The sequence below is a fragment of the Crinia signifera genome, chromosome 11 (genome assembly GCF_055691185.1).
Source record: "Crinia signifera chromosome 11, ASM5569118v1, whole genome shotgun sequence".
Taxonomy (NCBI): Eukaryota; Metazoa; Chordata; class Amphibia; order Anura; family Myobatrachidae; genus Crinia; species Crinia signifera.
This window is the reverse complement of record NC_139227.1, coordinates 87979411-88123589: the sequence shown is the minus strand read 5'-3', so window position 1 is coordinate 88123589 and position 144179 is coordinate 87979411. Positions and strand designations below refer to the sequence as shown.

Genomic DNA, 144179 nt, shown 5'->3' with positions numbered 1-144179 from the left:
ATTACTGCAGTGGTTGCTTCTTCCCAAGATATATAAATATATTTTACCTAGTTTAGACACAACCAATTCTGTTCTTTTTACCTAGTTTAGACACAACCAACTTTGATCTTTGGCCCATTTATTCTTGATTATTTAGCTTCAGAATTTTATCCTATATTTATTGATTTTATTAAATACCTATACACGGTGCTGACTACATCTATATTGTTAATTAGATACTGTGAAAGTCCCGCTATTTCTTGCTGAACCTACCATGTCCACTCTGACCACTCTTATCCAATATTGGCATCGACCCCTAATTACGCATATATGATACTAACTATAGAGGAATCATGATTGACTCAAAGGAAATAATACTAACTGCTTTTGCGGATGACAAATCTGTCACCACATAGGAAATTTATAATTGGTCTTTCCACAACCCACTCCTGTTTCAAATGTGGCCAACTTATTCCCCTGTCTATGGTCATGTCTATTTATCCATAATTTCTGGTTGCGAGTGCTTAAGAAAGTCAAAGAAACTAAAACAGATTATTTTTTTTTTTTAAATGTGTGATAGTTTTATTGGGGGAAATCCGCTTACAGAAATGTAGGGGCTAAGACAAAATACAAACAGATAGGAGAGAATCTGTGAGTGAAATTACTCCAAAGTTTGAGTTTAATGGAACAGAGAATCATGAAGAAGATATAGGTCAGGGGTGATTTTACAAAGACATGATCTGGAGAGAACCAAAAGAGAAAAACTATGGTGCTAGAGGTTCCCAGAAATGTCCACTAAAAACTGATTGGACTTCACTAAGAGTCTGATAGTAAGAAATCAGGACAAGAAGATTGTGTATTGGAAAGTCCTGATGATTGTACATATTTAAATAAGGGGTAGCCTATGATCAGAGTGCCACAACTAGTCCCTAGAATATTACATCCAAGTACTTACCTGGCCTTATTTTGAAAGTTATGAAGCAAGATATTAAAGCATTTGAGTTCAGTTTAGGACAGTGGTTCCCAACCTGGAGTACACTGCAGACCAGTTGGGGGTATAATGATGGCAGAAGAGGAAGAAGTCTACCAATGACGGAAGAAGTCTCCCGTTGCCGTGAAGATGAACCTAGTCATGTTATTTCCGGTTCTGTCTGCAGCATCATCAGCTGGGAGCTACCCGGGCTGCCCTCAGACATCAGCGTACATTGGCATATAATCCATCATCTCTTTTACAGGCATCACAATTAATTCCCAACTAATGGAATGTTGTATAGAAGCTAAGATCTTCTGTCTGTTATACCCCTTTCACATCGCCGACACGTTTTAAAAACCGGTATTTTAAAACGGTAATTAAAACGGGTCAGAGCCTTAACATTGCCGCAGATTACCGTTTTAAATACCGGTTAAGTCTCATTCACATAGCAGTCAAACCGTTTCATCCCGAACACGTTTCAAGCCAGAGTGTCAACATTGCCTGTCATTTTAAAATGGCCCTTTTCTTCAGTCCACACTGGCCCACACCTATGACGTTTTGCCAGCATAAAAAGGAGGGGGTGGGGGCTGCTCTGATCAGTGCAGCAATGATGGCGGACAGAGCACATGTCTCTGCTGTATTTGTGGTAACATCTGCTGTACTGCTGCTTGATTCAGCCTGTGAGAGGCTGTTGCAGCTCCTGACATTGTGCTGCTTGCTTAACCGCAGATTGAGGAGGAGGAGGAGACTGCATTACTTTACAGAGAGTCGGAGGAACTTGCAGAATTTTTTGCACGATACAAACCTATCGCAGCGAGAACACCACCGCTGGAGGCGGTCTTATTTAGCTGCGATGATGCAGACCATCATACGGGTCAGTGTGTCGACTGAGAGAAGTTTATGGACGCATCAACGTCCAAGCAGTGAAGTTTTTATGCGAAGTGTCATGAACTTTGAAGATGTCCAGTGGAAGGCACACTTCAGAATGTCTCGTGACACATTCATATATCTTCTGGACCTGCTGACACCATCCCTAAGTCGATCTGCAACCAATTTTCGGCGACCGATAGAGCCAAGCAGGAGGCTTGCAATAGCATTGTGGTGGTACGCCACTCCTGGCGAATATCGGTCAATATCGTGTTTATTTGGAGTAGGCCTCTCTACAGTGTGCAGTATTGTCCATGAAGTGACCCGTGCTTTGCTTGACATCCTGTATGCTAGGTTTATTCACCTACCTCAAGGTGAACGCTTGGATGAGACCATTAATGGCTTTGTCTCTCGTGGATATCCCCAATGTGCTGGAGCTATAGATGGGACCCACATACCGATAATTGCGCCTCATGATAGTGCGGCGGATTACCATAATCGCAAGGGCTGGCATTCCATAATATTACAAGCAGTGGTTGAAGGGGTGAAATGTTTTTTGCCTCTGCTGACTTGCTGACTTGCCTATGGAGCCTCTCCTTCCGGATGAATTAGCTCTGTTGGTGGACTTCCCTGGTAATGCTTGATTGCCCTCACCTGTGTGGAGCTAGGTATTTCATAATGTTTCAACACAGGTGATGCCAATTATACATTACCAGGGAAGTGCAGAAACTGAGAATATTCATCTGGAAGGAGAGTGTAGTTTGCCAAGCATTCCAAACATGTTTAAATTTACAATAAATCGTTGTTTCTTTATAGCTTCAACGATGTATTCATTGGGTGGCCCGGACGATCACATGATGCACGTGTTCTATCCAACTCGGACCTATATCGTGTTGCAGAGGAGAAGCAAGGTGGATGGCTTTTTCCTAGAGAGGTAAGTAAACTTGTACAATTCAAAGAAGAAAGGCAAAGGCTGGCCCAGTATATATATATATATATATATATATATATATATAGTTTCAGCTTAACACTGCACCGCAGTATTTTATTGTCCTCACCTGTGTGTTTGTTCTTCTTTGTTAGAAGTTTTACACACAGCTAATGACAATAATGTAGTGCATGAAGGGGCAGGGCTCATTAAGTCAACAGCTACTTGGTTGCCAGTAATTAGGTCGACATACATTTATGCCGACCTGTGAATTGAATAGAAATGTGTTTCAAGACAGGTGATGGCAATCATTAATGTTTCTTATCACATCAGCCATCTTTGTAAAAACGTGTCCAAGCACTTCCCTATTTTAAGGCTCGCTGTCTGCTGTATTGGATCTAGCACAGTGTTGTCTGTATATGTGCAATGAAATGCAACAGTGACCTGTGCTAGAAACTCAACAGCACACACCAAGTCTCCCGCCAGGCAACAGGAACTGCAGGTGTTTTTCGAAGATGTTGCTATGAACAATATTGCACACTTGTGAAGTGTGTTATTGCAGTACTAGTCACCATCAGAAGGGTTACTTCATAGGGTTTACATATGTTGACCTTTGGCAACTGTTGAAATGTAGGCTTTTCATGTACACTCAATCATCTCATAACTTGCCTTGGAAAGTTACAGTTAGGACGTGTGTGTGAGTGTGTAATATGTACTCTTCCGTAACGGACAGTGTATATACATACCATGCCACTGTCCCTTACGGAAGAGTGTGATGCTGTGCATTTTCCAAATCATCTATGTTAATGTCCATTTTTTTGTATCCTTTAGAAGTCAAAATTTGTGGATGGGATCGAAATTCCAGTGCATATAATTGGAGATGCAGCCTACCCCTTAAGACGATGGCTCATGAAGGGCTACACCCAACATGGTACATTGACCCAGACCCAAATTGAGTATTCTCACACCCTGAGCTCAGCGTGGAGGGTAGTTGAGAATGCGTTTGGACGGCTGAAAGGACGATGGCGCTGTCTCATGAAGCGTAATGATGTGACCCTTGAAAATATCCCAAAAATCGTCGCGGCCTGCTGTATCCTACACAATTTGTGTGAGTTCAAGAGGGAGGAATTCCTTCCTGAGTGGGCCAATGTGGACACGTCGTCGTATCCCGTACCTGAATGTGATTCTTACAACGGTGAACGTTCTGCCACAGCAGAGCAGATGAGGGCAGCCATAGTTGCAAATATGCCCGCTTTGCTGCATTGATATTTGTTTTCCATTCATGTTTTCTCTATTTTGTATTTCAATAGAATAAGTTTTCAAATGTTTACGTGCATTCACTTTTCGCAATGATGTGGAGACACACATTTTTTAGTAGTGAATTACATTTTTTATATAGTAAAACTGTAGAAATGTCATTTTTAGTTAAATAACATCCGAATAAAAACTGGGTTCATATTTAAAATTTAACATTAGCTTGTGAAACTGTAGAAATATGTCATTTTTAGTTAAATAACATCCGAATAAAAACTGGGTTCATATTTAAAATTTAACATTAGCTTGTGAAACTGTAGAAATATGCACACAAAAAAACATCAATAAACTAACCTAAACGGGTCAAAATCGAATCCTGCGGTGGCGTTGTGTCATCATCCCGTGGAGGATGCATAGTTTCAGGGGGGGTGGGGTGGGGTGGGTTTGGGTAGGGTGGGAATGTGTATGCTGTACAGATTCAGGTTGGGGTTGGTGATGTGGAGGGTAGGGTGATGGAGCATGACTATATGGCGGAAAATGACTTTGGAAGGTAGGGGGCTGACTATGTTCATGCAATGACGGTTGGCCATAATGGGAGTATTGTGGAGGGGCCATTGTGTGTGTGCGTTCTGGTAGAGGCATAAAACGCTCAAAAAGTGTCACTATAAATGTTTGCAATTCTCTCCGTTCGGAGACTGCGAATGCCTGCATTTCTCGCTGTTGGTTGACTGAGAATTCCTGCATCTCTCTTAACAAATGTAGGTGGAATTGTTGAGTTTGCCTTTCGGTGTTCTCTGTATCTTGATGTAATTGGGCCAGGAAGGCTTGGTTTAACTCCTGCTGAGCCGCCATATATCTATCAAGGCGCGCATCCTCACGTGCTGCCATGGCAGCATCCATTGCGTCAAGTCGTTCTGCTAGGACTGTGGTCATAACCCTGGCCACTTGTTCTGTACGATTTGGCCGCATTCTTCGTGGGGGCACATTGTATACTGCGGGCAGAAAATGATGACACAGTTCACATAGCAAATTTGTACTGCAATCAGATCTGAATAAAAGGTACAATATTAATGCTAGGGCAGCCCTGTCCAAACTGTGGCCCTACAACTGCTATATTATGCATCCCTACATCTACATCTGCATCTACACAATACACAAACCCACCCTACACAATGCCTATTTGCTCTTAAACAAAATAAAAGCATGTACAACAAAACCCAGCCTGAATTTTTTTTTGTTTGTTTTGGGTTGGATATGTGCCGACATGGTACGTGTCGACCTATACACCTGTTGACCTTCTGGTATGGCAGTTATGACGGTCTAACAAACAAACAATACCCATCCCCAAGGGCCTTGGTCGACACATGTACAATGGAGGATTTTAATATGTAAAAATACATGATGACTCATTCACTTTGGACATAACCCATGTCCACCGACTTAATGCATGTGTCGACTTCTACCCGTGTGAGCATCAACACTTGGTGAACTACATCCCTGTCAAACTTCCACTATGTCGACCCGATGATGTCGACCGAATGACTGACAATCATCTTTGTTGAACCAAGCAGTAATGAACAGTTGTACTTACAATTACCGCATAGCGGAGTAGGCTCCACGGGCACAACCACAGGCTGCGATTCTTCCACAATTTCGGAAGTCTCAGGAACAATCGATGGTGGAGGCGGGACATGGTCATCATACAGTGAGGTTGATGCCGGCGGTGACTGTATTGGCAGGACAGGTGCGGGTATGGGTGTTTGAGATGTACACGGCTGAGATAATTCTGACGCTGTCAGTGTAGAATCAGACTGTGTGCATTGTGCGGCTGCTGCTTGGCTGTGTTCTACCGCTGCCATACTTGAACACAATGACACCGGGGTGGCAAGTGCGGAATGTCCAAAGGCTGCCATGCATTGCTCCATGTAACGCCAAGACATGCGACCTGCACCACTGTGGTTACGTTTGTGGTCCATAACCTTGTGGAATTTGCGTTTAAGGGCCTTGACCTTATTAATTATTTGGGATGTTGTTCTGACATATCCTGCAGCAGCCAACATGTCTGCAATGTTCTTATAAATTTGAGTGTCCTTCACTGTTCCCGTAATTTGACGTGCAATCTCCTCCTCACCTCTGATTCTCAGCAGCTCCCTCACCTCAGCATCGCTCCAATTGGACATGGTTTCAAAAAACACAAGTGTAATCACTTCTGTGATGAGAGCACTAGAAAAAGCAGGTCTGCACGCTTCCAAATAATCTCCCCACAGTTTACTTCCTGGTTCTGGGGAGTGACACAACGCAGGGGACAGCCTATCACTGCTCTGTAGCTTGTGTTGTTTGCCTGAAATACCGTTTCAGACACATTGTACACATTCACATTGCTTAAAAAACGGCAAGGAACCGTGTAGGACTCTGCTTTTTACACGGTTCGAAATACCAGTTAACTTTAAACGGTAAATCGGCTGTGGTGCATTCACAGTGCAGGCTTATACGTTTTAAAATGAAAAAAAAAAAACGGCAATTTACCGTTTTAAAAGTGCGATGTGAAAGGGGTATTATTAGTCTATTATTTTGGGAATTTGTGTTTGATTTTCAAATATACATATACACACACAGTATATATAACACTGCGGTGCATTCCTTCCAGTGACAAATAGTCGAGAGACCTTACGGCTTATGGCAGGGCCTACAGAAATGAGGCGACACTCCACGGATTTTTGTGTAAATCAACGTCTTTTTATATTCAAGAGAAAAAACATTGTCGTCAATGTTTCAAGGTCCCACTGTCCTTTTCATCAGGATGTGCAATAAAGTACATAAGGAGGACTAAAAAGCCTTGTTCATTATCATATTATTGATTCAAGTGAATCCTTCTAGTGACCATATAAGGTCTATAAGAAGACCACGTCCCACGTGGCCTGAAGACCACGTCCCACGTGGCCTGAAGATCGATCATAGGAGTAGGAGGAGTGTTACTTGAGTAGTATCAACAACCTCTTTTTGTTAAGGATAAGGAAGAATAATTCAAACAAGGAGAATTTTTACGCTTCAGGCATTCCAATTATCTAAGGATCCAGTAACCAACTTATTGCAAATACACTCTTCTTATGAAAGATTATCAGAAATAAATCTCTGTATCTGCAAACCCCTGATGAAGTCCCAGAAGGGTTGAAACGCGTTGGGTTTTCTTGTTTATTCAAGTGTCTGAAATACCAGAAAGAATTCCACTGTCATCTGGAATGTTGCCACTAATGTTTTAATAATAAATATTTGAAATATATGGACTTCTTTTACATGTTTTCAAGAAGATCAATATTGTAAGTTTTTTTCTGATCTAATAATAAGACCAATACTAAAGGCGCCATCTTACAACTGTACTCCATATTTTCTCATATCCCCCGTCCAACAGGGGATCTTGTAAGCTAGGCAGCCTACGTAATCACTCACACTAATTGTGGGTGCAAAACAAGGGTCTGTTCTCATTATATATATATATATATATATATATATATATATATATATATATATATATATATATATATATATATATATATATATATATATATAGATAGATAGATAGAACGGACAGGTGCTGGCACTCGCTTCCAAATGGATAATTGCGCCCGGTGCCTTCACCGTCAGACCTACCGCGGCAGGACTAGAAATAGATACGTGGATGCGTGCGGCTCTCGGGACTGATATGAACAGACGACAACTACACAGCCAGTGTGATTGTGACGATTCAGCCTTTACTTCGGCTTGTCTCAAACAGCTTACATAAAATCACAGTGTACACTCACCTCCATAAATAGAGCAGCATCATGAGCTTGTGCGGGAGCAGCAGCCATAGTTCACCGCCCCTTTCGGCGGGTAAGTATGACGTCACTGATCGGAACACTGTTGCTATGGTTACTAGACAACAGTGTGTGTTACTAAGTGAATAAATAAAGTTTGTTTATAACATTGAGTAAAAAAGGGAACCGTTTAGATCCTACAGTGAAAATAACGTAACATGTATCGATCACAGTGAAATAACTAAAATAAGTGATACAAGTAATTAATGTGAACACACTCATTACTTGAGTGTTTTATATTGGAAATAGGTCTTGCCGCTGCTTGTGCAACAAACTCATAACACGCTTCACACAAAATTTAAATAGTGAACTAACAATAAAACAATGACAGCGGAATGCCTATTTAAAGTGACTGTGCATATATATTATAGAGGTCATAGGAATGACATCCCAGGTGCACGCCCTTTAGGGGTACGCACGCAAGCCCAAATTTCAGGCACAAAACCTCCCACATGCGAAGGGTCCGGCAAAACCTCCAGGAGATCAAGGCAAGCCAGAAGACCTCCAAGACAATAGAGGATATTGTCTTTAACCTCTCAGACAGAGTGTTAACTGCCGACGAGACCAGAGTCCTTCAAAAAGGCTTAGCCTTTATACCAACCGCCATTGCAGACCCTTTACAAAATAAAGTGGAATTATTCCAACTCAACCGTAAATTAAGACTCAAAGAACACTTTAAAGATATGCAAACTAATCAATGTTCTAAAGAAGTCCCTGAACACATTTCCCGTTTTAAGCCACGTTCCACTTTCGACCCCCCGAGTGTCAACCCGTCATTAAGAACTTTTTCCCGCATGTTAAGCAAGGAGTTGGATCATCCAATTCAAGATAAAAAACCTGTCAACTGGAACATGTCCAAAACAGAACGAAAGGCCATGAAGGATCTGGCCTCTTATGAGGACATTGTCATACGACAATCCGATAAAGGGGGTTCTATCTTCGTGCAAAACCTGACAGATTACCGAGAGGAGATTCATCGGCAGTTGGCGGACACTCAGACCTATACTAAACTTGCCAGAGACCCCACACAGGTGTTTAAAAAACACCTTGATAAAACATTGAAGGCGAGTGTTACTGAAGGGTTTATTACGGAAGCATGTAAAGATCATCTTACTGTGGAATTTCCCATTAAACCTATTCTTTATTTAATTCCCAAAATTCATAAACATCCTACCAAACCGCCTGGTTACTTACAACCAGTTATACAATCCTTCCCTACATTCCTGAAAGATACCACTTCATTGTTGGTGGCCCTGGAGGCCTTGGGTACTTTGCCAGAATCCTGTTTATTCATTACAGTAGATGTATGCAATTTATACACCTGCATCCCCCATCAGGCGGGGTTGCAGGCAGTAAGAAGGGTTTTGACCAATAACAATAAATATTCAGGACCAGACCTAGTAGTAGTAGTAGTAGTAGTACGTTTATTTATAAGGCGCCACAAAGTGTCCGCAGCGCCGTACATAGCAAAAAAAAAAAAAAAAAAAATTACAAGGTAACGTACAGGGTGTGTAGAAAGATACAGTATAAATAGGGGTATAGCTGGTAGAACTAAAATCAGCATCAGTTCAGAAGTAGGTGTCAAAATAGTCGAGGAGACCGAAGATGAAGTAGAGGAAGGGAAGAACAGGACAGGAGCACAGGTGAGGTAATGAGGTAGGGTGAGTACGTGAGGAAGGAGGGCCCTGCTCATAAGAGTTAACATACTAAAAATAGGTGGGTGGACGAACGAAATACAATAGGATAAGTAGGAACGGAGGGGAACGGAGGCAGGATAGGAGGATCAAAAGAGGTTAGGAGGAGGGATAGGCTAGTCGAAAAAAGTGAGTTTTGAGGGAGCGCTTGAAGGAGGTAAGGGAATCAGATAGCCTGATGGGTGGCGGGAGGTTGTTCCAGTGCAGGGGGGCAGCGCGAGAGAAATCTTGGACACGGGAGTGGGAGGAGGTGATTAGGTGAGAGGTCAGTCGGCGGTCAGCGATGGAGCGAAGAGGACGGGAGGGAGTGTGGATAGAGATCAGTGAAGAGAGGTAGGGAGCTGTGGAGGAGGAGAGAGCCTTGTAGGTGGTGGTGAGGAGTTTAAAGAGAACTCGGAAAGGAATGGGGAGCCAGTGAAGAGATAAACAGAGGGGGGAGGCGGAGGTAGAGCGGCGGGAGAGGAAGATGAGCCTAGCAGCAGCGTTAAGAATGGATTGGAGAGGTGCGAGGCGGGTGAGAGGTAGCCCAGAGAGAAGGATGTTGCAGTAGTCAAGGCGGGAGATGACAAGAGAGTGAATGAGAATTTTGGTCGCGTCAGTGGAGAGGAATGGTCTGATGCGTGAGATGTTGCGTAGGTGAAAGCGGCAAGACTGTGAGAGAGCACGAATGTGGGGGGTGAAAGAGAGGGAGGAGTCAATGATGACACCGAGGCAGTGCGTTTGGTCGGTGGACGTGATCTCGGTTTCACCAATGCTGATGGAGATAGTGGGAGAAGAGGGGATGTTCGGGGGATGGAAGATTAGAAGTTCAGTTTTAGCCATGTTTAGTTTCAGGAAGCATTGGGTCATCCAGGCTGAGATGGCCGTGAGGCATTCGGAGACCTTGGACAGAAGTGATGGGGATAAGTCGGGGGAGGAGAGATATATTAGGGTATCATCAGCATAAAGGTGGTAATGAAAACCATAGGAGCTGATGAGGGAAAGAACTGGTAGGCCCCAGTGAGATTTGAACTCACGACCCCTGGTTTACAAGACCAGTGCTCTAACCCCTGGGCTATGAAGCCTTACTTTTTTCTTGAGTTGCTAGAGCAGGTGCTCAGCAAAAACTACTTTTACTGTGATGGGTCCTACTACCTACAGACAGAGGGCGTGGCGATGGGGTCCAGTGTGGCCCCTTTGCTAGCCAACACCTTCATGTTTGAGGTAGAGAGGGATCTGTTTTTTAGTGAGAGTCTCATCGAGCAGAAGATACTGAGCTACCATAGGTATATTGATGATATCCTGGTTCTATGGACCGGCACAGCAAGTGAGTTCAGCGTGCTCATTGACTCACAATCTTTCTTCTAGCCCCGTAAAATTCACGTATGCCATTAACACAGAGGCAACCAATTTCCTGGATGTTACGATCTCCAGATGTCCCACAGGGGTCCAAACCAGACTCTATCGCAAACCGACCGATAGGAACAACTTGGTGTTGGCCAGTAGCGCCCACCCGATACACAGTAAAATGTCCCTCCCGTACAGTGAATTCCTCAGAGTGCTACGCATTGTCAGCAATCCCACTGAGGCCAAGAAGGAATTAGACAATATGATGGGCAAATTTCAGGCTAGGGCGTATGATGTTAATATCTTAAAAATCCAATACGACAAAGCTCTGAAAAAATCCAAAGCTGAATTGTTAAGACCCAAGAGTCCAGTGGCCAAACAGAAGAACAAACTCATTTGGGTTAACATTTACACCAATGAGACCCCAAACAGAATTAAGAAAGCCAAAAGTCTATGGCCAATCGTGAAGTCCGACCCAGAGCTTAATATGACATCAGCTTTGATGCCGGCATACAAGAGAAGTCGGAACTTAAAAGATCTTCTAGTCAGGACTGACATCACCAACCTAGGTACAAAGTCTCAATCTACATTCCTGGGTAGAGCCAAAAAAGGCTGTGTCAGATGCCCTAACTGCACTACTTGCAGCTTCATGCAGACGGGAACCACATTCCCTCATCTACACTCCGGCGCTAGGATTCCCATAAGATTCAATCTAACCTGTACATCCAGCTTCGTCGTCTATATAATTTTCTGCCCATGTTCTTTAGTGTATATGGGAAAGACAGAACGGCCCTTTAAAGAATGGATGGCGAACCATCGCTCGGCTATCCGAGCAGCCATTAAAAAGGGAACCAGTGACCAGCCATTAGTCCGGCACTTTGCATTACAACATCATGCCCTGACAACAGTCAGATACACAATCATCACAATCATCAGATTCCCCCCTTGCCTAGGGGAGGCGATAGAGGCAAAAAATTGTTGCAGTTGGAGGCCAGGTGGATCTTCAAGCTCGACACCTTGGCCCCCAAGGGGCTAATTGAGCAACTCAGCCTCCACAGCTTTTTGTAAATAAAATACATTTATCACTCAGCTCAAATTTCATTAGCGAGTAATGCCTTGCTATACTAAGGGACGTAGTCTTAAGGATTTACTTGTTAAGACCAATATTAATTATAACCCTGACCCAACGGCACATACTTGGTTAGGAGGAGTACATCATGGCTGTTTCAGAAGTGCATGTACCACCTGCCAATTTATGTTAACAGGGGATATGTTCTGCCATCCTCGTACTGGCAAGAACTACAAAATCAGACACCACTTCACCTGCAATTCTTCGCTTGTAGTCTATCCGCTGATTTGTCCTTGCAGTCTTAGCTACATTGGCAAGACTGAAAGGAAATTTAAAGAACGCATGACGATGCACCGGAGCACTATTCGCCAAGCTATTGCTACTGGCAGTAGTGATCATCTGGTTGCACGTCATTTTATTGAACATAAACATTCTTTAAGTAGTCTACATTACAGAATTATTGACTGTGTACTGGCCAATCTCAGAGGGGGCAATCGTGGCGCACAGCTATTGCGCTGTGAGGCAAGTTGGATACACCGGCTGGAAACTGTTGCTCCGAAGGGCCTCAATGAACAGATTTCATTCTCTGTATTAAGACAATATGTTCATCTTCAATTGGGCTTATGTATTATGTGGTTCCGCTTTGTGATTGTCTGGTTAAATGTTTTATGTGCTTCACTATTTTACAGGTATGATTGTTTGATATTAATGTCTTTAACTCTGTAATGACGAACTCTCTTATTCATGGACCAATTTTGCTATTTGCTCTGATGGGTCATTATTATATTTAAATGAATGTCCTGAGTAAGTGAAGCTGTTAAACCTGAGTGTGTGGCAGCCGTTTTTTGTTTGCATGGTATATTTAGTTCATTTCTTTTATTTCTTTGGTACTCCCCTATAGTTGACCTCGTTACTATGGTTACCAGACTCACTTCTTTCTGCTGTATGGTATCCCGCTTGATGAAGCGCGTGTGTGGACGTGCTTCCTACTCAGAGCGTCTCAGCTTCACTTTTCCGGTGTATTGGCCCTATAAAGGTATGTGTGTTTATTCCTCTTTTGTAACCTGATGAAAATGTAAACGTTGTTGAACCTTGGTATCATCGTGACTGATTGAAAAAATTGCTAAGAGTGCCGCACCACCGCGTCCCTGCATCTACATTTGTGAAGGCACCGGCTCCGTTATTTTGTTGTTACAGGGAGTGCCGAAACCACGCTATATATATATATATATATATATATATATATATATATATATATATATATATATATATATATATAAGGTGAGGGGGCTGATGTGGAATATTAATTATAACTCTCGTAATCATATGGAAAAACCATATCATATGGAAAAAAAGTATTTAGAAGTTGGGAGGATTCCACGTGGCTTACATCTCAAAAAGATACCTACTGTTGGCACACAGAATGAAGAGTTCTTCAATACCTGGAACAAATTTTTTGACGATAGTGCTGCCAAATTACTAAAATTTGGCTTATACTATTCTGATCCCTAAACCAAATCAAAATCCACAATTCTTACTATAAATGGATATTAAATTACTGGCAAAAACACTTTCAGATAGAATACAAAAAAAGATACCAAAAATTCTCAATTAAGTGTCGTAAGAAATAAACATTCAGTTAGGGGAGTAAGAACAGCAATTGCGGCTAGCATAGCTTTGTCACAATCATCACATTCACAAAACATATTAAGTCTGGATACTACAAAGGCCTTTGATACAGTGTTGTGGCCTCACCTATATTCTGTTTTACAACTTAGAAATTTTCATCCTAAATTTATAAAAACTATATGTATAAAACATATATGTATCCCACCACTAAAATATTAATTAAAGGATTTAGTAGTAACTCTATTACCATGTACAGAGGTACACGCCAAGGTTGCCCCTTATCTCCTGTTTTATTTAACTTGGCAATTGAGCCCTTGATCCATCTTTTGCAGGGTGACACTCAATTTAAGGACATTGTCATCGGTAGAAGAGAAATCAAGTTAACAGCCTTTGCCGATGACATTTTGTTTTACTGTACATAACCAATGCTCAGGAATCATTATCCCATATTTTTCACATTTTCCAAGCATATACGGAAATATTTCTGGATATTGTATAAATTGGTCTTCAAAGGCTTACAACTCACTTGGTCTTCTGAATCCATAACATACTTACGGATTAAAATCCCAGAATTTCGAGTCAATTATATAGTTTGAATCTAAACTATATTATTAAAAAAATTGCCACTGAATTGGACAGTTGGAGGTCCTTGCAACTATCATATCTGGGAAGAGCAAATTTAATAAAAATGGTGTCTTTCCCCCGTCTTATGTATAGAATTCAAGTACTTCCCAATATGATTTCAGCGAAAAATGTCCAACACTTGAATTTTCTATTTAGAAAATGTATTTGGCTATTACATTCCACACATTTGTGGGCAGGAAGACCAGGGGAAGCAGTGTGAAAGGGGCACACACGGGATATTCCCAGGTCTGAGGTGCAGTATGAAGGGGGTCTGTGAGCTGAGATGCTCTGTGCCCCACCAAAAATCCGGCAAAAAAAAACAGGGTTTTTGCAGGGGCGGCAATGAGAACGTGGTATTAGTTAATTATTTACCCTTAACTCCTGAATGGGCTCTTTTTGGAATTTTTCCTACTGACCAAGCTTAGACAAGGTGTAGTTAAAAAGTATTACTAGCTGTATGTGCTGCTCTTCCTGATCCTCCCAGTTTAGCACTCTTCAAATCAAATCAAATACTACATCGTAGTAATAAAAGTATCAAATCTACAACATGTATTGGCCGTCGATTGGGCACCTGAAGGCGCCATCCGAGATCCTCAATCCACCACCAAAAGCATTGCAGTACCCAGTAAGAATGAAATGTCAGGTTAGAGAGAACGAATACAGGTTGAGTATCCCGTATCCAAAATGCTCGGGACCAGGAGAATTTTGGATAACGGATTATTCCGTATTTTGGAATATTTTAATATTTCAAATATGTATTTTGAAGTATCTTGCATTTATGCTGTATAAACACATAAAATACATACATATATATTTTATTACCACATAAAATACACACAAATATATTTTATTTGTTCAAAAAACAAGGTTTCAAAACAGGAAACAAAATTTGTGTACTATCTCATATATTGAATTTGAATGCCAAGCAATCATTTTCTTGCACATATATATTGCCAGTTACATATCATGTTACCAGTAGTGATGTTACAAATGTCCCCAGTGAGTTTTTAGCAAAAAAAAAAAAAAAAAAAATGTCACTTTCTGGAATGTATGGTTTTCGGAATAATTCGGATAACGGATACTCGGATACGGGATACTCAACCTGTATTGCAAATTCAAGTTTCTGATCACATGGGTAAATAAGAGATATAAATTAAAATAAAACAAACTACCCAAAACTAACCTCCCCAAAAACTCCCACCCTGTATGACCTAACCTAATCCTAGGCATACCTGTATCCCTTAAACTGTACCCAAACCATTCTACAACTAAACTAAACTATACTAACCTAACCCCCACCCCCCACCCATAGGGCAAATCTAACTATCCCACCGTGTTGATATAAAGGTCAAGTAGCACACCAGCCAAGTAATAACAGCCTGGGGTATCATAATAAACTAGGATATTTATATAATATAAACAACCCAGTTTCAGGAGTTTTAGAAGAGACCAAGGACTATAGGATCATCAGGATAGAAAATGTATAACTAGCCCCATCTCTCCCTCAACAAGTACAGCAGGTTGTCACCTATCGTACATATATTTGTGGTGTATATTAAATATAACAGAGAAATGCACAATAATATGAAAAATAAAGAGAAATATACAGAAAAAGCATCCAAGATTCCCGTGCAATCCAGCCAGTTCTTGAAATTGTGAAGGGACCTGGGAGCAGGGAATAGGATAGTTCCAGTGGATCATAAAGGAGCTGACAGAAAGTCAGGATATTTGAGTAACATGAACCAGAATTTTAAAGGGACCACGATATAGAGAAAAACGGGGAGTATGGAAACTGTCTAGGAAACAGTTAAAAAAGAAAGTAAAAGGTAAGGGTGTATTTAACCTTTCCAAAATAACTTTGACAGATGAGGAAATTAGCTTACTAGAAAAGGGGCTAACTTTCGCCCCGGCAAACAAACCAAATTTATTCTAGCTCTTTATTGATTTAAATAGATTTGTTAGAAACCTGAGTCAAAAAAGGTACTTTTCCTTAAAAAAACATCAGAAAACCATAGGTGAAAAAAGAAATGAAACAGTAGCCATAGGCTCTGAAGATAATGTAATTTTAGAGATATTGGAATCACTAGCAACAGAAAGTACATCGGAAATCCCCATATATGAGAATAAAGAGGATATAACAAAGAAAAAAAATCTTTAAAACAAAATCAAAATTTTACCCCCTGCAGTTCAGAGGCCCATATATAGAGAGATTCTACAAGGGTACTATGGAACAATTTAGAGATTTATGTACCAAGAGCGAAAAAGCCCCCCTTAGAGATAATTTGACAAAAAAAAGAGAGAACAGCATTACAATTATTATCTAATGATACAAATTTAACTATTAAACAAGCAGACAAAGGGGGGGGGTGTTCATGGACACCACGGATTATGTTAAAGAGGCCTACAGACAGTTAATAGATCAAAATTACTGAGTAAAACGTTTAGGGGACCCCACCCAGAAATTCCTTAGGGAATTCAGCCATATGCTTGATGAAGGACTGTCTGTGGGGGCAGTATCCAGGGAAACGCACGGTTTTCTTTTTGTTCCTTATCCGGTCACACCCACCTTTTATTTTTTTACCCAAAATTCATAAAACACTCACAAATCCACCAGGTCGCCTGATTATCTCTGGAATAGGGTCATTGACCAATAACTTATCTTTTTTTGTTGAGTTATAAACTAAGTTTATGAGTTACAATCTTATATTAAAGATACCACTCATTTTCTACAAAAAGTTAGGGAGGTGGATTGGAAGGATAGTTATTATTTTATTACGAGCGATGTGGAAGCCCTTTACTCAAATATTGATCATGAGTTAGGCATCGCAGCAGTTGAGGGATATTTGTCTAAAGATCCAGAGATATCGGGCAACCTGGCCACTTTCATTTCACAGTCCATTAGATTCATTTTGACTCATAACTATTTTATTTTTGATTCCCTATTTTATGTACAGTCACAAGGCACCGCCATGGGCACCAGGTTTGCCCCGAGTTTCGCCAACCACTTTATGGGCACCTTCGAGGAGGAGCACATTTGGGGAGGCGGTCTCGGGACGAGCCTGGTGCTCTATGGTAGATACATAGAAGATATTTTTTTGTTTGTGATGGGATCACAATTCTGTTATCAAATTCACCAACAGCTTAAATGAGAATGCTCACAGTTTAAAATTCACCAGTAATTTTCACAAAGGGGTGATTAATTTCCTGGATATTGCCCTCCCAGTGCAGGAAGGAAGGGTCCAGACCGAAACATACGTCAAGGAGGTAGACCAGAATCGATATTTAAATTGCCAAAGCAACCATTACAATAAATGGAAGAATATTGTCCCAAAGAGCCAATTTATGAGGATAAAAAGGAACTGCTCAACGAATGCGGCATATAAGAGGCAGAGTGACCTAATTTATCAAGCATTTCAGGAACAGGGGTACCCAACGAGGATTCTTGATGAATCTCTGAGGGAAGTAAATGAAATGGATAGAGAGAAACTGATAGGGGTTAAAAGTAAAGAAACTCTTGATAGAGAAAGGGGGAGAATAAAGGAGAGAGTGAATAAAGCAGTGTTTGTAACACAATTTAGCACCAAAACTTTAGAAATAAAGAAAATAGTAAAAAAGAACATACACCTCCTACAATCTGATGATATTCTGAACAAAGAATTTGATTTAAGAAATACAGTGGTTTTTCGCAAATCAAGGAGCCTAAAGGAAAAGTTAGCACCAAGTTTCTATAAAGATAAAGGAAAGTGTACAATAACCCCTACATGGCTACCAGAAAAACCGGAAGGCTTTCATATATGTGGTGGGGGAGGGAGACAATGTGCATCCTGCATAATGTCCGATAAGAAAACAGTCCAATTTATATCATATGTATCAGGGGAAATTTTCCCCATTAAAGAATTCATTAATTGCAAAACAAGGTACATCATTTATCTCCTTACATGTGGGTGCGGCCTACAATATGTAGGATGCACCATAAGGAATTTACACATCAGGTATATGGAGCACAGACGCAACATAATGCAAATGAACAGAAATAACAGCCTATTTAGGCATATGGCTGGTTATAAACGGGGAGACATGAAAGGAGTTAAAATGATAGGAATAGAGCACATAAAAAACACACCCAGGGGGGGGGGGCGACAGGTATGTTCGCTTGTGCAGAAGGGAGGCCTATTGGATTTTTTGCCTTAGGACAGTGAATCCACTAGGCCTCAATGCCAGTATCGAAAGGAATAACATCTGATCTGGTTTGCTGTTTCTGATGCCTAAAGATGGTCTGTTGGGGATCTGGGGGGGGGTGGGGGTTCATCTGTTGGGGATGATGGGGGGGTGGTTCGGTCCCTTGGTTAGTGTCGACATAAATCAGAAGTATCCACCCTGAATCGACATAGATCTGTATCCTTAGAAGAAAAGTATGAGGTCCCTTGTGTATATCTATGTAAGATACAATACTATGCGCAGATTATCTTCCATCTCTAGTTATGAATATCCAAACTCGATATGGATACCATCCAAAACCCATTATTTCCTTATATGTAGGAAATATCAGAGTGTACAGCAACCACACACTGATGATTACTGTTCTATAGTATCCATATATTTATTTTTTATATTACTACTTAACTTCCTAAATTTACTGTGATATATGTATGATATATTTTTTGGTAAATTGTATTATGTGATACTGTATTATCATTATGTTATATGTTGCATGTTATATGTTATATGTGTGGTGTATGTGTTAAATGCTTGGTATATAATAATTTGGCTATATTCATAAGACATATTTCTTTAACAGCAGGCAATAGAAAGATGGCTACCGAATAATAACGGAATGGCTCCCCATACACTTACAATAAAAGTATGGGATCTAACCAAAAATATGGCCACAGCATTCACATTTGTGACATAAAGGAGGATGGACTTGTGAAGTAAAGATGGCTGCGAGAATCATAGGGAAGCGACAAATATTGTAATGATACTGACCCGCGAAAGAAAGATGGCCGTGGGTAGGTGTCCAGAATAGAAATGAAGCCTGTCTCGCAAAACAAAGATAAGAGAACTACAAACATATGCCACGTGACACAACTAATGCGAAAACGAGGCTTGAACCGCACAAAGAAAGATGGCCGCGGGAGGTGATAAATGTGTGACACGAAAGCGAGGCTTGAGACGCATACCCGGAAGTGCGGCGGTGAAAAGCCCCACGAACGGGACAGCTATTTAAAGCTGAGAAACATCACTTTACAGCACAAACTGAGGAAGCCGCTGACCCACCTGGAGGCGGAGAAATGCGTTTTTGTAGCTGTATGGAACTGGTCACCGATCTCTACAAGTGTACCCACCGCTGCTTACATCTCTAAGCTGGGATTACAATTGCTGTGTGGTCGCTGTCTTTACCCCTCCCCAGTGATTACAACAGCTTGCTGGTTGAGGAGGGTGGATTCCTGGTATGAACACCTATTGAAAGGCTGACTGAAAGACCACAAAACAGCTCTGAAGTTTATATGGAGCGGGACTGGTAACTATAAAACTTGCCATGCTGAATATGTCTAAGTCCATCAATTAAGCCATTATAGCAATTTTACCATTATATATATGCCAAGCATTTTTATGTGTTATATTTTGTCTGTGATTGTCATGTCCATGTTCTTGTAATTCATGTAAATCTTATGAAGTGCACTTCTCTATGAAATAATTATATATATATATATATATATATATATATATATATATATATATATTTTATATGTGTCTTTTTTTAATAAATCTATATATTAAGGAAATTGTATCCTTTAATTTGTATACAGAACACAGCTGCGCTCTATCTACAAAAATTGCCTTTCTGAACACCCTATATATCCTCTTTATAATGACAGACTTCCTTAACCCTTTGACACACAGCGCTAAGGTCATGGGCCCTAACTGTGCAGAGTTTGTATTTTCTCCCAGTGTTTGCGTGGGTTTCCTCCGGGTACTCTGATTTCCTTCCACAATCCAAAAATATACTGGTAGGTCAATTGGCTTCCAACAAATACTAACCCTAGAATGTCTGTGTGTGTCTATATGTGGTAGGGAATATAGATTGTAAGATCCACTGGGGACTGATGTGAATGTTCAACTATACTCTGTAAAGCGCTGCGGAATATGTGTGCGCTATATAAGACACTGTTAATAAATAAATACAGTAAATAAAATTGCCATGCAAACCTTTTATTTAACCCTTTGAGTGCCAATGTTGCTGTTAGAGATCCTAAAAATATCTGTTAAAAATGGCAGCGCCGCTCAGAGCGACTAGCGACTATTCTTTTTTTTTTTTTTTTTTTTGGGGGGGGGGGGGGGTGCAATATTTAACTAAACTTCTGTATCTGTATTTATTTATACTAAAATAATAGTCGCTGTGAGCCCATCTGGCATTTTTAGTGGATATTTTGAGGATCGCTCGCAGCAGCATTGGCACTCAAAGGTTTAATGTCAGTTTAGTATCTTAACAAAGGCACAGAGAAATGTATACTCATTCTGTAATACATTGGGCTTATTGTAATATAAACCTTGTTATGCTTCAATGTTCTAAGTAAATATAAATGGTGTAATGTAAAGTGCATTATTTTCCAAATTAAACAGATTAAATAAACTGCTAAAATTGAAGCACCGCACCCTAAATAAATAAAGGCATACATACAACAAAAACATGCCGTCCCCCAAAAACAAACAAACACACCAGTTCCTGCTACCCCTCTCTTTATCACGAGTGTGAGTAAATCCGCATCACATGGGGTGGCGCCGGTCTCTGTGCTGAGAGACATGCTAAGCACAGATCGCTTAGCGCATCTCACAGCACTAGCAATGCCGCAATCTAGCATCGCCATCGCTGCAGGGCATATCCACAGAGCGGTCAGTGCTCCAAATCACCCCTCACGCGGCTAATTCAATTAAACCTGATTTGTGTTGCCACACACCGCAACATGTTTATTACAATATATAGACAATATACATATGGATAAATTCAGATCCAGACCAATGCAATGTCTGTGTGGAGTGTGTAGTTTCCCCGTTAAGTAAATTAATAAAATGTATATTCTAATATTACTATAATTACAATGTAGTTATATAGTACCAGCGCACTCTGCACAGTGCTTGTGAGCCAATGACTTCATAGTATTGTTTAATATATTTATTTTTTAATGTTATTCTTATCAATTCACTAAATATTTTTTATTTCTTCTCACACACTGAGCTAATGTTCACGTCTAATGCTCAGTATGTAATTAATGGCATCACTGTATGCAGGACGTCTGGCTTTCACTGACTTGGCTGGAACATTACAGCTGGCTATACAGTAGTACATGTATATTTATCTATTAATGCAATGCCTGAGGATTATAGAGCAGAACACCTAATGCAGTATAATAGTGTTTGTGAGAGACACCACAAGACGCGTGCACTCAGCACCTCGTGCAACCAGGAAAATGGAAATGAGGAAATGAGGAAATCAATACACACACAGCACAGAGATATTCATACGCTACCACCCACATATTCATTCGCTAGCACAAAACATATTATCCCGGTGTGTACATCCGCTAGGTAAACCAAATAGTCCCTGAATTTACTTTCTGACGTGATGATTTAAGCACGGAAATCAGTCTTTAAATGACTTCAATTTAACATTTGATTGTAATCTAAACACTTACAGTGACAGGCATTGTTTTTGGACTAGATTTTACTTCCACTAGGAGCACAAATGTGACAAGGACCTCTGTTACTGTACAAAGTGAAAGTACTTAAGTGTATTTTAAACATCTCTCGTACAGAGACATGGGGAAAACACAGATGGCATATTATATCTCATTAACAAACCATCAGTGTACAGGAGGATGCAGAGCTGCAGAAATACAGCAAGCAAGAGACGTCCAGAGGCAGCTGCTGTCGTTATGTAGAGTGTCCAGCAGGGGGCAGCACATCACTGCATTAGCGAGTGGGTTGCACTCACAGAGACTGGTGTTGACTAAATAAAAGTCCCCTGGGAGCAAACAGCGAGATGTTTGAGGACACTGTGGGGCAGAGGTGTGTGAATGAGCAGTAATAAAATAACAGGGAATGTCATAGACTGTGTACAGCAGTATCTTATTTCAGTGGCTGGGTGAATGCAGAGACAGGTGGGTTAAATAAGAAGAGGGCTTCCCCACACCTGCTAGGTGAATCAGAGGTACTAAGTTGGGTCACAACTGCTTTGTGTGTGTGTATGTGTATATATATATATAATATATATATTTAGAAGTAGAATGCTAATGGTTAATGAGATGATGATGATGCTGCAGCAGCAGATATAGGGTTAAGATGTCTTAAGATGACCAGCGGAAGGCGGGCCTGAGTATTTGTGTCTCCCCCCATGTGATTGGCTGGTGGGGGTTTGCATGCCCTTACTAAGCTAAGCAGCAACTGCCCAGGACTCCCCCCAGTACATTAATAACCCCCTCATTACCCATTACTGGCAGCTCAATCCCTTCTTCATTCAGAGGGCTCCATCCACAAGGGTCAGGTAAGAGGAAGCCTGACCAGGGCAATAAGGCACCAGGGACCTGCGTAACTGCAAAATATCCCACAGAGACTAATAGGCTAACCCCATGTGTATATTATTAGTATGTCAGGGGAATACAGGCAGGGTGCAAGGCCCAAAACAGCTGACAATGACAGAACTTTTAATAGACAAAGTATGTACAGTGCGTAGACTGTAGACCAGGAGAGGCAAATGCCCAATATAGACCATGCAATCCATACGTGCATTATTAGACATATACCCGGGTTACAAGATTACCTTTTCCCGATGAAAGACGAGCCCTATATAATTCTCATTTGAAATGGACAGGTTTTACATAAATAAGATGCACGGACAAGTAATTTAGTCACTTTAGCTAAATTAATATTTTATTTTATTCACATTATATATGGCACTATTGTACTATTATGATAATGATGATTTTACAGACCCTGCCTTCGAATACTGTGGATACCCATGGACACTTGTTAACTATAACTGCCTCGAAAGGTTCATTAAGTAGTAAACTGTTAACTACAGTGTATGTATATATATATATATATATATATATATGTATATACATATACGTGTGTGTATATGTGTGTGTATATATATATATATATATACAGAGACTTCATAGTGGAAAAAGGTTTTTTATCCAATAAAATGGTGCGTACAGACCAACGTTTCGGGGTTAACAATACCCCTCTTTTCAAGATTCAGAAGGTTCACACTTAATCCCGAAACGTTGGTCTGTACGCACCATTTTATTGGATAAAAAACTTTTCTACACTATGAAGACTCTGAGAGCCGCTATCTATACGGACACCTACAACACTTATTAGAAGGCACTGGATCAGCTGTGCATATTGGATGTCGATCCTCCCCCCACAGACTATCTCTCTATCTATATATATCTATCTATCTATATCTATCTATATCTATATCTATATATATATATATATATATATATATACTGTACTGTGTCGCTACCATATGGATCTAATATAAATAGCATGCATAACTACACATGTTCTCTATTTAGTGTGAAAGGAAGAAGATGCTGCATTACATGTTTAGGTACTTATGTATTATCTGGACTCCCATGTTAAATGCACCCCATTTTTTCAGACCCATACTATCCAACTACATATGGAGTTGATTTTATATAGTGTGGCGAGCGCTGCGAGCCACCGTGCCCAAAGCGTGGTGAGCGCAGCGAGCCCCGCGAGGGGACGCGGTCTCATAAGAAAAACGGGAGTCCAGATATTACATAAGTACCCATGTTTATTATTACTATGGAAGGTATTTATCAAAGCTTGGAGAGGGAGATACAATTGTGAGAGATAAAATACCAATCAGATTCTGTTAGTTCTTCAACACAGCCTATACACTGTAAGGTAGAAGCTGATTGGTTAGTACTATCTCTCTGAGCGTTGGTAAATATGGCCTTATATGTGTATATTAGTCTTATTTAATTTATAGCACCCTTAAGGTGCCCATACACTAGTAAGATTTATCTTCAGATCTGGCTGGTTGCAACAAAAACCTGGTTATGGATGAGTGACAGTTTTTGGCAGTTTTCCAGCATTTCCAAGCAAATGGTCAACTGTCATTTGCTCTCATCCATAACCATGGTTTTGTTCCAACCAGCCAGATCTGAAGATAAATCTGCGTGTGTATGGCCACCTTTAGTGTGGTTGCACCTCAAACACTGAAGGCCAATCATGTCCATGCGTGCTGCGCAGCGTCATTCTCTTCTTTCCCAAAAAATTCTAACTTAAATACACAATTTGTTTTTCACTATTCAAGTTATATATTATACCTAGGAAATTGTTCATTCACATCATCATGTCTATAGATTGTAAACTTGCAGCAGGGCTCTCCTACAGTACATCCAAGTCTGTCTGTTGTTACCGTTTGTTTTATCACTGTCTACTATTGTAAAGCGCAACGGAATCTGCTGCGCTATATAAGAAGCTGTAACGGAATCTGCTGCGCTATATAAGAAGCTGTAAATAAATAAATAATAAATCATGTCGGAAATATATTGTGGTCTCCTATAATTGGTTTAAGTTTATATCTCTTTGAAATTCATACATTCACAAGCGTTTGACTTCTACACATCTAAATTGAGTATGTTTCGCTATTATATTTAAATGTGAATGGTTACTTGTAGCCTTCTTCGGAGGTTTTTAATGGTTTATTTGTCAGGTATCTAAGTTTTGGTTACCCCCCTTTATAATTTATTTGTTATTGATTTTTGGGAAATTATTTTTCCTGTTATTTGGTGCCTTCTGTGACCCTGATAGCATTTATTAGCATTTCCTGACCTTTCTTGGGCTTATTGTGTACTCTATATTGACAGCTTGGAATCCAAAGGATGCCTGCGTTGGGTGTATTGCATACTTCTGATGAAAAGTAGATGCAAGCCCAGTGTCATTACATTAAGGGGTGTATTCAATGCGGCCAGCGAGGGGGTTAAACGGAGGGGATTGCCAAAAACAAGTGATCCTCGCCGTTTAACCCCCGCGCCAGCCGCTCACGGTATTCAACGTTCCGGGGGATTCCCCCAATCAGCGAGGCTTGCGGCTATTGCAGGGAGCCCGCTGCATTTAGCCACAAGTCTCGCTGTTTTAGCGGCCGCATACGCCGCTCCAAAAACCTAGGGTGGGGGAAACAGCGTGTGTAGGGGGTCAGTTGAATACTGACACTGCGAGCTGTGACAGTGAGCAGGCAACACTGCGAGCTGTCACAGTGTGCAGAAAGTATTGAATACATTCCTAAGTGGTACTTGCACAACAGTCTCTGTTTTGCTTTTAACTTCATACCACTAGCAGTAGATGATAATAGTAACACACCATATCATTTAAGAAGACTTTTTTTTGTATCATTGTTACTGAAATAATAAATGCCTTATGTTATGATTGGCCAACCTGTGGCTCTTAGAGCTGAAGTGGAACTACATGTTCCAGAATGCATGCCTAGAGAAAGATCACCCGGCCCATTGTGTTTTTGGTGTCTCTGGGTGAATAATGAATATTACCACAGTACAGTCTGTTCTTTATTTGTGGGATAAAATAAGACCATCTTAAATATGTCTAGTCCTGACATGTACTCAGTGGGAATTTATAATCCTCAGTATTTTCACCTGTGCCCTCTTTATTGGCTGGGGGTTGGCAGGGAAGATTTGCAGAGCAGCAGTGTGTTGGAGCCAGAGAGACAGCTGACGTGCCTCAATGCTTCCTCGAGATATTTTGGGAAAGTCTTACAAAGTTTCCAATACTGTCCATGAGATCGGGTGACTTAAAAGAAGGGGCAGGTGTCAGTACTTGACCCCCACGCTCCCTCCCCTCCAAAGCTAGGCTCTATTTAGGGGATGGGAAGAATCTGGAAAGACAAGTGGAGACAGGATTTGGATTAGGACACCCAGTTCGGGCTGATTCTTTCCCAAGCACTTGTAGACGGTCTTTATACAGTGTGGGTTGGAAGCATGCCTTCAGCTGTCTGGTATCGCAGAGAACAGACATGAGCAAGTAGTAACATTCTCTATTTGTGTTCTCTGTGCAGGTATCACATAAACCGCCAAGATGTCGAAAGTGTCCAATACCCGCAAAACGCACCTGAAGGTAAGCACAGTGCAAGGCATTTGTCCCTTGCAACCAGAGAGCAGTCAGGATACAGCACCTCATAGCTCTCCTAAAATATCATCCAAATGGGTGCCGGCCAGTTTCCCGACAGTCATTACCCCGACGTCGGGATCCCGACAGTCATTACCCCGATGTTGGGATCCCAACAGTCATTACCCTGACGTCGGTATCCCGACAGTCAAAACCCCGACACTCGGGGTCCCGACGGCCACAGGCTATTCTCCCTCGTGGGGGTCCGCGACCCCCATAGAGGGAGAACAGAGTAGGTGGCGAGCGTAGCGAGCCAACGTGCCCGCAGCATGGCGAGCGCAGCGAGCCCGCAAGGTGCTTTGCTGCGCTTGCCCCACTGTCTGAGTCCGGCCAGTCGGGATCGCGACGTCGGGCTAATGACTGTTGGGATCCCGACTGTCGGAACCATATACCACACCCATCCAAATACACAAGCCCAGAAATATAGACCAGCTGTGGGGGTTTCCATTACACCCCTTCAATGGTGTGCTACATACTGGTTTAGCTTTGCTCACACTATAGATGGAATAATGAAACACACTCACATATGCTCTATAAACATGCCCTGTCCACATACTTGGCATGTTTATTGAAAATAAGCGAGTGAATTTTATTATGCCAGTCCCTACAGTATAAAACCAACACAGATGCAATTGTTCAGGCCCATTGCTGATACACAAACACACGCCAATACACAGACCTATAGGAAAGGGAAGCCTTCTCTGAGGATGCAGTCATCAGGCCTTGTAGAGTTTGCATCTGCATTTAGGGTGATGTTGGGTGGTATATTCATTTGTTATTATATCTGGTATACTGTAGTTTTGAGATGATAAATAAAATGCAATACAGACTAAAAAAAGAACAATCCCTAGAGGTTAATTTAATTAAACTCTTCATAATTATTCTTAGTAGTTACTTTAAGGGGGTATCCAACTATCTGCGTAAATTTACCGCATTTAATGGAATCACCGGGGCTATCCAATTAGCCTCCGATGCTGGCAGTTATCGGGGATTATGTAAAGCATAATCTGCGATAATGGCCCTGTTTTGTTCTGCGATAACACATGGGTCCAGATACTTATTCCGGATCCCATGTGTCCCAAAAATGGGACATTTTTCTTCTGATAAAAATGGGCTATCATTGAATAGCCTGATACTGACTAACGTTCAAAAATCCCGCAATCGGACCATTTTTATTGGATTAAAAATGAGCCCATGTAATTGGACACCCCCAAGTATGCAGTACTCTGTGTTTCAGAAGAATAATGTTTTCGGGGTACTTAACCCTTTGAGTGCCAACATTTTTGTAAGAGATGTGCAAAATATCTGCTTAAAATGCCAGCGTCGCTCACATTTCTTATATAAATTCAAATAAAAAATGTTGTGTCAATTTTTTTTATATTTCCTGTATAAGATAAACATTACAGGTCATTATGATGAATCAAACTGTTTACTTGGCAATTTTCACACCTATTCACTTGGCACTCAAAGGGTTAAATCCATACTAATTCATGTTAAAACAGTTTCGATTTTCTAGACTTAATATAATGACAGTAATCTTCTATTTTTATTCATGTATTCTGTGTGTTAACACCAGTTAATGAGCGTTAACAAGCAGAATTAATGGCCATTAATAAGACTGTTGGGTGAATATGGGAGTACAATTGAATAGCCACCTATGGCCCCACTTTTCACCCACAGGTATTTGAATTCGCTCATTAGAATTAATCTGTAATTGTGCAGGGTTGCACTAAGCAGCTCATTTGTCCACTTATTTTTTATTTCCTTTATCATGTATGTCTTTGACAGATGCAACTAAATATACTGTACTTAGCACAAATCTCCTAAAACATGTAAATAACCTAGCCTCACTTACAACTGACTAAAGCATTGTTCATGTCTGAAGACCTGCTAACTTTAAGTTTCTTCTATGTACAGAGCTTGATGCTCCAGGTCGCAAAAACTGCTCTAGAGAAAGAAGAAGCAGATATCGCAGCTGAAAAGGAGAGCTACCTTGCGGAACACTGTCCTCCCCTGAGTATGCCAAGTTCCCTGCAGGACCTACAGGTACCACTTTACAACGCAATCCATAAAACACAATACTCCTGGCTGCTGAGTTATGAGTTATGGTACACAACCGCAGTGATATTATTCTCCATAATTTTTTAAATAACCTCCAGTTATATCCATAGATTACATTTTACTTGTAATTTCCTCGAAGGGAAGTAAAACGATAAAGGTACTTGTGTATTATCATGGCGCCCGAATTTACTACGCACGCAAATGTAGTGAAATCGCATCACATCGCATTGCATGCCGTTATGGTATGGCACGCGATGCAATGCAATGCGATTTTGACGCTTATAATGGCATTTAATGTACTATAGCATTAAATGACATATAATGTAATTTATTAATCCCCCCCCCCCCCCAGTATCGACATGATCCCGAAGCGTGGGAGCGGCAGCGGTACGCGTCCGACCGACCTTTTCATACCCTCACTATCCACGTCGGCGTGGAGTTTATTTTATATAGTGTGGCGAGCCACCGAGCCTGAAGCGCGGTGAGCCCCACGAGGGGACGTGTATTATGTTACATGTATTACGTGGCCCCTCGCGGGGCTCTCTGCGCTCGCCACGCTTCGGGCTCGGTGGCTCGCTGCGCTCGCCACACTATATAAACGCAACTCCACGCCGACGTGGATAGTGGGGGTATGAAAAGATCAGTCGGACGTGTATCACTGCGCTCGCCATGCTTCGGGATGATGTGAATAGTGAAGCGGGGTGGGGGGCCAAAATAAATGACATTATATGTAATTTTACCATTAAATGGCATTATTCTAGGTTCCATCAGAACCAATATCTCATTGCATGCCATACAACAATGGAATGCGATGCGATTTGTTTATTGCATCCTATCTTTTTAATGGATTCATTGACACAGAGCAGTGAATACATTAGATAGGAATATCGCATCGCATGCCATACAATATGGCATGCGATGCGATGCAATTTCACTACCGTGAATAGCCCTGAATAAATGGAGTAGTGGGCGCCGTGATAATACACAAGTACCACGATAAATGGTTGAACAGTGTTTGCCACATGCTCAGGGTCTATGGCAGCCACCATGCTAAATGGATGCTCAATATTCAGGGAAAAAAGTACCTGCAAGTCAAAAATGTACTCATGTGGGCTACTTACTGTAGGCTTTATGGACCATAGCCAGGACGTAACTACCATAGGTGCAGCTGCTACGGGGTTCAGAGCTGAGTGGGGCCAATCTTCTCTGTTTAAGTTACGTGTGTCATATACATTAATCACCATTGATTGGTACATAAGGACTCTTACAATCTCTTTTTTTTATGGGGCCTAAAAATATCTAGTCATGCCCAGTGGAGGTTTTTACCTATGGGCTGCAGCCTCCCCGGTAACATCCACCTCTGTGTAGAGAGCCAGATGCAGTCTGTGAGACTGGCAGTGGCTTCTTATTGGAAGTCTGACCTGCCAGTCACCCAAGGCAGTCCCAGTGAGAGGTGTTCCCTCCTTCTGGGATGCCTCTATTGGCTGCTGTGGCAGCAGACCATAAAAATTGCATTGCAAAAAATTGCAGCAGCCCCCCTTCTCCACAGAGGTAAGAGCCGACTCACGCCCCTGGGCCATAGTATGTCATTGTGGAAGAGGCAGCAAAGCAGGAAAGTGTAGTACAATGCTCAGCTTCTGAAGATCTGGGAGCCACGTCCCAGTTAAGCAGATAAAACCAATTAATAAAAAGAAAATCATTGATATGTTCCTTTACAATAAGTAAATAATGGCGATCGTCATTTGACAAAAGTGCGCTAACAGGATTGGCTACAAGACAATTTATATAAAATAATAGACAATATTATTCATTGTATTTAAACCCTGCTGGGCTTATGCCCAATATCATACTATGTATCGATCGCCTATTTTGAAAAATTTTAAATTTTGAAAACGAAAATGATAGACAATATTAAGCATGAGTGCTATAACATCTAAAATGTTACATATGACATCACAATTTTTTATACAAAGTATGAATAATAGTCTTAGTTATAATGGTTCAAACAGTGATATCAGATTAGATTTTGGTTCCATTAATAAGTTTGACTGTTGCAAAAATATGATATAATTTACAGTAACTATGGTTTGAAATATTGTTTTACATGAGATGTAGTATGTACTAAACCTAGTGGATTAATAACATAATAAGACATTTCATATATCATGCAGTAGAACTATTTTGCACTGGACCAAGTCAGTAGGTTGTTTTCCCCTGTTTACTCTCTTATTTCCTTCCAGGAATTGTGCAAGAAACTACACGCCAAGATTGATGTAGTGGATGAGGAAAGGTACGACATGGAGGTCAAAGTCTCGAAGAGCAGCAAGGAGGTGAGCAGGACAGGCAAATCTTCATTCATTTAGTCATGGGATAGTACCTATAGGACATGTCATGGACCATTCTTGGTAATGGATGTTCATCCACATGTCCTAATTATCTAAGGCAGGGATGGTGAAGGAACCCTTGGCCCTCCAGCTCATGTTGAACTACACATCCCAGCATGCCCTGCAACCATTTTATTATGTGCCAAATAGCAAAGCTGTATCAGGGCATGCTGGGATGTGTAGTTCAACAACAGCTGGAGGGCCAAAGGTTCCCCATCCCTGATTTAAGGTGATCTATTAGACTTCACCATAAAATACATCTATAATAAGTGGTGCATGTAGTATTTCCAGAATTTGAAGTCCTGGGGCATTTGCGGCGGAGCTACCCAGCAAAGCGGGCGAACACTAAGATCGTTGAGGAACTTGTCCAAGTGGTTTTGTGTCCATGACACAGTGTCAGATTATAAGGGCCCCCGTACATGTAGACAAAGTATTGCACCACGCATTTAATCAGAAGCAATAGACAAACAATTTACACTTTTCACACGATTTATCTACCAGATGGTTCGAAATCGTGTGAAAGGGGCAAATTGCACTAGTGTGTGGGGGCCGTAAGACTGCAGTGCATGGGCCTGTGCATTAACTGGTTGAATTATTATCACACACCTATGTGATACTGGTAGTGTCAGTGTTCATACTGTTTGTGTTCCCACTTACCTATACAAATAATTAAGGGGGTCATTCTAATTGACTCGGTAAGCTACAAAGTCCACGTTTCGTCGCCCCACTTTTCCGTCGAATCCCCCCCCCACATTTACTTTTACAAAGACACATCCCCTCACATGTGCCCGCAGCAGGAGAAATCATTCGATGGTCAACAATCATCGAATGATTTATCGTGCCTTTGCAAATATAAGTCAGTAGAGACTGACATATATGCAGGCGCCTGGGATGAATATAGGGCAGGCGGCTGACGTCATGTAACGTCAGCCGCCCACCACCGGCAGGCATTAGCCTGCCCACGTACCCATGGGAAAGCCCAGTGTTTTCATGGGGACGCAGAGAAATGCTGAGCGTTCCCTTGTCTCAGCGCCGTCTCCGCCCCCTTTCCTTCCTCCTTTCTTTGAACGGCCCGGCGACACTGTATATCATTGAGGCCATTTGCAATTGGGGTTTGCACATGCGCAGAAATGCACAAAGTTAATAAAAACAGTGAATAGAGATTGCACCATTTGTGGCTAGTAGTAATCTAAGAAAGAAGAATTTAAGAGGATTTGTAAAATTTTATATGCAGCCAATTTACTAAAGGTAGATTTTAAAACGATGTATTCAGAGTCTATAATGCACATTTACTAACAAACAATTGTATATTGATTTTTAGCTGTTGGTAAATGTGAGATATAGCCACTGAACCACATCAATTTAGATCGATTTCACTGAGAACACTGGCCCTGACTGACAATCTCACTAGGAGGGTTATTCTGGTTCATTCCATCGGATGCGTATTGGCATCCTTGCGAGTGAACCAGATCCTGCCTTGTGTATGGTGGTACGCCGGCCCACCATTCGCAAGGTGCGTACATTCTCACTGGCTGCGTATGGATGTTTTACATAAACATCCATTCACAGCCTGCGGGGGAACACCAACATCATTCGATGGTCGCCATCCGAAAGATGTGGAGGGTGCGCGCATATGTAAGGTTGCTCTGAGGGGGGAAGCGGGTGGACAGCTGACATCCGGTAATGAAACACCGGTTCTAGATACAAATAATAACCGCATTTGATATGATACAAAGGAGAGGTTTAAAAAACCTTATATTTGGAGGGCAATATACAATTCACCGCTGCTCTCTGTAATGTATTTGACACTACGTTTGTTCTGTTTGCAGCTGGAAGACTTAAACCAGAAAATCTTTGACCTGAGAGGTAAATTCAAGAGGCCAGCACTCAGACGTGTGCGTATGTCTGCTGACGCCATGCTCCGCGCTTTGCTTGGTTCCAAGCACAAGGTCAACATGGAGCTCCGTGCCAACCTCAAGCAAGTCAAGAAAGAGGACACTGACAAGGTGAGACTTTATTTAGAAGTACAGCTGCAGCCCGCATACTGAACACTGTGTTCCATAATACCAATGCTAGGGCTGTAACCTCAAATCATTTATTTTTTACTTACTGAGTCCAGGGTAAAATCTGTTCTATAGATGTATGCAGCCCCTATGCAAGGGCTCCCATAAGAATTATGGGCCAACCTGCCAAAGTTTGATCCTGGCCCCCTTCACTATAGAATTGATACCCCACCCTTGTGTCCACATGTTCGTATTGTAATGTTTCCCTCCCAATCACCATCCCTAGTTGCAATGGATTACACAATGGCATAAACCCTCACTCCCCTGTACCCTTAGGCCTCTGTTGCCACATTAACCCCTATACTCACATTGCTATATGTCTTCATTGTGCCATTATCCCAACCCCCCCCCCCCCCCCAATGGCCACACACACACACACTCTCTGGCATCCCCATTGGCAGCAGATCAGGCATTCAATCCTAGCAAAAAATCAGAATTTTTGGGGGCAAATTCGATTCGCCCTATTCAATCCCTGTGCTGATTTGCACCTGGGCAAAAAATCCAGCATTGGCGTAAACTGTGTGTGTGTCAGTGAAATTTGCCGTGAATTCACATGGTTTTGGTGAATTTGCGGTTGTTTTCACCCATTTTTGCCTATGCCGATGGCATGGGCAAAAATGTACTAAAAAATGGTCGAAAATGCCCGTGATTGAATACTGAAAGGCGAATCTTTGCCCGTTTATTCACCTGGTGAAAAACAACAAAGATTGTATACGCCGCTTAGTGACATTGCCACCTCATCTTGTCAGTGGAAATAGTTCCCATCTACTTAAGCATAGGCAACGGAGTGTATCACCGTGGGGGGGACTCATCAGTCTCCCTGCTGATCTTTTCACGTAGAGAGAATGGACAAATAGGATGTATCAGTAAAAGCCCATGGACAAATAGGATGTATCAGTAAAAGCCCATCAACTAGCCTAGTTCAGTGATTCTCAAGTGTTTTATATGGATTATAATAACCAGTGGCGGTTCCAGAGGAGGGCCTGCAGAGCAGTCCAACGTTCAAATAGAGGAGCCACACCAACTGTCATCCCAAACTGACTCACTGGCAGTTGGTGTGGCTCCCCTATTTGAACTGTGGACTGCGCTGTAGCCCCTCCTCTGGAGCCGCCACTGATTATAACATTGCCACAAGGTTATACCTAAAGAATGTAGGAGCATCATAGTTCAATAAGATTGTCAGGAGAGCATATAGCCATTACTGTAGCATTCCCTAATAGCAAACTGGTCATGGAATGCCCTGGTCCAGAACAACACACACTGCTTGTGGAGTGAACAATGAAAACATATTTTTCTATATTAATAGAGAATTATTTTTATATTGAATATTATCATTTATAAAGTATCCATCATTATGAGACAGATTATGAAACACTTATAACAATAGAGGAAATCGGCCAACACTACTCTCTCTATAGACAGCAGCGTAGTTTCTGGGCACCGGTGCTAGTAGACTCTAGTGCCAGTGTCTACAATGCATAGCGTGGAGGCCAGTTTCCTTGGCGATTACCCTACCGCACATGCACAAAACGCTGGAAAAAATGGCCACTGCACCATTTTCCTGGTGGTTCCTGCCCCATTTTCCTGGTGATTGTACAGGGCTACTACATAGGACACCGAGCTCCAGAGAGGTAATACTGAAGAAATGTGTAGAGCATGCACAGTGTGGATCCACCTGGTGGATCCAAGTGGTGGTTGATGAGAACTATACTAATTTATACTTGTCTCCCAAACTTTAGGAGAAGGATCTCCGTGATGTGGGTGACTGGCGTAAGAATATTGAAGAGAAATCCGGCATGGAAGGCAGAAAGAAGATGTTCGAGTCTGAGGCTTAAGCCCCTTACCTGGACCACTAAGCTTCCAAAAGACACCCTCTTTACCTTGTCACAGCGTTTCCCATGGCAACTCCCAGGGTTAACCCCTCTGCTGCTCAGCTTACACATGTCTTCAGCAGCCAAGGGGTTAATGAAGTCTTACCTCCACCCTGTACTCTCCTCACTTTAAACACAAGAAAATAATGTCTTACAGTATGTTTTGGACTGGTGAGGGGGACTCAGATTTTGTGGTTCCCCTCTGTTTTGGCCACAGTCTGGTTCTGCAGGTGCTGTGTTATGTGGACGTGAGAACATAACCGTGTAAATAAAGCTTGTGACGCACTTCTGATTTGTGATACCACACTGTGTAATTAGTGCTGCCTCGTCCTTTCGCTCACACAAGTCCATGGACAGTGAGCTATTTATTATAAAATACCCTTTTCCCTAAATGAAATAAGCCATTCAAAATGTGTGGGATATTCAGTTAGGAACGGGGTTTACTCCGCAGCTAAATAAACACGCTGTCCAATTCAATCAGTAGCAGGAACCCTTCACAATAGACAACTCAGAGGCAGGTTCCAGGGGCTACAACACAACATCTGCTTTAAAATGCAGACTCTGCATTTATTGCATGGAGAAACCCCCCAGATGCCATCACTTTGCACACAATCTATAGGTTAGTGTGTTATAACATATGTTTACCACACAGGGAAATTGGTGATTAAATTAATAGCTGTACAAAAACCTGGTGCCTAATTGAATTGCTTCCTTAAGGCCCATACACACTTGCCGATTTTGAGCTGAAAGCTGCTCAAGACACCAAGTTTTAGCGGCTTTCAGCTCTAAGCCGCCCATTGTGTACGGCCCGGCGGTGAGCGGTGATGTACGCATCATTGCTGGGAAAGCACATTTGGATGAGCTATTTTCTACAACTGAGACATTGGCCTTGTGGTATACTACAGTATTAGATAGTAGGAAAGAAAACAGGTTTATTGCAAATCATGTATGTTGTATTTTTATTTTAGTTGTTAAATTGTGATCGAGTTGACTTCCGGGTTGTGTCAGTGATTGTGGATTACACGTAATTGCATTGCAGACACCCTCTGTGCTGGCTGATACCCGATGTACAAAATACGATATTTGGGGGTCTGTGCAGAAGCAAGACCCGTTCTTTGTATGTGCATAACGAGTCTCGTTGCCCTCTGTCAGCCACAGCACAAACAGAATGCTGTGGTGTGAGGTTGGGGAGGGAGCAGCACCAAGTACCATTTTTCAAAATGGGGTAGTGACTGGTTCAGTGTCGTTTGACGCAGACTTCCTGAACCTGGATGTCCGGATCCTGCAACATACACAGGCTGACCGGTGACTGAAACCATCGCAAATCGTGATAGATGTTCGCAATGCTGATCTGAGGCTTTTAACTCCTACAGACTCCTTCTGTTGCAATTGAATTGCACAACTGCTTTATTGCAGCTGTACAATTCCTTCTAAAATTAGGCCCAAAATGATTAAAGCAGTAAATCAAATGGTCGCAATAAAAATGGCATTTCCCATATATATTTAGGAGCAGCATGTTTGCCCATGGTCTAGAAGGAACTCTCTTAATGACCATCACTAGAACATGTCCAGCAGTACATAGATTGCTGTGAGGGAAGTAATATGACAGTGAAATGTCTATAAGTGGTCAGGAACTACAGTAGACTCGGAGTAAAGAAGTGCATCTGATCTACGCAGACCTGACCTGACCACAAGTGAGAATGAGGTTACAGTAATCATGCCCTGCTCACATATACAAGTTGAACAGGTTATCTGAACAAATTAAATATAAGTATACATTTTACATTTGCTGTATGTTTCTTTTAAATGCACATTTTCAGGTGATTACATTCAATTTTGGCACCTTTTACTCATGAGGCGATGTGAGAGAAGGCGTCTATTCCACATCCTGTTAGTACAGATACATTTTTACGGGGGTTAAAGTGGGGGGAGGGGGGGGGGCAAGTGGAACCTGTAATGGTGAGGTGGAACTACCACTCTGTGAGTAGGGGAGGGTAAGGAATTGGGTGGCAGAGGGAAATGGCTTCCACCACCTCTCCAAGACCACTTAAAGCCCATTTTCTGCTCTGCTGTATGGTGCACCTAAAGCCAAATTTTGATGGAACCTGAACATTTGCTGCAATGCTGTATGTGGAATTATCAAAAAAGAGTTTTGAAAATGTGAGTATTAATCAGAGCGAGAACCCATACACGGTACAATATGTCCTTGCGTTTTGAACTAGATCGCTTCACATGTGATTTGCCTGCGATGCAATTTAATCCGAAGCTAGTTCAAAAAGCATGGGCTGCACAGACCCTTATTCTGGTTCGCTCGAAAAGGCAAATTCCTTCTCAAATAGACAAATCCATGTGCACTGCGGTGGAGGGGGGGGGGGGTGCAAATGTAACATGTGCAGAGAGAGTTAGATTTGGGTGAGTTATTTTGTTTCTGTGCAGGGTAAATATCGGTTGCTTTATATTTACACTGCAATATAGATCTCACTTTGCGGTAAAACCCCACCCAAATCTAACTCTCTCTGCACAAGTTACATCTGCCCCACCTGCAGTGCACATGGTTTTGTCCATTTGAGAAGGAATTTGCCACAGGAGCGTGCATCGCATTGCACGGCACCCTCACACCATGTATGGGCACCTTTAGAAACATTTAATTTGATGGCAGATAGGAATCACTTGGGCCATCTAGTCTGCCCTTTTTTAATCATTTATGCAATCTCAACCCTCTTTGAACCATTAGTTATTTTTAAGTATATGCATATGCCTTTACCAAGCATGTCCAAATTCCTCTAGTGTCTATACCACAACCACCCATTCTCAGTTGGGAGGATGCTCAGTAATGCTGCTCTTATAGAACTTCCTTCAACATCTTTAAAGCATAGAGTAGCTTTTTACGAAACATTCAAGATTATTTCAGGAAGTAGGTGATATATGTATATTTTATTAGCATGTAATAGGTCATGCATGGCTTGGAGGTCAGCCTTATCATAGATTGATAAAGCCAATATACAGTATGCCCCTCAATTACAGTCTTGGAAATCTCACAAAATGATATACGTAACATAATCATCGAAACGACTCAAGTAAGATGGGAACCGTCAGAAACTACAGTTTATACTGTATATGAAGAACACAACTAGATACAGACAAAGACTGGGGTGTGATCAGACGCAAATATCCCTTCAGTACCCACATGGGTAATTCTGGAAAGAAACTAGTATATAATGTTTTCTGGAGAAGGTATGATGAAAGCAGGAATGGAATGCTTAGTAACCAACCCAAAGAATGAGCCTCAAATGGATCAGGGGAAATGATAGTGGTATTTCATTAAGTGTATACCATTCCAAATGGGGGCACAATCATTACTAAATGGGGTAGACCTGTCCAAAGCCAAAAGCACACCACGTAATAAGGGCCCTTATTCTGGTTGGTGCGGTAATATCCGCGTGCGGTCGTGCCGCCGATGTTTTGTGTCTGCGCATGTGCAGAGGCGTCTCTGCGCATGTGCGAGCGGGGCGTACGGCCAAATCCCGCATGAAATGTGAACACTCCGACCAGGGGGTGGAGAGGGGCGTGAAGGGCTATTTGGGCTCATTACCATATGCATACGCCCCGCGTTTCATGGGCGTTCCCATGCAAACGCTGGGCGTACGTATGGTAATGCGGCCTTGACGCTCGTGTAGGGGGCGGACATATGACATCGCCGGATGTCAGCTGCCCGCCCAGATCCCTGCTTTTGCACGGAAAAATGTCCGTGTGGTCTGAGGTTGCGGGAGCTGGTGGACCACTCGGTCCTGCATTCGATGGCCTGCGACCATCGAATGATGGGGGAGGTTCCCTGAGATGGAGGAGGCGTATTCCATGAAAAATACACGTGCGGTCCGTTCGGCCAGCTTGTTACCGCGTACGGACGGAGTTGGCGATCCGTATGGAAGGCGGGGTTTAGCACGCACGGTCCTGGCCGCATATTCGGATCCGGCCGCACCGATCAGAATAAGGGCCAAGGTTGGACTCTCACGCGGAAGCCACTAATTAGTAAGTATCTGGGGAGGGGGAAAGGGTTACTGGGGCAATTAGGGACATAGATACTATAAAGTGTGCATTTTTCATCGTTAACATGAATAGACAGAAATATAACCTCCAGTGGTGGGTCCAAAATTCACCAGCTGCTAGTCCTGGCTGATGCAATTCACTGGGCTATTAAGCCAACAAACATTGCAGACCAGATGGTGAATCTCCAGACCCCCAGGTAATGGGCCCCATACATTAGCAATCACAATTTATGGATTTCCAGATACAGGGATTTTTTGGCCAGATAAATGGATTTTACAATCTATCTGACTTTGCCCACACATTACAGATTTATTTCAGTGATTGGCAGATTTTTCCATCTAAAGATTGCATCTTCATATCTGGAAATTGCCCAATCGATTGATATTTCAGCTGTTCATAATGTAAATAGATGAAGAAGATGAATTGGGAATGCCCACACATATAAAAAAGATCTGCAGATAATACCAGATTATTAAACATGTTTAAAAACCTGATTAAGCAATCGATTGGCGATTTTGATTGGGATTGTCAAAAGGGGGAGCCCACACATCTAAAATTAATTGTGGCAATCATCTCCATATCTGAAAATTGTCACAATTAATTGCTGATGTATGGGGCCCTTAAAGGGGAAAGCCATCATCTCATGAGTGGGATTCTCTAAAGCAGAAATGCGTTAAAAACCCCGTTATCTGGGTTTTTACCGCATTTCTGTATACAGAAACCCCCCTCCAAAGTGTCAGCGTTGCGGAGCGAATCGCCAGCAAAAGCTGGCGATTCCCTGTAGTAGTCTATGGGCTTCTTACCACAGCGCTGTGTGAGGGATCCGTCACGGATCCCTCCAAGCATGCCCCGCGGCCGGCGCCGTGCTCTGCGCATGCGCAGACGGACTCCCAGGTCTCAGACATGGAACTCCAGCACCGGCGCCGCATCGCAAGGGACAGTTCTTATCGCAAGAGCTGTCCCTTGCGTTATCGCATATGTTAGAGCATATGCAATCATTAGCAATGCGAAGCCCGGCGGAAGGGGGTGATATTTCTTAGAGCATCCCGCCCCATGCCATCTCTAGTGGGATCCAGAGAAGCAGAGATCTGGGATGAAAAACACTATACCTGTACATGCAAGAGCTGGTCCTGAATCTTCTGGCATCACTTAACCCTTTATGACCCATTACATGTTTCTGGTATATCCCAGTGAGGACACTGGTCAAGTAGACAAGTGAGCTAAGTCACTCAAAAAATTATAGTGCTTTTGATATTTAGTACTTATAGCTCATACACCAAAGCATTGCAATTTGCTCTAATGTAATATTTTGATACGCTAGCATCTACCGGGAAATGTTCACAATATTTTAGTTCATTTAAATTAACATTGAGATTTGAATGGCAACTGTCATACGGCCTATGCAATACATGTATTTAATAAAGTCCATTTAAATCAACAAGGGGTCATAAAGGGTTAAGTGGTAGAAATACTAGTGTGATTATTTCCAGCGTTGCCTAGCTGTGCATGGGGTATACTATTTCCTTATTGTCGTTTGTCTGTGCTCTGATGAAAGAGCTGTTGTAATTGCTAATCTTGTGTGTGTGTGTGTGTGTGTGTGTGTGTGTGTGTGTATGTGTGTGTGTTCCACATGTAAATGGTATAGTAAATGGGGAGACTTTGTGCTGTGCTAAGCGATCTAGGTTAGCTCACATCGCTCAGAACACATCGGTATACACATGCTATGCACCAGCGCTGTGCACTGAGCCATCTGTGCTAACTCAGCGTTCTTGATGCATATGCAGTGGATCTATAGATTGTGAATGCATGTGCTCAAGCTCTGAGCTGGCGATGGTGACACTAGGGACTGCACATCACCATCGCTATGGGCTATACACACAGAGCGATTTGTACTTAATACCTAAGCGATATAGAAAGATTGCTTGGAAAACAGCCCAAAATTGGCTTTCTGTATAGTCCCTTAGTTGTAGATCACTGGTAGAAGAACCACCACAGGATGACTGTGAGAAGTCAAAGTAAGAGTAAGAAAGTTTGGAGACAGCACCATCCCCTGAGGGTTTCAGTGGGAATAATTAAATCTCCAAGGGATATTACTGGAGCAATAAAATTGAATAATAATGGCGCATTGTGGGCCAAAAGGGCCTGAACTATCCATGAGGTCTGTATAGTACAGCCACCTGTAGATAAAGGGTTGAAATATACAGTATGTGAAAGGGTAGGAGTGAGGGACTGAGAAGTACAGCTTATTACTGGAGACAAGATGGGCTTGGGCCTTCCAGTTTGTGGTGAATAGGAACAGAAACCAAGGTTTAGGCACTAGGGGGAAATTAAGGGTTAGGCATCTCCACCACTGGTCATCTGTATGTATCCCCTTTAGACATTGCATGCAATACTGCAGAGATTTAATTGTTCTCTGAACATTGCACAATACAATGTAGCCTTCACAAGGGGCATATATTCTACTCTGCAACAGCTTAATTGCATCCATGGAAGGCAGTGGGGAGCCGACGTCATAAATAGGGGAAGATAATAGACTGGAATACATTGTAGTCTGTGGGATTGCTGTACATGTTAAATAGGAAACATATTCAACAATGAGAGATAATAGTTTAAATATTAAGAACATGAAGAAAAGCATAAGAAGATGGAACACGTGAGTATAGGTGCAGATGCTGTGGTGTGCATGTTGTGAGGATTGGCAGGGTTAGATGTTAGTGGTTTCTTTGTCCAGTGCTGGAGTAACCCGCAGCTCATCTCCTCCCCAGCATAAGGAGAGCTACATGCACACACAAGGAGGAGCAGAGTTTCTGTTTGTCTATGTCTATGACATTAGTAACATGGTAATTACTATGTAAGACGTTATTCCATAGAGTTCAACCTATATGACTTGTAACTATAGACGTGTAAGCCATATCTATATAATTCCATCAGTGGCCAAAACTTTATCCAGTTTTGATTTGAATTCAATAACAGTAGTTGCTGTAATCACCCCCACCGGCAATGAGTTCCAGAATGTTACTGCTCTAATGGTTTATCAAGCTGGCATAGCCGAGTGAAACGCGTTGGTGGTATTGTTTTGCCATACCTCCCAACTTTGGAGGAGTCGGATGCGGGACGCAGCTGCTGCTCTCCGCAGACGCGCCGAAAATGCCGGGGGTGTGGCCTAATTTGGGGGTGTGGCCTATACCCGCAGCTCTCCCACGAGGCCACGCCCCCATTTTGTCGCTATGGGGACATGACCCAGAGGCTCTGTGAGCCTCTAGCCATGCCCCCAGTCCCCTGGCTACGAGAATAGACGCTGTGCGTTTATTCCCCGCTGCTTAGCAGCCGACAGGGGGGACTCCCAACAGCCCCCCCTCACCGCGGGACACTGCCGGCCGCGGGAGGGACAGCGGGACAGGCCCTGATAATCGGGACTGTCCCGCTGAAATCGGGACTGTTGGGAGGTATGGTTTTGCTGCAGATCTGGGGAGACACTCGATTCAACACCTGCTTACCATTCTGACCACCAGGATTTGGAAAAATCATCGGCTCATTCCCTGATTGGCCGCTAGGCGGCTAATAGAATCATCCGGAGGAGAGGCGCGGAAGATGAAAATCTCTGCGTCTCTCCAGTCCGTGAGCGGGTACCAGCCGGGAGCAGCGCGTCTGGAGCTGAAGATGCCGGGGTCGTCGCCGGGGACCAGGTGAGTAGGATTTCCTTCCTCAGGTACCCCTTTGGATTACTACGGATCCAGGACCCCGGAATCTTCAGTCCAGGAGCCCTGGACCAGCCCCGGAACCAGGACCAAGGCCCCGGAACCGGACTCTTCAGCCCTGGAGCCAGGACCCCGGATCCAGGGACCGACCCAAGGGCTCAAGATAGGTAAGTATCAGTATGTGTGGGCTGTGGATGTATTAAACGTTTATTTTTCTGGGTGTCAGTGTGTGTTTTATTTAACTATTTCTTGTACTGTGGAACTACAAGTGCCAGCGGGCCCTTTAATGCCCCGCATGCTGGGACTTGTGGTTCTCCAAGTCCCAGCATGCGGGGTAGGCTTGCTGGGACTCATAGTTCTACAGTATAAGACAATAGTTTTTATTCTTTTTTTTTACACTTTTCATCAGCCCGATGCCCACCGCCCAGGGGCATCGGGGACAGCCCCGGACTTTCAGCATGGGCTGACCAGCCAGGGGGATAATGCTTTGGCCGCGGGACCTTATATAATAGGTGTCCCCCGGCTGTGGCATTACCCTGCTGGCTGGTTGGGTCTGGTGCTGGTTCTTGAAATGCGGGGACCCCTAGTGATTTTATGTCACCAGCACCGGCTCAATGAGCCCGGGGGTGGTTATGTTCTGGCGGGGGACCCCGCGCAGTTTTTTTTTTTTTTTTAAATTGCGATTTCCTGCAAATGTGCGATTTTCAGACCTTCAGGTTTTTGCCGCTACACATAGAATGTCACCCCTAATGTCAGTTTTTAGCATGTCGACTTTAGCAGTGTTGATAGCAATAGGTCAGCATTGATGATGTTGACATGGATAACGCAACATTTTTCCAGCATTCATTTTAGAAACCTGGGGATTTTGGCATTGACAGGATGTTGTCAGGTTTTCAGGGCTTTGGGGGTTATTCTAGTTCACTCGCAAAGGCACAATCACTCTCTAATAGACAAAACCATATGCACTGCAGGTGGGGCTGATGTAACAGGTGCAGAGAGATACATTTGGGTGTTTTATTGTTTCTGTGCAGGTTAAATACTGGCTGCTTTGTTTTTACACAGCAATATGGATATCAGTTTGAAGTACCCCCCCCCCCCAAATATAACTCTCTCTGCACATGTTACATCTGCCCCACCTGCAGTGCATATGGTTTTGTCCATTAGAGAGTGATTGTGCCTTTGCGAGTGAACTAGAATAACCCCCTTTGTTCGGGTTGGATAGATTCAGGGTCAGGAACAAGAACTTTTAGAGGGCAGAGAGCTAGGCGGACAAAAGTTGACCCTCCTCATAGAATATTGAAGGCTAGAAGGTAAAGTTGGAGGTAATAACATGATATTAGAGACTTGAATAAATAGGATCTTGGTTAACACAATTAAGGACTAAGTCCACTCTGAAAATGGGAAATAGAACTTGATATAATGGATCCAAGCTGGATTGGAATGGCTTTGCATAATGGGTCTGGGCTTCAACTGGAATGGCTTAGCACTTTGAAAAGCTTGGTACAATGGATCCATACCCTCCACCATGACCCATTGCATTCCGTCGAAAATGCTCTGCTCCTGGACTTCCCTCTTAACGTATTAGTGCCGTCACCTGAGTTGAAACACCCTTCTTTTCAATTTCCTAGTTCCACACAGGAGGGAACTAGGAAAGAGGGAAGTCCAGGAGCAGAGCATTGTGTACCGAATGCAATGGGTCATGTTGGAGGGTATGTTGATCTGGGCTGGACCAGAATAACTGGGCATAATGGATAGCTTGGTACAATGGATGTGTGCTGCCATGGAATGGTTTGGACAATGAACAGCTTGCTACAATGTATCCAGGGTGGACTGGAATAGATTAGGATCTGTGCCGAAATGGAATGGCTGGAATCTGAATAGCTTAATACAATAAGCTGCTGTAGGTAAAATAAGCTGGCAATATATGGAGATACACAAGAGGACCTGATGACTGGAGCCACAGGAGGTCCAAAAGACAAAAAAGGAGCCTTCTTATGCCCCTTGCTCCTCAACCATTGGTAGATGTGGTCAGCTGACCTGGAAGCACCACCTGATTGCTCTGTCTGTGGTCAGCTGGTGGGATCTCCTCATGTAGATGCCAGACTGGCAGACAGACAGGAGCACTTGGGGGGCACATGACAGACAAGATAAGCGGCGTCAGAGGGGCATGTTGCTAAAATCCACACTGAATCCTGACAGATGTCAACATTTACCTATGAGCTAGGGATGCCATTAGGGCAAGAATTAGAAGAAAACCGCTTGACCACATGTGTGAAGGTAGCCTCATTCAAATGTGGGTGTGTGACAGATGACGGCTATCAGGGAGACGGGAAGGGAGTAAAAGAAGATACTGCATGCGGGATATTAATAGCCGAGCTATAGCGACGTATGGGGACACACATCGCTATCACTATGGCCCATACACACGTAGCGATGTAGGGGGCATTTGTGAGATTGCTTAGAAAACGCCCCAACAACGCTATGTGTGTGGGCCCCTTATGTGAATAGTGCACTTGTGCATGACATGTACAAGACTATATGATCACTATGTGTAATAGCCATAACTGCATGTACAGAAAAACTACTGAGTCTGGTCTTCAGACAGACCATCTGCTATAATACTCAGGGCTGTTTTCCTCTTCTTTTTTTTACCTTGTGTCACATAATACTGTACTAGATGGATACTATCTGATGACCTGTAACATCTGTGAAACTATGTGCTGCTGAGAGACAAAGCAAATACGAGGGAAGTTGTGAATATTGCACTAGGCCTAGTCATTTCAGGTTATGTATCTGCAGAAACTTACTTAACATATTACGGGGCAGGAACTTAAAGGAAGTTGGGAGGAAACGGAGGTGAAGTACGTAGTGCAACTCTACAGTGCTTTGTGGTCATCGTCCACATGACTGCAGCGCGAGTAGTGTGAGCAGAGGTCTTTACTGTACATCCAGATCAATCTGTCTGCACAGAAATCTGCAAAGATATGGAGATTAGGGAAATCAGCAACAGCAGCACATAGATTCAATTTGTAAGTGACCGGGAAAGGTAAAGGGGGGAGTGTGAAGCCCCTAGGCCACATTGGGCTACCACCATTTCCAGATGGCAGTATCTCTGGGTGACAATATTGGGAATTCTTCCCGCATAGAGACCTAAACACTAATCTCCAAATCATCACTTATGGACCTTATCTCCAAAACATCAATAACATTGGCCATACACTAGGAGATACACATGCGATCTGGGCTCATGGCATTGTTTGCGGCGATCAATCACATGAAAAGCATCCAATAACACATACTGTAGGTGTTTCTATAATGGGTGCAGGGTGCACAGGGACCTCTGGGTCCAGGAGGCTGCACACACTGCACCCATGCATTATACTTACCCCTTTCGGAGTCCTGTGGTAAGAATCTCAGCATTGAAGGATCAAATTACTCGAAAAATGGCCGCCGCGCATAATGTCACAGTTTACTCACCGTCAGAGAGGAGGGGCGCCTGTAGCGGAGGCTGCACACGGGTCCTCTGAGATCGTGATAGATAATGATTGCATAGGTGTTTCTACAATGATTGCAGTGTGCAGGGTGCACAGGGACCTCTGGTTCCAGGAGGCCACACACTGCACCCATCCATTATACTTATACTGGGGTTTCACGGATGGTGTAATGGTTAGCATTACTGCCTCACAGCGCTGAGGTCATGGGTTCAATACCCACCATTGCCCTAACTGTGCAGAGTTTGTATATTCCCCCGTACTTGCGTGGGTTTCCTCTGGGTACTCCGGTTTCCTCCAACAATCCAAAATTTTACTGGTAGGCTAATTGGCTTCCAACAAAAATTAACCCTAGAATGTCTGTGTGCGTGTATATGTGGTAGGGAATATAGATTGTAAGCTCCACTGGGTTAGGGATTTATGTGAATGTTCAAATATTCTCTGTAAAGTGCTGCGCAATATGTGTGCGCTATATAAGAAACTGTTAATAAATAAATAATACTTACCCCTTTTGGAGTCCCGTGGCAGGAATCGCAGCATTGAAGGCACAAATTACTCGAAAAATGGCCGCCGCACATAATGCCAGAGTTTACTCACTTATGTCAGAGAGGAGGAGGCCTGTAAGCAGAAGCTGCACACGGGTCCTCTGAGATCGTGATAGTCATTCCATGCATCTATTTCCATATGACGCAAAGTGTTGGGTGAGTGAGGACACATCTGTATGCAATTAATCCAAAGACAAAAAAATCCGCAGGAAACAGCATTCATTGTCAGAAACAATGAGATCCATAGAAAAACTGATACAATAACTCATAAGCAATGCCTGATATCTCTGCTGAGAACTGATTTTGTAATACCCCTTTCGCACCGCACAAATAACCCAGGTCGATCCCAGGTTGTTGTTGGGTTGGCGTGCAGTGTGAAATGGCCATGTCGAATATCCCAGGTCCAGCAACCCGGCAATCTAACCCTGAATAAAAGCAGTGTTATCTCTGATTGGATCTGGGTTGCTAGGCAGTGTGAACGGGTTACCCAGGTTGAGCGATCCTGGTCCCTTCACTTCCTCCTCCCTCGCCCCCGCCTGATGTGCCGCCACCCCCCGGATGACATCAGCAACCCGGCAATAAGCCAGGTCGCTGTGAACAGCAAACAGCACAAATGCTTTGTCGCTCCCGGAACGGATCCGTGTCTAAATCTCGGGTAGGACCTAGCATTTGCGATGTGAAAGGGGTATTAGATATGTAGTTGCCTACACATCACAACATTTGTAGCCCTTTTACACCAGAGCCTCAACCCGGGTTATTGCTGATCCAGTCCGGGCCGGGGCTTGGTGTAAATGGGCTGAAAAAAATTAACGCGGGTTCTGTTCACCGGCAATCTGACACAGGAAATGCTCAAGGTAGGACACAGGACTTATCCAGAGTTAGGAGCTGTGTAACTAGTACTTATCCAGGTTATTTGACCCGGAGAACGTCGCAAAGAGCTTATTGGTGCTTCTGTGGCTCTGGTTGATGATGCCATCTGCCGGAGACCTGCACAGTGCACAGAGCACATGAAGCATTGCATTAGAAGCAGTGTTACCAGGCTCTTTGTAGCCTGTCCCCTACACTACAGCAACAGTCTTTGCTGCAAGAACTCTCCCCAGTGTGTTTACAGCCTCATCTGCAGCAACACACGCTGGCTGTCACGTAGTGTGTCCCACAGAATCACCCTCAGCCTGACTGTGTGGCAGACCCCAAACCTGACCTGCACCATCATGTGAGCTTCCAGCAACTGGTCCGATAAGTAGGTACATGAGCTCCTGCAAATCAGGGCAGATGAGGAGATTCAGCATCAGATGAGCAGCACCATTAGGGACGCAGTGGTGTATCGCAATATTGCGGAGATACTGGAATTCAGAGGAATCAATCGCACAGGTTGTGAATAATTTGAAATCTCTGCAGAAGCAGTTCAGAAAAGTGCATGACTTGAAGCACAAGAAAAGCAGTGCTGCTAGGCTGGATTGGGTGCACTACGATCTAAGCGGGGACCCGGGGGAAGCCGTCGGAAGGGGACGCGCGCGCATCACGTGCGCGCGTGTCCCCTTTCGCATATATAGATGGCGGGGGATGGCGGCTGGCTTCGCCATCGCCATCCCCTGCAAAGAAGAGACCCGCTCCATCTGTATTTACGCAAAGGACAGCTCTTGCAGTAAAGGCCCTCATACACTATGCGATTTTGGCCCGATTCAACACGATTTCGGCACTAAATCGTGTGAAATCGCCCCAAAATCGCATGCGTGTGACATTTGATCCGATACGCAGCAGGCGGGCGGGCAGCAGCGGCTCTGAAATCAGTGCCCAGCGGGGGGTGACAGTGGGGTGGGCAGCGGTGATAATCAGATTCAGCATGCTGTCACTGTGCAGCGGGTGGGCAGCGGCGGTTATTACATCTTTAAAATAACAAGTCAAATGACTGTCCGGCTTCTGATTGGCTGAGATAGCATACTCTCAGCCGTTCAGCGGCCGCTGGGAAGGAGCCGCTGAGAGTGCACTATCTCAGCCAATCAAAAGCTGGACAGTCATTTGACATGTTATTTCAAAGTTGTAATAGCCGCTGCTGCCCGCCCGCTGCACAGTGACAGCATGCTTATTATCACCGCTGCCCGCCCCACTGTCACCGGCATCCCTCGCTGCACCCAGAGACGCTGCTGCCAGCCCCCACTACCGCTGCTGCTCACTGGCACTGCTGGTGCCCACCCCCCACACTGCTCCTCACCGCCCGGCAGCTCCCCGGTTTATTTTATTTGTGATAAATCGCATGCGATTTAACACATGTAAAAAATGGCACATCAAGTGCCAAATTGTATGTGAGCCTCCCGGGGAGCTGCCTGGCGGCTCGCAGGAGAATTGGGTCCGATGTATGGGCCTAATATATGGGGGCCCTAAGATCTGTCTTTTGGGTTTTGAATGCAGTTTCTTGTGAGTGCATCCCACCTGGTGAAATTCGGCTCCTGATTGGCCGCTAATCGGCCAATAGAATAATTCGGAGGAGAGGCGCGGAAGATGAAAGATCTCTGCGTCTGTTAGATTGCGACAGGGGACCGCCGGGACACTAGAGCCTTTTTGTTTTGCGAACACCTGGACTACTTCAGGAGAGAAGAGGACCAGGGGCGGGATGTATTAATATACATCGCTGCCCTTCGCCGCCCGCCTGCCGCGATGCCAGCACATATGTACTAACATATGCGGCTGGCATCGCGGTGTGGTAACGGAGACCACCCGCGATACCTGTACTGTGGTCTGCGGGGGGTCTCCGTCTCCTCCCTGCCTACACGCTGGGGACAGCTAAGCAGGCTGTCCCCGGCGCCTCCTCTTCCCCCTGCAGCCGGAAGGACGTCCAGCTGCATTGCTAGGGGGAGGAAGGGCTTACCTTCCGGGGTCCAGGAGGCGATACCCTGCCTGGCGAAATCAGTGCGGCCGGGTAATAGTACATAGGAAATTGCGGTAAAACGGGCGTTTTACCGCATTTTCCCTTTAGTACATCCCGCCCCAGATCTTCGCCACAGGAGACATATAAGTATAATTTGCCTTCACAGGTCCCCTATGGATTACTTTGGACCCCGGACACGGACGCCGACATGTATTAAAGTTTTATTTTTCTTAGGTGTCAGTGTGTTTTTATTTAACTATTGGTTTTGGTGTGGAACTAAAAGTCACAGCAAGCCCTTTAATAGGCCTCATGCTGGGACTTGTGGTTCTCCAAGTCTCAGTATGCATTCCAGGCTTGCTGGGCCTCATAGTTCCACAGCAAAACCCAATGGTTTATTTCTATTTTTTACACTTTATCAGCTCGATGCCCACTGCCCAGGGGCATCGAGGACAGCCCCAGGCTTCAGCCTGATCAGGTAAGTCTTGGAGGGTGGGGACCCCTTTATTGGGGGGTCCCCACTCCCCCAGGGCCCCTAGCCAGGCTGACTGGTCAGTAGGGATGAATGTTTCGGCCGCGGGACCTTATATAATAAGTGTCCCCCGGCTGTGACATTACCCTGCTGGCTGGTTTGGCCTGGGGCTGGTTCTTAAAATACGGGGGACCCCTACTCATTTTGTCCCCCGTATTTTTGGGAACCAGCCCCGGACCAGGAGCCTGGGGCTGGTTTTAAAAAACCAGCGAAGCCCAATTTGCCGGGTTTCCTGATTTTTTATAACCAGCCCCGGCTCTTTTAGCCTGGTGCTGGTTACGGCTATGGGGGGGGGACCCCACGCCATTTATTTTTATTTATTTATTTCTCTATTTTTTCCACTCTGCAGACTGCACGGATCTGCCTGTACAAATTCGTATATACGGCTGCTAATACGAATCATTACACCATCGGAGGGTTACAAAGCAGTCGTATTTGACTGCTTTGTAAATTCCCCTCCGGAACACGGCTTTGCATATGGCTGAAACAGTCGTATGCAGTCGTATTGATTGGTATTAAGAATACGAATACGATTTTTTGTATTCGTATTCTTAGTAAATTTCACCCCAAGTGTTTTTTACCAATTGCAGTGTACAGTGTTTCTGACAAAAATAAAAAGTCTAACCGGTCTGAACAAGCGGCTAAAGTGATGACATCTGTTATGGTGGAACATCTCCGCCAAGTGGATTCTGATGTCCAATCAAAAGAGGATGCTCGCATGGACAAATACTTGGAAGCTGAGTGGCAGAATCAACAGGCATTTATGTATGCAAAAGAGACAAATGTCCTTTTTAGAATGCACATTTTCCCATGCTTTCATGCAGCCAGCGCCACTACCCACCAAACCCATATGACCATAACACTAGAGGGGTCAACTACAATCCTGATACATCTAGTAACACCCAACCAAAGCAACAGTCACCAGAATACAGAGGGCCCAATTTTAACTATGGCACTAGTGCTCCTAGTAGTACCAGCAGCGTAGCTACGTTTTGGGTGCCCATGCAAACCCCCCAATCCCCCGCAGCCTTACCTTTCGCGCTGGTCCCGGCGGCTCCGTTCTTCTGCTGAGGACCACCACAAAATGGCCGCCCCCATACAGCAGACAGTTTCTGTCTGCTGTATGGGGGCGGCCATTTTGTGGTGGTCCTCAGCAGAAGAACGGAGCCGCCGGGACCAGCGAAATAGGTAAGCCTGTGGGGGATTGGGGGGAGGTGTAACTATAGCGCCGCAGCCCCCGGCGCCCCCATATGCACAGCGCCCCCCCCCCCTCACGCGGTGGCGGGGGCTGCGGTGATATAGTTACGCCACTGAGTAGTACAGTTAGCAACCTGCAAATCCTAGAGTCACAAGAATTTTCTGTGTACCGGAATTTGAGCTAAGGTTGCTTACTCTTAACATTTTTTTCCTAAATGGTTGCACTTTATTTCTTTATATTTATGGCTGTGTGATTTCCTATAGGAGCAGTCATGTGGTTATGTTTTTTATATATAGGGAGTTTTATTATACCAGTGGTTCTCAGTCAAAACAAGCACTGTGTGGGGTCCTGTGGACCAACTTTCAGAACCTGTGCAATATACTGTATGTTTATGTATTGTGTTACAAAACACCGTATTATAAAGTGTCCTAGGATGTTAAACTTTTCAGGCACAAAATTTTACTATTGGTCTATTTTCCTGTTCTTACTCATACACATCTTTATCTTTCATTATGAGAATGTATAACATCGATATATAAAGATTACAAATGTATGAAGAGTTTTATGCATATTTTCAGCATAATAAAGCAAAAAAACTTGAAGAGTTTCCTGATCCCTTTCTTGTGACCTCATCAACAGCTGAAAAAGGCCATTTTTACTGACAGCAGCAAGGAAAGGTAGAACTGATCCGTTTTCAGCGTAAAAGGGCATTACCAGGGATTAACCCGGATTGAAGTAAATGGGGTCTGAGGCAGAGCACGCCCTGGCAATTTCCCGTGTTCAAAGTCCTGGGTCATACCCAGGATTCCGGTGTAAAAGTGGTATTAGATGCTCATTTATGGGTATCCACAAATATTATGATCTGAGGAATTAATGCACAAGAGACTGCAGCAGACATTTGCTGTGATCCTAGGTTTCCAATTGCAAAAGCAGCTTCTAGGGGTTTCCATGGGGTCTACTGAATTTAACAGTCTCCACAATGCGAAGTAATCTCTGCTTGCACATGCGAAGTAGTGTGTCCGGCCCCCAAATCTTAAAGGGGTCAGATTAGTGATTACTTTACCTGTAAACATCACAGGGACAGGCTCCTACCTGTGCCCAAATTATGGGGGTGATTTAGGTTCACTTGCAAAGCACATTCTGATCTGCTTGGTACGCTGTGAAGCTTGCAGCTTACTGAGCAGTTGTGGCGCCGCGGCCGCCCCGCCGAATCCCCCCCACCGTATCCCATCGCAACCATTCAAGGGGATGTGTTATGAAAACACATCTCCTTGCATGTGCCCGCAGCAGGAGAAATCATTTGATAATCGGTGACCATCAAATGATTTTACCTGCCCTCGCAAATATAAGTCAGTGGAGACTAACTTACATTTGTGGGGAGCAGCAATCTCCCTCTCCCCCCATTAGTCTAGCAATCTCCCTCATTTCACCTAGCCCACATTACACGGTTACATTTTTGGATAAAAAAGGAATGAGAGACAGATACATTTACATTGAATCATCAGCTCAATTTCCCAGCACTTTACCAAGTATAGTATCTCTTACTAACTGCTTTGGGGATCATCTATATTTTTGTATAAGTCATTTTACAAGATTCCCCTCAGATGTAGCAGTACACACCCACGCTTCTAGGTGCCACGTTCACAATCTCTTTTCAAAATCTCTCCATGGAACTAGACACGCCCTTTGGGAGGAGCATGACACGCGCTCCCACAATGGGGCACTTTGCAAAATGATATTACCCACTATAATCTCCCTGAAACCAGTTTTCAAAAGTAGACAAGTATGCCCCCATGGTAGCACCATGCTGACTGTGCTTGCACAGAAGCACTGCACATGAGAATATGTCCCTTGTGCGAACACGCAGGGGACGATGGAACTCATGCAGGTGGGGCAGATGTAACATGTGCACAGAGAGTTAGATTTGGGTGAGTTATTTTGTTTCTGTGCAAGGTAAATACTGGCTGCTTTAGTTTTACACTGCAATATAGATCTCACTTTGACGTACAATCCCCACACATGTCTAAAGGAAATTTACTAAGATGGGAGTTCTATTTCACATGGGAGGTTGCTATGGGCAACCAATCAGAATCTACTTCTTATTTACCACCTTCTAAAAGATAAAATATAGTGGGACAGATTTTCTAAGCTTCAAAAGTGATAAAATGGAGAGTGATAAACAGCCAGTCAATCAGCTCCTTTCTGACATTTTTCAAACACAGTCTGTAAGATGGCAGGTAGGAGCTGATTGGCTGGCTGTTTATCACTCTATTTTATCACTTGTGAAGCTAAGAGAATCTGGTCCAGTATCTGATTGGTTGCCATAGTAACATTCCATGTGAAATAGAACTCTTAGTACATTTCCCCCCACTGTGTGGGTTTAATGATGCAATGATTCATAATTTGTTATTGCGCCGATAACAAATGATAATGATCAGGTCTAGAATCCTGATAATAATGTATAGGCCCCTGAGAAGAGGCAGGAAGATGCTAGCTACATTAATGTGCACACATTGCAATCACGCCTGTCAGCCAGCTCCCCCTCTCTGATTTGTATCCTCTGAGCTCCTCTCTGCAATCTGAAATACAGAAGTGCGATACGTTCACAAAACCACATCCTGCAGAATGGTAAGGAGGAGAAGGGGGGTGGGGGGAAGGAGACTGCTGTGACACAACACAGGAAAGAAGAAAGAGATATACACCGTGACAAGGCACACACACATACATCTAGTGACAACTAAACAATAGCACAGGGTCTAACACACTCTAGCTGGGGCTGAGACTACACCCCTCTGTCTCACTGATACAAAGCCCTGCTGGCTGCAAGAGAAAAAGAAACAAATCACAAATCTGCAAACACCCATATTACACGCGCGCACACACTCACATCTCTGGACCAGTGTGCCACACCCTGACACAGACCTTACACAGTGACACACTGACAGGGACAGAGCAAGATGTCAGACAATGAGGAGAAGCAGAGAGTGGAGGACAATGAGGAAAAGACATATGAAGAAAGACTGGAGGAGACTGAAAGGTGAGGAATACTGGGTTACCCCTCTATTTATCTGCAAATGTCCTGCCATCGCCAATGTAATGTCTATGTAATATTGTTTAGAGACCCATAGACAGAGCTCCAGCACATCTGGTACATCCAGCTTCCAGGCCTGTGTGACATCCGGAGCCAAATTTAGTGGAACTCCACCCAAACGACCATTATGTGGATGTGTCGGATGTTGGATGACAGAGGAATGAAAGCAATTTGCAAAGGCTTCTCTTCAATGGCACCAATGCTAATCCCACAAGGAGCAGCGCAGACTCCTGCCACTTGTTCCCAGGACAGCTGCATTGGGGAAACCACAAGGGGGGATTTTTGATAGGGGGGATTCCAACTGCTTTATCAGAATAATCATATTAGGCACAAGCTGATTCTGAGCTGGGGGCAAAGCAAAAAAAAAAAGCAAGTTTATTTGTATCTGGAATAAACCATGTTGCAATGCATGGGGTGAAATACATATCTTGTTTTTGCATCGACAGTAAATAATTTCTGTATTTTCATGTATCTCCAAAATTCTGAAAGCTTTATTTTTTAATAATATAGAATTGACATTTGCGTTTGGACACTCCCCTCTCATATCTAGACATGGCACAACGACCCCACCTGCAGAACAGCACGGTTTACCCAGGTGCACAGTTAAGGGCCCCATACATCAGCAATTAATTGTGACAATTTTCAGATATGGAGAGGATTGCCACAATTAATTTTAGATGTGTGGGCTCCCCCTTTTGGCAATCCCAATCAAAATCACCAATCGATTGCTTAATCAGGTTTTTAAACATGTTTAATAATCTGGTATTATCTGCGGATCTTTTTTATATGTGTGGGCATTCCCAATTCATCTTCTTCATCTATTTACATTATGAACAGCTGAAATGACAATCGATTGGGCAATTTCCAGATATGAAGATGCAATCTTTAGATGGAAAAATCTGCCGATCACTGAAATAAATCTGTAATGTGTGGGCAAAGTCGGATAGATTGTAAAATCCATTTATCTGGCCAAAAAATCCCTGTATCTGGAAATCCATAAATTGTGATTGCTGATGTATGGGGCCCATTACTTGCCTTTTTTTGCTTTGCTGCCAATGCAGAAATTCTGCCCATAGCAACCAATTAGCTACTACTGTAGTGCATATGGAAAGCTATCAGCTCAATCTGCTGCACTGATGGTGCCCATACACCTGCCTTGTATTAGGGAAATCCCCCAATACCCTGACTGTCGCACCAGGTGATCAGGGATATTAAACATGCTTAAAAATCCTGATTCCCTGATCCCGGCGTGGATTGCAGAATCTGGACTTTTCAACATGTAAAATAGCCCCGATCCCCTGACAGATCACTGATCATTGCTGCCCACTGATCAGTGCATCCGTTTAGTGTAATGGAGGGTCGGAGGATCGCAAGCGCTGGTATACTGTATGTGCCCCTTTACACAGGTTCATAAATTACAGACATATGGCTTACTTTATATATATTATATATCCATATTAATATATTTTACTACTGTATTTCTGGACTTGTGAGGCCCTGAGTCCTACTGGCCTACTCTCCTGGTTCCTGCATGAGACACATGATTTTTTGGGGTAGTACCTCACCACTCCCCTGGTATATTGGGCACACTTCCTGCATTCTGCCCACTTTCAATGACCTAATGACACATTTAGCCTGGCTCCAACCCCCCTCGCCGCCCACCTGCTCCTCCTCTACAGGAATTCCCAGGGAGAAAATAATCGATATAAGTACATTCTGAGTCAGTGGTACTGCCGCCCAAGCGTTGGCTTCGAGGAGCCGGCTCTTTGAGAGCGCGTGGTCTCTGCAGATTCCAATGAGTCTGGCCAACCGTATGGAATCTACTGAAACTGTCCCTCCAAAATGTCCACCACCTTGGAGATGACAGATGCTTTAGTTCCTACTGGACAGATGCTAGAGGTCCTACTGAATAGCGCATATCGCAACCCGCAAGGTGTCAACAAAAAACAAAACACTGGCAATAAATAAGGCTATGAGCATAGATCCCCTGGCAATGAGCATGAGACTCCTGGCAATGAGCATGTAACCCAGTAGTCTCCTGTAGAGGATACAGAAAAACAAAGCAACTATAGGCCGGAATGAGACCTGTGCACTAGGCTGCGTATAATCGCAGCCTAGAGATCAGGTCAGCGCCGCCTGCCGCCTGCGCCACCCGCATGCGAGGGGATGTGTATGAGAACACATCTCCTCCCTCGCATGCAGCTGAAGGGGAAAGAAATCATTCCAGGGTCACCAACCCTCAATTGATTTCTCTTCCCTTAGAAAATAAGTCTGTCTAAACAGACTTTTATTTCCGCCACAGACCGCCAAATTCGGGGTGCTGATGTTAGGTATCGTCAGCCGCCTGCCCTGAGCAGGCAACGCCAAGCCTGCATTCCCAGGCAACGCACAGCGTTTTTTTGGGGATGCCCCCTGTCCGCCCCCACCCACCCCATGTCAGTGCGAATGCCTCAGCATTTTCACAGGAGGTCTGCACATGCGCAATGCACAGACCCGCACAATCGTAAACGGGGCCTAATCAAATTGGACTAATTCTAATAAGCATTTTGCAGCAGAAAAAGGCTCACACACTCTGTAGAAAATATGCACAATATGGGCCACAGGTGTAGTTCCGCGAACTTGTCTGTTTTTTTTAAAAGAAGTAACAATGTAAATGGCTAAAGCAGGTTGGTTTTGCACCTTAAATTATTGACACTCTAAAAGTAGGAACTAACTAGACAAAAGCCAATCAGCTTCTGACATTTTACAAACAGCCTTTTAGAAAACCAGCCCACAGATGGCCATGGTTATAATCCACCCATTCTTGGGATAATAATGCAATATAAAGTTGGAATGTCCTCACCCTCTTGTGTTGACCGGGCCTTTAAGGAGGTGGCGTTCCTCCAAAATATGTATTGTGCCACAGATGATGGGGGACCAGATGTTTGAAGATGAGTACAGTTTCCCAAGATGGAGGGTGGTGGTGGTGGTGGAATATCCTGGCTGTGGAAGATGGTCACAATGGATCCCAAATGGGAGTAACTCTTGGTTGTAGGTCTTCAGATGGGCAAAGGGTGAAATTGTAAATGTAGTTTTCTGGTGCAGCTGAAGCACCTTACGCATTTCGCTGCAATCTGCAGTTTTATCAAAGGCCTTTAAGACCCATGAATTGGTGGATTGTAACCATGACCATCTGTGAACTGGCAGTCTAAAAGGGTGCTAATTAATTCCTACTATTATACTTACCTAAGCACTTATCATTTAGCACAGTAATATTCCTTCCTCTTCTTTTTCTACCATATTGGGGCCGACTACCCCTTTTTCCATTTACTGCTGCTGGTTTTAAAGCACACTCATTTCTAAGCGCCTTCCACAATATCTTGATATCTCGCTTTGCATTTTACAAACACCACCTGTAAAGTCACAGCAGCTGATTGGCTGGTATTTTATCTCTCTTAATTTTATCACAGAGTGATAAAGTAGAGAGAGAAATATAAAGTACCCACCAATCAGCTCCTATGCAACATGCAGTGTTTGAAAAATAACAGGAGCTGGTTGGCTGATAATTTGTCTCTTTCAACATTATCACTTTCCAAAGCTTCGTAAATGTGACCCAAGCATTGATGCATATGCCCATGTGTTTATGAATGGTATGCATCAAGCATTGCATTTTGCATTCAATGCATCCTGTCATTTATCACACAGCTTCAAAAGTGATAAAATGGAGAGTGATAAACAGCCAGCCAATCAGCTCCTGCCTGACATTTTTCAAACACAGCCTGTGACATAGCAGGTAGGAGCTGATTGGCTGGTGGTTTATCACTCTTTATTTTATCACTTTTGAAGCTTAGTGCATCTGGCCCACAGAGCGGCAGTTGCTATTGCAGTGTTCCAAGAAAAGTTTATGACCCAGGAGTCCTTCTGCGAATGCCTCAGCTGATGCAAGGGGGTGCTGGGAGGGTTCCGATTGGTTAGCTCTCAGTGAAGCCTGCAATAAGAAGCCCATAGGCTTCTATTAGGCCTCCGATTCCAAGCTACAGAATGTATTGTATTCCAGAACTTGGTGCAAACTGTATGAGAAAAGCGGACAAACCTCTGAAAACGGCTATGATACATTACGTCCTATATGTTTAGAAAAGTCATAATATAATAGAATACTGGACCTTATTTGAGTCCATACGCTCCCCTGCGCGTAAGCACAGGGGAGCGGTGGTATGCGACTGCGCATGCACATACACGTGTATGCACATGTGCCGCCGCTTGGGGCGAACTGGCACGGTGAATTGATTGTTCGCCATCATGTTCGCACCTAGCAAGCTGGGGTCAGCGGTGAGGGGCTATGCCCATGGGAACACTTAGCATTTCATGGGCGTTCCCATGAAAACGCTGGGTGTACCCATGGTAGTTTGGCGATGGTGCGGGAGGCAGGGAGCCCGCAGATCTAAGGGGTAGATTTACGAAGTGGCGTTGATGTGTAAATGCGCTATCCCCGTGCGCTGAAGCAGGGGATAGCGCATCGCCTAATCTATCACACCCGCCGAGCGTTTACTCTAACGCCGGCAGTGTGGGGCAGGAGGCATAACGCAGGGGCGATATTTTGCACTGCGCCCCTGCCTCCTGCCAGATTTATGAACGGTCAGCATCGCTGACCGTTCCGCCACCTGCAGCTGTCGACTTCGCCAGCTGCAGACGGCGATGCCTATACCTAACAGCAGGGACAGCGCTGTCCCTGCTGCTGGGGCTGAGCTGCGCTGGGATCTCGCGAGACTAGCGAGATCCCGCGCATGCGCAGTAAGCCGGCCGGGGGGGAAGGAGACGGCGCATCAGTATTAACTGATGCGCTGTCTCCAGGAGGGACATCGCCGGAGGGGGGAGTTAGCGCTCCCCCACTCCGGCAGCAAGATCTTAATAGATCTTGTCGGTGTCCCCTCCTGCTTCGCCTCGCTAATAAGGCGAAGCAGGAACTGTTATAGCGGCGCGATAGGCGCCGCTATAATAAATCTACCCCTAAGACACAAAGAGGCGCTTGCAAAATCATTCAATTTCCCCATTCCCTTTACCCACAAAATCATTCAATAGTCAGCGATCATCTAATGATTTTGTCCCCGTATGCTAAACATGCATTCACATGCGTGCGGGGATTTTCGGCCTGCGATGGGGCACGGGCGTTCGTGCGGGTAGCGCATAGATGACATAGATGCGTGCTAACCAGAATAAGGTCCATTGTGTGTAGTTTTTCTTTTCAGAATTCAGGAATATATGAATGTCTTGACTAGTACTGTATGTATAGTTGGTATAATGCAGTGAAAACTAGTATGGCTGCCAGATAATCTCAGTATGTAATGTGTAGTAGCAATAGGGGGAGAAAAAGGAGAGGGTGGATTTTACAGCGAAGTCGAAACTCAGAGTGCTGTTCCAAAGTTTATCTGCTCACTACATCATGTGACTGTGGTTTCCATGACAATGACATGATACTGGATAAAATCAGCAGAAAAAATATAGTAATAGTCTTAAGAAACCAAATCATTTTCACCATTCACTAAAGGGGAACTACACCTATGGAAATGAAAACATTTGGGCATTTCAAGATTGTGTAATACCTGATACCACAAACATTTATGCTGAACACAGCTGTATTGTTTGAAGAGCAAGTTGAGTATACTACTTTGAGTAACAACTATTTTATTTACAGTATGCTAACCAAATAAGTTTACAATGCTTTTCCATGTGTTTTATTCGGTACTTATGTAATATCTGGGCTCCCGTTTTTCTTATGAGACCGCGTCCGCTCGCGGGGCTCGCTGTGCTCGCCACGCTTCGGGCACGGTGGCTCGCTGCGCTCGCCACACTATATAAAATCAACTCCATGCGTAGTTGGATAGTAGGGGTATGAAAAAATGGGGTGCATTTAACATGGGAGCCCAGATAATACATAAGTACCTTTTATTCTTACCTTGGGTAAAGCACACTTAGGGGTTTGTTTAGATGGGAGTTCTACTAAAGATGGGATGTTGTCCTTAGCATCCAATCAGAATCTACTTATTTATTTACAGGGAAGCCTACCCTTCCGGAATGGCCGGGATGCCCCCAAAAATTGGGTCCCCCTCCTGGCCTCCGGAAAGATGAATACTGTATGTAGAGATAAAGTACATGGAAGACAGCTAGTAACTATCATTATTTAAACACTGGGGGGCAGATGTTCTAAGCCTGGTGAAGAGATACAGTAACGTGGAGATAAAGTAGAAGGTGATAACGCACCAGCCAAGCAGCTATGTATGAAAAATGTCAGTTGGGAGTTGATTGGCTGGTGCATTATCACCTTCTACTTTATCTACATTTTATCTCTTCACCAGGCTTAATACATTTGCACCACAGCCTGTAACATGACATGAGTTGATTGGCTGGTACTTTATCTCCATGCAGTTTATCTCTCTCCAATCCAAACCCTGTAAAGTGGCAGTTATGAGCTAACTGGGTGGTAAGGTATCTTTCTCCATTTTTTAGGTGTGATTTTGGCTTACAATTTTTACTATATTGTAAAAATTGTTTAGAAAGTTAGCCAAAATCTCACAGTGGTTCCCCTGCTTGCACTACCGAAGTGCAGCCCTGGTAGGTTGGTCTCACATGGATAAATAGACTGCGCGGGCAAGGCAGTTTTGACTACAGTATGTCGCTTGTAATGTATTTGTCCATGGGTCAAATATCACATAGTCGAAATCTTAAGGTGGCCATACACTAGGGCAATTTATCTGATGCTTGAAATTGCATGAGATTTCCCTTGAACTCCCCGGCAGCTTCCCGGGAGTCCTGCGCTTCTGATTCTGATTCTGTACTTGAGGGCTTATTTCACATCAGATATATTGCATGCAATTTATTAACCCGTGTCTGATGGGCTGTACTACAGGGTGCTAGGGGGGCTGGCCTAAATAGTACTGCTGAATTTGGCCAGTAATTTAGCAAAAAATACAACTGGAAAATACAAATTTTCTAGCCGTTTTTGACTGAAGCCTGCACGGAAACCGTATTTTGGAAACAAGCCCCGGGCTAAATCAGCCAGCGATGTCATGCCACAGCCGGGGGACACTTTTTACATAAGGTCCCCGGCCAAAGCATGATCACCCTGGCTGGTCAGCCCAGGCCAGGTTCCTGGGGGAGTGGGGACCTCCCCCAATAAAGGACCCCCCTCAAGGGGACCCCGCTGTCCCTGCCACCCCTGGGCTAAGGGTGACGGGCTGATTGCAAATAATAAATATAAATATTAAATATTCTAAGCATTGGTGGCAAGTGTCAGCAGCAGCCTCATAAATTGCTTCTTTGAGACTGCTGCTGCTGCTCACGTTGGGAGGGAGGAGGAGGGAGGGAGCGGCGAGACCTGCTTCAGTGCTGCAGGCGGCTCCCATGACAGTGCACAGTGGCACTGCTGGGGGTGTGTAGGCAACGGAAGTGTGCGGTGCGGTGTCCGGGGTTACTTAACCACCAGAGCCCAGTCTTCTTCTGCAGCTGCTGCCGTTGGAGGAGGGTGGGAGGAGACAAGCCGCTGGGTCGGAGGGGGGAGGAGACCAGCCACCAGGTAGGAGGAGACATATAGAAGATCACCCGGCGACGGGGACAGATTGCTTGAGCGACAGGTGCAATCTAGGAGGTGCAATGCACACAGGAACACGCATTACATCGCACCTCTTGTCATGTACATGCAATCTGGGCACTGTACATGCAATTTGTCGCTAAAATTTAATATAAATTGACCAAATTGCATGTAAATCACCCTAGTGTATGGGAAGCTTTAGATCTTAGGTGAAGATAGTCAAGATTTGATGGTTCTGAGCTCTGGAGAGGGAAATCGCATAGTTGAAATCGTCCATAGCCAAATTGCACAGTGTGTACTCAGCTTTTTTGTATGTATTATCTATCCCATCTGGTCCTAGAAGGTTGGCATCTTCCTGAATAAGGCAGGTAACAAGGGGGGACTGCCTAAACTGTGGTCCTTGCAGTGAAGTACAGTAACTCAAAATTTTTGAGCCCCCTGACAAAAAAAATTCAGGTGACCCCCATACATTAAAAATATATTTTTTACCTACATGCTCATTGCCAGGGGTTTCTTGCTCATTGCCCGGGTTTACCTATTCGTTGCCAGGGGTTACATGCTTGTTGCTGGATTTTCTTTGCTTGTTACCAGGGGTTTCTTGCTCATTGCCAGGGGGTTACATGCTCATTGCCAGGGGGTAGGTGATCGCTGCACACCAACGTTCCCAGAATTTGGCTCTTCTGGGTAGCACTGTGCTGTGTTCCCCTCCAGCTCTTTTCGCCACTGCTTGGGCCATGGTGGCGTTTTTATGGAACTAATACCCACGTTGGCACTCTTGGGCAGAGTGGGGGCCGTGTCTACCACTGGTCCTACTGCCACCTGCTACACTCCTATATCCCATCACCGCTAGCTCCAGCTGTAACCATGCATACAGGTTCTTTAATGCATTCCAGCTTGCGTGACAAGCATCAGGAGGGATGCTGGTAGGAGCTGGAGAGACACTCACCAGTTTTGAACAGGTTAAATGATAAGAATGGTGTTTCATCACAGGTGATAGCAATCATAAATTAAGGGGAAAATTCAGGAATAGAGCAGTGTGTCCCTCCTCGAGAGGATCATGTTAAGAGATATGCCAATTACTGGCAGGGGTGGATCCAGACTTTTCTTCTAAGGGGGAGGTGGGGGGGGGGGGTTTACAATTTTATCTTGGCCCTCCCCCTCCAATCCCGACTCCTCCCCTTCCCAGTCCCGACTCCTCCCCTTTCCAGTCCTGCTATAGCTTGTAGGCAATAAACACTAGCACTTCCTTGTGACATCGGCCTCGCATGAGTAATTAAAACACACACATTACATATTGGCGTACTAATAAATTAAGATTAGCCTGTCATTGTAATATCTGACAAAAAAAGAGTGCTCTGTGCTCAGAGGATGTGGCCTCAGATAGCACTCCACAAATCCCCGGGCTGCAATAAGAAACACAGACAGATTACAGTCAAAGTGCACCACATGGGGGAATATATCCATTTATTACATGGCCGATATACAGAAACCCTCCAAGGCCCGTCCACTGTGTAGATGCTGATGATAGCAGACCTCTGCTTTAGAGGTCACACACAGGATGAGGATAACAGTAATGCCCCTGTAGGTCAAGCTCAGGCTGGCTGTGAGGCCGGCCCCTTTGCTCAGACTCCTGGCAGCGCTCACCTGTCCTGGGTAGGGTAAAGTCTGGGAGAGCAGTGGGGCGGCCAGAGCAGCAGAGCACACAGAGTGCAGGCCATGTAGACGGCGCCGTGCAGCAGCAGGACAGTGATCCGCGGCCATCCTGCCCGGACTCCTGCCGCTTGGCCCCAATCCTAACACAGCAGCGAGCATGAGGCGGAAGGACCTAGGGGGGAGATCACCCCCCTGTATCCATGCCTGATTACTGGCACATTAGTAGCCCCACTGCAGACCCTCAGCTATGCTACCGCACATGCACCAGTGGGAGTGTGTGTATGTATATATATATATATAATATATATTTTTTTTTTACCAGGGACTGCATTATTTTTTTCCGATTAACTGTGATTAATTGCATTGTTAGGCACATTACCTACAATCTCGTTGCCAGGGGTTCTATGCTCATTGCCATGGGGCATTACATGCTTGTTGCCAAGGGGGGATTGCATGCTTGTTGTCATAGAGGGTTCCCTGCTCGTTGCCAGGGATGCCAACCTCGTTGCCAGGGGGGAATACATGCCTATTACCAAGGGGGATTACATGCTCTTTCCATAGAGGGTTCCATGCTCGTTGCCAGGGTTTACATGCTTGTTGCCAGGGGGATACATGCTTGCTACCATATGGGGATAAATGCTCTTTGTCAGGGGGGGAATACATGCTTGCTGCCATAGGGGGTTAAATGCTCATTGCCAGGGGGAATACATGCTTGCTGCCATAGGGGTTAAATGCTCGTTGCCCAGGAAGAGATAAATCTTAATTGTGGGGGGGGGAGGGGATGGGACTGCATCACCAGTTAGCGGCAGCAGCGGGAACCAGTGTCTCCCCCACCAGCGGCAGCAGTGGGGACCAGTGCCTCCGCGGCAGCGGCACTAACCAGTTAGCGGCAGCAGCGGAGACCTGTGTCTCCCCACCAGCGCTAGGCATTCAGCGGCAGCAGAAAGAACCAGTGCCTCCCCACCAGCGTGCGCAGAGTCTCTGACAGCATTAGAGACTCAGCACCCCTCTAAAGATGGCCGATGCAGCAGAGGAGTACTTCTAGCGTGTCTTCTCTCTTCTCTGTGGCGGTGGCTTTTCTTTTGAAGAGGCGCAGGGTCTCTGTAATGCTGTCAGAGACTCCGCAACGCTGCTCCCCCTGCCGCTGTGCGCCCACCCAGCATTAACAGCGATAAAAATTGTAATCTGCGTTAAAGTATATATATTAGTATACTAATTAAAAGTCCATCAAAATAAAGAGCTGTTTTGTATTTCTTTTATAATTAATATAAGAATTATGTAAGGCAGATAAGCCTACGCATGAATTATTCACTTGGGTGTCTGTATCTTCAACATACAAGATACCTAGCAGTTTATGTGTGCCAGTGCCCCCACACACACTCATAGGCAAATGATGATGTCATATAAGTAGGAGGAATAGGGCACTGCAATAAGAGAAGTAGCCTGTGCTGTGTATGTCATATACAGAAGAGGTGCCTGGTTGCTAGGGAAACTTTATTACCAGTAAACTGGATGAGATGAATTAATACACAAAAGGATGAGCAATGAGCGAATAGTTTGGGATGAATAAGCCACATGTTCACATCTGGATGCTCCCACCCTTCATAGAATGACTTCACCGCTGACCTCACTGACTCAGCTGTCACATTAACTCCTTACACATTAACTTCTTGTGGGTAAGCAGAATACAGGAATATCCCAAACTAAATTATGAACAAATACCTATTCCTGTGGCATAGTACCTTCCCTGTGTCCAAAGTCACCCACAAAGCCAAAAAATTGTGAATCCAAAGCGTAATTGCTTCTTTTAGTGACATCACAAAATATGCACAGTGCTGCTAGTATACACCCTCTGGCTGGGCAGCGGTCATTACTTGTAACAGCTGCATTTTGCCGTTTCTTTAATGGTGATGTGCATTTATATATATATATATATATATTTATATATATATATATATATATACTGTATACACAGTCAAAGTATAATGAAGTGTTAAATGTGCAAATGTTACACATTAAAAATAAAATAAAAAGGAGATTATTCTGGTTCACTCCTTTTGCCAAATTCCTTCTTAGATGGACAAAACCATGTGCACTGCAGGTGGGGTAGATGTAACTTGTGCAGAGAGAATTAGATTTGGGTGGGGTTTTACTTCAAAGTGAGATCTATATTGCAGTGTAAAAATAAAGCAGCCAGTATTTACCCTGCACAGAAACAAAATAACTCACCCAAATCTAATTCTCTCTGCACATTTACATCTGACCCCCTGCAGTGCACATGGTTTGTCCCTCTAAGGAATTTGCCAGAAGGAGTGAACCAGAATAACCCCCATAATCCAACTCAATCCCCTTAACTAATTACAGTGATTACTTATTTAAGAGACTAAAACATAAGTATTTTAGAAGAAAGAGAAGGAAAGGCTGTAATCAGGGGAGCCGGGCACATGTAATATACTGCAATATACGGGACCCTTTTTCATCGTAACCTGCTTGCAAATCTCTTACATGTGGCAGCAGGCAGTCAGCAGTGATGCGCTGCTCCACACATTGTTGGCTGGTTGGGAGGTAGTCATTGCCACTGAGGGGAGGAATTCGTAGCCCTGGCGATTACGACCACGCATGCACACGGTCCGCAGTGCGCATGCACGACTCGTCCGTGTCAACAAGTCTGAATCAGCCACTAAGTGAAATACCCATGAAGAGTCTTCCAAATCATGCTGTCCTATCAGCAGCTGCTTAACAAAAGTGGCACCTAATGCTCACATACATTCGTTTGCAATCTGTATGCAGACATTATGGATGTATAAAATGTGTAGAATAATGTATTTATGTATTTATAGCATTTGTAGTCTAGAGTGCTGAAACCTAAAGAGCACTAACTTATGAAATGGTTTTATGGCTAGTAGCAGAACTCCCAGCATGCACCACACCCGGAGCCTGTTTTGAACTCCCTTATGTTAAACTTGGTAACGTCTCTCCTAAGGTATGCGTGGAGTTTTTGGAAGGGACAGTTTAAGGAGATGCTGAGACATTAGGGACATATGCGTCTTGCAGTGACGGACAGTGACACAAGGCCTGGCAGCAAGGGTATCTTGCCAGCTCTGCAGAACATAGCTCTGTGGCCATACAAGGAGAGGGGGGTGGGAGGCATGGCAGGTGAGGAGCACAGAGATGCTTAGATGTTTGCTGTAATATGTAAGGTTCTAAAATATCCTCTCGAGGGCCCGTTTTAGTGCTGTTTGGAGATATGTTGCAAGTACAAGGATATTAGCAACACCGGGCTGTAAGCTTCTTGCTGTATAGGTTCCCTCTGGACACAACGCAGTCTGGGAAGTGCGTGAGTGAATTACTGACATCATATCACATAAATGGGGAGATGTATCAATTTTTGGGGAGACATAGGGGGAAATTTAATAGGATGAGAGATTCAGAAAGTGAAAGATTTGGTAAAAAAAAAAATCTCCAGGTTTTTTTTTTAAAGCGGCAATCATTTACACTGCAAAACCAGTTCGATTTTTAAGTGTCAATGATCGCCGCTTTAAAAAAAACCCTTGAGATTTCTTACCAAATCTTTCACTATCTGAATCTCTCACCCTATTACATTTCATCCATAATGTGCAGAAAATGCCTATAGCAACCAATAAGTTTTAACTATCACTTCAAAGACTGTCCTAGACAAATGACTGGTTGATTTTGGTAACTTCTGTCTCTCTCCAAGACTTCATACATCTCCCCAAAAGTGTACAAGTATCTATAGATTGAATAGAGTTAATATGGTCTGGCCACTCTCTTGTCCTAACAGATGGTACTGTTTAAAAAAGAATAAAACAGACCGCTAATATATCACTTTCTCAGAGCAGCTGTCTCAGCCTGGATGGCGGGGGTGATAACGTAGCAATTTTAACTCCTTGGCTGCAAAAAAAAATGACTGATTTTTTTTTTCTTTGTAACCTATGCTTCCCAAACATCAGAATCATTTTTCTTAAAGCAATAGTCATTTTTAGTGAAAATGCCTGCAATTTAGCGAAGCGAACTAATAATATTGACAATATATAAAAATAATAACAACGCACAATGATGTCAATAAGTAAATATAATAAAAGTCACATGACACTGCCAAACGAAAGCACATACGTAATACACAATAATTCAGAATTGTTATCCCAATTCTCATAGTAATTGAAGACATAAAGACTGTTTAATGTTTATACTTAACAAAAAGTATTTTTATGTCTTTTTATGTCGCAGTACATATTCAGTAAATGAATCTGCAGTATTATCTTCATTTATTTATAAATAATCAGCACAACTATTTTTGTCTCTCTATAATAAATAACTGCCCTGGTGAAATTACACACACGAGCCACAGGGGGGAGTGCTTTGTCAAGTCTCTGCGGTAATGAGCTATTTCAGATAGGACACTTAACAGGTTAACTATATGGTCACAAACTAAATTAAGGTTTGACAAAGTAGGCCGGCAGTATCTACCAATACTGTATTCAGCACTGTAGGGGTAAATGACTCGGCATCTCAGATTCATAAGGAGGGGGGCAGGAACAGATGCTAATAAGGCTGATATAAACACTAATTTACATCTCAGCTGGTCCTCAGTGTCATTTGGCTGTGTGACCAGGCTTATGGGACAGATAAGGCAGAGCAGTTGCCCAGTGCACACTGTCATTGCAAATATGTGTTGGATAAATATGTGTTTGGATAAAGGGCAACACGGGTGGTGTAATGGTTAGCATTACTGCCTCACAGCGCTGAGGTCATGGGTTCCATTCCCACCATGGCCCTAACTTGCAGAGTTTGTATATTCTCCCCGCGCTTGCGTGGGTTTCCTCCGGGCACTCCGGTTTCCTCCCACATTCCCATCAATTACTGCTGGCTCCCAACAAAATAAACCCTAGAATGTCTGTGTGTGCGTGTATATGTGGTAGGGAATATAGATTGTAAGCTCCACTGGGGCAGGGACTGATGTGAGTGTTCAAATATTCGCTGTAAAGCGCTGCGGAATCTGTGTGCGCTATATAAGAAGCTGTTAATAAATAATAAATGACAGAAGCTAACTGGTTGCCCTGGGAAACCTCTCCAATTGATATCTTTCACATGCTTGATACATCTTCACCAGTGACAACAAATATACCAGCACAGGGGCTATTAAAGGGATAGCGTGCCACCATTTTTCAACTCTTTGAATGGCAAGGAATGCAAGACTAAAACGTATTACTTCCTGTCATAAAGCAGACAAGGGGCCCGATTCAGGTTTACTCAGTCCCCTGCAAATTCGCTGTGGGGACTGATGTTTCGGGTCTGCGCATGCGAATATACGCATGTGCAGAACAGATGTGCAAACGCCTTCGGTAACTATCACAGTCGCCAAGGCGTTCGCACACAGTAGGCAGGAGGCTGTCGCATGGGGATGACCAGCTTTTCCTGGACGTGTCCACAAAAACAGTGGGTGCACCCAGAAAAACACTGGGTGTCCCCATGCGAACGCAGGTGCACCCACCCCATTCTTTGCCTTTTCCGAGGCAAATGAAAGTTAGTCTTGCGAACTGGGAAAAAATCATTCGATGTTCGGCAACCATTGAATAATTTTTTGCCTGTACGTAAGCGTACACATCCATTCGCGTGCGGTGGCGGGGGGCGGGTGTTCGCTCGCATGGCAGGCACTGAATGAACACTGCTTAGCAAGCGGACCTGAATTGGGCCCAAGGCGCATTTAGAGTACAACAAACAACCATTCTTCCTTCAGATATTACATCGGAATGTCGCACTTTCTCTAAGACTGATTTTAGGCTATTTGCTCCTGACAAAGTGGAGGCAGTATCCATAGCAAGTGGGATGAAAAAGAGGGTTCTCCAGATAGGTTCCACCACCATTTGCCACTAGCCCAGGCAAGACATGTGTGATCCCAGCAACAAGAATGGCCTGTCTGTACCCTCCTAGATCAGGGTTGCATACTTTCTGACTGCCCCCACCGGGAGAGGGCAGCCAGTTCAGTGAGGCAGGGGGGCGGGGCCGCTGATGGGAGGGGGTGGAACGGCTGGTGGATCATCCAGAGTGGGGCGTGGTCAGCACAATGCCGGTATTTCAGGCATTGCACAGCAGGGCTACAAAGACGAGATTTGTAAGGCCCCCATACACTATGCGATTTTGGGACGATTTCATCCGATTTCGGCACTTTGGGACGATAATCGGATGAAATCGGCACAAAATCGTAGGTATGTGACATTTGATCCGATCCGATGCGCGGTCCCGTGCGCATCAGACCGGATCAGGGAGGTCGGACGGTCTGTACATACGATCACGTCCGACCTCCCTGTATGCATATGCCTGCCACCTGACAGGCATATGCATACAGACACCGGGGGAGTAGTGGGGGCGGCCAGCGGCAGCGGGCAGCGGCGGTGGGGACGGGCGGCGTGTGCGGTGAGCGCAGTGTACTTACACATAGCAGCAGCGGCGGGGACGGGACGCGTAGTGGCGGCTATTATATTTTTTAAATACTTGTCAAATGACCGGCCGCTCTCTGATTGGCCGGAGAGCTCTCAGCCAATCAGAGAGCGGCCGGTCATTTGACAAGTATTTTAAAAATATAATAGCCGCCACTGCGCGTCCCGTCCCCGCCGCTGCTGCTATGTGTAAGTACACTGCGCTCACCGCAAACGCCGCCCGCTGCCGCTGACCGCCCCCCCCGCCGCTGCCCGCCCCCACTACCGCCGCTGGCCGCCCCCACCACCGCTGCCCGTCCCCACTACTGCCGCTGCCCGCCCCCACTACTGCTCACCGCCCTGCAGCTCCCCGGGGTTTTTTTTTACATGGGATAAATCGCATGCGATTTATCCCATGTAAAAATGGCACATCAAGTGCCAAATTGTATGTGAGCCTCCCGGGGAGCTGCCGGGCGGCTCGCAGGTAAATTGGGTCCGACTTGTCCCTAGGACAAGTCGGCCTAATGTATGGGGGCCTTAAGAATATGGTCTGTTTTTACTAAAGGTCGGTTTTTGGATGATTTTTTAAGGATTTTCACCAAATTCAGATCCCTGTTGGGCTTCCCAAGCTAGAACACACATTTGCTAACATTTAAATATAAATATAAAAAAAAAAAACAGTTTGCTGCTGCCCCCAGCAGCTTGTGACCACCTAGGGCCTAATTCAGGTCTGACTGATCCTGCATCCATTGTTGCTAAGTACTGATTTTCGGTACTTTGTGCATGTGCAGGACCTGAACTAGATACATAGGACGCAGAGTGGCATCAGACAGTCAATGATTGACAGTCTGCAGCCATCTGGTTGGCAGGGAGGGGGCAGCGACAGCCTTGTTTTTTGCAAACCAAGGCATGTAGCCACCGATTAGAGCAGGCATTCCCGACCACGGTCCTCAAGGCACACCAACAGTGCAGGTTTTAGTGATATCCAGGCTTGAGAACAGGTGACTTAATTAGTACCTTAGTGATTCTGATTAAACCATCTGTGCTGAAGCCTGGATATCACTAAAACCTGCACTGTTGGCGTCCTTGATGACCGTGGTTGGGAATGCCTGGCTTAGAGGAATGGAAGAGGCCAGGGATCTCCGACTTGCCTCTGTGAAGAGCGGCTTGGGCGGCACCATGGGTGACGGAATCGGTACATCTGTCAGACCACACTTAGGTCTACAGTCATTAGGTCGACCCCACTAGGTCGACTGGCAGGAAGGTCGACCTGACTTAAGGTCGACATGGGCCAAGGTCGACATGACTTAAGGTCGAATTTGCATAAAGGTCGACATGAGGAAGGTCGACTGGTCGTAAGGTCGACATGGGGTTTTCACTGGTTTTTTTTACCCGAATGTCGACACAGTCGACATGGACACAGTTGGCAATGAGAATCGGACCCTCGTATCGCTCGCTTTGCTCGCAATGCTTCGGGCACGGTGGCTCGCTTCGCTCGCCACAGCTTTAATAACCTCCTCCACGCCCTTGTGGATGGTAGGGCATGAAATACCGCCTGTCGGCACATGTTGGCTCAAAAAACAGTGAAAAACCCCATGTCGACCTTATGACCAGTCGACCTTCCTCATGTCGACCTTTATGCAAATTCGACCTTAAGTCATGTCGACCTTAGCCCATGTCGACCTTAAGTCAGGTCGACCTTCCTGCCAGTCGACCTAGTGGGGTCGACCTAATGACTGTAGACCTAAGTTCATTCTAATAGATGACCGCTTCCCATCTAAAATAGGCCCCTTGGGTAAAAGGGTACAGTCATTGGGACAGGCTTACGGAATAATGCTTCAAGACTCAACATGCCCTAATTACTAAACATGAGGAACAATAATAGTATATCAGTTCTAAAAAGAAAGAAATAATGGAAGGCTACAAAAACTTGGAAAAAGATAAGAGAGAGAGATAAAGTACTAACCAATCAGCTTCTAACTCTTGCTTTACAGGCTGTTCTAAAATAATAAGAGTAAGGAGCTGATTGGTTGCTATGATTAACTTCTACCCTTTATCTCTCCCTTTGGGGGAAATTTATTAAAATGAGACTTCTATTTCACATGGGATGTTGCTATGGGCAACCAACCAGATAATATCCATTATCTTTTAGAGGGTGCTAAATAAATAAAGATAACTGACGTCATGTGACATATGGCCTTATTCTAGTTCACTCTTTCTGACAAAATCCTTCTTAGATGGACAAAACCATGTGCACTGCAGGTGGGGCAGATGTAAAATGTGCAGAGAGAATTAGATTTGGGTGGGGTTTTACGTCAAAGTGAGATCTATATTGCAGTGTACAAATAAAGCAGTCAGTATTTACCCTGCACAGAAACAAAATAACTCACCCAAATCTAATTCTCTCTGCACATTTTACATCTGCCCCCCTGCAGTGCACATGGTTTTGTCCATCTAAGAAGGATTTTGTCAGAAAGAGTGAACTAGAATAAGGCCCATAGTCGTCTTGTCCTGCTTGCGTTCTCCACACTGCGCTTATCCATATTTTGTCAGCTGAGAGAACTTCACATGCTTGACGGGTCTCTCTGGAAGAAGGGCTCTCCAGCCTGTCACCACGTACTGAATCCCTCCCGCTGATGCTCTCAGTGTGATAGATCTAAGCTGGCCAATATAAAGAAGGAAAATGTGAGGAATGACATTAAAGTGTTTTGCATTTGGTCTGCAGATTTTCGTTAGTTTACACCAACCGACTATGGGGTAGATTTATTACTCGTCGATCAGGGGAATCTGCGCTATCCCCGTGCGTTATAGCAGGGGATAGCGCTTCCCCTGATCTATCACACCCGCCGAGCGTTTACTCTAACGCCGGCGGTGTGGGGCAGGAGGCATAGCGCAGGGGCGATATTTTGCACTGCGCCCCTGCCTCCTGCCAGATTTATGAACGGTCAGCATCGCTGACCGTTCCGCCGCCTGCAGCTGTCGACTTCGCCAGCTGCAGACGGCGATGCCTATACCTAACAGCAGGGACAGCGCTGTCCCTGCTGCTGGGGCTGAGCTGCGCTGGGATCTCGCGAGACTAGCGAGATCCCGCGCATGCGCAGTAAGCCGGCCGGGGGGAAAGGAGACGGAGCATCAGTATTAACTGATGCGCTGTCTCCAGGAGGGACATCGCCGGAGGGGGGAGTTAGCGCTCCCCCACTCCGGCGGCAAGATCTTAATAGATCTTGTCGGTGTCCCCTCCTGCTTCGCCTCGCTAATGAGGCGAAGCAGGAACTGTTATAGCGGCGCGATAGGCGCCGCTATAATAAATCTACCCCCTATGGCCCTTATTCAGATCTGATTGCAATACAAATTTGTTTGGAAAATGGGCAAAACCATGTGCACTGCAGGTGGGGCAGATGTAACAGGTGCAGAGAGAGTTACATTTGGGTGGGGTGTGTTGAAACTGAAATCTATATTGCAGTGTAAAAATAATGCAGCCAGTATTTACCCTGCACAGAAACAAAATAACTCACAGAAATCTAACTCTCTCTTTACATGTTACATCTGCCCCACCTGCAGTGCACATGGGCCCTTATTCTAGTTGATTCGGTCGGATACGTATTTTCGGACAGGAACCGAGTGTTCTTAGCCCCGCCTTCCGTACGGATCGCTCACACTGTCCGAATGCGGTAAGATGCAGACCGAACGGAACGCGAGTGGATTTTTCATGTGAACAACTCCTCCATCTGTGGGAACCTCCCCCATCATTCGATGGTCGCCGACCATCGAATGCTGGACCGAGTGGTCAGGCAGCACCGAGTGCTCCAGACCACTCGGCATTTCTACGTGAAAAAGCAGGGATATGGGCGGTAAGCTGGCATCCGGCTATGTCATATGTCCGTTTACAAGAAAGAAGAAAGATATGTCCTTATATCGGTGCACCAATGAGAAAAATAAAATTGTACTTTTATTAGGTCATCATAAAATGCTGCGAGAAAATATAAAAAAACACAATCTTGACATACACAGGTGGGGTTCACACAATTAAAACAAAGGTGGCAGGCAGATGTTGCTAGCAATAATTATATTGTGTATTGAACGTTTTTTGGTGTGTCACTTATTAACAGTGTATGGCTACCCAATTCTGTGCGGCAATGCAGCCACTGGGGAAATGTAAAATAAGCAGCACTCACCTTCCCTGTGTATAATTGGCAGGTAGGAGCAGCCACCTAGTGATGGTGGCGATTTTGTGATTATCAATGGTCCGATGGCAAATTAACAAAAAAGTGTTTATTTATTAAAAAAAAAAAAACTTTTTTAAAATAATGTTTTGTATATGTTTTAAATAAATGTTCTTAACCTGATTTAATCATTATTATAATTGTATTATTATAATTTTATTTATAAGGCCCCACAAGTGTTTTGCAGCGCCGTACAAAGGAACAGTACAGGGAGACAAAACTTGGCATAACATTGAATAAATAACAAAAATAGAGTACAAGTAAAGAGCGCCACAGTTCAATACACATTACAGCTTAAATATAAGTAGTGAGAACTCAATCAACATACTAAGAGGCTTGAGGCCGATGATGGAGATGAGTATGTGGACAAAGATGGGCGTATAGGAGAGCTGTGAGTGAAATGTGAAGAGAAGAGGGCTTTGACAACAGAAGGGAAGAGGGCCCTGCTCGGAGGAGCTTACAATATAGTAGGAAGGGGAGACAGACAGATTACAAGAGGTGCACGCAAGTGGGTGGTGGCTACATAGCAGGATGTAAACAGGCAAGGGGTCGGAGAACTAGCTAGTTTATGCAGGACTAGTTTATTCAGTGGAAGGGTACGCTTTGATGAATAGGTGAATTTTCAGTGCCCGTTTGAAGCTTTGTAAGGTCGGGGAGAGTCTAATACCCCTTTCACATCGCACTTTTAAAACGGTAAATTGCCGTTTTTTTCCCTTTTTAAAACGTTTAAGCCTGCACTGTGAATGCACCACAGCCGATTTACCGTTTAAAGTTAACTGGCATTTTGAACCGTGTAAAAAGCAGAGTCCTACACGGTTCCTTGCCGTTTTTTTTGCAATGTGAATGTGTACAATGCTATGCATTCACAGTGCAGGCTTAAACGTTTTAAAAAGGGAAAAAAAACGTCAATTTACCGTTTTAAAAGTGCGATGTGAAAGGGGTATAAACCGGTATTTAAAACGGTAATCTGCGGCAATGTAAGGCTCTGACCCGTTTTAATTACCGTTTTAAAATACCGGTTTTTAAAACGTGTCGACGATGTGAAAGTGGTATTATGGTGCGTTCCACTGAAGGGGTGCAGCACGGGCAAAGTCCTGTACTCTAGCGTGGGAAGCAATGATCAGGGTGGAGGAGAGACGACAGTCGTTGGCCAACCGTAGAGGGCGGAAGGGTGTATGAATGGAGATGAGGTTAGAGATATACTGAGCAATGGAATTAGAGATGGCCCTGTATGTGAGTGTGAGGTGTTTGAAGAGGATTCTGTAGGGGAATAGGAGCCAGTGCAGATTTTGTTGAAGGGGAGTGGCAGAATTAGAGCGATGGGAGAGGAAGATAATCATAAACCATTGACAATTTCTGAGTGTTTTGTGGTGAAAATATTTGCCAGGTAAATGGCTGAACAAATTAAATATATATTAAACTGTATTTTCTCCTTTGCTATGTATTTTTTTTTTTATACTGTTCAGTATTGTAACATAAGCCCAAATATGACATGTCAGTTACTTTGTGCAAGTGGCTTCCTGGTTAAGCAATAAGGGTACTTGTGTATTATCACGGTGCCCATCGCATCGCATACCACTAGATAGGGTGTATGATGGTACGCAATGCGATTTCCGCGTGAAAAAGGCCAAATGCACAATTAAATATCGCATTGCATGCCATCAAATGGCATGCGATGCGATGGCATGCGATTTTTAATTGTAGAAGCACCCTGATGGGTGCATACAATGTTAAATGCCCCCAGAATGTTAAATGCCCCCCCCCCCCATTGTCAACGCCACCCCCGCTATCAACTCGAACCCGAAGTGTGGCAAGCACAGCGAGCCCACGAGGTATGAAAAGGTACGCGTCCTCCGACGTTTTTATAACCCAACTATCTACATCGGCGTGGAGTTCATTTTAGATAGTGTGGCGACCGCAGCGAGCCACCGAGCCCGAAGCGTGGCTCGCTGCTCTGTAAAGTAATCCGCGTCCCCTCGCGGGGATCGCTGCTCTCGCCACACTATCTAAAATCAACTCCACGCCGACGTGTATAGTGGGGGTATGAAAAGGTCGGAGGACGCGTACCGCCGCCCCTCGTGGGCTCGCTGCGCTCGCCACGCTTCGGGTTGGCGTTGATAGTGGGGGTGGCGTTGACAATGGGGGTGCATTTAACATTGTAAGCACCCATCAGGGTGCTTGTACAATTAAAAATCACAACTGAGCGCATTGCATGCATCGCATGCCGCTATATTGCATGCGATGCAATGCCATGCAGTACAATCAACATCGTGGGCGCCGTGATAATACACAAGTACCGCAATAAGTATTGGTACTAAAATAAATAAATTCCAGCAATACTGTACGTGTTTTATTATCAGCACGGTTGTAAACCTAAGGATATACAGGCCTGTCAGTCCCAGATATTCCACAAATCAGAACAAAGGGGCAGAATTATTAAGCTTGGTTAAGTGAGAAAGTGTCTGGTTTTTATCACCTAACTGTGAAGTTACAGTCTTGGTTTGAAAAACAACAGGTAGTAGCTGATTGCAGTGGTGTAAGTTCTTCCCAGTTGCCCGGAGGCAAAATTAATATTGCCCCCCCCCCCCCCCCCCCACACACACACACATACACACATACACACAGCACCTTATATAAATATATATATATGCATGTGTGTATGCATGTATGTATATTATGTATATTACAGTATGTTTAAAATAAAGAGAGTGTGACTTCTATGGAGGGAGAGTAAAATAAAGAGAGTGTGACGTCTATGGAGGGAAAGTCAGCCACAAAAGCAATATCGACAGCTTTCAATTAACTGATTTAAACTTGCAGGGGAGGAGAGGTGCCCCCTTGGGAGCAGGAGCCCAGCGGCATATGACTCCATTGTCTCCCAAAGTTCTGTCTCTGGCTGATTGACCGGTGATAAAAACCAGACACTTTATCACTACACCGAGCTTAATAAACCAACCCAAAATCAGAATTCATGTGAAGTTACTCAAGTAGCAAAACCAAGAAATTATACAAAATAGTATTTCTTCCTGAGATCCAGAAAAAAGACTGCCAGACCCCTGGCTTAACAGCATGACATAACAAATGAAGTTGAAAACTTATTTATGTGCATAGGAAAATATGAGACAGAATAGAAGATGACATTTTAAATGTATTTTTTATTACAAAGCTGTGAACTTTTATCATAAAAGTTTAACTGGGGGAGTAGACTATAGACCATATATAAGAGATAATTAAAGACAAATGCATCTAGGCCATGAAACCTATAGGGACTTAATGTCTCTTGGCCAGTTGAACTTTGCTTTTTAAGAGTCACACATTTGCATTGACAAATATATAAACACTAAATATAGTGTGGATTTAGCACAACCATACTTCACAAAACTTTATAGAGCTGTCTGGAAAAGTTACGGCTCACTACAATGGAATGAAACCAGTCTCCGGCTAATAATCTTAACTAAAATATATAGAATACTTGGCTTCAGAAACACTTTCCTGTGTCAAACACATTACTAAGTGACAAATGTAAAAACTCTATAGCTACAGTATTATTCGCAGTCTTCCACATTCAGTTTTATAAACTCTCAATATGGCAGAGAGGAACTTCCAATAGCCCACCCAGTCTGCCTAATGCAAACTGACTGTTCAGTCCCAGCCGTCTCATATAGAAGAGGTGCAGATACTGGGGAACCCAGCTAGAAGTCCCATCATAGATACCAAATAGTAACCTGGCAAATCTCAAGGGGATGGTGGTTCAACAATAGCTGGAAAGTCACAAACCCAGTTAAAACCTTTAACTGTATCTGTATTTATTTCTGCTACTTCAAATTTTAAATTAATTCTGAATAAGAGAAATAAAAATAAATTGGTTTTGCATCATATAGTTTCATAAAGAATTATAAAGAACCAGGGCCAGATATGGGGCCACAAGGGGCCAGAGGCTGAAAATGTGAATGAAGAGGGGAGGAGCTATGACTGGACCTGAGTGGGTGTGGCCAGTGCTATGCGGTGTGTACACACCTACACTATTAGTCCAATTTTCTTAAATACATGAAAGTAGAATAATTTCAAAATGTAGTAAGTACAGTAAACTACAAATACTATTTTACTACCATCATAATAATGGGCCTGTTTTAATGTGGAGGCCTGGAGCTCCATCCACCCTATTGTTAGTAGGGATTGCCATTGTTATCTATGGTTTATGGTTGATGTGGAATAGTTTTGCCATTGATGACTCGGGTCATCACCAGATGGCTCCTCCCCATCGATTGCACAGCATAGCCAAATAGTTTATTTTTATTTTAGTCTTTTGAAGGTGCAGGGACATGGAGCATAGCTCCGCCCCTGACACCCATGAAGCCATGCCTCTATGTTCTAATTGGCCCTTGGGCCAGTCAGTCAAAGAAAATAGATTACCATTGATAGTCAAAAATATTGATGGCTATCCATTAGAGATTAGAATTATCCATCGATGACTGTTTGTACTATCGCCATCGATGGCAACCACAACGATGGGCATCCCTGAGTGTAAATCTGGCCCGGCAAGAATCAATTACTCTTATGAGGACATACACTTATGAGGCCATACAGATGGAGCCATCCGTCGGAAGGAGGGGCGCACAGGCACGAGATGCTCGTGTGCCCCGTTCCGACGGAGCTCCCCGCTGCCGCCTCCCCGTCTGCCGTCACCGGTCCCCGCCGCCTCCCTGCATCCCCCCTAACTCTGCCCGTCTCCCTGAAGCGGAGACGTGCAGGGTTTACACCACCCAGCCGCCGAGTGACTGGGACGCACGTGCGTGTGAGACACTTGCGCATCCTAGTCTGATGGAGTCCCTCTCGGCCAGCGCTCGCCATTGTGCCAAGTGCTGAGGCTAAATGAGAGGGGCTCCTTCTGTAGCTTGCTGGATGCCTCTTGCAGTAATGCACCTATTGGAGGGAACATTAACATGTTACAATGGGGATGAGCCACAAAACCACATCTGTCAAATTGGGACAGGGGATCTAAATTGGAACAGTTCGATGATATGAGAGTATACTTAATACATTATGTATTTTGTAATAATCACATTTTGCTGAACCCATAGAGTGACACCAGCTGAGACTGGTCTGACTCAGAGATGTACATCTTCGTCGGTGGGTAGATTGCGCTTGCAACCTGAGATTGGATAAAGTATATTTATAATTAGAACTATTACCAGGGAGACAGCAACAATGTTGCTTATACAACACCTTGTAGGTAAATCCATGGAATTTCAGGCTTTTGGTTTGTGTGGATAACTGTTTGCCCTATTGTACAATACCCTCACCCCTTTCCCCTCACTGTGTTCTGTATAGAATTCCTGCACTAATCCTGGATATAAAAAGGTTACTCAAAAGGTAATCATAATACAGAACATATGATGTTTAAAGTAAAAATGGTTCAGAAATAAGCAGGATGTATGAACTTAGGGCCTGATTACTGAAAATCACTATTAGGCGATTTTTGGTAATCTATGCATGCGGCAGAGCATATGCGTGACCCATTAAACTGCGGCTGCATTCAGGAAGATACTACCACAGTGTAAGGACCGACAGGGGCGTAGAAGTGGCATTGCGGGAGGCGTCAACACTGCGTCATGTGGGAGCAGTCTGTGCACCGCAGTCATGTCTGACCTGGGAATTTTCTTCACAGCTCTGGTGATTGCTTTGTTGTATAGCAAAGCGCTTGCTTGATATCAATGCGATTGCAAGTTTTTGCAATTGCAATTGTTTTTTCACTTGTTTGACGTGATCTGCCAGCCAGGGCCGGCACAATCGTTATGTGAGAATAGGCAGCCGTCACATGCGATTTATCACATGTAAACCCGAGGAGCAGCAGGCGGAGGTGGCAGAATTGAAAAATCCTATTCAAAAGACTGGGAAGCCACTGCATCATTCTGCCTTGCATACTGCATTATCATAGGTATTTAAACTTTACATGCCAATGCCAGTATTGAGTCTGCATCATTCTGCCTTGCATGCCAGTGGCGTAAGTATCGCTCCGCAGCCCCAGCGATAGCGGGGGGAGCAGGCGCCACTGGGGTGCAGGGTCATGGCGCCGGAGGAGAGATTCCTGAGTGACTGAGCTGCAGCAGCCTTCTCCGCCTCTGGCTGTCTGTGTGAGGATGTGTGAGGATGCAATGACAGGGTAATTGAGCTTCCCACACACAGCCAGAAAGCTGCCCCTTCCACGCGCTGCTGTCTCTTCTGGGCTCTCTGTACCGTAGGCAGGCAGAACGGCAGCAGCTGCGCCGGATATCACCTGTCATGCTACAGTATTTACAGGCAGAGCTGGCAGCTCCACCTCGGCGCCTCCATCCTAAGCTCCTTACACACACACACCCCAGTCCAACCATGCCCCCCTCGTGCCCCCTTACCCCTTCGCTTAGCAGGGACCGCAGATCTCTGCGGTGCGGTCCCGGCTCCCCTCTTGGCTACTGCTACTTTGGAAATGGACCATCATAAAATGTCCCCCCCCCCCCCCCCCCATACAGCAGACAGTTCTGTGAAACTGTCTACTGTATGGGGGCGGACATTTTGTGATGGACCATTTTCATAGCAGAAGCAGGAGGGGAGCCGGGACCGCACCACAGAGTAGATCTGCGGGTCCCTGCTGAGCGGAGGGGTAAGACGGCACGAGGGGGGCGTGACGGGAAGGGGGGGGGGGGCACTGCATACTGCATTATCATATGTAATTGTGCAATTAAGAATTAAAGAGAGTTAGAATGTATTAGTGGCTTGGATGGTATGTAACCTCTTACCATTTGTTTCTCTTAGTTTTATTGCTAGTGGGAGAGGGGCACTGGCTGGGTGGGGTCTCAATTAATTAACTTAGAAACAGCTTTAAGTATTTGTGGAGGATACCAGGCTGACCATTGAAAGATAACTATTGATATTTGTCATATTTTAAAGTAGGAAAATTTTTAAGTATGGAGAAAACAGTTACATAGCTCAAGCCTGGACTAAAGCTGGGTACACATATGTACAATCGTCGGGTCGTTCTTCCGTTCTGCGGACGAACGGCCGTTCGATTGTATATATGTGTACGCAGTCCCGATCCCTTCGTTGCGACCGATAAACGGCCAAAAACGCTCTTGGCCGTCCACGGTCGGTCGGTCGGAGGTTCTTTGCTGCTTAATATTCTTCCGACAGGACGGCTCCATATCGAAAGAAAAGTGACATGTGTACGCACGTTCGATCGATATGCAGCCCGTTCCTGCGATCATTCCTCCCAAAAGCAGCACGCCCATGTGGGTGTTGACTAGCTGCGTCATCCCTCCATCAGCGCAGCATGTAAACAACAGGAAGTCTTCTCCCCCGTACTTTCCGCGCCATGCTGTTAAACGTACAAACGTACGTACGTATATCCTGTACAGCTAGCAATGATCTGAATAGTCACGGCTCTATTCACTGTAATACACGAACGATTCTTTGTTCTGTGATCACGCCTCGTTTTGGTATGCTCTTTTAATCCAGCCCATTATGATAATGTTGTGTACATTTTTATCGTGCGAATAGCCAGATCGGGAGAGTGTGTACGGTGGTACAATCTTTTTCTTGCGATTGTTTGGACGGGAGTACATCGGACGTCGTAAGTAAAATTGTACATATGTGTACGCGCAGATCGGTCGTATGTTTTGGATGGCCGAACGTGTATTCGGTCGATCGAACGGTCGCAAGAAAAATGAAATTGTACATATGTGTACCCAGCTTTAGCCTGGACTTAAACTGGACAGAAACTGACAACTGATGCTGCTTTCAGACCGCATAACTGGCTTTGACCCTGTATTTGAAAACGTTTCCAAAAACGGGTCTGCCAGGTAAAACCCCTCTCACACCGCATCTCTTAAACGGTATATTACCGTTTAAGTGGCGTTTATTTGACACTGGAAGACCCATTTTTGGAAGCTTTCCAAATACAGGGTCAAAGCCAGTGCGGTCTTCAGCGCGCCCCCCCACCCCCCGGGTTAACACACACACAGCCGCCCCCCTCCCCCAATCCCCTCCCCCACGCGGGTTAACACACACACACAACCCACCCCCCCTCAATGTGTTTAAGGACCCCCCCCCCCGCGCGGGTTAACGCACACACAACCCCCCCCCCCCCCCCAATGTGTCTAAGGACCCCCCCCAATGTGTTTAAGGAAACCCCCCCCCCCCCCCTTGTGCAGCCGGTATCTCCTGCGATGCGACGCGTTGAGGATCCCGGCAGTATGGACGGATGCATTGCACTTGTAAAAAAAAGTGTCTTTCGGAAAATGGCTGCCCCATAGGAAAACCTGTTTTAAAAAACTGTCTTTCGTATGGGGGCAGCCATTTTCCGAAAGTCACTTTTCTTATAAGAAAAGTGACTTTCGGAGAATGGCTGCCCCCGTACGAAAGACAGTTTTTTTAAACAGGTTTTCCTATGGGGCAGCCATTTTCCGAAAGACACTTTTTTTTACAAGTGCAATGCATCTGTCCATACTGCCGGGATCCTCAACGCATCGCAGGAGGTACCGGCTGCACTCATAATGAGCACTCATTAAATATTTACTGCGCTGGGTCACAAATACCGTTTCAGACCCGATTTTGATGCCAAAATACCGGGTCTAAAACGGGTAGGACCCTCCATTTTAACCGTTTTAAAAAACCTGCTTTTTTAAAACGGTAAAAGTGGTTGTGCACCTTTCAGACCGCACAGATTACCATTTTAAAACGGTTAAAAATCGTCTAAATACCGGTTTTTAAGTGCGGTCTGAAAGGGGCATAACTTGGTATCTTGGTATCAAATCGACACAGAAAGAAAACAACAGCAACTCAGAAAACCAAGGGACTGCTTTGAGTGAGTTCACTTCATACTCACAACATACTACTCCTGGCTGCTTTATCTGGCTATTCATCCATGATATCACCATCTCTACAACTGCTAAAACTTTGAATATCACTCTTTATGCTTGTATTTGCACTGTCTTTTTGAAAATGCCAAGCTGTACCTCTGGGTGAGCTCATTTGCTCATTAGATTTCCACTCTCACCTCTATGCTGATAATACTGAAATCTACCGCTCCTTTCCTTATCTCTCTCCCTCTATCCCCACTCATATCTCCAACTGTCTCTCTGCTGTCTACTCTTGGATGACCCAGCGGGTATAGACTTGAAATATCAAAGACTAAGCTGACCTCTTCCCGGGTGCGGTACAGGGTTCCGACGTCAGGATCCCTACTGGCGGGCTCGCTACGCTCGCCACCTATTCTATTCTCCCTCTATGGGGTCGTGGATCCGCATGAGGGAGAATAGCCAGTGACCGTCGGGAACCCATGCGTCTGTATTTTAACAGTCGGGAACCCGTGCGTCGGTATTTTAACAGTCGGGATCCCGACGTCGGTTAAATGATTGTCGGGATCCCAACAGTCGGGACCCCGTCCGGCACCCCTCTTCCCACCCTCCTGCATAAAACCTGACCATCTCTCATCCTAACCTGTTTATGCTCACTTCTTACCCTTCTGTGTCACCCCTGTCTGTCTAACCTTCCCCTTTAGAATATAAGCTTCTCATGAGCAGGGCCCTCTCTCCAAATGTGCCTTTCTTAGAATACAGTATATAAACCTCTGCCACCTAGGGATGGCCATCGACCATCGATGATTTGAAATCATCGATGGTTCATGGCCGATGTCGAATACTTTTGCCATCGATGGGGGAGAACCAGATGGTTTTCCTCCATCGATGGAACATAAAAACTATGTTTTTTTTTTTTAAAGTGCCGGGACACTGAGCATGGCCCCACCCACGACACCCGTGAAGCCCCGCCCTCATGTTTTGATTGGCCCAAAGGCCAATGAAGCAAACACAATGGATGACCATCAATATGTAAAAATATCGATGGTCAGTCACTGCATAGTTTAGCACTATCGATGGCCAGTTGCAAAATTGCCATCATCGGCAATTGCTTCAGTGTCCTGTCCTCTGATGCAACTATCCATATTTACCATGTACTTGTCATAAACTTGTACTGTAATTCGGTATGTGTTTTTGCTCATAACTATGCTCTGTAAAGTGCTGCGGAATTTGTGTGCGCTATATAAAAACCTGTTAATAAATAAATAATAAATAAATGCAGTGCTCCATTGTCCAGGGTGGCAGGATCACATGCGATATATTACATGCGGTTCTTTTGCATGCAATCCCTGCCGAGCCTGCCCAGAGCTAGAAGCACTCCTGCAGAATGCTTCTCCTACAGGGGTGACTGGAAAGGTCAGGTGCAATGTGCACGGGACCGCGCCTCGCGTCAGACATGCTGTCATTTACCTGCAATTTGGGGTCTTTTCCTGCAATTCATCACCACAATTGCAGGAAAAGAGCCCAAATTGCAGCTGACTTACCCAGTGCATTGGGGGCCTAGAGAGGGTGAGAGAGAGAGAGAGGGTGATATCTAGGGTGACCTCTAATAGAATTAGATATTTCCACTTTTGCCATTTTTAGCCAAAAAAACGGCCGAATTTGCACGTTTTCCAAAAATCGCACATGTAATAGGATGCGAATTGCTGTAAAAATCACACTTTTTGACCCATTGATTTTTTTTTCTCACATTTCAATCCGCATCCAGATGTTTTCCATTATATACAAGTATACAACTTGGAAATTTTGTAGGGTGCATTTTTTTCAAAATGGTGCCAAAAATCCCAAAACAAGCAAACCAGGTTCTGGCAGATGAATTTGACAGAACCATGCACAGATCAGTGAGTTCTGTGCATGGTTCCGGCCCAAATAATGTGTTAAACTAGTGAAAAGAAAACAAATTGGTGTGGGTTCCCCCCTCCTGAACATAACCAGCCCGGGCTCATTGAACAGGTTCTGGTTTAAAGAAAATACAGGGGACAAAATGTGTAGGGGTCCCCTGTAATTAAGAAACCAACACCAGGCTCTTGGACCTGTCCTGGTTCCAAAAATACGGGGGACAAAAAACCTGGGAGTTCCCCGTATTTTGGAAGCAGCCCCGGGCTCCAACAGCCAGCAGTGTCATGCCACCACAGGGGGACAAGAAGGTTCTCCGGCCTTACCATGCACATCATGATTGGTCAGCCCTGGATGGGGTACCTGGGGGAGTGGGGACCCCCCAATAAAGGGATGTCCCTGGCGATCCAAGAGCCTAGATTTCTTTTTGTTTGTTTTTGTTTATTAAATACAGCACACTTCCATGTCTAACAAATCGCACATGTGCATTAATTTGCACATTTTTTATGACAAAAATTCGCACTTCTTCATGACCAAAATTTGCACTTAATCACATTTTTTCAGGCCTCAGTTTGCATTCCATTCCCAATTTTATTTTTATTTTTGAAAAAGATTTGCGATTTCAAAAATTTTAATTTTGTGCGATTTCAGAACCTAGAAGATGATCAGGAAAGTAATATATCAGACTGCAGATGACCAGGAAGGAATGTACTGTTTATTTGAAGATCATTAGGACATGGGATTGGATAAATCTGGTTTATATGTACTATGTGCTGGGATATTTACCAGTAGATTATATAGTCCTGTCTATAGTGCTGGGTTATATTTAATATATAAATAACAAATCTGGCAGCAGAATATCAGAAGCAGGTCACAGTTCGGACCATTATTTATTTATTATTACCAGTTATTTATATAACGCACACATATTCCACAGCATTATGGTTTATATATAGAATATTATGGCATGGCTGAATAATACAGGTGTGCATTCAATATATCTAGCTGGAGATTGGGAAGATTGGGAAGGCTGAATCAGATAGACACTAGAATTTGGTTTATTAATACCGCATACACAAGAACAATGACATGACCATAGATTTGAGCATTAGAACAGGGCTAAATGTAACAAAAGCAAACATGAATGAAATAAGGCATAGGATGATCTTAACAAGAAACGTAATTTCTCAGTAAAATACAGAATGAAGAGACAGTTGTAGAGATAATAATGGCAGGAAGAACAATAGCATTAATAATGCAGTGAGTGGAGCAGTATATCTGTGTGACACAGTAATGGAAAGCACTGACAGGAAGGAGGAATGGGCTGAATGGTGGAAATGTGCGGCAGGGGACATGGAAATGTTGGGAAATAAAAGGCAGAATATTTTACACTGAATGTGACAATCCTATACAGACGAAGCGTCAGGGGAAATATAGTTGCTGTGATACAGGGACTCCCTCTGAGTGTCTGAGGGGGAGATACAGACAGAGACATATTGTTACCCTCCCTCCCCTTCCCCAAACACAGGGGCAGGGAGGGTCTTGCTTCCTCTTACCTCATATCATCTCCCCCTGACTTCCCAACATAGGAGGAGGGGGGATAGAAAAAGAGAGCAAGGCTTGTAAAACAAAAGGAGAGCAGGCAGCTGCTCAAACTTCCTGATAAAGGGAGAAAGCAGGGAGAAGAGCAGGCTGAGGGGGACAAACAAACGGGACAGACCCTCTCTCTGGGACTGATCACAGGGAAACTGATAAAGGGAAGGTGAGGAGTGGGAGGGCTGGGTGAAAAGTCTTCAGACAAAGGACAGGAGGAAGAAAAGGGCAAGGATGTCCACTTCTATACTGAGAAGGAACTCCAGCAAGAAGAACCTGCAGAATCTGCTGAGGTGAGAAGTGAGGGTGGGTGACAGCGGAGACCCAAACTGGGTCACATAAATGGGGACAGTTATACCAAGGTAGTAAGAAGAGGGTACAGTTGGAGGAGGATACACTCTGTCTCCCATATAATAGTAACTGGGAGAAGTACTTGCAGTGGATGGAGGCGGAATGAATGGGCAGGGGGAGATCAGCACTGGTATTGGGAGACAACATGTATTGTGAGGAATAATGATGAGGAAGGAAGATATATAAGTAGGGGACATGGGGAGGATGTGAAGGAATGTGAGGAGCCCAGTCCGGGACATACTGTATAGATCTAGGACCGACTAATATGTGTGTGTAGGGGAATGTCAGTGTGTGTGTGTGTGTGTGTGTGTGTGTGTGTGTGTGCAGGAGATGATTTGTGTGTGTGTGTGTGTGTGTGTAGGGGGATGATTTTTGTGTGTAGGGGGATCAGTGTGTGTGTGTAGGGGCATGTCAGTGTGTGTGTGTGTGTGTGTGTAGGGGATCAGTGTGTGTGTGTGTGTGTAGTAGGGGGATGTCAGTGTATGTGTAGGGCAGGATAAGTATGTGTGTGTGTGTGTGTGTGTGTGTGTGTGTGTGTAGGGGATCAGTGTGTGTGTCTGTGTAGTAGGGGGATGTCAGTGTATGTGTAGGGCAGGATAAGTATGTGTGTGTGTGTGTGTGTGTGTGTGTGTAGGGGGTCACATGTCAGGGTGTGTAGTATGTGGTAGTCATTAGTACTATAGTAGCGGAATAACAGCAGGAGTACGTTTAGACTGAGTTACACAGTGCTGCTTGTAGCCTACATTCGCGATATAAGATCACAAGCACTCATCATCCTGGTATGTCACAATGGTGATGTCTGGCTGTGTGCCTGTGATTCAGCAGCCGGTAATTGATGACCAGATTGCTGGATTAATGTAGAGTGAATGTGGGGTCTGCTTACGCAGCTATAATCCTCTATGTAAACACCCTACAGACCCTGATAAATAAATCTGACACACACACACACCACACCGGTGTAGTAGAGTTATTTGTACAGCTCTGTGGAATTTGTTGGTGCTTTATAAATGAAAGAATAAAACAGTGATAGTGATAGTGTGGAACTTTTGCAGCCCAAACATATGTGAGGAGTAAGTTGTGGTTGTATGACTATCATTGTGTTGTTTTGCAGTGTAGATTGTTTTTTTTTTTTGTTGTTGTTTTTAAGAAAGTACTAATTTTACTGTGTAGCTAATTCTAAAATAGTGGGTCATTGTTTAGCAGCTGTGGTGAATGGAGGGAGTCTACAGTGTATTGTGGAGACTTGGGGGTAACTGGTTACGTGTCAGTTTGTCCTTTGTTTATCCCGCACACCCCTTGACAGCAGCGGATGATTTAATCTGCTGAGCCTGCTGCAGCGCATTACATCCTCATCATCTGTTCATCAACCGGCGCAGAGCATAACATCATTAACTTAGATTGTTCTGCCAACAAGCCACTAAAGAGATGACATCCTTTACATGCAATATGCCAAGTTCTGTGGCAGGATTAGGAGGTTATCTGCTGGCAAGAATCCATTCTCACTCTTTTCATCTGGTTAAGACTGGAATATTGACATAGGTCATAATACAAGGAGCTATTGAGGAGAGGAATCTGTTGTTAGTTATCTGAATGAACCACATTAGTGGGAGATATGAGGCCTACACACTGGGAGATCTGCTAAGCGTTCTAAGCAATGCTAGATCGTTAAGAACGCTCAGCAATATCGCTCAGCGATTTATCCCATGTAAAATTCCTGGGGAGCTGCAGGGGCAGGAGAAAATAAAAAAGGTGTGAAGCGCCTGGGGGCTGTGGGTGCAGTGGTGGAGCAGGCACTCCGCAGTGTCCAGGAAGTGCTAAGTAAGCGGATACTGCGGACAGCTGCAGCAGAATTTGAAAATTCAAAAGATAGGCCGGACGCTGATTGGCTGAGAGTGCTCTCTCTCACTCTCTCGGCCAATCAGCGGCCGGCCTATATTTTGAACCCACAGCCCCCAGGCATGTCACGCAGCCCGGACCCCATGCTACCCAGGTATTTTTATTTTTTTGTGCGGACTGCCCATCCCGCCGCGACCCTACCCTGAAATCGACCCGTGTGTGGTCCCCATTAGCAAAGCTTGGTACCAGCCAATCAGCTCCTAACTACCATATTACAGACTGTGCTTAAAAAATGACAGGATCTGATTGGTTGGCACTTCATCCGTTGCCAAGCTTTCATAAAGCAGCCCCTTAATCTGCAATGTGTTGATTAAAGGACAGATTAATGTAACGATGATTTAAGATGACGTTAACCGAGCTAAAATATTCTTTCTGTACTTAATTGTTCATGAGCAGAGCACTCAAGCATGTCCTGTGTAACTAGTGAGAAATCAGAATGCCATCATGTCCCCATTACAGGGTAATGGTTACATTTGATGAGAGCAAAGTACTGTATTATTATAGAGGATTGTTACTGACCCCTCTGATGTCACTGAAAGGCCAGCAGGATGCTGAAGCGTGAGAACACGCATGTGTGCAAGGACAGGAGTCACACACATTCCTGAGAGTGGGCAGGGTGTGTAAGGAACGCATCGAATGCCATTGATGCCAATCTTAATACTTCTTTCACATCCTCCTCAAGGAGTCTTAATGAGAATAAATGAAGGGAGGAAGCTCATTTGAGACAGTGTGCCAGAGAATAACAGCTGTGTATACCACAGGATCAGTGTTTGTTTTCTCCCTGTATGTGGTAACCTAGCAAAGAAACAACAACTATGTTTATGTTATCCTTACTGGTATAGAAGTGGGTCAGCTAGTTTATGATATACATATGGACAAAGTGATGGGGGTGGGTGTGTGCAGTCGGTGGGTTTTGTCTGCGGAAAATAAAGATCAGTAGACACTGTGCAATAATTAGGGTGATCAGACAATTCTCAGCTGGTCAGTCCAATCGGTACTTATGTAGTATCTGGGCTGCCGATTTTGTGATTGTATGCCTTACCTTAAGGCATACAATCAGATGCGATTCGATGCGATTTTGCATAGGATTCAATGTTAAGAAGGTCCTGTTCATTTCCCCACTATCCAAGTGGGCATAGAGTTGATTTTATATAGCGTGGCGAGCGCAGCGAGCCACCGAGCCCGATGCGTGGCGAGCGAACGCATATTTCTTAAAAAGTATTCTGTGTCCCCTTGCGGGGCTCGCTACGCTCGCCACGCTTCGGGCTCGCTACGCTCGCCACGCTCGCCACAGGTTTATATCCAACTCCATGCCCACTTGGATAGTGGGGAAAGGAAAAGGACCCCTTTTTCCCATTGAATTCTATGTTAAAATGGACTCAGACCATTTTAACATTGAATCCTATGGAAAAATCTTGACCATCGCATCGCATACGATTTGGTCGCATGCGATCCGATTTCTAAATCGGACGCCCAGATACTACATAAGTACCGTCCAATCACTGTACAGTGTGTACACAGCACATGGACGCACCAGTCAGTGATTCACAAACCTGTCAGATGCGTTTCCAGTCTCAGGATTGTTGCACAACATTTGGTGTTCCCCATGAGACAATATCATGCCTCCAATGCAGTGTATACACGATTTGGACAACAAAGTGCATTTAAAAACACAGGAGTAGATGTATGAAGCAGTGATAATGGAGGAGAAGTGATAAAGTGCCTGGTACATTATCACCGGCCAATCAGCTCCTGACTGTTAAGTTACAGGCTGGGTTAAAAAGGGACAGTTACGAGCTGATTGGCCGGTGATAAAATACCAAGCACTTTATCACTTCTCCATTATCACTGCTTCATGCAGCTACCCCATAATCTCTGCAGATGTCCACAGGATAGTTTCATGTGCCAGAAAAGAAAACAAATCATGAATCATCCCTTTTATCTGTCTGGCTTGTTCGGATCTTAATGCCGTAGCTTAATGCACTGTTCAGTGTAGTAATAATTGCCAGTGCTGTAGGATAAATAGCTGTTATGAGTGGCCAGCATAAATCCATTTCTCTTTGGTCATTGGGTGTGGTTGAGGAGCATAAATCAATTACTCTTTTGTCATTGGTTACGGGTGGCGAGCGGAAATCCATGACTTTTTTGCCATTGGGTGCAGTTGGCGAGCAGAAATCCATTACTCTTTTGCCATTGGGTGCGAGTGTCGAGCAGTAATCCATGAAAAGTTGTGCTTTTTGGTGCCCAAACTGCATTTTCATCATTGCGATCTATACACTACATAGGTTTATCCACTTAAAATTTTCTAGGATGGGAGTTCTATTGAAGATGGGATGTTGCCCCTAGGAACCAATCAGATTCTACTTATTTATTTAGCACCTTCTAGAAGATAATTGATAGAATCTTTAATAGAACGCCCATCTTTGTAAATTTACCCCTGCATGTCTGAACCCTGTCCATTCAGGTGCAATAATGGGCACCCATAGCACTCGCAGAATAATTAAATATCTCTAGTCGGTTGCCCATTACTAAGACACACCCAAATACAATTGAATTCTACTCTTGTGTATTATAAAAAATTCCATGTGTTCATATAAAGCACTGTAGTCTATTTTGAATAAACAGAGTTGATATGAAAGAATCTGGTCAGTTTTTATTATGTATGCTGATCTTTTACTTGGCGCTGCAGATTGACCACTCAGTGGAGTGTGGAAGATGAAGAGGAGGCAGCGAGAGAGCGTCGCAGGAGAGAGAGGCAGCAGCAGTATCAGGAAGGAGGTGAAGGGCAATCTCTAGAGGACCTCAATGAAGACAACTGCACACAGTCAGATGACCAGTAAGATCACTTCCCACCTCCTCAATCCTGTTTAACCCCACTACATGTATTCTGTTCTTTCTTACTAATACAGCAGACGGCACTAAATGTATTTTAAATACAGAAGTATCCAATTATTATAGGAATTTTCCTGTTTTCTGTGAAGCTAACCCTACTTCAACGTTCGGTAGACTGTTATTCATTTTGGCTCTGTCTTATAATGGGATCCAAAACCTGATGTAAATGTTGTGTCACTGCCACATGTGCGGCCCCTATCTGTCATCATGTAGGAGAATTGCGCAAAGAGGAGAATATCGCAGTGTAAACTGGGAGCTGAATTTGGTCCCTTATTCTGGTTCACTCACAAAGGCAAATTCCTTCTCAAATGGACAAAACCATGTGCACTGCAGGTGGGGTAGATGTTACTTGTGCAGACAGAATAAGATTTGGGTTTTACATCAAAGTGAGATCTATTTTGCAGTGTAAAAATAAAGCAGCCAGTATTTTCCGTGCACAGAAACAAGATAACTCACCCAAATCTAATTCTCTATGCACATGTTACATCTGCCCCACCTGCAGTGCACATTATTTTGTCAATTTGAAAAGGAATATGCCTTTGCGAGTGAACCAGAATAAGGGCCTAGATCTCTGCTGTGTTTACGGCAATCCTAGAAGACATATGAAGCCTGAACATTGGAAGGGGAACTCTGATGTTCTCTTTCTCCATGACACTCGGTGAGAGAGTTACATTTTGGGTGGGGTGTGTTCAAGCTGAAATCTAAATTGCAGTATAAAAATAAAGCACACAGTATTTACCCTGCACAGAAACATAATAACACCCAAATGTATCTCTCTCTGCACTTTACATCTGCCCCACCTGCAGTTCACATTGTCTTGTCAATTAAAAAAGGAGTTTGCTTTTGCAAATCAACCTGAATCATAGCTGCCTACCCACCTGCATTCTGCAGGAGACTCCCTGAAATAGCAGCAATCTCCCTCTCTCCCTCATTAGTCTAGCAATCTCCCTCATTTCACCTAGCCCACATTACACTGTTACATTTTTGGTGAAAAAAAGGAATGAGAGACAGATACATTTACATTGAATCATCAGCACCATTTCCCAGCACTTTCCAAGTATAGTAGCTCTTACTAACTGCTCTGGGGCTCATCTACATTTGGATATAAGTCATTTTAAAAGATTCCTCTCAGATGTAGCAGTACACACCCACGCGTCTAAGTGCCACGTTCACAATCTCTTTTCACAATCTCTCCATAAATGGAACTAAACACGCCCACCACGCCCTTAGTGGGGCGCTGTGCAAAATTCTGCTGCCAACTATAATCCCCCTGAAACTAGTTTTCAAAAGTAGGCAAGTATGACCTGAATCACCCCCATAATCATTTAGAATTTGTCCCCCTCACTCACGCACAGACTTTGATATAGTATATTCCGCATCAAACAATGGGGGAAGTAGCCGTCCATTTCCTCCACATAGGAAGCTGTTTCATCACACAATACATAAGTACAAAACAGACAGTTGGCAACTTTTTAAAATAATTTTCCGGGAAATGTGGTGGTCAAGTGAAATAAATATCAATTTATAAAACCCACAGAATAAGGACAGATAGAGAAAATGTCGTTGAGTAAACAGAATAACAGGAACTGTATCAATTTTGAAAATACGTTTAATTTTCAGTGATAACACTTGGTATGAGGTTATTAGGTTGACATGTCTAGGCCGTCAATATTTTAACCACTATTGGTCGACAGGTAATATGTTGACACGTGAAAAAGGTCGATATGATCAAGAGGTCAACACAAGCAAATGGTCAACATGAGCTTTTCCTGATTCCTTTTTTAATACTTTACCATCCCAGTGGACATAGAGGGAGAATAAAATAGCGTGCCGAGCGCAACGAGCCATGCGAGGGGACACAGTACACTAATGCGGTGTCCATGTCGACCTATGTCGAAAAAAAAAAATAAAACCATGAAAACTCACGTCGACATTTTCCATAAAAACCTTTTCACCATGTCAACCGAATACATGTCGACCTTTTTCCATGTGTCGACCTTCTGCCTGTCAACCCCTGTTGGAATTCCCTCCATCGGGATGCCGTCATCGGGAATTTTGACGGCTGGCATCCCATCCGCCGGTCATCCACATATAATCTGCAGGAAGGTGTGGTTTGAGTGGGAGAACCAATCCCACGATGCAATCAATAGGTTGTGGTTCGTGATTGGTCCCCCCTTATACTGCCACTGCAAATATGGTTAACTTAATTGACATACTGCAAAATCTCAGTAAAAAAATGTCTGGATATGGGTTCCCCCATGGCGGGACATATACGGAAAATCTAGTAGTAGTATAGCTTGTTGATCAATTTGCTATGAGTATGTTAAATGTAACCTATATGTATATATATACCCTTTGTTAATAAATAAAAAACTACTTACACTTTGAAAGATTTCATTCTTAGATAATGTTAAGAAATATTTGGTAATAGTTATTAGTAGAGACAGGATTATATGCATTTGCATATTTGCATATGCATTTGCATATTTTTCCCATTCTCACTGGTTATTGCATATTTTACCTAAAATCTAGTGATGGTGCATATTTTAGGCCCCGTCCTCTTCCCACCCACGAGTCACAGCACTGCTTTGCCCTGCTGCTGCTGGCCAGGTAGTGGTAGAGTGTGCAGGCCGGGGCAATATGTGCGCAGAGTGGGGAACCTTGGATGTACACTATGTATGACACTGCTCTAGGCTGCCAATCCATGTTGATAAAAGTCAGTCGGGGCGGATGCCATTACGAAGCTCCTGAACCTTTGCCTGCCCCTGGCCTGGGACTTTACACCAAGAGACAGACTTCTGCAGCAGAGGAGGTTGGCAGAAAGGTTGTGACATCACGCGGCGTGGAGAAAATGCTGTGTCACAGTGAGTATGCGGCGCAGGGAGGAAGCCTTCCACAGCGCCGCCCTCACACGCTATGCTGACATTTGATCCATCGGCGCTGTAGATGAGGGTCCGTGCAGTTGATGGAACAAGAGCTTTGGACGCTGCAGTATGCTGTAGCAGCCAGCATACTGACATCTGCAGATGCTGTGGGCCTATTTTTGAGGTTCATTTGCAACTAATTGTATGCTGATTTTTAAATAAATAAGTAAAAAATGTCTTTTTTTTATTAATTACTGAAGCATATTTTAACACTTTTCATGCATATTTTAAGTATTTTTCATGCATATTTGCATGCATATTTGAAGCTTTTTTTGTTGCATATAATCCTGTCTCTAGTTATTAGTCACTAGTGAAATTACTTCATTTTTAGTTTAAAAGTCAACACACCAGCTGCAAGATCTGTTTTCAATTTATCAAGGTTTGTGAGAGCAGGTTGGAAAGTTCTGGTTGCTCAATGCTCAGACTCAGTTCCAGATTCTCACCCCATAGAGCCCAGGAAACCCCCCCCCCCCCCCCCCCCCCTCAAAAAATAAATAAATACAGAACATAAAAATGGGATTGGGTAATCCGGAACCATGGCCCTTATTCTGGTTGGTGCGGTAATATCCGCGTGCGTTCGTGCCGCCGATGTTTTGTGTCTGCGCATGTGCAGAGGCGTCTCTGCGCATGTGCGAGCGAGGCGTACGGCCAAATCCCGCATGAAATGTGAACACTCCGAACAGGGGGTGGAGAGGGGCGTGAAGGGCTATTTGGGCTCATTACCATATGCATACGCCCCGCGTTTCATGGGCGTTCCCATGCAAACGCTGGGCGTACGTATGGTAATGCGCCGTGACGCACGTGTAGGGGGCGGACATATGACATCGCCGGATGTCAGCTGCCCGCCCAGATCCCTACTTTTGCACGGAAAAATGTCCGTGTGCTCTGAGGTTGCGGGAGCTGGTGGACCACTCGGTCCTGCATTCGATGGTCTGCGACCATCGAATGATGGGGGAGGTTCCCTGAGATGGAGGAGGCGTATTCCATGAAAAATACACGTGCGGTCCGTTCGGCCAGCTTCTTACCGCGTACGGACGGAGTTGGCGATCCGTATGGAAGGCGGGGTTTCGCACGCACGGTCCTGGCCGCATATTCGGATCCGGCCGCACCGATCAGAATAAGGGCCCATATGTGATAAGCTGATAACTGACAATGGTCAGGAGTATCTGGATCACTGTGGCCACACTAATGGGGCACACACACAGCGATTACCCGTTTCTAAGTGATCTGACTAGATCTAGTGTATACCCTGCTGCGATGGCGATGTGTGGTTGTGTGCGGCACTATCGTCCGCAGGTAAAGCCAAGTCTTTCTTGCTCGATCGCAGGGTTTTGCCTATAAACAATAGCTGAATTTGTCTTTGTGTTTTTGATAGCTCGCTGGTAAAACTGAACCTTTATAAAAAGATAATAAATCACTCTAAAGGCAGTGAGTCAAAACTACTAGTACTGATATTGTGTATCCAAGTTACAGGAGGGGGCGAGTAGTGATTTATGTGTAATATCATGTTATTGCACTGTTCTGATTTTCAGTGTGGGGTTGAAGCCAGCTGGACCTTGGGAGACTGAAGAAGATGAGGGATTTAGCGACTGGTCTCAGAGATTGGAGCAAAGGAGACAACGAGGAGCAGCTCAGGCTACAGAGGAAACAGAGGATTTCAGAGCGTCGGAAGAAGCACAGAGTGGGGCTGGAGTCACACTGGAGAACGGAAGAGATACAGAGCCAAAAGCAGAAGAGGAGGAAGATGAAGGAACATCTCGCTATGAAGCAGCAGAGGTATTCCTTTTAATGTCAGTTTAGGAAGACCAGCTGTATCATCGATTACATTCATCCCCGAAGTGATGTATTAAATCAAATTTATTACAACAAGCTTAATCCAAAGGAACACAAAGGGTACAGGACAAGATGTCAAGTCTACAAGAAAAGTTTAATGCCAAAAGAGAAAACTAAGTGGTGTATAAAATACATTAAGTAAGAGGTACAGGGCATAAAGTGGTCATGCAGAGGTGGGGGAACTCATTTCTCTATGCCACTTAATTACACCCCCTCCCCCCATTAGGCAGAGACAGGGGCAGTGATAGAGGATTTTGGCATCCCCCTGCAAACTAGAATGCTTTCCTATGAGAATTACTGTGCAGGGCCAACGTGGAGGTTAAAATGTTCCACCTCACCATTAGAGGTGGTGGAACTCAGTTCCACCTCATTCCCCCTCACTTTAACCCCTGGGTACAGGTGTATATTTACTAAGATGGGAGTTCTATTGTGGCCCATAGCAACCAAGCAGATTCTTCTTATTATTTATTTAGCACCTTCTAGCAGATAATAGATATAGGGGGGTATTCAATCTGTGGCGATATTTTACGACAAGGGAAATACCAGCACTCTATGCCGTTAGCAACAGCATTGAAGGGTGTTAGATCTGAATCTTTTTTTTTTTTTCCTAAATCTGATCTTTTTTGCCGGAAGCAGACATGGATTGTTGAGTCCACGTCCATTTTCGACAATCCGTGATCCACGGACTTTCTAACACTTGACAGTTGGAACATTGAATTCGGACTGTGGTGTAACTGTCGGATCAAATTAAAATGTCCCGGGATTCTGACTGTCTGACATTTCTACAGATGGAATCCCATATTGAATACCCCCCTTAATCTGATTGAATGCTAATAGCAACATACCATCTACATTAGAACTCCCAGCTTAGTAAATTTACCCCACAGAATCCCAAACTAATATTATTATGACAGCCATGTCATTTTACATTCCAACATGTACGTTTACATTTAAAGAAATGGGACCAAACACTTGGCCTGGCCTCTGGAGTTTAGTCAGCCCAGAGGCAGAACCCTTAATGCTGTCCACACATGCAGTGATCCTACTGCTGGGCTCCATCATTGTCCACATATGTGAATAGCAAGGATCATATTATCATACTCTCAGACCAAATTGCGAGACCAATGGTGATCTTAATGTGGCTTATTAATGCAGATGAAATGTTGACAGCACACACGCATGCCTATAGTGGCCATGTTCCAATGGCAGCTTGTGGACAGCTTTAGAATTAGTGGCAGAGGCAGACCACAGAAAGGCAGTGTTCTTCTAGAACCAACATCTCAAAGTCTTGGACCAATATCAAGGAATTTGGTGGTCATTTCAGACAACATCACATCGTTTGGCCCCATGTAACCCAGGATTCACAGAGTTTTGTATTTAGTCTTCTGGGGCTGCAAAAATCAGCGAATCAGGGCCATAGAACCTGTTTATGCGCTCACCTACAAGCAGGGTAAGCCTAATGACGCCTTGATGTCTGTTAGAAGAAATAGATATGTTTAGTTTTTTCCTATTCTTGGATGTAACTCTGCCAAACATCTTTGAGAATTTCATATTTATAATTGTGTTCTTAACAGGTGAACGATGAGGCAGATTCCTCCACCCATGATGGCGGCAGTTATGAACCCTGCACATTGGAGACATTATCCATCTCTGCGAACCAGTGGGAAGCAAGGTAACGTTCATGGCCTGCGCAATGTTCTTCTACAACATTTTTATCCTTAGATCAGTGGTTCCCAACCTGGGGTATGTGTACCCCTGGGAGTACACTGCAGATCGTTTGGGGGAAATTAAAAATTATATTCATAATGGCAGTAGAAGAGGAAGAGGTCTTCTGTTGTTGTGGAGATTAACCATGTTGTGCCACCTCCAGTTCTGTCTGCAGTGGCATCAGCTTTTGCCCAACCAGCAATCCACTGGTAGCTACCGTGCTGCCCACAGACATCAGCGATCATCTACCCCATGCTGACATGGGTGGAGGTAGCAGCGGCATTAATCCTACAGGTGTTAGAGGGAACCCTGGAGTCAGTACACAGCCAGTGGTCAGACACAGAGGGACCTCAATTCCTGAACGCACACTACTTCTTCATATATGGACACGTATCAGGATACACATACCATTCACTACCACTCCACTCACAAGTACTGTGGCTATTTAAAATTGAGAGGAGGGGCTACTCCTAACTGAAAATCCAAATCAAGGGGTACGGAAGTGAAAAAAGTTTGGGAACCGCTATCTTACACTATCAGATTTTTTTTATATGGCACCCGTAAGCCAAAGGCTTCTTGTTAAGAATTTTAGAAAACAAATATATTAAATTATGTACATTGTGTTTATATGTTATCCTTGGTTCAGTTGTGTGGTGAGGAACAAGATTTGCTTGTTTGTCAACATATTTTCTGATTGGAAGCCACCAGCACTGGTTTTGCCTATTATATTGACCATATATTTTTTGAATTGGTCCTGGATAACCCAAGTGTCTTGAGGCCCCCCAGGGTGCCCCGGCACACAGTTTGGGAACCACTGCCCCAGGGCATAAATGTATTTCCCTCATTCACATCTTGCATCCTTCTTTGCCATGTTCTCCGCTGTAGAGAGGTCAATGATAATGAAGAGAAAATGAGAGTGTCAAGTCCAAGAGTTCAGGAAGAAGAGGATGAAATCCAGGTCCAAGACAGATGGAGATCAGAAGAGATATTTGAGCCTTCTACAGCCCAGGTAGCCCCCTAGCTCTAAGTCAGGAACCTGGCATCTGGGCACCCCACATGCCACAGCCCCCTTTCCTAGAAGTCTTACAGCTAGTACGTTGCTGCTAGTGAAAAAACTGGAAGATCATAAGCACTGTCAGTACACCTCCTAGAGTACGACCTCTGGTAAAGATCTGGAACATAGGATATTAACTGAGCTTGCCTACCAGTGGCCTGGCAGACGGCTGTTCGACAGCTCATAATTCAGTGCCGTGGAGTGGATTGAACTATAAATTAAATCCCATGAGGTGAACTGACAGTGCTAAATGGTGGGCCAACAACTTTATATACATTAGAATTCTATCAGACAGAGCCTTGAAATTTGCGTCATTAAATTATTGGTATAACACAGGGTTTGCCAAAAATCGTCCCTTAAGGCACAGGAACAGTCCAGGTCTTCTGGGATATCTGTGCATGGATAATATCCTTAAAACTTGGACGTTTTGGTGCCTTAAAGGTCTGAGGTTGAGATCCTATGGTGTAACAGATATAAACACTAATATGTTATTCCTTGTCTGATGCAGACAGTTCCCGACGCTGGTAGGTCACAGTCAGCTAGCTGTGATGAAGAGGAAGGCATGAAGGTGATCATTTTATGCAGTTACTATGTGGTCTGGCAGCCAGAGTGTGTGGGCTGTGATGCAGTGAGACAGAGGGGGGCCCGAGGGGTCAGTACCCCTCGGGCCCCCCTCTATCTAGGGTCAGCATGTGTTTTTTAAAAAAAAGCTAAATGTTTTGTGCATGGGAGTGGGGTAGTGCTGCAGCTTCACCTATCTGCCAATGTGACAATGATTAATGGTGCTGAGCATCGGGAGACAAGGCACACCAACTGCACAAATGTGCAGTGCATTACTGGGAGTTGACCCATGAGACTTTGCACAAGAGGTCATAGGCTGAGAAGCTTGTGCTAAGCTCTGATTGATGGAGCTCATCACATGCTTCTCAGGCCCATGGAGGACAGCAGCAGCCTCGTCATGGGAGGCTTTTCAATCAGAGGCAGCGCTGAGCCTGTGAGGTCTCCTACAGAGTAATGAACAGAGGGACAACCACAGGCTTTTGATGTGATATATATACATTAATCCACCACCCTGCAGTTACCCATTGACCAAGTTTATACTGCCTATACTCGGTGTTTTGACAGTGTAATCTTCTCCTGTGCAGTTGTAATGACAAGTGGGAGGGGCCCCCTTGTCTAAAGTGACCAGGGCCCCCTGAAGGCTTAATCCGGCCTTCATGTTATTGTTTGTGGCCGCAGTTATATATAAATCTACTTCCTGCTTATGCTGCTAACCTATGTTGAGCTTAAATTTATGAAACTATTTTTTTTATGAATTGAATTTAAAAAATGTTCTTTATTGTAAATAACATTTCAGTAACTTTTCCCTTTCCTTATTAGATAACTGAGAGAGCAGAGGTTCTGAATCGTTCCATCGAGAAGAGGTATGGATCTTTTTAATTATTCCAATTGGGGGTCTATGAGCCTGCTTCAGACCTGTTCGCTAGGCTGCGCCCCCCCCCCCCCCCCCTCCGCTGGCCGAATCCACTCCCTAGCATGTGAACAGATGCATTCGCATACACATCCGCTCGCATGCGGCTGAACAATAGAGAAATCATTTGATGGTTGCTCACCATCGAATTATTTCTCCACTGTTCTTAAAGAAGAGTCAGCCTGGACTGACTTTACAAGCGTACCCTTCCCGACAAATTCAGGACCCTTCCCGACTGAGTGGGCGCAGGCAGCGACACACCTGCGTCCGCAGCGGTACGCCCAGCGGTTCTATGGGCGCACCCACCATTGTTGTGAGCAAGCCCATGAAAAGCTGGGCGGTTCCCCCCGCTCCTATCTCTATCAATTTCGACAGCTGCAGGTGTCCTTGCCCTTACACCACAGCAGGGTCAGTTCTATCCCTGGCTGTGGTGGCCACCGGCTCCGGGCTGCACAAGAAGTCTCGTGTGAGAAGCAGGATCTTGCGCATGCCCAGTGAGCTGGCTGAGGTGAGACACAGCACATCGGCCCTAAGCTGATGCGTGGTTTGGGGGCTGGCGGCTATGGCCAGATGGGGAGAGTCACCTTCCCGCTTTGGCGAACTAGATATTAATTCATCCAGATGATGTAAGTTCCTGCTTCGCCTTGGTAAAGAGGTCGACATAACCAAAAGGCCGACATGAAAAAGGTCAGCAAGAGTTTGCCATGATTTCTTACTTTACCATCGATGTGGGCATAGTGTCAGATTATAATAGTGCGCAACGAGCCAGGCGAGGGGAAACGTATACTTATTCAGTGTCCATGTCGATATAGACAAAAAAAAACATGAAAAACTCAGGTCGACCTTTTGATTGTGTCGATCCTTTGTCCAAGTCGACCTTCTGACTGTTGACCAATAGTGGTTGACCTTTTAACTGTCGACCTAGACACTGCAGACCTAATATACAATAACCAAGCATTATATACGCACAATACGCGTGGGTATCACATATACGAAGCACCGACCAACCTGCTCCTGTCATTTTTCAAACACCACCTGTACCAGAACATGGCAGTTAGGAGCTGGTTTACTGGTATTTTATCTCTCCCCTATGCTCAGTACATAGATCTCTTTATCTTTGTACACTTAGGCCCTCATTCTGATCTGTTGTAGCACCGCCCTGGCGAATCGCCGCCTACCCCCGCAGTCATATCCCCTCGCAACCGTGCGAGGGATTGTATCACAAAGACACATTCGCTTGCATAGGCCCGCAGCCAGAAAAACCATTCGATGGCCGGCGACCATCGATTGATTTCTCCAGGGCCTGCAAATATAAATCAATGGAGACTGACTTATATTTGCAGGCTTCCGATAGGGCGGGTGACTGACGTCATGTACCGGCACACAACGACACGCCCACATTCCCTTGGGAACGCCCATCGTTTTCATGCTGGGCGTTCCCATGAGTGACACCTGTCCAGCACGCCCCGGCTCGGCGATTATGCAAGTTGCTGAGCCCGTTCACCCAGGGCTTTGGTCCCCCATGCGAATGTGCGGGGGACCAAACAAATCAGAATCAGGGCCTTAATCTCTCTCCAAGTCTTATGGGGCCTACACATGTAGCAGTCAGGTCATTTTCTGAGCGATGTTACTTCATCACTCAGAAAATGCCCCATACATCGCTCCATGTGTAGGGGCATAGTGATAGTGATGCACGTTCCCACGCGTCGCTATCGCCACGGCGATTAATATCCAGCACGCTGGATAAATCAAGTTAACCACCAGGGTCGGGTCTCACCGGAGAACACCGGCCCTGACAGATCGCTCAGCACACAGCTCTGGCACATCGGTGTGTGCTGAGCATTCAATACTAATGCTCAGCAGGGTCGATACATGTGTAGGGCCCATTAGTACACCCGTCCCTATATGTCTATTTTTACATTGGAAAAGCAGACTATATGGCAGTCCTTTCTACTAGTACAATAATAATAATATTAATAATAAGGCTTATACCCATAGGATTCTATAATATATTTCTAGGAAATTTAGTGGAAGGAACAAAATAAAAACATGGGGCTTATTTTACCTTCATATGTTTAGGGCAACATGTGGGTTCACCCTAATGTTTCCATACTGTGTGTCACGTACCTGATCCTTTAGCTTCTATACCATCTACCTGTATTTCTGAGGTTTTGCTTATCTCCCGCTCTCTTACATGTAGTAACAGTATAAAGAGAAGTGAGCCGCCTCTCCCAATACACAAGATTGATGACCGCCTGGAACAGTACACGCATGCTATAGAGGTACATCTGTCATTGCATATTAGGTTAAAAATGTCCACACAGCTCAGGGATGCAATTAGATCAGTGCTATGTATAGTGCAGAAGCCTGTGAAAGCTGATTTGTAGAGATCCCAATTAAAGGCTTCGTACAGACTGGAAGAAGCAGTTGCTATGTGTTTTAATGCATATAAATCGACCTGTGACTAGAAGTTGTAGTTCTCATTGGCGGTTTTTACCTATGGGTTGCAGGACTGCAGTCTCCCCCCCCCCCCCTCCCCCCCAGGTGAAATCCACCACTGTAGTGAAGCCAGATGCAGTCTGTGAGACTGCACTGGCTTCACTGTGACTGGCAGTGACTTCCTATTGGAAGTCCGACCTGCCAGTCACCAAGGCAGTCCCACTGGGAGGTGTTCCTTCCCTCCGGGATGCCTCTCTATGGGCTGCCGACTGGCACCCCATAAAATCTAGGGATTGCGCATGCGCAGTACCTACTGTACATCACTACTGCGCACGTGCCGGTCCCGGTGCCTGCCATCTCTATTCTACAGGAGCGGGGACCGGGCTTTCCCTTCTATGGGCTGTTGCGAAGAGAGGTTTGTACTGCCCATGCGCCAGTCCTGGTGCTTGTCATCATAGTACAGGTGCCGGGAAATCTGCACCTGTGTGTGGTGGGGACCAGGAGGAGCGGTGGGGATAACAGGGGGGGAGTTGCCTGCATCAGGGCCAGCGGCAACCCCCCTCCTGCCAAAAGGTATGAGCCGCCATAGGTGTGTCTAAACAAAATTGGGCATGTAGCTAAAAGGAGATATCCAGCTACACATAACTGTACAATATGCCGTAGTTCTCTACTCTCATATATTTTGGGGTGTTGACACCAGGAGAATAGAAAAGCCGGCAGATCCACAAAATGACCATGATATTGGCCATCATGGTACAGGGGAAATTATTCCCACCACATACTGCGCTCCTCCCACTTGCAACTACTTGTTTGAGTCTTCCTAAAGAGCAGGTGACTTAAATAGGAACTCAGTCAGTTTTATTTAACCATTTGAACTCAAACTTAAGGCCCCCATACGCTATGGAATTTGGGTCCGATTTTACCCAAATCCAGTGGATCGGGCCAAGAAATGGGGTGAAATTGGCCCAAACCACATGTGTATGACATCCGATCTGATGCGTGGTCAGATGCGCATCAGACCGGAGTCGGAGGATGGACGTGCGGCACGTTCCGACCTCCGACTCAGACACCTTCCCGGTTGCGGGGAACAGGATTGCATGCGATACATCACATGAATCCCATTCGGTCCTGGGAGGCTCAATGGGCATCAGATGTGACTTCTCCCCTCATACCCCATTCACACCAGAAATGCAGGGACAAACCCAGGAATTCAGTTCCCGGGACAAGCAGGGACATTCCCGGGTTTGGACCCATTCACACCAGAAATGTCCCTGCATTTTCTGGTGTGAGAAGGGGGCGGGAAGGAGGCCGGCAGGAGGTGGGGAGGAGGCGGGATGGCGGCGGAGGTGGGGAGAATACTCACCCCAGTTGCTGGTCCTCCGTGCAGGCCAGGGATCCACACAGGCGGCGGCGCAAATGACGGAACAGGCTGCGGATGAAGATGACGCAGCTCTCCGGCGTCCTCACTGCCGCCGGAGAACTGCGTCATCATCATCCACCGGCTGTCCCGTCATTTGCGTCCGCCGCCTGCGTGGATTCCCGTCCAGACAGCACACCAAGGACACGCCAGCCAGGTCCCCGGGTTGAACCCGGGAACAACCCTGGTACCTAGCCGGGTTGAAATTTGCCCGGGATTTTGTCCCGGGAACCTTTCACACCAGCGCTAGTACCGGGTTGTTCCCGGACTCAACCCGGGAATTTAGGCTGGTGTGAATGGGGTATCAGAGAAGTCGCATAGTGTATGTTGGCCTTTAGCAATAAATACAATAATACCTCCTTTCACACCAGAAATGCAGAGACCAACCTGGGAATTAAATTCCAGGGACATTCCCGGGTTGGGACCCATTCATACATGCTTTTGAAGCAGGGACAACCCGGGTCGGCACCTTTCACACTGAACCCGGGATGACCTTGCATTTCTATGAGAATATAATTGAAAATGGCCTGTTTTAGGATCACAAAGATTAAGTAATTAGGGAGAGTGGTAAAGGGAGGAGGGACATGTCCCTGCACCTTTCACACCAGCCAGTAACCCTGGAAGGACCCTGGAGGCTTCCTAGCAGGGTTGAATTGCCGGCAATTTTACCCGGGAATTTGTCCCTGGAACCTTTCACACCAGCTCTAGTCCCGGGTTGTTCCCGGACCCAACCCGGGAATTTAGGCTGGTGTGAAAGGGGTTTAAGAGTGTAGGCATTTCTGTGTTCTCTCAGTCCAATCCTCACATGATACCCCTTTCACACCAGAAATGCAGAGACAAACCCGGGAATTAAATTCCAGGGACAAGCGCGGACATTCCCAGGTTGGGACCCATTCACACTGAACCCGGGATGACCCTGCATTTCTATGAGAATAGCATTGAAAATGGCCTGTTTTAGGCTCACATTAGATTATTGATTAATAATAATTAAGACACAAAACATTTGTAGTGTTTCAGCCTTTGTTGGTACTTGTGTTATATCTGGGCGCCCGATTATTTGATTGTATGCCTTAACTTAAGGCATACATCGCATGCGATCGACGCGATTTGCCAGAGGATTCAATGTTAAATGGTCCTGTTCATACCTCCACTATCCAAGTGGGCATAGAGTTGATTGTATATAGTGTGGCGAGCGCAGCGAGCCACCGAGCCCGAAGCATGGCGAGCGAACGCGGATTAATTAAAATGTATTCCGTGTCCCCTCGCGGGGCTCGCCACGCTTCGGGCTCGGTGGCTTGCTGCACTCGCCACGCTATCTAAAATCAACTCCATGCCCACTTGGATAGTTGGGATATAAACAGGACCATTTAACATTGAATCCTATGGGAAAATCGCGTCCATCGCATGCGATTTGGTTGCATGCGATGCGATTTTTCCGACCCGATCATAACATCGGGCGCCTAGTTATTACACAAGTACCCCTTTGTTTACTTGTATAAAACAATTTAAAAGGCATATGAAAGCATCTTCCCCTCTAATGATTAATAGCTCTCTCACCATTCGTCCAAGACATGGCACACATTGCAGGCTTTCAGGGGTTAAAATGCACTTCTGGGGTCTGTGGTGCTGCAGAACATGCACACTGTCTCCCTGCACGTTATATGCTGCCTCTGGACATGTCTGTGAGCGTCACCACAACAGGAAGTTGCCCTGCTAGCAAATCAGCACTAGCAGAGGCAACATGGGAAGCAGGGACATTTCCCTGCACCTTTCACACCAGCCAGTAACCCTGGAAGGACCCGAGAGCAAATGTCTATACATCAAGGGAGGACACTGCGTATGCACCTATAGCTGTTATAATGGAACAGTAGATGAAATGACCCTACAAATCTGCAATCTTCTCTTCCCATCATTAGTTTCTCAATTCTTTGTATATTATGGGCGTTATGCTATCATGTTACTTTCATTGTTTACTCTGATGGCACAATGGTTGGCACACAAAGCTAGGATGCTGAATAAAACATGGTTTATTTCTCCACATTTCATATAGACATCATCTAAAACAGGTCGCTTGGTGCGGACACCCTCTCTAGAGATGCTGAGTCCTGATGACGCAGTGTCGACGAAGAAGAATCGGTGGGAGGCAGGAGACGTGAGCACGGCAAGCAAGCCAGCCACGTGCAAGGTGGGACCTCACACTCCTACACACACACTCCTACACACACATACATACACTCCTACACACATATATTATACATCAAATATTTCACTTTGAGCATGAATTGTACATTAACCCTTTGAGTGTCCATCTTGCTGTGAGAGATCCTCAAAATATCCGCTAAAAATGCCAACGTAGCTCACAGCGACTGTCCTTTTCTTGGGTGCAATATTTAACTAGACAGAAATGAATTGGCTTGGCTGTATTTGTATTTATTTATACAGGAACAGTCGCTGTGAGCGGCGCTGGCATTTTTAGCGGATATTTTGAGGATCTCTCACAGCAGCGTTGGCACAGAGAGCTAAATATATCACAATGAATTTATTTTTAAAAATCATAAAATTGCTAATTATATCATGCAATGGACGTTACTGTTGCTATGTTTGTATTAAAGTTTATAAAGGGTTACTACGACTGGGGATTTCAACTGACATCTATCAAGTGGTTTTGAGAATTGCGTAATCTGGGTTTTACTTCCCCCTTTCCTCCCTACACTTTAATACAGGGTGTCAGGCTGCTCTTTCTACATTATGAGCAATTAGGTCCTATGCTTTGCATAAACTTAACCCTTATGGTGCGTACACACGGGGGCGATAGGGGCTGAAATCGCTGGAAATATGGTCACTGGCGACCATATTGCCAGTGATTGGGAGTCTGCTCTGCCGAGCCACGCTTCGGGCTCGGTGGCTCGCTGCGCTCGCCACACTATTCTATTCTCAACTCCACGCCGACGTGGATAGTAGGGCATGAAAAGGTCGGAGGACGCGTACCGCCGCCCCTCGCGGGCTCGCTGCGCTCGCCACGCTTCGGGTTGGCGTGGATCGTGGGGTGGCGTTAAAAATTTGGGGGGACATGTAAGGGTTAATTGTGCCTATTTGGGCTCTGTAGCCCATTTAACATTGATTCCTATGGCCACATCGGGTCCATTGAGGCATTTAACAGTAAAATCGCGTCGGTCGGGCCATTTAACATTGATTCCTATGGGAAATCGGGAGCATCGCGTCGCGGGCATCGCGGGTACATTTATGGCCGGCCGCGACGCGATTTCCATGTTTAACATGGGTTTCAATGGGAAATCGCGGGCATCGCGTCGGTCGCGTCGCGGCCAGACATAAATGTACCCGCGATCACCACGACGGGCGCCCTTCTAGGTAAAGAGTACCGTCATGTTTAATGATGTTGTATAGCAAGACGATGCTGGTAAAAATAATGCAGATACAAAGGAATCATTGATGAAATGTAATAGGATGAGAGAATCAGAAAGTGAGAGATTTGGTAAGAAATGTCCAGTTTCTTAAAGCGGCAATCATTTACACTGCAAAACCAGTTTGATTTTGAAGTGTAAATGATTGCCGCTTTAAGAAACTGGAGATTTCTTCCCAAATCTCTCACTTTCTGATTCTCTCATCCTATTACATTTCCCCCCATGCCTCCCTGGTTATGGCATGTATTGTGTAAGGAATTATAACATCTCACATTTGTCTGTTTATGTTATTTGCTATGACACATTCTGCTTGTACAACATATTCATTATGTGTTACACAGGACACAGAGGGAATTAACATTGGTGTGTCAGACATGATCAACCAGTGGGGTAAAGGAAAATCGGAGCCAGACGGCAATACCGTGCCTCAATTAGTCACAGTAAGTTAGCTATTGGAAAACAGCAGCTTATGTACAGTAAGTGCATATAAGGGATGAGGGATAGGTAACGGTGGGCTGGCAGGCATATCCCCTGGTTTAGTCCTTCGTGGTCATCCCCTCTTAGGATAGGATACACCCCTTCCAACTCTTATGGGTATATTTACTAAGTGGATTTTGTAAATCTACATCTTAAATCTCCCTTCTTACATTATACCTGCCCTACTGTAGTGCAGCATAGTTTTGACAAGGAGTAAAGGGGCCTGCCTATACACAGGGTCATTTCAGGGCATTTTCTTAGCGATCTTACTAGATTGCTTAGAAAATGCCCGTATATTGCTCCGTGTGTAGGGGCCACAGGAGAACACTGGCCCTGACAGATCACTCAGCATACATCGCTGACACCTCACTGTGATCTACATTGCTCTGACCCCTCACTAGAATCTCCCTGTGTGTAGGCCACTCCACTTGCTCCTTTTTTTGACTTGCCAATGGAAGGAGACACTGATGCAGCTCCTTCATGCATAAACATCAGCGGATGACTCTGTAGAACAGTACATACAATAAATCATTTCATAAAATATCCTTTCAATTGTATTTCTGTTTCATGCGCAGTAACAGAAGCATTTAGGGGGTATTCAATGTTCAATTCAATGTTGATCCGACAGACGGACAGTTTCGGACAGTCGGAATATTGTCTGTTTCGACAGTCGGAATTCAATCTCCCGTCTGTCGGAAACAACCGTGGATTGATGAAAATGGTCGCATATTTTAGAAAACGGACACGGATTCGACAATCCAGCGCTCATTTTCGAAAATGCAGATTTGACATTTAAAAAAAGTCGAATCTGCATGTCGCCCAAGCAATCGAAAACGGACGCATCGAATAGATGTGAGCTGATATTTCCAAATCTAGTATTGTCCTATTGAATTCCCCCCTCTGTCTGCCATGGGAGGATGTAGGGCATAATAGGTGAAAAGTGGGGATGTGGGGAATAATGTGTGACTGAGGGAAATTCATTGGGGCAGGGGTATCATTGCATTGGCTTGTGGGGAGAAACTTTGAAGCTCTGCCCCATCCAGCCAGTACATTGCCCTGACTACATGAATAGTTGGGAGTTATTCCATGTTCCGTCGTGATAGGTCTAGTTTTAGACACCTCCCCTTGTGACTTGGCCACGCCTCTCTATGGCAGTGGTACACAAAGGGTGACTCAGGTGGACTTCCCACTTAAACATAAGCTGCCAACCACACCCACATATTGCCCTCACAAATTTCTGTTTCGTTTTCCAGGAGGTGAAACCGGGTGAGGTGCTGAGCAAGAAGGGTTTGTGGGAGCAGAGCCCCAAATCAGGACAAAGTAATAAGGTAACATTTCCATGGAGATATACTGATCTCATCACACTGGCAATGTTGGGCATGTCATTGGCAGAGAGAACCATAACATTTACTGAGAAGTGAGCAAATTATACTAAATGGGTTAAATCTGAGTTAGTGACTGAGCTGTGGTGGCCAGTCTGCGTAACCTCGCGAGTGGGCTGATGATGTCGCAGATGATGCTCAGATTACACAAGCATACAGAGGATGGTTACTTGTACCAGAAGCCTACTGCAGCATTCCATATGGAACCATAGCTGCTGCTTCCATGGAAACAGTAGTTATGCTAAATCCAACCACATCTTATTCACCTCCCAGATCAGCTATTAATACAGACGTGTGCTCAGACACTCTGTGGTGTCTCAGATCTGCAAGTGCCCTGAGCGGGAAGGGGGCAGGCCGCTGACATCCGCCGGTGTCAGATGCCCGCACCCACGTCATGGGGGAATTACCATGAGAATGCCCAGCATTTTCATGGGAACGCCCATGAAATGCTGGGCGTTCCCATGGACGAATACCCCGGCCCACCGCCCCAAGCCCCCCGCCCGCACTGTTGCGTGTGTATGCCCGGTGAATAATCTGTTCGCCGTGGTCGCTCAGCTGCACATGCGCATGAATTACTATGCGCATACGCAGTCACTAAAAATCGATTAAATTAGAATCACCCCCTTAGCCCCAATATGCCCCGCGTCGTGAGACTTCCGGCATGCCGCACTGAGCGAGGCACCATCATTTGGTTTGCTTATGGACAAAACCGTGTGCAATGCCGGTGGGTCAGATGAAACATGTGCAGAGAGAGAGTTAGATTTGGGGAAGTACTTTAGTTTCTGTGCAGGGTAAATAATGCTTTATTTTTACACTGCAATATAGATATCAGTTTGAAGTACACACCCCATCCAAATCTAACTCTCTCTGGACATGTAGGGTGAGATTTAATAGGATGAGAGATTCAAAAAGTGAGAGATTTGGTAAGAAATCTCCAGGTTTTTTAAAGCAGCAACCATTTACACTGCAAAACCAATTTGATTTTGTAGTGTAAATGATTGCCGCTTTAGAAAAACTGGAGATTTCTTCCCAAATCTCTCACTTTCTGAATATCTCATCCTATTAAATCTCACCCGTAACATCTGCCCCACCCACAGTGCATATGGTTATGTCCATTAGCAAACCAAATGTGCTCTGCGAGCCAACCTGAATCACCTGTATACAAAACTCAGTAGAACTTGATAAGTGATGAAAAGCCAAGTTTGCTTCATAGCAGCACTGCAAACTCAGTTGTACACAAGCTTTGCATATCAAATGAATCAGCGCAGTCTTGTAAAAGAGTTTTGCAGCATCACATTGCAATTAAAGGTGCCCACACACTAGAAAGATCTGCGATCTTAATATGTGCAAAATCCTGGACAAAGGATTTCAGGCAAGCGCACATCTTTACCAAAGATTTATGTCAAGATCCCGTGTGTGTTCCTATGGATCTTTGGCTAAACCTTCTGATCTTTCATGCAGCATGTAAGATTAGAAGATTTAGCAAAAGATTCCTGGGAACACGCATCCGATCGAGACCGGATGATTTTGCGGTAAAAATCGTCCGATCGGTCGGAAATCGGCAAAAAAAATCGTTCTAGTGTGTGGGCACACATTCTGGTGAAAAACAGCAAGCCCAGTCAGGACACTCTGAGAAGGAATGTTTGGCGGGACTGTATGAAGACACATCTATATCTCATCATCATAATCAGTGTGTACAATGTGTTATCTGCGCTCTCCTAAATGTCAAAGATAAGCATACATGCTGGTCTGTGCAGGCCAGACTTGCCTGTAATGTTGTCTATGCCCCTTATCACAATCTTTTTCTACATTCCTTCTCACTCTCATTGTCTACACGCCTTCTTATCCTTTTTGTCAATGCCCCTTATCATCCTAATTGTCTATACAGGGGCCTACAGACATATGGCCAGATGCACTAAGCTTCAAAATTGATAAAATGGAGAGTGATAAACAGCCAGCCAATCAGCTCCTACCTGCCATGACCCAGACTGCGTTTGAAAAATGTCAGGCAGGAGCTGATTGGCTGGCTGTTTATCACTCTCCATTTTATGCATCTGGCCCATAGAGATTTGCTCAGTAAGATTGCTCAGCACGCAGCGATGTGCTGCTGAGCGACCTGTCAGGACCAGTGTTCTCCGGTGAGATTAATATCCAGCATGCTGGATATTAATTGCCGGGCGATAGCAACGTACAGGGCCACGCATCACTATCGCTATGGTCCCTACACGGAGCGATGTACTGTGGGGGGCATTTTCTAAGTCTCTACGTGTGTAGGTCCCATACCATTTATCATCCTTGAGCCGCCATTTTGGTTGTAAATGATGTATCCCCCATACCTGCGTGCGCTTATTTTCTGACTGTGTGTGTGGTGCAACTTCACACAAGATACACAACAAAAACAGACAAACCTACTCTGCCACCTAGCCCTCATAACTTTGGGTTTATGGTTCAAACCTAATCTCTTAAGAATATACCCAGAGGTATTTACCCACTAACAATTGTATTATTCTGATGTATGTTTGTCGTACAGTATTTGCATTTATTGTAAGTTTGCTTTCCACAAATTGTTACATTTACAATGAAAGCCAAATCATGTGTTTAAACAGAGATAAATGGTTTGTAACAAATGTAAAATTGGGTTAATACAACATAATACATCATGGAGAGTAAAACAATCACTCCCAAATTGACCTTTGACCCTGTCTCTCCCACAGAGTGTAACGCCTAATAAAAAATATAAGTTTGTTCCAACTGGACATGGAAAATATGAGAAGATCTTGATGGAGGATCCTTGATGAGGTAATTAGAGAGCTCTGGTGCTTGTCACTCCCTTCCTTCTGTACCTCTTCCTTATGTTTCATTTATTTTCTCTTTGTAATGGTCACTTGCTCTTTTGTTCCACCTAATTAATTGTCTTTACAATCCAGGCTGGAGACAGATCACCTTCATCTAAACAGCTGACATTTTGAATCAAAGCACTATGGGGTAGATGTAGGAAGCAGTGATAAGGGAGTAGAATTGAGCCAGAGAAGTGGTCCATGACAATCCGCCATGGGCCACTCCTCCTCTTTCTCACATATCCTCCCTTATCACTGCTTCATACATGATTCATATGATTTAGCAGAAGCTGAAACCATTTTACCTCTAAGCTCAGTAATCAGGAAATGAAAAAGTTACCGGAAGCTGCCATTTTGCAGACTGATAAATGGCTGCATCCTTATACATATCATTTTACTGAGGAAAGAAGCCTTGATATGTCTTGTTCCCAGTGAATTGTTGGACTGCATTCTTACGACTTCTGGTTCAATCCCTTAAAATAGCTGCCTCTAGTACACTTTAATTAAGACTGGAATATATTCTCAATGCAGCCATTTTAAAGATTTACTTAAGAAAGCCTCTATCTCAGGCCTTTCCTGTAAGAATTGCACATTTACTAGATGTGTTCAACCTTGGTAAACGTGAACTTTCACTCCCCTTCAAACTCATTTTTTGGTTCTGATTCCCAACATCTGAATTCTTAGCAGAACCCACAATACATTACCTGAGTGCCCAGAGAGAGCTGAGAGAAAAGTATTAATTCTTTGAAACCACAAGGGAAATAATTCACAGCCACAGCATAATAATACAAGATAAAATAGTATACTGATATAAAAGGTAGTGGAGAATTATGTACTGTATGAGCTGAGCGTTGTGCACATGGGGGTTCAGGCATGGACATGAACATTTCCCCTCTTACGCTTTCACTTCACCATCAATTATTTTTTTCCCCACATCTTTCTCCTGCTCACCATCCTCCCCTCGGATGCTCCAGCCAGATGCGCTCCTATTGAAACTGCTTGGAGCTTTCTCTGTGATTCTTCTGTGGAAAAAGGCGGTCACACGGCGCAGGGGCCGGGATGCAGCCTCCTTTAGCTTCCGCGCATCAAACCGAGGCCGATGCAAAAGGAGAGGCAATCGGGAGCGTATAAAAGGGAGTGGTGGGGGAACTGCCGATGCTGATTTCTCTTGGCCTTTGGTGGATGTGGCCATATGATAGAGTAGGGCATCCCACATCCTGTTGGCACGAATTCCCTTGCTTTGCTGTGTCCCTTCAGTAGTTGCTCCAACATCGTTTCCTATTTTTTCATCTTTTGCTTCTGCTTTCTGTGACTCGGGAAACGTAGGTTCTTCTGGTTCAACCACGAGGTGCTTCACAAGTCTTGCCCACCCTCCACCAGGCTTCTTCCTGGGTGGCTTTGGCCGCTCAACAGTTTTTAGTAGGTTCATCTCCTCTGAGTTAGGAACTTTTCCTAAAGTAGGTGAACTGTTTGTGACTGAGATTGCATGGCTAGATCCAACTCTTTGTGGAGAACTCATGCTTTCTGCTGGAAGGCTTTTGGATGTGACTTCTGAAAGTCCATTAGGTGAATCTATATTTTTCGCTTCAGTGGCGGACTTGGTAGACCCTGATGGAAGAGATGGGCTGCAAGGAATCTCAGCAACCCTGGAGCAATCAAGTACAGTCCCTTTTTTGTCAGCCATGATAGGGGATGGGGATGTGGCTGGCTGCTGTGTTGATGTATTATTTACACTAAGAAGACTAAAAGCACCGGCTTTCTTTACGGTTTCTTGCTGAGCAACCATACAGCTCTGCGGTGTTTTGGGTACAGACATAAAGCAGCCAGGAGCCTTTGATGCGCTTACATCCTTAGCTTTTACTGTGCAGGGACCACTTTCTGTATTTAAGACATTTGGTTCGCTTTCTACCTTATCTGCATCTGGGGTGATGAGTTCAGTGGTTAATTGATTATTATCATGTACAAATATAACCGGGGGGTCAATTATAGTGAGATGAGGAGCTGCTGGTTGTTTAGGACTTATTGATTTGGTTTCTGGTGTCAAAGGCAGTGGAGGAGCATCAACGGCATTGGTTTCTGGAATGCCACCTGAAGGATATGGAAAAGAAGTGCTGGGGGTGGTAGGCCTAAGAGGATGAGGTGAATATGATTCAGGAACTGGGCTAGGGCTGAGATACTGACTCAGACTGTGCTGTTCAACCACAGTGAATGTGAAGCCGCGCTGCTTTGGGTAAGGCGACGACACACGGTGGGTTGTTCCCCGGACCTGAAAGCGAGGGGGAAGATTAAGGGAAGCCAGCTGTTGTTTCTGGGGAGCAGAAGGTTCAAGGGACTCCAAGTCAGCTTCACTGACAGGTGAAAGAGTTGAACGGAAAGACTTGTGGGGCTGTGTTGGCGAAGGCTGAACGCTACTTCTCTTTGCAGCTTTCTTTAGCAGGCGCTGGAGCCGTGCATTGTCTTTCTGAGGCTTTGGTGCGGTTGGCGGTGGCACAGGAGAAGGAGGCCCTGGGTTTTCAAAGGGTGTCACTGTCAGCAGCATGGTGATACCTGGTAAAAATAAAGATGAAAGGGTGTCTATTAAGAATAGTTTAATGCAGCTAGGTTCAATATGTCTTTACCATGTCAGGATATAATCAGCATTGGCTCTAAGACCAAGGACAATGGGCATTATGCACCCAGATGACGAGGAGGGGCAGTAAGGCCCAAGACGGATGACCATTGTTAGAAATGGGCTCGTTCTCATTGTCTACTACTTTTTCGGCTTAATATGCATTGCTACAAATTTTACTGAGCCTGATGTATATATTATTAAGTGTCCTGTCAATATATTGATAACTATATTCCATTCACATTTTTGCAGACCCATACAAATAATATCTACCATGGGCATGCTCATAACAACCAATCAGATTACATCTATCATCTTTTAGAAGGTGCAATACAAGTAAGAAGTAGATTCTGATTGGTTGCTATGGTCAACATCCCATCTTCAATAGAAATCCCATCTTAGTAAGTTTACCCCTAAGCATCTGTGTATGGAACCACTTCATTCACTTCATCCATCAGATGGTCTATCACTGTGCATCTGAAGAGCTACCACCTTGTCACCACCCAGTCACCATAAGGATCACCCAATAGATTTCCAACACACTTTAGCACATGTGCGCCTGAAATTGCTACTGTGACTGGGGTTTATTCTGGTTGATTCCCTCGGATGCAAATTTGCACCCTTGCGAGTCAACCAGAACCCACCCTGCGTATGATGGTATGCGCCCCACCCCCTCACAGCGTGTGGTCACATGCAGGGCCTGCGAATAGATGTTTAACATAAATAACCATTCGCAGCCTGTGGGTGAACGCTCGCACCCTTGCGAGTCAACCAGAACCCACCCTGCAAATGGTGGTACGCCCACCCCCCTCCTTGATTTTTAACATAAATATCCATTCACTGCCTGTGGGTGAACACCCACATGATTTGATGGTCGCCGACCATTGAATGATGTGGAACGTGTATGCATATCTAAGTGACTCTCTGGTCACTTAGATTTGCGTGCCCCTACGGGAGGAAATAGGAAATAGGTAGGCAGCTAACATCCAGTGATGTCAGCTGTCCAAATCCCGGCACCGAGGTCACGGCCCGATTACCATGGGAACGTCCAGTGTTTACATGGAACCGCCCTTGAAATGCTTGGTGTTCCCATGGGTGCGACTATCCACTCACACCCCCCGCCCGCAGCCTTGGGTGTGTTCACTGTTCGCCTGGCCGCTCGCACCCGGCGTATGCGTCCCTTCTATTATGGCTCCATTCACACCAATAGCTCCTCTCGTGTACCTTGTTCATATAATTATAACAACTTGACTGACAAAGCTGCATTTCTAGAGTACACAGACCACAGGCTAGTGACATTTCAGAGAAGGACAGTAACACAAAGCTGCTTGTTGGTGACTTTGAATTACAATCTGATTTGGAGAGATGTCTCAGCAGAAGAGATGCCTCCTGAGTGTAGCTGTGATCCCAGCACTGTGACTGATGTTGTGAGCTTGAATCCAACATCTCGACCATTGGTCCTCACTTTCATGCAGACGACCAGCTGAGTAAGCTTCAGTAATAATGGGCAGAATGGGCCTTGTGCAGCTGCATATTCTCGATTTAGGTGTTCATTTATCAAACAGTAAAAAGCAGGGAAAGTGAACCAGTGGATAAGTTGTCCATAGCACACAATCAAATTCCAGTTAGCATTTACTAAGTACATTCTATAAAATGATAGGTACAAGCCGATTGGTCTCACTCTCAATAGGCAACTTCTACACTCTTTATGGCGCTTGATACATCAACGGTACTAAGCAGTGGCGGCTCCAGTGGTGCCGAAATTGGCAGAGCCGGTGTTTTTACCACTGCAAAGTGGGAGTAGAGAGGACAGGCTGCCGCTGCGGCACAGCCTCTCTCCCCAGCTCAGCACATGCTGGTCAGTGCAGTGTGCTGAACAGGATAGAGAGGCAGTGGCATCCTGTCCTCTCTCTCCCTGAGCAGGTTTCCCACCCACCTTTTGGCTGCCCACCTGCACCCCTGCAAAGTTTTAAAGTTTTCTTTTTACAGGGAATGGCCATGCACCCACCCATTCACCACACCTGTCGGCTCCTCAGCGGTGGCTCCAGAAGGGGGCTGCAGCACGGTTAAAAATTCAAATAGGGGAGTAGGGGAGCCACACCAACTGCCAGTGAGTCAATTTGGAATGACAGTTGGTGCATAGTTGCCTACCCTCCCGGATTTAGCACGAGTCTCCCGCTTTTCACTTCTTCCTCCTGGTCTCCCGAGAATACATTGGATCCTCCCGGCTTTTAGTCAGCAAGGAGAAAACCTGTGACTGTGCAAGCACGAGTCACGAAGTCCCGGAGGGGCGGGCTCTACAAGCGCAACGTCATGACATACTCGTCATGACGTTGCAGCTATCCTATTACATGCCGGCCGCCCCGGGGTACTGGGGGATGCGGTAGCACTCACTGGCCACAGTGGCAGCACAGCACACAGAGTGGCCTCAAGAGTGGGAGCAGCAGAGGGCAGTGCCGCTGTCAGATTGGTGGTGAGTAAGCTGCTGCTTCTCTCCATTAGCTCACCACTAATTTTGAAGGGTTTCTTAAGGCTCCGATCCCCCCCTCCGCCTCCTATTTACTGTAGATGGCTGCCCTCTCCCGGAAAGGGCAGCTGAGAAGTCGGCAACCCTGAGTTGGTGTGGATCCCCTATTTGAATTTGAACTGTGCTGCGGCCCCCTTCTGGACCCACCACTGGTACTAAGCACACTAAGGGGTATCATTTGAGGGAAGAGTACAAAATAGTACTTCAACTAAGGATTGATTGCCGTCATTTGGCAGCGGCAAATCCTTTAAAGGATATTTTAGGTACAGTCTGTTACATGTGAGCAAACAGCGCCCTAGGTTGCAAGCTCCCGCTTCGTACTCTAATACAAAGGCAAAGTAAATATCTGTTATTCTGCAGGCTACATGATACCAGTGCTGCTAATTGATGTCTAGTTGTTTGTGAATAGCTCACAGACTATGTGCAGAATTTGCAGCCAATTATAGCATATGGCTCGGCGGGGGTTCCAGATGGTAGAGCAGTAGTAGCTGGACTTATAGCTGGGAAGGACAGCACTCTTTAAATACTGTGGACATGCTCGTTGCAGCAAAGCCTCATTAGAATGCAGCCATGTGCCAGGCAGCCAGCTAGAAGGTAATGCCCCTTTCAGACCGCACTTTGGAAACGGTATATTGCCGTTTTAAAACGGTAATCTGTGCGGTCTGAAAGGTGCAGATCCAATTAACCGGTTTGAAAATACAGTTTTTTCAAACCGGTTAAAATGCAGGGTCCTACCCGTTTCAGACCCGGTATTTTGGGATCAAAATCGGGTCTGAAACGGTATTTAGGACCCAGCCAATGAGCTGGGTCCTAAATTCAGCGCAGTGAATATTTAATGAGCGCTCATTAAATATTCACAGCACTGGAGCCGCCCCACGCGCGTGTCGACCCCCCCCCCCGCGTGTTGACCCCCCGCGCGTGTCGACCCACCCCCCGTGCAGCCGGTACCTCCGTTGTGAATCCCGGCAGTGCAGTACGGAAGCACTCGTAAAAAAAAGTGTCTTTCAGAAAATGGCTGCCCCATAGGAAAACCTTGCGTATAGGGGCAGCCATTTTCCAAAAGTCACTTTTCTTATAAGAAAAAGCGGCGCTGAAGCGGCGCTGAAGGCTGCACTGGCTTTGACCCTGTATTTGGAAAGTTTCCAAAAACGGGTCTGCCAGTGTCAAAAAATCGGCACTTAAACTTTCCTGTACACTAATGTCAGGCAAAAAGAAATAAAAACAGAAACAAATGTTATTTACATTTTTTGTATGATTCCATTTTATTCAGTTTCCATGCCTATTTTAGTCCTGAGACAGTGATAACAGCACACTACTGTAGTGCTCTTTGTTAATATTAGTAGGCATTCCCATGCAGAGGCACAGGTAAGCTAACACCGGCGGGAGCCAGCGGATACCACAGCTATCGCCAGCTGAAACTCTTGGATGTATTTTTAGCAGCAGTAGGGCTATTAATTTTTCACTCCCTGGCAGTGGTGTCAAGAGGGGGTACTTTTTATTCAGACCCCAGTCTGCTGGAGGGGCCCGGGGCCTGCTCCCCCCTCCACAGTTGCAGGGAACCTGGTAGTGGGGAGAGGGGTGACAGGCTGCCGCCGCAGTGCAGCCTCACTCCCCAGCTCAGCGCACGTTGCTAAGTGCTGAGCTGGGGAGAGAGACAGATGCAACGGCAACCTGTCTTCTCTCTCCCTCTGTGTGCAATGCCGCCTGCATCCCGCACAAATTGAGGTTATTTATCTATCATGGGGGCGTGGCTACACACACCCCTTCCCAGAGGCCCCGCACCAGCCAGGTGGCCGCTCCCGCTCCAAATTACTGGGGTCCGGCCAATCTGTCGGTGCGACTGGTCTTGATTACTGCTTACTCAATCCTACTTGTACATAAGGGGTACATTGACTAAAGTGAGTTTTTAGGAGTGAGATATGTTCCAATCAGATTTTTCTTAGCATTTATCTAGCACCTTCAAAAGGATATTAGCTGGAATTTGGTTGCTCTGGGCAACATCTCTCACACTAAATTTACCCCAAAGGGTACAACAAACATGTAATATAACACACATGGAGCTGAATAGAAAGTAGGCACTCATAGAAATATGTACATTGAAAGGTCACAAATACACCGGGGTTTATTTACTAAGAAGGGATGTTGCTATGGGCAACCAATTAGATACTGACTAATATCTTTCAGAAAGGTTCTAAATTAATAAAAATAAGATTCTGATTGGTTTCCCATAGCAACATCCCGTCTTCAATAGAACTTACATCTTAGTAAATAAACCCCCCTCTGTCTGACAATAGACAAAGGGAATACTAGACTACTCCAGACTTTTCTCAGTAGGGAATGTTCTAGGGGATGCAGTCAAAATCCAGACGGAAATACTGACAACCATTGACCAGCGGTCAAAATCCCGACAAAGTCAGAATACCAACATTTAAAATCCCGACAAGGTCAAAATACCAACATATGGAATGTAGACAGGTGAAAAAAGTCAACATGACTTTTGGTCGACAGGTCGCGAGGTCGATAGGGTTTTTTTCACTGTTTTTTGACCTGACGTGCCGACAGGTGGTATCTCATGCCCTAGCATCCACTAGGGCATGGTGGGAGAATAAAATAGTGTGCCCGAAGCATTGTGAGCGAAGCGGTTGACTTCCAACTGTGTCCATGTCGACGGTGTCCATGTCGACCAATGTGTCGACATTTGAGTAAAAAAACAGTGAAAAAAACCATGTCAACCTCGCGACCTATCGACCGAAAGTCATGTTCACTTTTTCACCTGTCTACATTCTATATCGGTATTTTGACCTTGTTGGGATTTTAAATGTCGGTATTTTGACCTTGACGGGATTTTGACTGTCGATCAATAGCTGTCGGTATTTTGACCGTTGGGATTTTGACCGTCTGTATTTCATACCGAATCCTGTTCTAGTCATGATGGTATACATACAAATATACTTTTCAAGTGACATGAATATATACTGCATATAAACCTGTATATAATGTATACTTTTGAATCTGGGGCATCATGGATGTGTAATGGTTAGCATTACTGCCTCACAGCGCTATTGGCTACTGGATTTTGTATATTCTCCCCGTGCTTAAGTGGGTTTACTCCGGGTACTCTGATTTGCCCCCACAGTCCAAAAATATACTGGTAGGCTAATTGGCTCCCAACAAAATTAACCCTAGAATGTCTGTCTGTGCGTGTACATGTGGTAGGATACATAGATTGTAGGCTCCACTGGGGCAGGGACAGATGTGAATGTTCAACTTTTCTCTCTGTAAAGCGCTGGGAATATGTGTGCGCTATATAAGAAACTGTTAAATAAATAATAATTCAATCTGGTGTATGATGATGTCATCACTTATATTTGGAGAGTAGTGCTGTCACTTTTGTCACATGACACATTTGGAAAAGTTCTGGAAAGTGTAATTGTCGGTGATGGCAACTCGCCTCATAAGGATCTCCTCATACAGGGCAATTATTTTCAAACTGAAACTTGTATACAGTACTAAATAAAATTATTTACCTCAAAGGTAAAGTTACATCAGATGTATTTCATAGTACTCACATGGCAAATAGATGCAACAACTATTATTATTATTTATTAGCAGTTTCTTATATAGCGCACACATATTCCGTAGCGCTTTACAGAGAATATTTGAACACTCACATCAGTCCCTGCCCCAGTGGAGCTTACAATCTATATTCCCTACCACACGTACACGCACACAGATATTCTAGGGTTAATTTTTTGGGAGCCAATTAACCTACCAGTATATTTTTGGAGGAGCCGGAGTACCCAGAGGAAACCCACGCAAGTACGGGGAGAATATACAAACTCACAGTTAGGGCCATGGTGGGTATTGAACCAATGACCTCAGCGCTGTGAGGTAGTAATGCTAACCATTACACCATCCAACTACAATAGATGGAACTCTCAATACAAATGCAAAAATTGTCTGGAGGTGTGAATTTGATCTCTTTCTTTTTTTTTCACCTTTCAGTTTTCTGGATTTCAACCAGCGACCGAACCTGCACAGATTTTCCTACATAAATTGCGCAAAAAAATCAAATTCCCTTCTGATACTAAAATGGTTTACAGTGATAAATGGTGATGCCATGTTGCCTTATCTGAATCCCAATCTCCTGAGCTTTTGTGCCATGTTCTTTGGAAGATGCTTTATGTACTAAAGCCATACAAGCCACAAAACAGCAGCGCTGTGAACAAAATGTAACTGTCGTGCCTCTGTACTGAAGTATCCCACTTCTGTAATGGCAACTTATGACTCCTATGTCTTAATGCAGAAACATCAATACATGGAAAAGGTTCATGCTGAGCACTGCCTCACTGCTAATAGTGAATCTCCTGTCTGCATGAACCCAGTGGCTTCTGGGACAGTACTGTTAGTGACCTTTCCTCCTGCGCTGCTTCAGTGTCCTTTGCTATTCAAAAGCCTAACCTCTCCTATACTGCAGTAGTTTAAATCCCAATGCAGTCATAAGTCGTCAACCTTCTAGATTATATGTGGATAATGGCCCTTATACAGATCTGATCGCAGTACAAATTTGTTCTCAAAATGGGCAAAACCATGCTGCACTGCAGGTGGGGCAGATGTAACACGTGCAGAGAGAGTTAGATTTGTGTGAGCTATTTTGTTTCTGTGCAGGGTAAATACTGGCTGCATTATTTATAAACTGCAATTTAGATTTCAGTTCCAACATACCCCACCCAAATTTAACTCTCTCTCTGCACATATTACATCTGCCCCACCTGCCGTGCACATGGTTTTGCCCATTTTGAGAACAAATTTGTACTGCGATCAGATCTGAATAAGGGCCTATATGCTGCTACATACATACATACATACATACATACAGTACATACATATATGTATAATCAGAAAATAAGGCAGCAAAGCTGATAAATCTGCACCCATTAGTACATTGGCTACTCTCTGTGAGAAAATCAAATTATGTCACACGATATCTAAATTGCCCAACTGCATTGGGTCTTTTTTATTTACCTTTTTTATGCTTTATAAATAAAAGTTAAACATATCAAATACTGTGTATTAGTTTTGTGCATTTGCAAAGTTTGTATAGGAAAAGATGTTGGTTCATGGGCGATATTGAAAAGTCTATTTGGGGGCATATTCAGTTAGCGAAAGGGCTCCCCCCGGGAGGATGGCCCTGAACTTTAATGCCTGGAGATTATACAGTTAAGTCCGAATCCGCACGTGGTAAGCCCATGACCGGTACTGCTTTCCTAGCACGGCGCCCACGATCTAGATTGTATGTGTGGGGCTGATATCTCAAGCATCTCATGCATCTTATTTGTTTGTGCGGCATAAGATGCATGAGATGATGCAATTGACGCAATCAACGAGATTACGTCATACCCCCACTATCCGTGGAGATGATTTTGTATAGTGTGGCGAGCGCAGCGATCCACCAAACCCGAAGCGTGGCGAGCGCAGCGAGCCCCGCGAGGGGACGCGGAATACATATAAAGTAGTCCGCGTCCCCTCACGGGGCTCGCTGCGCTCGCCACGCTTCGGGCTCAGTGGCTCGCCACACTATATAGAATCAACTCCGTGCCGACGTGGATAGTGGGGGTATGAAAAGGTCGGAGGACGCGTACCGCCGCCCCCTGTAGGTCCCTTAAGACAATCTTATGGATGCATAAGATCCATGAGATTAAAAAATCAGGTCCATCACGTTGATTGTATGCCTTAAGTACCTTAAACTTAAGGCATACAATCAATGAGACGGGCGCCGTGCTAGGAAAGCAGTACCCCATGACCTATCCCATAGATACCATGTTAAGTAACTGGAGCTATTAGTGCACTTGTGGCATCTGCGGTAAGGGCAAAAGTGCCCACTTACCATGGATTTCGCACACTGCTGGTAAGCCTCTGGCTAAATCTATGGGCCATATTCAACTGTTTTTGATGGCTGCCGGCATTGGCTTTTCAGATCGCACCCCCCTGGGGCGTCAAGCCTCCCCTCCATCACCTTACACCCTCCCAACTCCCACCCTCTTATCCACATGTTGGTATAGCCTGGCAATTAATATGCAGAATGCTGGATAAATCTAGTTAATCACTGGGGTCAGGGCTAGTGTTCTCAGTGGAGAACACTAGCCCTGACAGTACGCTCAGCACACAGCGCTGGCACCTAGCGACCTAGCTGAGCGTTGTGAACAATCTAGCATCACTCAGAACGCTACTCAGCATCTCCCCATTTGTAGGTCCCTAAAGACAATAAATAATTTTGCTCATTCTCTACACTCCAGTCATTCACTCTCCTCAATGCATGGTCAAATGGTCTCCCAAGCCTGTTCTTTGTTCTGATGTTGGGCATTGTTAGAAAGAATCCTATAATACAAAATCCCTCTGACTGAAGTGAGGAGTGTTTTTCAGTTCTTGTCTGTGCAGAAAGTGAGACCTGATGAAATTCACTTAAAGCATGTGTATGGTGATGAGCAAAAGTGGTGAGAAATGTTCAAGTATGGATGAACAAGTGTGCATGCTGAAAATCAACTGGGGCAACCTTGCGCAAGTGATTTTCACATTTTCACCAAGGTCAAAGAGCTCCTAGGTGGAAACCGTTTAGGAAGTGTTGATGAGTTGAAGCTTACAACTGGTTCAAAGGACTGGAGGCAGCTTACTACTGCAGGATTATCGGAGGTATCCATTGGAGCTCGGGGGGGGGGGGGGGGGACGACACCGCACCTGGTTCCCCCCACCCCTACAGTGAGACTCTCCCCTCAGCACCCATCTCACCCGCCACAGTGCACCTCCCCCCCCCCCCTGTAGTTCATCAGTCAGACTGTCCCATCACGGCCCCCTAGAGCGCAGCTCCCGACCCACAGCTTGGCTCTCCCCTTCCTGCAGCGTGGATCCCTCCACCTCCCATAGCCTCTAAACCTCCCAATAGCCTAAGTTCCCCTGGTATCTGCAGTGTCCGGATTGAAAGAGGTTCTCACCTATCTGTGATAAATGATCACTATCATGCCAATCTCACTGTACCTGGTATGATTTATCCATTCAACCCTATTATACCCCTTTTACACCAAAAACCCTGGTCCGACCCTGGTCTTTGAACGCTGGAGTTTCCAGGGTCTGACCCTGCTTTATACTCCATTTACACAGCACTTCGACCTGGGTCGGACCTGGGTCTGCACCATTTATACTGAACCTGGGTCAGCACTGCCTTTCCTTGTGGATGTCATAAAAAATGCTTGCTCGTTGCCAAGGGGGGTGAAATTGCTTGTTGCCAGGAGGCAACACATTATATATATATATATATATATATATATATACTACTTAAATAAAAATTCTGAAGGGGTAGAGGGGGGAAGCTGCCCCCTGGGGTGCTGGGAGAAGGGGGGTTTCTGCGGCTGCTGATGGGAGGTGGGGGTACCTGTCAGCCTGAGGTCGGAGCCTGAGAGGATGATGTGCGCTGCCCCCTCTGCTTCTGAATCAGGCCCAATATCATACAACTGCGGTCGATGATGGTCGGAGCCAGAGGGGATGATGTGCTGGTGAATCAGGCCCAATATCATACAACTGCGGGTCGCGAAGTTCCTGCGGCGAATGGACAGTCAGTGGCGGGGGTCCCTCCGGCGCATAGGAACTAGTACTAGTTCCCATGCGCTGGAGGGACCGCCGACACTGACTGTCCATTCGCCGCAGGGACCGGCTGCCGAGGGGTGGTACAGCAGCAGCGGCGCATATCATCCCTCCGGCTCCGACCATCATTCCCCGTAGTTGTATGATATTGGGCCTGATTCACCAGCAGCAGCGGCGGCGGCGCACATCATCCCCTCCGGCTCCGACTGCAGGCTGACAGGTACCCCCACCTCCCCTCAGCAGCCGCAGACACCCCCCTTCTCCCAGCACCTGGGGACAGCTTCCCCAGTGCTGCACGCTGTGGACCCGCTGCGGGGGCCTGCACCCGCAGCGGGACCATTTACACCGGCCTTTACACGGGTCCTATCCGGGTTCTACCCAGGTCAGGACCTGGGTAGAGGACCCGTGTAAATGGACACGGATATACCCCATTTACACCGCCGATGATCCGGGTCTGACCCGCCGCTGACCCGGATTTTTCGGCGGTGTAAAAGGGGTATAAATTTCCCCCATTGCCTCTCACCCTCACTAACATTTCCTTTCTCTGTAAACTGCAGCACTTGTGCCTAATACAACACAGCAAACACATACAAACAGCAAATATTCTCATTTCCCCTCCTTATTTTAATATATGCTAATTTAGTTATATCATAGCAGGGTCCATTGAAATGTACATGATCTAATATTCTGTATTACAGAGCTAAGTAGAACCCAGGACTCACCACAACCCTGGATACAGTTTGACCCTGGACTATTTGGGTGCAGACATGAGTCATTCTTCTACGTGCCTCCTGTAATCAGCATAATTAGCAGCAAGTAATAATGAATAACACTGACACCATACCTCCCAAATTTTCTAGGGTGGGAAGTGGGACCTTCCGCACCCGAGGTGGCGACCGCTCCAGAAAATGGCTGGAGGAAGGCAGGACTGAGCAACATGACCCATTTTTTACATTTTGGGGGAGTGCCCGGCACTCCCTAAACAGACCCTGACCAAGACAGTTGAGAGGTACGGATTTACCAAGACTGCTGTGCATACATCCCCACTAATATGCCCTCTTTTTATAATTCAGTGAGTTTATAGCATTGTCACTGTCGATAATATGTAGAATGGACCCATTTATAAGTGGTAATGCAAAGATTTTGTATGGGCACCGCATTCATAGGACAGGCTTACTGTACTCTCCTCGCCTCTTACAGCCAGAGTTTGTGTAAATTAGTAGTGCCATGGTGATCGGCCTCAGTACAATACTGTATGTCCATATAAAATACATTATTAGATCATGTATATGACAGAAAACTTAGTTTATTCCAATGTTTCTTTTTTTTATATTAAACTTTATTGACAACAACAATATATGCAGAGGGACAGGCTGTTATTGTGATGTCATTATGATGTCACAATGGCTTTGTGCTACATAACCTAGCTCACTGCACAGACAGGTGTCTTTGCTGTAGACTCACTGGACAGTTAGCATCTATTACTCACTGTACAGAGTTAGCAGCTATTACTTGGCGTTTGCTTTTATAGTAATTCGCATCAAGTTAAAAAATATTGATATGGATTCCTCTAATGACAGCTCGGGGGAATGTAGCATTCCGTGGATGGATAAAGAAGAATATAATGAGGAACTACCACCCGCTAATAAGACTGTTTTTTCCGGAACTATGACCGAAGATCTGGGAGAACAACAAAGCGGTGAGCATTTCTATGAGCTTAGACCAGCGACGGCTCCAGCAACCGAGGAGGAAACTCTCATGGTGACCAGAGAGAATGGAAAAGTGGAGATTTCAATGTTCGGCGAGACTATCATGCATCGCTTTGACCGCTATGCTCCTCAAAATGGCTGGATGGAAATGCAGATGGAGTACTATGCAATGTGGACCCTCGATGAGAGAGCAGAAAGGGACACCAATGCCACTGATGGGCCTGAAGGTGACACCGGGGAAGGAGATGGTGGCAGTTTGGTTGCAGAGACCAATGCCCAACTGGAGGAAGTGGTAGAATCTCTTCCCAATGACACCGTACAGGCCATAGAACACCATGAAAAAGAACTAAGTGCTGAAATAAAGCCGAAAGCCGCTGAACTGAAAGACCTGCAGCATCAGCAGAAAGAGATCCGTGATCAGACCGCACGCTTCTGGTGGCAACGACTGATAAGACGGGTTAGAACATCAGTGCTGAATGGAATCCACAGACGCAATAGGGTCGCGCCCATTGTATGAAGGTTTAAGGGTGAGCTCCAATATATTCCAACTGTTCCTGATGGACCATTATTGTTGGAGCTCTCATACCCATTGGACCCAAGTCATTATAAACCTGAACAGAAAATCCATCTGGGGAATAGGGCTACTGGCGATACCCCATAAAAAAAACGACATTCAGCAGTCACCTCATGGGTGTGTTGGAAGAGCTGCTAACCCTAACCATACCCAGGGCCGCCGAGAGGTACAATTGAATGGGTGTCATGTGATGCGCGCTCCCATGTACATCACATCGCACAGCACAAAAATGTACATGTCCTGCACATACTTTTTGTACTAGATTGCTCATTGCTTTGCAAATCGGATGTGATGCGCTGCAAAAGAGTCTAAATTGTATACAATAATTGTACCGTGTATGGGCACCTTAAGTTATATATGGAAGTGAAAAATTAAGAAAGACAAAATTAAACAACCAAAACATTGCCCCAATAAACAAACAAATAAATAAGAAAACACTGCCATGATAAATAAAATAAAAACAAACACTGTCCTAATAAACAAAAAATGATTTATGTAAGTTACATTATTGGGGGAAATTTACTAAGATGTGTATTCTACTTCCCATGTGATGTTGCTATGGGCAACCAATCAGATCCTGTCTACTATCTTCTAGAGGGTGCTAAATAAAGAAGTAGATTCTGATTGGTTGCCCATAGCAACAACACATGTGAAGTAGAATACATATCTTATACCCCTTTTACACCAAGGAATAACCCAGGTCAGACCCAGGTCAGCTTTGGTGTAAAAGGGGTCAACCCAGGTCCAGTAACACTGGTCTCCTACCCTGGTACTGACCAGGGTTGAACACTGGTTGGACCTGGGTCATGGGCGGTGTAAATGGTCCCAACCCAGGTTAGGACATCTGGGTAGTGCTGAAAGGATACCAGAAGTGCTGGACGCCTTTCCACAGTGCGCTGCAGTGGTAAAAGACAGCAGCCAGGAAGGATACGGGCAGTGCACACAGAAATCATAATTGGATTATTGGATGCAGTATCAATTATATTATTATTATTTATTTATTTTTTGGGGGGGGTGGGGAGCACATGGGAGATTCGGTCTGCGGCTGCAGGGGAAGGGGCTGGGGAGAGCACATGGGTGATGCTGCACTTCTATACCGCTATGTATGCTTGAGCAATGAATAAAATATTTTACTAAATAAACAAACCAACATTTTTCAAAGCTAACTTGTCATGTCTTTTAATTTTTATTTTAAATCACTGAGGGAAAGTTGGATCCTAAAATGGACATTTTTAATGTCATCCATAGGGAAAAGCAGGGCTGACCCAGGTTCAGTGTAAACGGCGCAGACCTGGGTCCGACCTGGGTCACAGTGCTGTGTAAATGTGGGTATGAAGCTGGGTCCAACCCTGGAAACTCCCATGTTCAAAGACCAGGGTCCGACCAGGGATTTTGGTGTAAAAGGGGTATTAGTAACTCACTGTCGGGTAAGGTATAAAGCAGTGAAATGAGTGGAGAAGCAAGCTAGTGGAGAAGTTGCCCATTACATATAATTTTATAGAATGCACTTGTTAAATGTTACCTGAAAGCTGATTGGTTGCCATGGACATCCTATCAACTTGCTTCATATATCTTCCCCTATATGCTTCCATGTGGGGACAACTCTGTTGGCAACATTTATTAAATGGGTGGTAAAAGAGCGGGATTATCCATTAAGCATCCTAGACTCTGGCCTTATTGAAATATTTTTATTTATCAATAATTGGAAATGTAAATACATTTTCCATTGCTCATATATATTATCTCTTTGATGGTCCATGGTCCGGGCACAAATTTTGGAAGAGATCTGCCTGTGTATGGGAGCATAAACTTAAAATCATGTAAAATGATTAACATTTGGGTGGATTGGTACATTTATAATAATAATAATAATACATTTAACACTTTCACTTAATGAATATAAAGACCTTCTGTCAGGATGAGTAATATTTTCCACATGATATACTGTAGGTCTGTGTGTCCAGGAGATGGGTTGAACTGAGAGAGGTAATAGGACCTTATTGTGGTTCATTCGCAGCGGCCACTCGTTCGCACGGGACCGATGCTTTGTGTATGTGCATGTGCAGCAGCATTTCTGTGCGTGTGTATATGCTGGGTGCATGCGAACTCGGCGAGAAGTCTGGTAGCCGAGTGCATGCTCCCAGCCTTGCGAGCAGGGGCTGGAGAGGGGTGTGGGGTGCTGGGCTGGGGCATTAGCATATGTGTACACCCTGCATTTCATGGACGTTCCCATTAAAACGCTGGGCGTACATATGCTAATGTGGTTGTGATGCATGTGCAGGGGGGTGGACAGATGACATAGCCGGATGTCAGCTGCCCGCCCAAATCCCTGCATTTCTTAACTCATATGTACAAGTGGTCTGGGCCACCCTTACATATGCGTGCGCCCTCGCCCTGATTCGATGGTCGGCAACCATCAAAAGATGGAGGAGGTTCCCACTGGCATGCAAATGGTTGTTTATGTAAAACATCCGTTCACAAGCCTTGCGAGCGAATTCGGCATGCGAATGGGTGGTTTGGGATTAACCATTCACAAGGCAGGGGTTGGGTCATTCGCAAGGGTGCATGCTTGCATCCGAGCGAATGATCCAGAATAAGGCCCATAGTGTTTTGGAATGACCTCATTGCATAATTGCTGACCCTGGCAAGATCCTCTCCAGGAGTTACTTGTAGAGGATGGGCCAGATGGCCGGGATGGGGCACCATGAATTACAGCATCCTCGGTTTCTGTAGATGGGGGCATAAACAAGGTGAAACAATTCATAAGAATTGCATCATTGGCGCCTTATAAATAAACGTACTACTACTACTACCCCATAACCACCCATTTACACCATTACCCACTGGAGTCTAGGAACAATTCAGGAGTCTCCTGGAGGTTCCGGAAAAGTGGATAATTATGACTCAGCATATATGTGGGAAAGTCCGCTGTCTTAGAATTGTATTTTACTCCGCCATCCTCTTTAAACCCCACATTCAGTCCCTCTTCTAGGACTATACTTACTAAAGGTTGCTTTTCATCCATTTTTATTGATTTAAAACCAATTAAAAATACTTTTAATTGATGTACTGTGTCTTGTGTTGAAACACACATTTGTGAACATTTAAACATTCATCTTAAAAAAAATCATTTGTCAGTGAATTGGTTTCAGCCTGAAACACAACATCAATTTAATAAAAATGTCATCAATGTAAAATTGATGAAAATCATCAAAAATAGATGTCTAGTAAATATACCCTTAAGGGGTTCACACACGGGGCGATTTCAGCCCCTTTTCTAAGCGATCTGACTAGAATAGAATATAGATTCTTAATAATATAATGCTAGGCCGTATGATATGAGGTCAGCAGTACTGTAAGTTGCATGCTACTTCCACAGTTTTCCTCAATAATTGTCCATTGAAAACACAAAAGTAGTTTATTGTCACTGTGATGTATAAATGTGCACAGATTGCGACAAATAGCTATGCACTGAAACCCAAGTAGCTGCATCCTATAGGGCATTTAAAAGCTTAACACAATGTAACCCTATCCCCCTCTACTATGTTAGGACACTTGAAAATAGCATCTAGACACATAGTCACATGACTAATAACGACTCCTGAGTGGACAAGAGTTGTATGGCCCCCGGAGAGTTCTGAATCCTATCTAGAACAATTAGGTTATGGCCAATGCTAACTGGGAGATTAGATACCTGATTTGGCCAAGATAATGTGTAATCAGAGGATACACAGGATGTTAAAATCCAGGGCCAGACTGGCCATCTGGCACTTCTGGCAAATGCCAGAGGGGCAGTTGGCCAGGTGTGCCAATTTCTTTGTACAAGGTGGAGGCTCCGCCTCCCGATTGGCGTGGCGCGCAGAGAGAGATGCTGGACCCGCAGCGGCTCTCTCTGTGCGCCGCTGAGGTCCAGGAGAGACAAGGGCATCACACCACTATTCCCCTCTCTCCTGCAAGCCTGGAGAGGCAGCGCACGCCCGCGCGGTGCATGTGTGCACACGCAACAAAGGTTGCGCGCATGCACAAATGCCAGGGCCGATTGGGCGGCCCAGTCTGTCGTTGGTAAAATCAATTAACAGCAGCACAATGAATGAAGATGTAGTAGGCAAGACATATTTTTACCTATCACAGGTACTCCAAAACTATTAAAACCCCCATACAATAAGATGATTTACATGCAATTTGAGCTTCTTTCATGCGATTGCGGCAATCAATCACATGAAAAGCGTCCAAATTGCATGTGATTGACAACAGGTCCAATGCGATGTGCGATCCCGTGCGCACCGCACCGCAGCCTGCGAGTTGCACCGGCTGCAGAAGTTATCTGTTGGATTGCTACCAAGCCGGGCAGACCACATACGATAGACTGCATGCGATTCTGCTGCCTAAGAAGGTCCCTGGCGGCTCAAGGTGGAATGCTTGCGACTTCTCCCCCCATTTTCTGCCCAGCTTAACTATACTATTGTAATGGTTGATAAAACACAGGAAGACTTGCAAATGAAACTACTAATAAGTGACCTGCAAAACATCACATTTACAGAGAACTTTGCTTTATGTAAACTGCACCAAGAATTGCACCTAGTGCTATCATCTGACCCTGCAATGGCAGGAAGGATTCCAATTGATAGTAATATTTATACCTGTGATACATGCTGATTGGTCTAAAATCATTCCATTATTTAGAAATTCTTATTATAGAACCAACATTTATATTTATCGCACCCAATGTTTACTGCACTTCTAAGCATAGGGATGGGAAAGGCGGATTAATATTGCAATTTTCTGCAGCACAACACAATAATTTTCTAAGCATAAATAATAATAATTCCATTTTCTGAGAATTGCATACTAAGTATATGCTTTCATTTACATATCTTAGCTACAGAACACTTATAACTGATAATCATATGTCCCCATGCACACCTATTCTCTATTGCCAAAATCACTGAGACAGGACTAGCAATGTGACTTTGTAGACTCCTTGTATAACTGCTTGCAGTTAGCATATCCAATGGAGTATTTCATGCAGTAGTTGTAATCCTTCCTCTGCAGCGGTACCTACTGTATGTTACATATAAAACAAATATACTTCCATTATATCCTTTGCAAAGTTAAATGACAGCTGGGCTGCATGAACCGCTGAGCATTTTCTTCCCATCTCTGTTTGCGCTACCATAAAATTATTATTCAGTTGTAAAGTAACACTGAATATTTCCTGATTATATATGGATTGTTGCACCCCACTTATTATTTTATTACCTGCTCAGAGTGATCAGTATTTGCCCAACGGCTTTGCACAGCTCCCTTCTTCCATCAGCGACAGGAAGAAGACGACCCCCACACCTGGAGCAGCAAATCTGGGAACCTGGGTGGACGGAGGGGGGCTGTGAAAAGGTCAAGGGGAGGGGGGAACTCCCACGGTTTCAGTGGGATTCTGGCCCCCCCTACTGACCAGAAACTGCATAGATTATGGCAAGTTCAGAAATGTGACTGTGCTAAGTATGTGTTTCATAGCAATGCCTGCAACAGAGCTAACAATCTAATATAATTGACTGACAGCAAGCTCCCAGTGGGAGTGACGGCCATCCATGGACTAATGTATGGTATAATTACATTAATTACTGCAATAATAAGAATTAATAAAATGACTTAATTTCTTAGCAATATAATGTGAATATCACTCAGTCTTCTAATGGGTTTTTACAGAACGGATGCTGATAACAATTCACAAAAATGCACATTCAATATAAGTAGTTACCTTAGTTATGCTCAGTGTTGTTGGATATTAGAACATGTCAGTTAGTGGCTAAAATGCTAAAAAATATGGATATGCAGCAACTTGGTTATATTTGATTTAGAACTCAGAGCAGTGTGTTGATTATAGGCAATACATATGATTTTGGGTTACTCACTGGCATGTATTCAATGCTCTGATGAGTGCAGGGGAAGCGTACGCTGTCATGGTTTCGCCTGCGCTCGCCGTGCCGTCAGCTGGATTCAATGCCTCAGGGGCGCGCTACCCCTCATGGCGAAAATAGTACAATACGGGGACACAGCGGCGTCAGCCGGGATGGCGGATGCCCAGCGCTGCACAGGCAGGATGGGCACAGGGCTGCAGCACACATGTATCCACTGCAGGGAGGGCCGGGTGACCCAGGCAGTAGTGTGTGCTGAGCTGGTCCCGCTCCATGCATATCTAATGAGCGGGACTCAGCGCAGTGAATATTTAATGAGCAGGTCCCCACCCCCAGCATAAATAATGGGAAAAAATAAAACAAACAAAAAACTAAATATATTAAAGTGGTGCTTGTAAAGAAATAAAATTAGCCAGATCCTTCCAATAATAAAAAAAAAACTGACTTGTGGACACCAAAAAAAAATGAATAAAAAACATTTATTTTATAATTACAAATTTCAGTTCACCAAAAAATATGTCGAATGCAGAACGGAGAACTTTTAACAAAAAAAAAACAGAGAACACAGTTCTCCATTTTGGCATTGAATACACTTTAGGCGAAATATGCAACAAAAACCAGAGAACTACAACAGCGAATAGCAGCGACTATGAAATGGTGAATTGGCCGGCATTCGCAGTTCACTTTCGGTGAACAGTGATCATTGAATACGTTGAAAATCATTTTCGGAGAAATAAATTTGCCGATTTGCCAAAAAAAACAGCCCTGTTCACCGGAAAAAAAACCCGGTGAATCGAGCATTGAATACTGCCCACTACCTTTCCTTCCATTTACTCTAATGGCAGAATGCAACAGAAATCTAGCTGAAGCAGATACCCCCCTACTATGAAGGTGGTCTTCTTAATTTAACAGCACCTCAGACACACATACACACTCTCATACACACAAGGGAACATCTCCAAATTCTGCTGTCCTGCTTGGGCTATAATTAGTGAGTAAACTGAGCTTTAGCCCAAGCGAGCCCCCTCCTCTATAACCTGGGCTAAGCAGCTGTTCCTACCCTTGCCCAGCCCCTGGTGTGTGCAACTCCTCACCCCCCTCACAGGGTGTCCAATCCCGTTGGGGTATGGATCACATTTCAGTATAATTGCAAGACATAACCAGGCCAGGGGGTGATTGAAAAGTCTCACAACTGCTCCGACCCCCAGTGCTGGTCTCTGCTCTCCTGCCTCAGGTAAGAGAAGGGTGAGGGGGCCTGACATATACCCCTCAAACTAAGGAAATGACTGGGATGAAGAGAAGGGAGACAGCACCTCAGACATTGTGATATTAGAGGGGATTCAAGGGGTCTTACGAGACACTCACAGTAAACTGTATGAGAACTGACCCTTTTTTTGATGAGCATAGACATATAGAATTTAAAATAGACGTCTTCTGTGTACTATTTGGGGAGATGAAATGTGCTGCAGATAGATAACAGATGCTGGGGTGACACACAGCTGCTACGGTGCCTAAGACCTAGAATGTTATACAAGTTGCCAAGGTCATATTTACAGACAAGTGTTATTCTCACAGAAAGCTGACGCTCAGGCTGAGAGAACAAAGAGACTCGGCAGAAGCGTGACCCCCTTATTACTGTACTTTATTAGTAGGATCCATTGTGTAATCCTCTGGCATAGATCTGTACAGAACCGCTGTGTGTAGGAATCCAGGCTAAGCCAAAGAATGGCAAGACCGCCATAGCTAATGTGATCCTGGCAGAAATCCAGCTACATTTCATGTGTCACCTAAATGTGCGGTCTGAATACATGCCTGTTTGAATATCTATCTATCTATCTATCTATCTATCTATCTATCTATCTATCTATCTATCTATCCCTGTCTGTCTGTCTGTCTGTCTGTCTGTCTATCTATCTATCTATCTATCTATCTATCTATCTGACTGTCTATCAATTATAAATCCATCTATCTATCTATCTATCTATCTATCTATCTATCTATCTGACTGTCTATCAATTATAAATGATCTATCTATCTATCTATCTATCTATCTATCTATCTATCTATCTGTCTGTCTGTCTGTCTATCTATCTAATCTCCCCTTTTCAAGATCTGACAACAATGCAGTGTTGAGAACAGGAGGAGCACGTGTTTAAGCCCACTTGCTCATCCTGTTGTCAAACCTAAATGATTGTTTGCCACCTACAGTACCATAAAGTTGGAATCTCTGAACCTTAATATGATTGAAACTAAATATTACTAATAGTATTTCTATGTATGTAATTGTTATTAATGACTGTAGGTTTGTGAGTTTCATACCCAGATATGATCAGGAGGGACATTCACCGTCTTGTATTGCTGATTAATCCAGATGATTCTGATCATATATATTCCATGCATTACTTATACAGTAGGCATCAGCAAACAGTCCATACTGTGCATTACTTATACACCAGGCATCAGCAAACAGTTTATACTGTGCATTACTCATACACCAGGCATCAGCAATCAGTCCATACTGTGCATTACTTATACACCAGGCATCAGCAAACAGTCCATACTGTGCATTACTCATACACCAGGCATCAGCAAACAGTCCATACTGTGCATTACTCATACACCAGGCATCAGCAAACAGTCCATACTGTGCATTACTCATACACCAGGCATCAGCAAACAGTCCATACTGTGCATTACTCATACACCAGGCATCAGCAAACAGTCCATACTGTGCATTACTCATACACCAGGCATCAGCAAACAGTCCAGACTGTGCATTACTCATACACCAGGCATCAGCAAACAGTCCATACTGTGCATTACTCATACACCAGGCATCAGCAAACAGTCCATACTGTGCATTACTTATACAGTAGGCATCAGCAAACAGTCCATACTGTGCATTACTTATACACCAGGCATCAGCACACAGTCCATACTGTGCATTACTCATACACCAGGCATCAGCAAACAGTCCATACTGTGCATTACTCATACACCAGGCATCAGCAAACAGTCCATACTGTGCATTACTTATACACCAGGCATCAGCAAACAGTCCATACTGTGCATTACTCATACACCAGGCATCCGCAAACAGTCCATACTGTGCATTACTTATACAGTAGGCATCAGCAAACAGTCCATACTGTGCATTACTCATACACCAGGCATCAGCAAACAGTCCATACTGTGCATTACTCATACACCAGGCATCAGCAAACAGTCCATACTGTGCTTTACTTATACAGTAGGCATCAGCAAACAGTCCATACTGTGCATTACTCATACACCAGGCATCAGCAAACAGTCCATACTGTGCATTACTCATACACCAGGCATCAGCAAACAGTCCATACTGTGCATTACTTATACAGTAGGCATCAGCAAACAGTCCATACTGTGCATTACTTATACACCAGGCATCAGCAAACAGTCCATACTGTGCATTACTTATACACCAGGCATCAGCAAACAGTCCATACTGTGCATTACTCATACACCAGGCATCAGCAAACAGTCCATACTGCTCATTACTCATACACCAGGCATCAGCAAATAGTCCATACTGTGCATTACTTATACACCAGGCATCAGCAAACAGTCCATACTGTGCATTACTTATACACCAGGCATCAGCAAACAGTCCATACTGTGCATTACTCATACACCAGGCATCAGCAAACAGTCCATACTGTGCATTACTCATACACCAGGCATCAGCAAACAGTCCATACTGTGCATTACTCATACACCAGGCATCAGCAAACAGTCCATACTGTGCATTACTCATACACCAGGCATCAGCAAACAGTCCATACTGTGCATTACTCATACACCAGGCATCAGCAAACAGTCCATACTGTGCATTACTTATACACCAGGCATCAGCAAACAGTCCATACTGTGCATTACTCATACACCAGGCATCAGCAAACAGTCCATACTGTGCATTACTCATACACCAGGCATCAGCAAACAGTCCATACTGTGCATTACTCATACACCAGGCATCAGCAAACAGTCCATACTGTGCATTACTTATACAGTAGGCATCAGCAAACAGTCCATACTGTGCATTACTTATACACCAGGCATCAGCAAACAGTCCATACTGTGCATTACTTATACACCAGGCATCAGCAAACAGTCCATACTGTGCATTACTCATACACCAGGCATCAGCAAACAGTCCATACTGCTCATTACTCATACACCAGGCATCAGCAAACAGTCCATACTGTGCATTACTTATACACCAGGCATCAGCAAACAGTCCATACTGTGCATTACTTATACACCAGGCATCAGCAAACAGTCCATACTGTGCATTACTCATACACCAGGCATCAGCAAACAGTCCATACTGTGCATTACTCATACACCAGGCATCAGCAAACAGTCCATACTGTGCATTACTCATACACCAGGCATCAGCAAACAGTCCATACTGTGCATTACTCATACACCAGGCATCAGCAAACAGTCCATACTGTGCATTACTCATACACCAGGCATCAGCAAACAGTCCATACTGTGCATTACTTATACACCAGGCATCAGCAAACAGTCCATACTGTGCATTACTCATACACCAGGCATCAGCAAACAGTCCATACTGTGCATTACTCATACACCAGGCATCAGCAAACAGTCCATACTGTGCATTACTTATACAGTAGGCATCAGCAAACAGTCCATACTGTGCATTACTTATACACCAGGCATCAGCAAACAGTCCATACTGTGCATTAATTATACACCAGGCATCAGCAAACAGTCCATACTGTGCAGTTGTTGGGGGAGGACGCACTAAAGTGACACAGTGTCAGGTTGTAATGCTGTCTATAACAGAAGGGCATACTAGTGACATTATGTGCACAGTAGATTATGGCTGGTGACATTATTTGTCATCACATCCTATATATATATTGTTGGAGAATTGTGTTAGCTGTTTTGGAAGTTGACATATGGGGAACAGGTTGAGTCTGGCCAGTTGGTACCAGCTGTTGGCTGTGCGGGTCAGGGAGGTGAGAGATACCATAAAGAACATGACGTCTCCAAGTGTTCCCTACTCTTCTAATCCTCATCCGAGCGGTGTAGCAGATAATGTGATCATACACACTGATAAGAATTATAAACCCCCTAGTGGCAGTCATTTAATGTAGATGGTAACCACCAGAGGACTACTGGGGTGTTTCTATAGATTAAGAATCATCTCAAAATGACGCAACTCTCTAATAACATAAAAATAAACATTTCTGATAGCTATATCCTGGCCTACTTATCCCTATAATAACTCCACTCCCAGGTCCAAATCACCTTTAAAGGACATTCCCAGGCGTCCTAAAATAGACGAGAATGCCCAGTTGTCCCTGGTCTCGTAGCAACCCGCCCCTCTTTGCCATCTCATGTAACATCTGAGTGACGCGTGGTGCGTCTCTGGGTTCCCAAGTTCTCCTTACAGGGTGGAAACTAAATTAAGCCATTAGTGTGACATTATCCTCCTTGTCTTGTACTGTGTTACATAAATTTGAATGCAAGATTATAACTGGGGGTTCAATAAAACTGGTCCCATTAAATGTTAAATAAAGATTTCTATAAAAACTATGTACACTACACAGTACATGAGGGTAAGGTTGTAGTTATGCCGATATTGTTGTTTCATGAAATACTTTTATGTGAGATTGCTGATGTCAGGCTTAAGTAGTGTACACACGGTGCAATGTACTTTCTATTCAATCCTGATTCGATCCCGATTGAATTAGGATCGAATGGCACGGTGCTGTGTACACATGGGATTTAGACTATATAGTACAGATCTGTACTATATAGACTTGCCTGTACAGTGTATTAAATTTCTATGACGCAGTGCCGGGCATCGGGATCAAATTGGATCTTATGCGTTCGATTTCGATACCATTTAGCATTTCTAAAGCAAAATGGAATAGAAAAATAGGCCCTTATTCAGATCTGATCGCAGTACAAATTTATTCTCAAAATGGGCAAAACCATGTGCACTGCAGGTGGGGCAGATGTAACATGTATAGAAGACTAGAGAGAGTTAGATTTGTGTGAGCTATTTTGTTTCTGTGCAGGGTAAATACTGGCTGTTTTATTTTTACACTGCATTTTAGATTTCAGTTTTAACACACCCCACCCAAATCTAACTCTATCTGCACATGTTATATCTTCCCCACCTGCAGTGCACATGGTTTTGCCCATTTTGAGAACAAATTTGCGATCGGATTTGAATAAGGGCCATAGTCAAAAGTGAACTACATAAGGATACCAAGGGGCTTCAAGGAGTGACACGCTTGTCTGTATATTGCACACACATAACCTTCTGGTAAGGAACATATGTGACAAGCTTCTAAGGGCTGCATTAAATTGCAGCCCCTGACCAGCCACTGTAGTGAACTGTAGATGAGTCAGAATAGAGTCAAAAACAGATCAGGATGTCCAGTTATCCCACAGAAACTACGGTTTATTTTCAAATCAAAGTTATTGCATCCCAGCCACTTCAGCTGCAGTGCTACTATACATCCCAGCCACTTCAGCTGTAGTGCAACTATGCATCCAAGCCACTTCAGCTGCAGTGCTACTATACATCCCAGCCACTTCAGCTGCAGTGCTACTATACATCCCAGCCACTTCAGCTGCAGTGCTACTATACATCCAGGCCACTTCAGCTGTAGTGCTACTATACATCCCAGCCACTTCAGCTGTAGTGCAACTATGCATCCCAGCCACTTCAGCTGTAGTGCTACTATACATCCCAGCCACTTCAGCTGTAGTGCTACTATACATCCCAGCCACTTCAGCTGTAGTGCTACTATACATCCCAGCCACTTCAGCTGTAGTGCTACTATACATCCCAGCCACTTCAGCTGCAGTGCAACTATACATCCCAGCCACTTCAGCTGTAGTGCTACTATACATCCAGGCCACTTCAGCTGCAGTGCAACTTCCGCCTGAATTAGAATATCAATAAGGTGTCTGCTACTACTGTAGTTATGCTTTGTAATTCTGTTATGCTTGCTGCATCTAAAGGCTACATTTACTAAAGCTTCTAAAAATGTAAATGGGTGATATTGCCCATAGCAACCAGATTCTGTCTATCATTTCTCTATTTTATCCTAGAAAATGATAGACAGAATGTTATTGGTTGCTATGGGCAACATCATTTATTTTCATTTTTAGAAGATTTGGTAAATGTACCCCTCATGTGTTTCATTATCACAGCTGCGTACAGAACAATACAACATATGAATCACACTCAGTGACTAAATTGTTCCATCACTTCCAAGCAGGGTAGTGACAGTGTACAGTAACATAGGGGTAAATGTATGATGTTTGGAGAAGTTGTATCTATCTAATGAACGTTATGTGCAAGGTGGCAATGCTCCAGCCAATCAGCTTCTACCTGTCAATTTACATATTGGATCTGATTGGCTGCAGCATTATCACCTTGCACATAACATTCATTATGGGGATAGATACCACTTCTCCAAACGTCATACATTTACCCCACAGTGTCTTGCTGGTATATGAATAAATGTAGAGACACATTGGTCCTAAGGGGTTTTCACAGTTCTCTTTCATTCTGTTTCCTTCCAGCCGACCAAAAGCCACCATGTCTGACACAGAGGACGTGTAAGTATCCAATACAGCAGGGGCCGCACTTTATAATTATTATTTATTTATTTACAGTTTCTTATAAAGTGCAGCATATTCCATTTGTTCACACACACATTTACAGACATACTCGCCTATAATGGTCAACAGGGAGTAGCTCGACACATACAATTGGTCGACACATACAATTGGTCGACATACTCTAGGTCGACATTGACTGAAAGTCGAAACAAGCAAAAGGTCGACATTAACATGGTCAACGCGAGTTTTAGTTTTTTGTGTGTGACTATGTCGACATATGTCAACATGGACATGGCGTGTATATTCTGTCCTCCATGTCCACTGGGATTGTAAAGTATTTAACAAGATGGTTTAAAAATAAAAATCCTAAATAACTCATGTCATTTTTGTCCTGTGTCAATCATGTCAATCTTTTGCTTGTGTCAACCTTCTGTCAATGTCAACCTAGAGCATGTTGACCATGATGAGAATTTTAGTGTACACGGAGGTCCACATCATATACAGCAGACTTGTGTATATGCGCTAATCCAGCAGCATCGTGTCCATATTATTATAAGACATACCACCTACAGATGTAGCCCCTGCCATCCTTGGCCGGAGCTCACCACACCCTCCCTGCTGGCGAGCGCCGGCGGCAGGGGCTACACTGAACTGGAACGCATGTGTGTCTTACACGCACGTGCGTCCTAGTCTCTCGGAAGGACGCTGCGTGTCCCTGCTCGTCTCCGCTTCAGGGAGATGGGCAGAGTTAGGGGGGTGCTCGGGGCGTTGAGGGGTACCTGCGGCGACGGTGGTGGGGACCGGAGGCAGGCCCTGTTATCAGGGGGCACGTGAGCGTCTCATGTGCGCGTGCCCCCTGGCGGGAATGGCGGGGCTGGCATTAGAAACGCCAGCCCCTGCAAAGATGGGCCAAGCTCCATCTGTATATGAACTCAGCTTTCATTCCTAATAATGCTGAAGCCAAGGCAAAAGTAATCCATGCACGAAAGAGGTTGCCTGACAGGACTGGCATATTGGGCCAGATGTATCAAGCTTCAAAAAGTGATAAAGTGGAGAGTGATAAACCAATCAGTTTTCAAACCCAGTCTGTGACATGACAGGCAGGAGCTGATTGGCTGGTTGTTTATCACTCTGCATTTTATCACTTTTGAAGCTTAGTGCATCTGGCCCAGAGTTACCTAAACAGCAGGGCCGGATTACCAAACAGGCAGAGTAGGCACCGGCCTATGGGCCCTGTGCAATGAAGGGACCCTGAGACAATGGATCGCAATAATATTGATTTCATCTTGAGAGAAAATTACAACCAAGCTTCCTTAAATTCTTTCCAAACAATCAAAAAAAGAAAAAGGAAAAAGGAAATCAACTCAAATAAATGAAAACTCCCTGAGATTTTGACTGTCAAGGGGCAAAGCAACATCAATCCGCCAGTTACTTAGAAGGTTTCTCCAGTGGGGATCGCATACCTCCCAACTTGTGGCCGGATGAAATAGGGACACTCGCGCGGGGCGGGACGTATGCAAATGAGGGCGCGGCTTATGCTAATTAGCCGCGACCTCATTTTCATACGAGAATAGACGCTGTGCGCATGCGCACAGCGTCTATTCTACTAGATTGGGGGGTCTCCCAACTGCCACCCCCCGCAGCGGGACAATGCCTGCCGCGGGTGGGACGTCGGGACAGGACCCGAAAATCGGGACTGTCCCGACGGAATCGTGACAGTTGGGAGGTATGGGATCGGTGTAATACGCACACACATATATACACATGTCACATATCTATAGCTATACATAAAGATAGACCATTATGTGTAATCCACGTTGGCCATATATGAAATAACAGCGTCTTCTTTTTTTCTCTTTCCCTTTTTGTTTCTGTTTTTGTTTTATGTCCTTCTTTGACTGTTCCATTCTATACTGCCCCCCCCCCCCCTCTCTTCTATACCTTCTATCAATCTTGCTGTCACCAGTGAACAGGTGGAGGGTGAGTAGAGACCTGCTACATTAGTAACATGACTGTATTAATATGACATGCTCCTGTTTGTATGTGTGAGAGGTGGAGAATCTGTGGCTTTTCTAATTATGGGCCTGATTTTGATTGACTCGTTAAGCAGCATAAATTAGCTGTTTAGCAGGTCATCTAATGCCGCCTGCCAGGCAAGCGAATGCCCACCCCCGTAGCACTAACATTAATTTACAAGGGAGCGAACGGGGGCCACCGACCATCGAATGATTTTTCCACTGTTCGCAAATATAAATCAGTCTAAACTGACCTATATTTGCGGCATCCTGGTACGAGAACGTGGTGGGTGGCTGACATCCTGTGGCATCAGTTGCCCCCTACCCCCGACAGGCAGCTGCCCGCCTGCATTCGCACAGGGACGCACAGCATTTTCTTTGGCGCACTCACCGGTTTTTGTGGGTACCCCCAGGAAATGCTGGGTGTCCCCACGCAAACGCCCCCCGCCCGCCTCTATCCCGCCTCTGCACATGTTACATCTGCTCCACCTGCAGTGCACATGGTTTTGTCCATTTTCCAAACAAATTTGTACTGCGATCATAAGATGAATAAGGGCCATGGTTTTGTCCATTAAAGAAGGAGTTTGCATTTGCAAACCAACCTGAATCCCCCTCTAGGTCACATCTTTTGCACCTATATCTAGAGATTCAAACCAACTGCGTAGGAGCCTATGGATTCATCCCAGCATGCCATAAGGATACTACCTATAGCACTTGGATGGTGGAATGTATTTATGTGTATACAAAATGTCATAAAGCAGAAGTGATATTTCCCACTGAGCATTATAACATGTCATTAACAGTCCCTTACTTATTTTGATCTTCTTTACCTGATGACAATTATTAAACCTATCTTCATTATCGAGTCTCCTTCCAAATTCCAGCAGTGCATGGTTTAAGGATTTCCTAAACTGAGCACATAGAAATCCTGAGCAAACTCTGCTTTCATGAATGACATTGGCTACTAAAATTGGAAAA

At 44.6% G+C, this 144179-nt stretch overlaps 2 protein-coding genes and 1 non-coding gene across 9 annotated transcripts; 2 read left to right on the top strand and 1 right to left on the bottom strand.

The window, feature by feature from the left end:
• Nucleotides 1-10540: 10540 nt before the first annotated feature.
• Nucleotides 10541-10613, bottom strand: TRNAT-UGU (transfer RNA threonine (anticodon UGU)). The gene has a single exon. It is a non-coding gene; the product is annotated as a tRNA-Thr (tRNA).
• An 11561-nt stretch (nucleotides 10614-22174) lies between these two features.
• TNNI2 (troponin I2, fast skeletal type) lies at nucleotides 22175-35101 on the top strand. 5 transcript variants are annotated; one of them, XM_083164854.1, is made up of 6 exons: nucleotides 22175-22264; nucleotides 26307-26365; nucleotides 28334-28462; nucleotides 30718-30807; nucleotides 32691-32867; nucleotides 34664-35101. In XM_083164854.1, the coding sequence occupies exons 2-6, from the start codon at nucleotides 26327-26329 to the stop codon at nucleotides 34757-34759; spliced, it is 531 nt and encodes a 176-aa protein (XP_083020980.1). In that variant the 5' UTR covers nucleotides 22175-22264; nucleotides 26307-26326; the 3' UTR covers nucleotides 34760-35101. The 5 variants fall into 5 exon arrangements, with proteins under 5 accessions (XP_083020980.1, XP_083020982.1, XP_083020981.1 ...); XM_083164856.1 differs by having other exon boundaries at nucleotides 22263-22356; XM_083164855.1 differs by lacking the exon at nucleotides 22175-22264 and adding an exon at nucleotides 22283-22406.
• An 18702-nt stretch (nucleotides 35102-53803) lies between these two features.
• Nucleotides 53804-122758, top strand: LSP1 (lymphocyte specific protein 1). Of its 3 annotated transcripts, none has more exons than XM_083165596.1 (13): nucleotides 53805-54206; nucleotides 91394-91540; nucleotides 96053-96296; nucleotides 97928-98025; nucleotides 98946-99069; nucleotides 99623-99682; nucleotides 100495-100538; nucleotides 102786-102867; nucleotides 106492-106626; nucleotides 108205-108303; nucleotides 109594-109668; nucleotides 112437-112521; nucleotides 121700-122758. In XM_083165596.1, the coding sequence occupies exons 1-12, from the start codon at nucleotides 54127-54129 to the stop codon at nucleotides 112515-112517; spliced, it is 1269 nt and encodes a 422-aa protein (XP_083021722.1). In that variant the 5' UTR covers nucleotides 53805-54126; the 3' UTR covers nucleotides 112518-112521; nucleotides 121700-122758. The 3 variants fall into 3 exon arrangements, with proteins under 3 accessions (XP_083021724.1, XP_083021722.1, XP_083021723.1); XM_083165597.1 differs by lacking the exon at nucleotides 53805-54206 and adding an exon at nucleotides 86458-86750; XM_083165598.1 differs by lacking the exon at nucleotides 91394-91540 and having other exon boundaries at nucleotides 53804-54206.
• The last annotated feature ends 21421 nt before the right edge of the window (nucleotides 122759-144179 follow it).

Coding starts and splice junctions, on each gene's coding strand:
- TNNI2 (XM_083164852.1), top strand. CDS start 28,292: ATGTCTGAAGACCTGCTAACTTTAAGTTTCTTCTATGTACAGAGCTTG. Junction 28,463..30,717: donor GTTCCCTGCAGGACCTACAG/GTACCACTTTAC, acceptor ATTTCCTTCCAG/GAATTGTGCAAGAAACTACA. Junction 30,808..32,690: donor TCTCGAAGAGCAGCAAGGAG/GTGAGCAGGACA, acceptor TTCTGTTTGCAG/CTGGAAGACTTAAACCAGAA.
- LSP1 (XM_083165596.1), top strand. CDS start 54,127: ATGTCAGACAATGAGGAGAAGCAGAGAGTGGAGGACAATGAGGAAAAG. Junction 99,070..99,622: donor TTGAGCCTTCTACAGCCCAG/GTAGCCCCCTAG, acceptor TGTCTGATGCAG/ACAGTTCCCGACGCTGGTAG. Junction 108,304..109,593: donor CCGTGCCTCAATTAGTCACA/GTAAGTTAGCTA, acceptor TTCGTTTTCCAG/GAGGTGAAACCGGGTGAGGT.